This window comes from Centruroides vittatus, unplaced genomic scaffold (genome assembly GCF_030686945.1).
Source record: "Centruroides vittatus isolate TY-2023 unplaced genomic scaffold, ASM3068694v2 contig_484, whole genome shotgun sequence".
Classification (NCBI taxonomy): Eukaryota; Metazoa; Arthropoda; class Arachnida; order Scorpiones; family Buthidae; genus Centruroides; species Centruroides vittatus.
In genome coordinates this window covers 164,675-308,853 of record NW_027122274.1, presented here as the reverse complement: position 1 = coordinate 308,853, position 144,179 = coordinate 164,675, and the positions used below count along the sequence as shown (strand labels likewise).

The window sequence follows — 144,179 nt, the reverse complement described above, 5'->3', positions numbered from 1 at the left end:
CCCTGATTTATATATCATTTATGAAAAATTATGAGGATTCAAACCGGATTAGAATTAGGATTGGATTGGATTTGATGATAAAAAGCAACGCAACACATAAGTTAAAGGGCTTCTCTGGATAACTTTTATGAGAAACCGGCCCCTATATGGTGTTAGACACGCGAAGAAAACCTAGAAAACTGACAAATCCGTTGGTCAGGTGTGCAGCTGATTTATCTAATCGTCAAGTAGTGTGACGATGAAAATTAGGATCCAGCACGGTGAAAATTAGGTTCGGCTAATCTCTTTATTTTTACTTATACGCTTTAAAGTAAGAACCCAGACGCAATTTTATCAACAAAATTCAAACTTTTACCATTTTTACAGTGACGAGGAGAATATATAAATAAAATTTGAACGATTTACATACTTTACCATAATCAATCAGAATTTTTTACCAAATCATTTTGAATAAAATAATGTGGGAGAATTTACGACGTATCTTTCTAATATTACACATAAATTATTAAAATATGAATATCTATATATACATATAATATAATGTCAGTATGCCTGTCTGTATATTCTCTACACACTTCTAAATACTTTGACCGATCTGCACCATAAAAATACAAGCTACATTAAACCCCATTCCTCCTCTGCATCCTTCGTTAATTATTTTCTACTAATTTCGAAGCAAGGAAAATTAACTTTAAATTCGATAATTTAAAGATAATCAAAAATTATTAAGTATGGATATAACTTGTATAATTTTTCTCTCTTGTAATTTTTTATCGATAATTTAAATAAATTTAAACACAGTTTATTATTAAATTTTTTAAAAAAATGCTTAAGAATTATAAAGAATTCAACATTTATTAATTAATGTAAAAAGCTTTGTAAAAATTAATTTAATTTATAACTTTTCTAACTTTGTATAAATTTATTACCTATGATTGCAATTATATAAATTTTCATGCTTATGTTACAACATTAACAAGGTTTGATGTCATCCATTGGTCGGTTGATAATGTAATAAAGGTTAATAAATTCCTCTAATCAAAACTTTACATAGAAACCATTAGTGATTATTTGCATAATTCGTTCTGTTGACAATTAAATGCTAGGAAATTAATAGCAATGGAGCATGATCAACACCATCAGCATTTGAAATGCTGATCGAGTTATAGTTTTTTCTAGTATAGAAAGTCCCAGAGGGGTAGGCAAAAAGAGAAAATTATCCTTGCGTATACGGGCTTGCTCCCTCGGGACTATACAATATGTTTTGTTTACTTCTCTTAATTTAATTTAATTTGCTTCAGAGCCCCAATAAATATATATATTTTCCCTCAGGTCCCCGTTTTTAATGATATAATAAAGATACAAATTCTTGAATAATATTTAGCACAGACAAAATAATTAATATTTAATTGTTAAGCTATTTAATAAATATTAATAAGCATTCATCTAAATGAAACTTTTTATCTATTTCAACAAATACATCGCATCATATTTAATTTAATTTAAGTGGTTATGAACATTTATGGATTGTTTAATTCCATATACCATATATAATGCTTCTTTTTATCTTGAACTACTTCATCTGCAAATTATTTTGCATCTGAACAATGAGCGAGTGAATAACACTACTGAATAGTAGTAGTTGGTAGGGTTCTCGCCTCGTCAACAGACTGTCCACATGGAATTTTTGGGAGTTTCTTCTTAAATAGAAACAAACTTACCTATTGAAACTTCATCCGGGAGGCAGCATTGTTGTACTGCGTTGCCTTATCCCATCAATCCAAAGCATCTCCCATCTATTATCAAATTTTTAAACTTTTTCATTATTTTTTTAAAAAGTTAATTTTTATTAAAAATATATTTTTTAAATCATATTTTCTTATTCTTTTATAAAATATGAGTACCAAGTTATATTAGTTTATGTAGGAATGGATTGATGGTATAATGTAACGCAAGACACGGGCGATCTTCCAATCTGGCAAGACTTTCTATGAGAAACTGGCTCCCTTTAAGTGTTAAACATATGAAGAAAACCCGGAAAACGTCACACGAGTAGCCTATTATTCAGGCGCAAACCCGCGACCAGTGTCGATTGGTTGCAGTTTATATTGAGTTTAAAAGTTACTATTTCAGATCTGCATGATATTATAGGCATTATAATTGATAAATTCTCTTTATATTGGATAGAGACTATCAATTAAAACATAATATAAACGTTTTAAATTACTTTAATGATGATATTCGACGTTTTGATCACTTATACAGGCTTTTCTTTTATTTTCCTACAATAGCGTATGAAAAATTGATTTCGAAATCTTCAAATTTCACTTTCTTTTGTAACAAGTACTGTATGTTTTGCTAGATAACATCTAATTTTAATATCTTTCGTTCTGAATAGTATAAACAGGGCCGGATTAACACTTTGGGGCCCTAGACATTTTCTTCTTACCGGGCCCCCCCTCTCCCACAAGAAATAGAGCACAATATATATATATAACAATAAATAAAACGAAATTAAATAATGTGAAAAACTAAAACAAATCTTAAATTTTTATTAATAAAAAATATTATTCTTATTGCTATAAAAAAAATCTAAATTATCGGAAGAATTACTTTCAATAAGAAGAAACATAAGAACACATTTTCTTTAGATTTTACAATTCACAATAACCATATAAAAAGCAATATATTTTTGTTTATTTGTTTATTATATACAGTTATCCAACAGAAAAGTAAACTATCTTACTTACAAATCTTTTCAAAATAGACAGTTTGACCGGGCCCTTCTAAAAACCGGGCCCTAGACATTTGTCTCATTTGTCTATTCGATAATCCGGCCCTGGTATAAACCATTATTAAGTATAACAATATCGAAGAATAGACAATAAAAGGGTGAAAATATTATTCGTAAACATTAGTTGTACTCTGCCAAATACACAAAAAGAAGTTTAAAAAAATAGTAGATAAATATTGATTATTGAAAGTAAAAATAGAAGATGTCTGCGTGATTTTTCAAACAATTCTTGTCAAAATTACCGTAATTTAATGTAATTAATCTTTGTTAAAAGTTTAAAATATCCTTAAATATATTTTTTTCTTTTAAAATTTGGCAAAAGTCTGCCTATATTATAGAACTTTTAACTTAATTTGTCTCCTTTACCATCATTCAAGGTTATTAAATTTATAATTAGTAACATTGTTTACGCTGAATAAATATACAGTTATAGGTTGTTTTAAAGTAAAGAAGGTTATTTTTGTTAACATCTTAAATTAAAAATCATTCACTACAATCGCCTTCATGCTGCTAAGCTTCCGTAAATTGTTGTAGTTTCTATCATCTCGATTCACCTTTTTAATGAAGAGAGAGGATAAAAGGATTACATAAATACTTTTACAGTAAAATTTCGATTTAACGTCAGCAATTGTCTCTGAAATCGGCACTAAATGGAGTATTGTGTTGTAATATAAAGTCTACATATGTCATTTGCATTCAAAAATAATACATTTAATAATTCGCAGATACTAAAGGGATTTAAGGCCTACACATAGTACTTAATATTTGTGAGGAAGATCCATTTACACGTATTCATTAGCGCTTTATCAGAGTGGCGCTATTTAGTATAACGCTACATCGAAGTTTTATTGTATTTAGATGGTGTTCCATAAGTATAGAAGCAAAGGAATCATTTGTCTTATTCTTCTCAAGTTAAAGCATGGTATTAAGTAAGGAGTTATGAATTTAAGTCATTTTGATGGTAACGATCCTCAGTCACCATGAATTTGCCAGAGTTTAACAGGGTACATCCAGATACTGTGTATGATTGGTAGAAGGTTAATAAAACTGAATACAATAGTACTATTTCACGCTTATTATTCAATACAGAATGATTTACCAACTCTAAAACCGTTTTTAATTTAAAAAAAAATTAAAGTATAACCAATGTAATATCAATATTTATTTATATAATTTATTTATTAATGCATTTAAAATATTAGGATCTTATACAACTTTACTACAGAATTAATACAAAATTTAATTATTTTAAATTGAATTATAGTATCCGCTTTCATGATAATTTCGATTTATTATTAAACAGTATCAAGTTATATTAAATCAATAATACACACTATCAATATTGAACAATAAATATATATATGGATATCGCTAGATATATATATATATGTATCTGTCCTCTTTACACTTATAAACCCTATGAGCGCTCTGCACCAAATTTTTCATTCTTTTTCCCTAGGACCCTGTGGAAAATATAGGATATTAAAAAACCTAGAATATTATCTCTAAAGTTATGTTAAATCAATAACACACGCTATGAGTATTGCTCAATACAAATTCATATTAGTTATTTATTTATTAATTTATTTAAAATTTAATTTAATACAAAATGTAGGGTTTGGAATCGCTAGGCGAGCGATTTCCGCCCTGGTTTATTATAACGAACTTTCATAACGGAAAGGCCGTTGGGATCGGCCGTTAGCAACGACCGTTAGAAGATCCGTTGTGTTTCAAATCGACGACAGACGGACGATTGGCCGGCGGGAAATGACCGTTGGCGGCCGTTGTGGAAGAATTCAAATTTGATTGGCGGACGATTCGAACGTTGGGACTATTTAAGCCGTAGTTTCGGCGGGAACGGGAGTTCGTATCGTGAGCTCGTATCGTAAGTTCGTATCGGGATCGGCTGAGTTCGGATCGGGAAGATCGGATCGGATTAGGATCGTCGTTATCGAAGTGCTAACTAACTCTCTCGTTGGACGTTACGGAAATCTGGGGAAAGTAAACCCCAGTGGTTGAGTACGAACTTGTTCCTGACTCGGAGGTGCTGTTAATTACAAGTCTGTTTGTAGAGGTCGTAAGGAGTTTCTTTCGACGAATTTGTACGGGAATAGTCGGTTGTCGTTAGATTAGTGTTTGTGCATATTCAATTGTGACCGTAATTTGTATTATTTTGTACATTTTTGCTGTAAATATAAATTTTGCGTTACGTTAAACCGACTGAGAGGTTATTTTGAACATTACTCAAAAATTTATGATTCGATAAAGACACAAGCTAAAATTAAGTTTCAAATCATGAATTTTTATACAATCAAACATCTTTAAACGGCAACCATTTTTTTCAGGAACGTTTCTTTTTGTAATGCATACAAAACAGCTTCCAAACAATGGTTATTTTTAATGTATTCGTTCAAAGGTTTGACTTGTACTTAAAAATTAAAAAAAAAACATGCATAAAATTATTTTAATAATAATGTTTTAAATAGTTTAAGGGTTTTTAAACACAAAAGTTGAAGAATTAAAGGTGTATTTTGTATTATATAAGTTATGTGTATACTTATACAACTCAACAATTATCAATTATATCAAAAGTTTTGAGGGAAAAAAAAAACTTTGGTTTTTATATTACTTCTTGATGTCAAGTATTTCTAATTAATTTACAAAATTATTCAGAAATATTCGAATATTAAAATAAAGATAACAGGCAGCTGTCTATTAACAGTGAAAGACATAATCATCTTTTTAATTTTTAAACATGCGATTTACTTTAATAATTATTTCAGCACATAACACAAGACGTAAGTATATTGGTACTTACTCAGTTTTACACATAACAGACCTTAAATACAACTTAAACAAATAAATAAATAAATTATATACAGTAAAACCTGTCTAAAACGGCCAGAATTTACCGTTTTATACATGGTTATATTTTAATTAATGTAAAAAAAAATGTTACATTTTATATTTAGAAGGGATGAGATTTATTTTCTGTTTACGCAGGCTTACGTTTCGTACAGTCTGTTTTAGACAAGTTTACTATATTATATTTTATTTATTATATAAATAGTTACATATATAACTGTAGCACGGAACACAGTTGCATATGTGTTAGTCTAATTATCAAGTTACATGAATTTCTAATTTATCATAAAATTTTCTATTAAATATATATTTTGTAGATAATTTACATACTTTTCACATATTATTCGAAATATAATTACAGAAAGTAATTTATTATTTAAAAGCCCATTAGTATCCGAGTAAATAAGACCACTGAACTCCGGTCACAGGTTCATGCCTAATCAACGAACTGGTCACATGGAGTTTTCCGGGCTTACTTCATATTAGTAATCATCTGAATAGGAACCAGTTTCCCATGGAAAGTCTTCCCAAGAGGCATCCTACTTAGACAAATCCCTGTGAATGTCATTGCATTATTCCATATCATTCCATATATGAAACAGACACCAGACGTACAGGCAATACCTGACACATTATTGGATTTTACTGTATAGACAAATACTGTATGTATAATTGATTTAAGATGAGATAAAAAAAATCCGAAATGCATCTCAAGTCCGTCTTGCGTTGCCTTATCCCAAGATGAAAAAAGCAATACATGAGGGGATGCTTCCCTGAAAAAGTTTTAAGAGAACTGACCCCTATTTAAATGTTAGACACATGAAAAAAACAGAAACTTCCACTCAGCTAGCGATTGGTTAAGCACGAACCTGCGACTAGTTTTCAGTGATGTTTACATACTCGGCATAGGTGGGCCCGTGTTATACATGTTCAAGTATATTTAAAACATTAAATATGCAAAAAAAATTAACTCGTCTCTACGCGTATAAAACACTAAATGAATATACATAATCCGTATCCCGTTTATTCTTTTTGAAAAGGGCAAAATTTCAAAGAGAGAGGAGGGAAAAAAGATAAATCATTAAAATGAATTATAGTTTTATTTCTGTACATTAAAACTTTTCGAGCCATTTATTTCAAACTATAATTCTGTTCCTTACACAGCAGCTCATTTGGATTTTCCAAAAACAGTTTGGCATCTCTCCAATTATACAAAGTTTATACTTTACATCCAGTCAGGAAAAGAGGAGGAGGAGGAAGAGGGAAAAAGGGAGAAGATAACTGCAGATTGATCAGAATTGCACAAGACAATTTAAACAATTATTATTATTATTATTTTTTTTTAAATATACAATTGAAAACTTTAATAGATTTTTCTTATTAAATTAAAACATTTTTTGTAACATGAAAGTAAATTTTTTAAATTTTAGATTATCATTTTCCTTTCTCGATTATCGAAATTTGAAAATTATTTTTGTAATTTTCAATGTATTACGTTGAAGTATATACGCCAATCATTTTATTCTAGTGCTGTGACGCGCCGAGTCACAAATACAACTGTATAATTTATAGGAGAATTGCTTTTTGTGTTTGTTTATTTCTGTCAAAATATACGCATTTAAAAATTAAATTTAGCAGAAATGAAAAGAGATAGGTTAATATTTACAGGCTCGAGTTCGAATATGAAAGAGATGCTTTATCGTGTGTGTGTCTCGCATCGGTGGGAGGTAAACTAAATAAATTAATGTTTTATAATATTCAAAATATCTAATATTAATATATTAAAACACTTTTTATTTGATGTAATGCTTTTGAATTAAAAATGTAATTTTAAACTAATATTATAAAATGTTAATTCATTTAATTTTCTTAACTTACGAAGCGAACGTCATCACGTCTCTCGTAATTTTAACTTGCTTTTATTTCTCCTAAATTTTCTCATTTAAAGTTAAAATATACATATTTTAAAATTTGATGGTATTTACTAATTTAAATTTATATTTTCTTGAAGTTAGTTCTACAGTATATACGTTTGCATGCGTTGTGATGATCTCAGTTTGGGATTGATGGGATAAGGTAACGAAACGCAGGGGTAATCTGCTTCCTGGGAAGATTTTCTACGAGAAACAGATCCTTATTTAGGTGTTAGGCACGTGAAGAAAACTGGGAAAACTCCACACTATCGGCTGGTTGTCATCCGCAAACCCGCGACCAGTGTTTAGTGGTTTTATCCATTCGACATTGGTAGGCCACATCCCAGTTTAACTCTTTACATAATTTGATAAATAAAAACCGAAATTTCTCTTAAATTTCCAACTTTATATTTTTATTCATGCAAGATCGCAACTATATTTTGTATTCATGTTCATATCTAAACGTTATAGAATCAGTTTTATTTATATTTATACACGTGCCCTACATAATAACGAAAGAATGTGTTTGTTACTCTATGAGGCAATACCACTTCCTGCAAATTGCCATTTTACTTGCAAGCCATAGAAACTAACCTGTTTAACGTTAAAGATACAATAAAACTCAGTTTGACCTTTGACAAGTGAGATAAGTCTGTTTGTCTCACTGTATCCCAGTAATACTAAACAGTTTATATCACTGTAATGCTTTCAAATTAAAGCATGAAATGCATATTATTATTAGTTTAATAAAACAAACATAAACTTAAATAAAATGCGAGAAATAAACCAAAATAATTATAACAATGAGTTGTCATTAAATTAAACTACTTCAAACAATAAGAATTATTATATTTACATTTACATCTCGATATAGCGTCACCCTCGAAGAATATCAGTCGAATACTCAAGGAAGGGTCTTTCCCTTAAATATTAAATTTAAAAAAGGTTATAAATATGTGATATTGCATTACAAGAGACATTGTAATCACTAAATTACATCACTTTTAAACTCCGAATTCAAACTAGTGTGCAGATACCATTAGGCTCGTCATCGAACCTCAATTAACGGTCATCTTCTAAAAATGGCGCCCATTTATTCAAGAACGATCCTTTCTGAAATGCATATAAAATAACCTGTTAAGAACGACCATTTTTCATGTTTCCATCAGTGGCCGTTGTTCAGAGGTTTGACTGCATAATTACTATTATTTTAGATACTTCAGTTTAGTGCTAAATTCGATTTAATTTCAATTACGGAGTCAAACGGTGATTTAAATCGACATTTGACTGTATTCATTGACGTTTTACGACGATGAGTTTATTACTAAGGCTTTATATCGAGGTTTGACTGTATTATAGTTGTATTATTTCCTCATATAATTTCTCTCAAAGAGCAGAAATTATTTTAAGAGCAATGCCAAACTCGATTTAGTGTCAATTACGGAGTCAAAGGTGATTTAATCGACATTTGATTGTATTCATTGACACTTTAAGAGGGTATCTGTACTGTTTCTATTCTATCGAATTAATAGTTGTTCGATTTAAAATTTAATTTATTATTATTATTATTATTATTATTATTTGATCCTTTCGTAAATAGACTCAAGAGAAAATTCAAATAATAAATTATACATTTTTTAAAGGTATTAATTAATTTAATGTAATAAATTAAGCATTAGTGTAAGTTATAAATTGTATTTTTGTTGAAGTTTCTTTTCATCCAAACCATTTAATTCGAAAAACAAAGATTAAATTTTTAAAACTTTCTGACTAAAGGAATAAATTTTTTCTGTATCCTTTCAGCTAAATTGAACCGACTATTCAAACAGAAAAAGTAAAAAAATATATAAAAATAAAATAAATCGATGTTTAGCCTGATTATATAAATAGTCGATTTTACATTTTCGAGCACGTTTTGAAATGAAATCGTTGTGATTTTCGGGTTCTTTGATCGAAAAAAAATTTAATTTTTTGTTTTATTCATTCAGAAATTCTATTTATAGAAGCAAAAATTCCTTTAATATATTCTTCTTCTCACCAACGTTACTCAAAATATGAATTTAAAACTGAAAGTTTATAATCGATTTTCCATACACTAATATAAATTTTGTATCAGAAAAAAAAGGTTGGAAAATATAAGAAAATGTCTCTTAAATAAATGTTTTTTGGTTCATTAAAAATTAATAATTATTTTTATATAATTCTATTCAGAACAGACGGTTAATGCGTTAACCTATTGCTCTAGGTAATCCGGGATCGAATCAGAGCGAGCAACTCTTCAGGAATTTATGGTCTATTCCAAATATGCCGGGTCTCATCCCCTACAAACCGGTCATAACCATTCTGGACGTGGCCAAGCCTATTTTAAGTATGAAAAAAGGCCCTCTTAGTGCCTTTTTTTCCATACTCAACGTATACCACAGAAAGGTAAGGATTGGATTGTATTAACGAAATTAAGCAAAACAACACGTGGGCGATCTGCCAAAGGGGTTTCCTCTTGGAAGAATTTTTTAAGGAAAACTGGCTTCAAATTAAATATTAAACACGTGAATATAACTCGGAAAACTCCACGTTGCTAGTCCTTTCGTTAGGCGAGAATCCACGCTCAACTATCAGTGTTAACGGTTTTATCTACTCAGCCACTGGTAGCATCCGCTTTACGACCTCTCTCTGTACAAACCGTCGCATTTAAACCTCGTCAACTTTCTATTAATTATATAAAATCGCTTCCTATATTTCTAAAATCCTAATTTCAATTTAAGACATTAAAAAACTTGGTTCACTTCTCCCTCAAAAATTCGCTTAAAGAACGGTTTTCGATAAATTAGGTCGTAAAAGCGGGGTTATACTCTAAACTTACATATAATTTGCATTCTGTTGTACATTTTCAGCATTACAAACAAGAAACTTATAATTAATATCAACATAAACTTGTGTAAATTATCCAAACTTTGCAGTTTAGAATAATAATTATCTTGGAATTTTATCTAATACCAATAATTATAACAGTTTATAATATGTAAAATTATATGGTAAAATCGATTAAAAAAATTAAATTAAATTAAAGTTTATTTGTTAAATGTATTTGTATTTTAAGCTTCTTTTGATTTTTTTTCTACAGAAATAAAATTTTTATGTATGGTTTAATGATGCATTTTAAATCACTGAATGGCTTCCCATCATAAAATTATCACTTGGTAAAGTTGAGGAATGTGAAAAGTTTCTCTAACAAGAGATTTCACACAGCTAATTTTAATTTAAATTTATTTTATTCAAAATAATCTGACAAAATTCCTCAAATCTTTTAAAAGATACATTACTATACAATAACTTTTCGATTAACCAATAACATTTTATTTCGCAGGATTGTAGGGATAAGGCAACAAACGTAACACGAGGTCAATCTGCCAAGTAGGGATGCCTCCAAAAAGAAATTTATATGGAGAACTGGCCCTATTTAGGCGTTAGGTACAGTACATGAAGAAAATCCCAAAACTTCATGCGACCAGCTCGTTTGAGAGGTGCAAACTTACGTCCAACGTTCAGTAAGTTTATCCTCTCGGCCACTAGTAGAATGACACAGTATATAAAAAAATGACAGTAAATCTGTTAAAAACAATATAAAATAACTTATAATTTTGTAAATTATTCTGTATAAATTAAATTTAACAATTATCAAAAATTAATTCGACAGTTGAAGTAGTAAAGGTATCAGCCAACTGCTTTGGAACACCTAGATTCCAGTTCATGTGTCTGATATCGAGTTACGGTAGTAACATAAATGTTTTGAGGGTGTCGCGCAGTACAAACGTGTTCATTGTTCACGTGATTTTTCAACAAGTTTATATTACTATTCGTATAACTCGACACTAGATACATAAAGCTGATGCTTACTGATAGTTCGTCACGGGTTCGTGTCATACAACCGGTTAACCATATAAAGTTTTCCTGGCTTTCTTCACGTGTCTAACACCTAAATAGGGCCAGTTTTTCATAAAAGTCCTCCTGAGAGGCACACGTTGTGTCGCGTTGCCTCATTCCATTAATCCTACATTTTACAATCCATCTGAGTTTATTGACATGTGGGAGTCTCATTCCTTGCTATTACAGTATCAGCTGAACACAAAATTGGCAAGAAAAGAGCCTCTCTTAGAAGAATTCGCATTTTAAAAAACAAGGCAATAAAAGTAATAAACTCCTGAAACTTGAGATGAAGATAATGTAACAGAGAAAAAGTTATTCTATTTTATAAAAGATAAAATAAAATAAAAATGCAAACTTTGAAACTGTTCAGCTTAATGACTTGTTGATGTTATTGGAAATATGCAAAGTTAAAATATTTACTAAATAATGTAACGAACGTGAAAAATTCACAATTACTTTAATGACTAACGTTAGAATTTCTTTTACTTTTCGAGAAAAGTTCGTTCAGTAATTTCCAATAAAAAATTTCAAAATTGATGACATCTTCGATACATCAAAACTAAAGTCTTAACTTTATAATCCTCCATGAAAGAAAAAATCTCATGAATAAGCTATAACTAAAGTATATCACTAGTGATCACGCGCCATCGCTTTCCAACGAATTACATTAAATAGTTTCATAAAAAAAAGAAAGAAAATTCAGAATTTTTTAGTCGAGATAAAGTAATAAGTAGACTATAATCGAGAATTTTATAAGTTAAATTTCGTTCCAATTACAAAAACTAGAATAAAAGTAATTTCTGTTATATACTAATTTGTTATAATGTGAGGAAATACATTATAACAAATTGAGATAATTTTAAACATATTTTAAGCGAATATTATATATATATACATTTACTCTTTCTGTCCATTGAACACTAAGAGAACCTTTTATCTGGAACATCACGAGTTCAGCTAAGGCCACAATGATGAGGCGAGATGGTGAGGGTCGAAGTCGAAATATCCAGGACGGCCCACCAAGAAAAATACTTGACCTTTTCAACCATCATGATTCAATTTCTGGTCTTCCAGAGTTTAACGTCCTGGAGTACGCGAGCGGCCAGCAAATAATATGGTAAATTTGTACTTTTAAACTACATAAGTAATCAGATATTTAACGTATAGGTGGCTCAAAAGTTTGACAAACTGTTTATTCTTTTGGTAACCAATTCAGCGATTATTGCAATAAAGTCAGCAAAATATCAAATATGTGAAAGCGTGCAGCCTTGGAATTTGCGTATTAGACTATAACAATTTCGTTTTGGAATTTTATAAAGCTACGTATACAGTGAAAAACCTAATGGCAGAAGCAGTTGAGGCGTCAGTCTGTCTTCGCTGTATATATATATATATATATACATATTTATATACTAAGGTTGTGTTTACAATAGTTAAATCGACTTTGAATCCTTCCGTATAAAAAAATCTAGAAGTTATGCCTGGCATAACTGCTTTTACAAACATTAAAAATGAAAATCATATTTAAAGTTTGGTTATTTAGCCTAATATTGTTATGCTTATCACGAAATGTCAAGAGGATGAAATCAAAAGGAGGATTTGGGTGTCCAGGTTTGTTGGTAATATACATTTTCTGCAGGGTCCTAGAGAAATAAGTGTAGAGAATAACTATGAAAAATTTCCTAGTCAAAAGGTTTAGAAATGAATAGAGATCAGACAGTCAAACAGATATTCTATTATATATAGGCCTATATCGTATATAGATATATATAATTTTTTTTAAATGGCAATGCATTAAAAATATTAAAATATATAAATTTGATAATAATTTAATATATTTATTTTTATTGTATTCATAATGTATAAATACAATTACAAAACGAGCAATTATTTATTGTTACAATGCTGGGCTGTAATCTTTAATCATATTTTTAATTTTATTTAATTTAAAATATATGCTCTCTATATTAAATTAGTGATGTCTTGCTCCTGTACATCATATTTTTCCTTTAACAATAGAGTCGTGCCTGTCATCTATTAACCCCTTTCAGGGAAAAAATTTGAATTGGAATAACATAATTTCCAGTTTGCATTACAAGTTCATATTTAGCTAATCGGAGTCTCCTAACCCAATGCTTTCTAAATCTGGATTTGAATTTCATTTATCTTACATCGTTCTGGATTTTAAAGAAAGACAGACAGACGAACAGACGGAAGGCAGTGAGAATTTATCAGTCTACAATTTTTTCAAATTACAACCTAACATTATAAAGAGGAAGAAATGAAAGCTATAACAGTATTTTTAAGCTTGTTTTTAAGTTAAATGTTATATTTAATAAATAAGTTTTTTTAATTATTTTATTGCCAAATTACAAACATATTACTTTTTATATACATAATTAATGTATTTATTTTCGTAAAATTTTATCAAAAATCGTATACGATTCAATTGTTTTCTATATGTGTACAAAAGATGAACGTTCACTTTTGGAAAAACAGATATGCTTATCTTCTTTCAACAAGAAAATATTGCTGCAGAAAAATGTATTTTCCATTGAGCTCTTTTAGGTATTTGTAAATCTATAGACTGAAATCCCCAGTTGAACAGCTCAGTTGAATACACATATATGTAGATACAAATCCTATTTCTAACTATATGGGGAAAGAATTGTCATCTCCTGACGTTTTTCCCAATATTATAATGCAGCATTTTCATATTTTATTAGATATACGTTGAGAATATATTTGTCCTTCTCTTGTTTTTTTTTTAATATTTAAAGTTTTATTAGAATTTTCTTGATTGATTCTTGAATAAAAATTGAGTTATAAATTATATTTGATTATTAAATTTTGTATGAGTGAAATTCTTATCGTAAGCATTTCAAAATTAGAATTTGTAATTTTAGAAAAGTTACTTAAATAATTTAACCAAAAAGCAAACTGTTACTACAATAACTAATTTTAATACATTCGTCATAAAATAATGATAATAAATGAGCCCAATTCCAAGAGAAGTTATCTCCCTGAAACTTCGAAATTAGGATTTTGATGCCACTGTTGGCATCCTTTAAAATACTTATTGTAAGCTCTCTATTCAATGTCAAATCACATTATTTTTCCTATAAAATAACTATCAAAAGTTGGCTATATTTCCAAAATCCGTAATCTGTGTGCGATTTACAGAAACCAAACTTGTTATTTGCACTGATGTTGAATCGCAAAGAACTTTTTTCCATTGTAAAAATACAATACTCATGTTTCCCGTTGCCGGACATTTTTTATTTGGTCATGTTGAGAATATTTACGTCAATGATCTTAAATCCACCTGACTAAGGACAAGTTTTCCAAGACAATGCAACAGTCTTCAAAATATGGAGAGATATAAAGTATGTGACTGGAAGACTGCTGTGTATAGAAATGCGAAGGATTCTAGCTCATGATACCTTCAATTCCATTCATTTAAGAGGATCGTTATTATCAGAAAAGATGTAACAGATACCGTGATACGGGATGAGCAGAATTATAAAGTGGATGTTGGCTTGCAAAAACAATTTGCAGAAGCGGAAAATCTTGATATAAGGTGATTCTTTCAGAAATCAGTAAAAGTATTGCCTCTAAAAGTGAGGAACCGCTACTCTCTTTAGAAAACATTATAGGTTTAAATGGTCAGAAAGGTTTTAAAGAGACAACTTTTTATCAAACAGAGTACGGAGATGAAGAAAATCTCTCTGATGTTGATGAAATGCTTGAGGATCATCCTCACGCAATTGACACATTTTCGTCTAGTTTTTGTTTTTTACTTTTATGGATTAAGACTGTTTTGTAATACTTAAAAGTAATATACAGAATCCTAAAAGGTAATTCTTATGTCTTTAGTTTCTTTAATACAACGAAACTCATCTTTCAATAAAAATTTCTTTGTTTTTTTTAATGTTTAAAAGTGATATATCGTTTCAAAGATAATTACTTAATTTAGTTTTGCTTTTAAAAACTAAAAATTGATTCTTCATCTTCATTCGTAAAGATAAAGTGTAATTTTGCAATAAAAAAGCAGCTGTAATTAATTAATATTAATATTACTACAAAATCAGGCATTTCAACTCTACTACACTTTCAAAAGTTGTTATACGTTTTTCAGAAACAAAACATGTTATCTGCAACAAAGTTATCCATTAAAGGAACGAAATATTGTGCCATGATTTTATGACTTACAGTACATCGTATAAAAATGATATTGAGAGTAATATATCGGTAATAAAGAAAAACAGTAAGAAGATATCTCGCTTTAGCGAAATGACAATTTTTTTGTAAAAATGTTGAACGCAGATAACGATTTTTGGAAATGGCCGACTCAAATATCCTGAAGCACGAGCACTGCTGTAGTATAATCAATGTAAAAGTCCACTAGTGACCGAGTGAATAAAACCACTAAACACTGATAGTGTGTTCACACCTGATCAACGTATTGGTCGCGTGGAATTTTCCAGGTTTTCTTCATACCTAACACTTAAATAGCGGTAATTTTCTATATAGAATTTTTTTGAAAAATTCTCGCAGATCCCCCCCGTGTTGCATTGCTTTATCTCACCAATACAGTCCAGTCCACTTTCTGCTATAGAATGGTTAACACCTTTATATACTGCTGGAAAGGATTGGATTGAATTGATAACATAAGGCAACGCAACATATAGACGATATGCCAAGGGTATGCATCCCCGTAATTGAATATGGGTGTCTTCCAGTAAGACTTGTTATGGAAGACTTGCTCTTATTTAAGTGTCAGAATGTAGAGAAAATCCGAAAAACTCCATATGATCAGTCCATTAGTTAGTTGAGAACCCACGACTAGTATTAAGTGGTTTTATCCATTTCGTCACTTGTGAATCTTCCACTGGAAAGGGTACAGAATAAGTATTGTTGTTGAAGAAATAATTTAGAAGAACTTGGTTCTAACATAATATTAACATAGTCATTTAAAATTAAATTTTTTAAATTCTCGCTTATCCCTAAGAATGTAAAATTGATCACAAAAATTGCTTGTAAAAAATTGAATCAAATTGTTTATCAATTAACCTCTCTATCGCTAAACAATTAATCATTGATTGAAAACTATGAAATTTTCTCAAGCCTGAATTATAATAAATTTATTTTAGTCAAAATTATAATATTCTAAGACCAGTAAATTAAAAATATCAAAAATTTCAGGCAGACTATGTTAATTTTATAGCTATTTAAATCATTTACAAACATTTAACTCCTGTATGTTTAGCTGCCCTGTATTATAATTCAGAATTATTAATAGCTTTTCTGGATTATTTACAAGAAATATTTGGTGTTTAAGCGAAGAAGCAAACACGAATTGTCATTTGTCGACCATGTTTTCTAAATACCAAAGCATTCAATTTCTTGCATATCTAAATCAAATATTACTATTATAGTTTATTAATTATTACTATTATTACTATATAATTTAAAAATTATTACTATTATAATTTATTAATTTTATTTATTTTAATACAAGTATTTTTTATATAAATTTAATTCCTTTTTAAAAACACTGGGATGTGTAAAAAGAATATGCAACGATCTTATTTACCTGTGGCGTAATTGTGCAAATATCCTTATAAATCGAAAGCAAACGAAGAAACATTGCAGATTTTTCTTGCATTTTTCTTTGTTAACATAAAAATTCTGTGTCGTTTATTAAAATAAACAGGTGGAAAAATTTGTAAAATAAATTACGCGAATAAATTCATTAATCACTTGAATAATTGTGTCATAAAACAAAAATGTTTGAATTAAAATCATGCAATTAATAATATATTCATGTTTAAATATTTAAAAAAATGCCTTTTAAAAAGTTAATTAGAAATTGAGGCAGCTAATTAACGAAAAGTTTTTTTTTTATAAATTGAAAGTTACTTTACAATAATAAAGGTAGAACAACAGTTAATTAGCAGCATATTTAAATTAAGATGCATTCAATGAAAATGTTTTGTTTTTTTCATAATTTGTTATGAATCGAACGAAAATTAATTTTTTAATATTTATCAGTCATTTCTGGTTCTTTCCTCCTTCAGGCACCGACCATTGAGCACTTGTAATGTCTGTCTGTGATAAAAGCTATTTTGTGTTATTTGTTATTATATACCACACATAAGTGAGATTAAACAATATTAAAACCGAAACAATACTTTAAGAACATCTATTAATTATAAATTATTCATCATTTCCATACTAATGGTGAGTTCGGCTAGGCCCACAATGGAAGCGACTGGATGGTGAGAGATGGACCACATATGAAAAATTCCCAAGATTTTTTGACATTCCTGATATGATCCCGGACTTCCCAGAACAATCTGACGCCTTAACAGCTGGCTAATTAAGAGTTACGACGTGAAAGGTTTAAATTTAATCCTATTTATGATGTATTTTTTAAATAAATTTAAATTGGTAAATCGTTTTCTTGTCTCTAATTCATATTATTAAATCATATGAAAATAATAATTGAGTTCATTTTCAGGTCAATATAAGTCGGCCGTTATTACAGGTGCTTAGATGGCATTTTGTCTCCCTTTTACATTTTTGGAGGTCTTAAAATACGAGTGTTCTTAAAATATTGTTAGGATTTTAATGTTATTTAATATCTCTTAGATATGGTATACAATAACGAACCTTACATAAAATGAAAGTACAACTCAACAAATGTTTACCTCAGACATCACAAGTGCTCAATGTGTAAACCTTTCGTCACACGACACACATCCAGCCTAAAATCACTAATTAGCATGTCTAGTGTGATGAATTCAACAGTTTCATAACACACACGACTTCATTTGGCAACAAGATAAAACTCCTCTTTTTATTCACGGCATGAAGGAATGGTTGAACAGTTTCGTTCTCCAACGGTAGATTGCATGTGACGGTCCTCGAAATAGTTTTTTTTTCCTTAAATAACTCTAAGGCCCTCCAACTTCACCCTAGGTGATTTCTTATTGTGGAGATATGTAAACGAGCACGTGTACGTGCCATCGCTCTTTGTCATCCTTGAGTTGAGGCATAGGATTGTCGCTGTTGTTGAGTCCATCACACTAGACATGCCGACTCGAATTTGGCAGAAATATGACTATAAGTCGGATATGTGTCGTGTCACGAAAGGTGCCAACATTGAGTACTTGTGATGTCTTTCTGTGGTAAAAGCTATTTTGTGTTGTTTGTTATTATATACCACACATAAGTGAGATTAAACAATATTAAAACCGAAACAATACTTTAAGAACATCTATTAATTATAAATTATTCATCATTTCCATACTAATGGTGAGTTCGGCTAGGCCCACAATGGAAGCGACTGGATGGTGAGAGATGGACCACATATGAAAAATTCCCAAGATTTTTTGACATTCCTGATATGATCCCGGACTTCCCAGAACAATCTGACGCCTTAACAGCTGGCTAATTAAGAGTTACGACGTGAAAGGTTTAAATTTAATCCTATTTATGATGTATTTTTTAAATAAATTTAAATTGGTAAATCGTTTTCTTGTCTCTAATTCATATTATTAAATCATATGAAAATAATAATTGAGTTCATTTTCAGGTCAATATAAGTCGGCCGTTATTACAGGTGCTTAGATGGCATTTTGTCTCCCTTTTACATTTTTGGAGATCTTAAAATACGAGTGTTCTTAAAATATTGTTAGGATTTTAATGTTATTTAATATCTCTTAGATATGGTATACAATAACGAACCTTACATAAAATGAAAGTACAACTCAACAAATGTTTACCTCAGACATCACAAGTGCTCAATGTGTAAACCTTTCGTCACACGACACACATCCAGCCTAAAATCACTAATTAGCATGTCTAGTGTGATGAATTCAACAGTTTCATAACACACACGACTTCATTTGGCAACAAGATAAAACTCCTCTTTTTATTCACGGCATGAAGGAATGGTTGAACAGTTTCGTTCTCCAACGGTAGATTGCATGTGACGGTCCTCGAAATAGTTTTTTTTTCCTTAAATAACTCTAAGGCCCTCCAACTTCACCCTAGGTGATTTCTTATTGTGGAGATATGTAAACGAGCACGTGTACGTGCCATCGCTCTTTGTCATCCTTGAGTTGAGGCATAGGATTGTCGCTGTTGTTGAGTCCATCACACTAGACATGCCGACTCGAATTTGGCAGAAATATGACTATAAGTCGGATATGTGTCGTGTCACGAAAGGTGCCAACATTGAGTACTTGTGATGTCTTTCTGTGGTAAAAGCCATTTTGTGTTGTTTGTTATTATATACCACACATAAGTGAGATTAAACAATATTAAAACCGAAACAATACTTTATGAACACCTTCTATTAATTATAAATTATTCATTATTTTCTATTTGAAACTCGGTCTTCTTGTAATATATTGGAGGTCTCAAGAAATAAGTGGTTGGGCTTCTGTTGACTTCTAGGAACTATGAGAGATCAAAAGAATTCCAATCACTCATATGTTATTTATTATTATAAGGAATTAAATTTAGTACTTAATATTTATCTTAACCTTTTTCATTTAACAGTTTGCAATTATCTAATAAATATTCATAGTTTTGATATTTAATAATTTTAGACACTTTTTTATTCATCAGAAACTTACAAGACTTTATCGCAATAAACTTAATTTGAATTTTATGGAAATTATTGATCACTTCTCTAAATGTACGGGTACAGCTAACCTCTGAACAACGACCACTGACGGGAACAAAAATCCAGCAACGAGTTGCTTAACTTTTCCGGCAACATTTGGTGGTGCCATCTGTTACGATATTTTATTTAAAAACATTTTATATTTTTAACTATTATAAAAATAGCAAAAAGCTTAATTTTGAGAGTGCGGATAGATTTTATAAAAAAATTGTACCCTCTTTATCTCCCCACCTTCTCGACCTTTACTCATCAAAATTTAACAGCATCAATCCCCCCTAACAAACGAAAAATTCCAGAAAATTTCTACAAAAAGCATAGGAGTTATTAAGCTTCAAACAAGGTGAACAAAATCGTGCCCCACACACTAACATCCCTAACATACAGACAAAAACACCCGAATTTTTTTGCATTTCTCGATGTTTCAAGGTCCCATGAGTCGAAAAATGTAAACATCTAGAGTGGGGTTATTTTTTACGTCCATACTTTCTCCTTGTTATATATAACAGAGCCAGGAAAGTAAAAATTATCGTTATTTGGAAGTTGCTGTTCGACTGTACTAGAAAATGATTTTTTTTTTTTAATTTTTGTAAAACTAGATGTGACAAGCAAAACAATTCTATTCGTTTTTTAATAGAATTAAAAAATGAATAGAAATAAATTATGCCAAGAAAATCGATCGAACAGGAAAATTTAACATGATATCACTAACATATTTGTTCGATATTCTGAACAATTTAAACTTTATTACAGTAATGTTAGTTCATAATTTATATTAAATATAATGTATCAATTGTAATTATTTGGGTAAATGTTAATTCCGTAAACAAATATCATGAGTAAGGCTAGGAATTTTAGTTGGCGATAATCTTACGTTTGGGTTATTAGCCTATAGTTAGTAAAAAATGGAAAATAGTTTTCAAAAAATTTAAATTAGTTGGTTCGGTGAGATGTGGCAACGTAAATACGGACGATCTGTCGAGGAAAGTAGGGGAGTACCTCTCTCGAGAAGTTTCTATGGTAAACTAGCCATTATTTAGGTGTTTGACACGTTGCCGTTGGTCAGCCGCGAACTCGCGACAAAGTACCGTGTTCAGTGGTTTTATTCACTCAATGAGCTGTAAATTAGTTGGTATAAATTATATAATTATTTATACAAAAGCTGTTCTAAATTTAAGTTGTTTTATTGCATTTTTCTATAAACAAAGCAGGATACAATCAAGTACCACTTAATGTGTGTTTCTGCTTTTAGAAGAATGATTTTGATGTAGAAATCTTTTCAAAGTCAACATAAACTATTGGTGCGTTAATTAACAAATTTTGAAACTACAATAAACTTACTTATGTGGCTATCTTCGGAGTATGCAATTATTGGTCACATAAGTCGCATATTCATCTAAGTGGGGTTATGAAAAAATTGACATAAAAAACTTACATAATATTGTATTTTTTGCAATATAACTTAAACTTAAACTTAAATTTAAACTTTCATACAGGGTAATGGATTAACACTGAAAAACAGAATATTGAAATACAAGCTGTTTGAGGTAGGGTTCATTCAACTACTGCACACAATAGTACTAAACAAAAATATTTAGTTCCCATAGACTGTTTTAAGAGGAAAATTCAGAATAAATTATTGAATAGATGTCATTAGATATACAGAGGTGTCCGAATGTTAATAATTAAATTAGCTTTTACATCAGGCTTATTGATATTTTTTCGTTGAGTACTGCAAGTGGTGTGTCAGTGATGCAGACCGATCATATCTGATTGGGCTGCAATTTGAAAAAAAACTGTAGACTTATAAATACTCACTGTTGTCCGTCTGCGTGTCTGTCTGTCCTTAATCTCAAGAATAAAGTTGGATAGATGAAATACGAGATAAATGTGAAAAACTTAGGAAAATCAGGCCCCGATTAACTATATATGAACTTCCGACGAAAACTGAAAGTTACATTATTTCAATTCAAAATATTTCCTCTGAAAGGAGTTAGATAAGAGGAGATGACCGGCATGATTCCATTGTTAACAGAAAACTACGCTGTACGGGAACAAGGCACTACTAATTTGAGGTGGCGAGTATATATTTTAAATTAAATAAATTAAAAATATGATTAAAAATTGCAACCCACATTGTGACGATGCCACAATAAATAATTATTCGTTTACAATTACATTTTCATAAATTACATAAATTACAGTCAGATTCTCTATTAAATTGTTGAGGAAATATATAATTGTATTTCTTCTTATTATATTCTGAAAATAAATTAAATTCATCCAGTGTAAATAAAGATTATTTTATTTAAATGTCAAACTATTCCCAAACTATAGCAACAAAACTTAGTTCCATTTGAAATGCTTTAAATAATATGTTGAGTTTAGAAATGTTAGGTTTTCCTATTCTGTTGAGGGATAAATATCATTTTAGGACACTCCTATCTTGGTCACTTAAGTGGCCAAGATAGGACTATCCCAAACTTCAGTGGCCATCGATGGAGTTTGATTTGTATTAAAATTTATGCAGTTTTGCAAGGAAATTTTAGGGATGGCAACGTAACTGAGATGGCCACAACGCATGAAGTTTTAATGTACATTTAGATCAATACTTAACTCAAAAACAAATTCTCTTATTAATATTTATGAATATTGGACTATTTTTTCCCAATTTTTGGCTAGTACATATTTAATCACTTTATGCTGTCTTTTCAGTTCAATTTCGCGCTTCTGCATAAGTTTCCGTCATTTTCATACCACCTTCAAGTGCTCTTATTATAGAAATTACAACTTTAAAGTTGAAAGGTTGTTACGACAATTCTAAATTTTGAAAAGACTTTTCACATTTTCAATTACTTGCGAATCATCTTCCAGAAACTCAATGAAAGATTTTAACTTCGTTAAAATTGCTGTAGTGATAAAAGTATGCCTGTAACCATGTCCCTCATCACATAACAATAAGTTCGTATGAAAGAGGGACATCGGTGATTTCAACTGCTCAGGTATGTATCTGTTAATTAAGTTCTGAGCTGCCCCACACCGGCAATCTAAGTAGCCAGACATGCCCAAATTTAAATTTCGGTATTCTTACTACAGTAATGACTATGAAAGATTGGTCTGTGCCCACCTGTTAACTGGGGCAAAAACCAATCTTTTATAAAATTGCCCCCAGACAATTGCCTATTTTACCCATAGAATAACGCTCCACTATATAATATTAAATTTGGAAAAACTTCAAATTTAAAATTTGATAATCTTATTTATTAATATTTTTTTTGTAACCAATGATTTATTATTTTAATAATTGCAGGCTGTCATATGTTCCATCAGAGCGTTTTATCGTGTAACCACATCATAAACCTTAATAAATTATTTTCTTTTTTATTTATCTAAACATTATCATTACATACACTAAAACTATTAATTATATATAAATATTAAGATGATATTATAATATCACTATGTGTTTTGAGTAGAATAGTGTATAATTAATGCGAATTCATAAATCAGAATTAAGAAAATAATAATATATAAATAAAAATAAAATTAGTTTTCAATTGACCAAGTTAGAACATTTACTGCCAAACGGCATAATACTTCTTACGAGTATTACTAAAAGTAGAAAAAGTGCGATAACGCTGATAAAGGATATCAACGTCGATCTATAAATATTTGGAAGTTGGATCAATGACAACGACTAAGAAAAATTGCTCATTATCGAGTGGATATTAAAAATATGGTGTACCCGTTGTGTACCTGTAGAGTGTACTCGTTTCTACTCCTAATTTTTGTACTATGGTATAAAAAATAAGTTGGGGGAAAACAATTTACCGGTACAAAAGTTTGGGGAGATATGACCCTTTTATGGATCGACAAACATAAAGAAATAATGGTGCCGCAAGAAAAAAATTAAGAATTTGAAAGTGCCACTATTAGAGAAAAGTTAAAAAATCCTGGAATAAGGCAACGCAGCCAATGGTAGATTAAGATGTAATTTGTATCATAAACTAATAACGTTTAACTGTAGTTATAGAATCATATATAAATTATGTTATACAATTGCAACGATAAAATTGCTTTTTTTTGTTTGTTTGTTTTTCTAATTTCGGAGATCCGAACGTAGACAATTTGGCACTGGTTTCCAGTTATATACTTTTTCATTTATAAGTTTTTTCAGACGTTTCTTTCAAAAATGTATAACCGAGATTTTACCGTATTTCTAAATATATTAACAAATACAGTAAAATCTCGGTTATACGTTTTTGAAATACAGTGAAGAGCCTAAATTAGAAAATAAAATAGCATTTTTAATATTTCAGGTATGAATAAATACATACGCAAAAGTATTGAAATATCATTCAATATAATCACGTGTATACTTGCAATTAAATCATTTTTTATACATTTAATTAAGCCACTTTTTTATTTTGCTCTCAGATCCATCTCCTTTCATGACTCCTAGGCTTCTGCCTACTGAGTCTAATGGTTAATCCGCCACTGAACTCGGAATTGGGCTATCTGTTAAGGGAATGCCTTCCGGGAGAACTTTACATGAGTAATGACCACCATTAAGTGTTACACACTCGAAGAAAACCCAGAAGCTTGTTGTTTGGGTTAAAACCCTCGACCAACCACTGTTCAATAGTTATATCCACTCGGCCACTGATGGACATGTCATAGAGGTATGGTAGCTACAAATACTGTACGTCACATTATTTGTCATTATCGTACCTAAAGTAACAGCGATGGCATGTAACATAAGTAAACATAAATATTTATTTATATTGTTTACAATCTTCACCGTGATTATGATGTAACAAACAGGATTAAAGTCTAGGTCTAAGAGGAGATAAATAAACTGTTTCTGTTTCCGAAAATCAATATAGAATGCCATAAATCCGTGCAATGTAAACATCTTCTCGTGTAGTCGGAGGGTCTATAATGTTCATAGAACTATAAGTTATTTGGAGCGAATATGTTAACGATAGTTTATAATGCACCGTTTAAACGTACACGAAAGTACACTCTATAATTTCATTTCATAAGTGATTTAGGTGTGATGCAAGATATAGAAACACATAAATTGTAATTTAAATCGTTGTACCGAATATGGACTATTTAGAATACACGATAAACGCTTCATTTATATCTATTTATCTTAATGGACTAAGTATATATTCTAATATTTATATAATTAGTATTCAATAATGCAGAGTGTTATGCATTCTGATAGGATTTTCATTTGTGTCTGTTATCTCTGTTTATTACGTCACAATTAAAGTTTAAAAGAAATACTCTTTTAGTATATAAACTTCAAATCTTTACTATAATCAGTATTTTTTATATATTAACTAAACAAATTTTAATTTTTAATAAATGAATTTCGTAGCATAAAATACGATAATAATATTTATAAATGCATGGAAAGTCTTTGTTATCTATGACATTTTATCTATTTGCGTGTCAATCAACTACATTCTCCAATGTAATTATTACAACAATCATTCTATATTACGTGAATGTAAATTGACAGCCAAGTGTAATTTTACCTTATCATGTGATAAGCGTACTCAATCAATTCTTATTCCGTAAAATTTAGTTTAAATTAATATAAAGTGTTTTTGATAATTGATGTTTTAAAATTTGCGAAATTTTACATAAATTTTAATAATTTACATAATTAGTTTATAGTTTTTATTAGAAAAGTATACAGTAACTGTATAAAAATCTGTGTAAGATGTGACTGTAGTCTGTAACTAGAAAAGAAAACTGTACCTGTAACTATAAAGATATAGGAAAACCAGGACAGAACGAAACACTTAAGGTTTTAAGGGTTGTAAAATGGCAAAGGAAACACATATACAGTGGCGCACTTAGAATTTAATCTTGGGAAATCCAAATTGAACGGATAAAAACATTTTTTAATGTGAATTCAATAAAATTCTTACCTTATGAATTATCAGTCACATAAATGTATAGAAATAGAAAACACATCACAATATAAATACAAAAAGTGAATTTTAATTAATAAAAGATTTTTGAAAAATTTTCTATTTCTAGAGTTATTTTTCTTATTCAATTGGAGGGTACCAGGACCCCTCCCATTGCACATATACGTTTGAAAATGAACAAATTTATTTTTTAAGTATTTGACAACGTAATATTTCTTTCAAAACCAACCAAAAATTAAACACGTCAATTATTATTTATGATGTAAAAAGATTTGTCTTTGGTCCTTCCTGCCCGGGCCGAACGAACCTAAGTGCATGTTTGTTACATGGAGCAATTACTTTTATTATTTAAAAATGTTTTATTATTTAAATTAATTATTGTTTTGTAGTTCATTTTGCTTTATGTAAATATTATTTCAAAATTATATTGCACATTGAACACTTGCTTGAAAAAATTTAAAAGATTAAGTAAAAACTGTTTTAATTAACTGCAAAAATTCACAAATGAGAACATCATCTTCTTCGTCACTGTCCACTCCAGCACGTGAAATACGGATCCATTTGAGGCAGTTCTGACAAACGGTCCACCCTTAAACAGATTCTGCCCTGGACACAGAGGTTATGTTTTAATGTGTTCAGACTGTGTTAGAAACTGAAAAATTACAATATAAGTACACTGATGTACATCTCAAAGTGCTTAGAATGCAATATTAAAGAAATAGCAATGAACGTTATGTTGTTTGACTTATCATGAGAATAAGAATCGTTAAAATTACACTATTTTGCTGAAAAAAAAGGAATGAAGTCTATTTCAGCATGTGATTGACAACACACAATGACTTCGACAGCGCAGACAAGAGCTGTTTTGAAGTTCTTCAAGTTCTGTTCTGCCCTGATTTCTCTAACAGTAAACTGTAAATATAACGATATAATTCTTAACTGCAACATGACGATTTAACTGTACAATTATAAAAAGATATAACTGTAAAACTTTAAACTGTAAATAAGGATAGAATTGTATATTATCTTATTTTAAAAGTTATTATTCAGTACTTTGTTGTTTATATTTGTTATATTGGGGAGAAGATTGATGATAAATAAATAAATAAGTATACAGTAATAATATACAATATTATTAATTAAATTGCTGTATTTATTTCAGTAAACTCGAAGAGTGTATTATAAATTAGATAATAAGGCTGTATAAACAGTAAGATCATTCCGTTGAGAAGGGAAACTGGCGATATTTTCCCAGGCCCGGAGAAACCTTAGGGCCCGTAGTAGTTCCTTCCGTATAAATTAATGTTAATTTTACTAACAAAAGAAATCTTTAAAACTATATTTTTATTAATAAAGAAACATTCTATGTAATTCATTTATTAGATAAAACAAAAAATGGAAAGAAAGGCTCGCTGTACTCTTAGGTTTCATAAAAGCCCTCAATGATTCTAGATGTAATTGTATATAAAAAACATATATTTTTATTTATGTATAATATAATTTATGTGCCTCTTAGAATACTAAACAGAATTCTGTTTAGTATTCTTAAAAATTAATTTAAAAGCAACGGAATGTTTATCATAATTCTATTTTGTTTTCTTTTAATAAATGTAACGTAACCATAAAATGAATAAGATTTGTTGAAACTTTATTGGTTTGTATAGTCACCATCGTGGTTTTTTTTTCTTATATGTAAATGAAATTATATATACAATTCAGAAAATTTCTCAGTAGTTTTCTTTATATTTCAGATTTAAAAAAATATTCATAAAATTTTTCAATCATATCAAATCGTAGAAGTTGTTACAGATTTCTTGTCAGAAACAATTTACTTCGTAATTCTGCACGTATTTTTTAAAATATTCCATAAATTTATTTAATTTTTTTTATATTTTAAAAAAATATTATAAAATTATTGTATAGGTTTTAACGACAGAAATGGAGAGATCCGAGCTACTTATCTTTTTGATGCTCTTACTATACAGAAAAGACACATAACAGTGCTAAAAATTATATTACATTTTTAATAATTAAAGTTGACAAAAATAATATTTATTAAAATTCAAGAACATAATGAGAATATCATAAAACACACAGGGGAATCTTGCTTGCTTTTGTAATTGGGCCTTGCTTTCTCCATCGCAAAGCCTTGTGTCTATTATCAGGGCTCTGTTGGCCCTCTTGTAAATACAGCCTGACAACATTTATAATTTCTAATTTATTTATTGTACTATAAAAAACTTTTGAAGGAAATTTTAAAGCAATTATTAAAATTCTACTAAAAGAAAATATATAATTATTGTAATTTATAATATAGTTAATAAAATTATTAAAATTAATATAATTTGCGTTTAATAATGAATATTTGTTATGTTGTTTTATATTTTATAGTATAAAATAAAAGAAAACCAAATAATTGAGGCATTATTAAAATCATAATAGAATTTTACTTCGAATTAATGGAATTATAAATGTATAAAGGTTCTAATATAATTACATAATTATAAAAGTTTTAAACTTTAAAAAATAACATTCTCAATTAGTTTAGTCTTGTAATTTAAAAATGTACTTTTAATGTAACGTTTGTTTTGCCTTGAAGACAATATCACGTTAAATTTAATTATTAATATAATTTTAATTAAATTAAAAGTTTGTTATATTAATAAAGAATTTAAATTAAATGGATTTTTATTTTTTATTTTTAAACTCTTTTATCAGTTTCATTTTAACTGTTTTAACGAAGTTAATCTAACTTTGTTTTTCTCCATTGTTTACACCCCTGAAATAAGTTTTAGAACCTGTTTCCTAGCCCAGGCACCTCTGAGGATTGCATCCAGGCGGTCGAGAAACCCCGAGAATTTTTTACAATGGTTTATTTTCTATTTGTCTCATCCCTCACTTCACTGTTTTGGCTTAACCAAAACTTTCCTGACCACGATGGGTCAGGAAGAATACAAGGGTCCTCTCAGTGCTCGCAAATGGAAAAAAAGTGTTGTTATAATATATTCCAGAAGAATACAAATAGTGCCGATATGTTGGATCTTAAACCTGTATCACTATGCTATCGTATTCATAAACTTAGAAAATTCAAGCATAATTAATTCTTTCTTTAAACAGAAATTTTAAACAGATTATAACAGTTTAAACATACGTATTTCTAATGTATGTTCTAATATCAATGTTATACTCTGTAATAAGCATGGAAATATTTATTTAGACTATTTTTACTCTTTCTAAAGAGTAAAAATGAACATTACGAACTTACGGTACTCTTTTTCTGGTGTACCGTAAGTTCGTAAGGTTCATAATGGGGCGGCCGAGTGGTATGGAATGAACACCCTCCAGAATATTACTGAGATTCATCAACCCCGAATTCGATCAAGAGTTTCTTAGAGTGATAGGCTAATGCCTTAAATGCCTGGGTGGACAAACACATCCAAAAACTCTTGTTTTAAGGCTGTAAACAGAGAAAAAGCCAGGTTAGGTGAGTTGAGGCCATACTTTTCCATTGATTACAGCACTAAAACCAAAAACAAAATTAAAAACCAATTATCATGGAAAAGGTGTTATTTATGTCTCATCTCTGTATATAAATATACATAAATATCACTATACATAATACATTCCTTCATACTATACAATGAAGAACAATTACTGCAGATCATGCGTATATAGTATTTTAAAATATTTAAATTAAATTTTTAAAAATTATATGTATTAAATAACATTCATAATATGCATTATTTAAGAATTAAGGTGATAAATTTCAATTTTGTATTAATCATTTTAAGGAACTTTTATTCGTGTCTTCTGAAGTACGTTAAGCAATTATAAAAACGAAATATTAATGTTTGATATATTCTAAGCTATTTATATTTATACGATTTAAATTTTAGAATATTTTACATATCGGAAATAAAACAGATAAATTGAACGTCTTATTAAATTCAATTTTATTAAAGTTTTTATTTTCTTTTACAAGATGTACTGAAGGATTGACATCGATTTTTATGTGCAATGTTTTACATTGAATTTGATCATTTACTTTATTGTTTTTGGTACATTTAAACAATTTAAAATATAAATTATTTTATGTATTTAATTTAAATATAATTTAATATATCAGAATATAGAGAGACGTAAAATTATTACATACTTATTCGATTAATATAAAAATATATTTACAAAATTAAAAAAAAAATACAAGTAAAGGTTGAGATTTCCATTAATGGATGAATGAATAAAACCACTGAACACTGACAATTTAGTTGGTCGCGGGTTCGCCCCGACAAATGGGCTGACCACATGCAATTTTTCGGTATTTATCACATGTTTATCATCTAAATAGGGCCAGTTTTTTATAGAAATTCCTCCCGAAAGACAGCCTCTTGGAAAATCGCTTAATTCTATCAATCTAATCCCATGCAAAGGTTTGCTTCAGTGTGCTTGCATACCGACATAAAAATTAGGTTACTTAAAAATATATTATTTCTAAAATATATGAGGATTAATAATGCACTAACGTACGATCTAACGTTCTGATGCACTACTGTACTAATATCCTATAATGTTCTATAATATAATTTACATGTTATATACTGTATAATCTTCTATAATATATAATTCAATAACTTCTAAAATGAGTTACATTTATAATGATTTATGATGTGCTGATATTCATTATAGAATAAGTTTACAATGTAATATATCTAATACTTACATTCTTTAGTATGAATGTAGTTATTGAAACCTAGTCTTTCTCTCTTCTTCGCATCTTCTATATAGAAAGTTGCATTTATTGAGCATTTTTTCCTCTATGTCATCTCATTTGGTGTGGATTCCATCCTTAGATATGTTCATTATTTTATGTTGTTGAATCACACATTCCTTAGACTGTCGATTTTCCATGTTCCTTCTACTCTTTCTTCTATAATAATTTTAGTAATCTCTCCTGATGATCCTTTTACTTGCTAGTATATGTAATTTTCCTTTTCATAATTTTCTGTAGAAGTTTTCTCTTTTCCCAATTCTTTCTAGTACTTTATTTGTTGCTATATGCTACGTATTTTCTTCATCTTTCTATGACAGTACATGTCAAATGCGTTAATCATTTTCTTGTTTCTTTTTCTCGCAGTCTAGTATTCATATCCATAGCTCATCACACGTCATATCAAACTTCTAATTAGTCTAATTTTTAGTTTTCTGGTTATATAATTATTTGTAATTACTTCCTGGACCTGTGAAAAAGCGCCTTTTGTCTACCAATTCTGTACTTTACACCCAGAGTTGGGGCGCAATTTTTTTTAACTCAGCTTCCTAGATAAAGAAATTTGTTTACAACTATTAAGGGTTTTCAGTTATATTTGATATTAAATCTATTGTTGTTTTCTCCAGCAATCTTTGTCTGTGTTATGTTTAGTTTCAAACTATATTTGTTGCTAACGTCTTCTATCCTATCCAACAGTCGTTGTAAACCTGCTCTATCTGCCATTACTGCCATATCATCTGCATATCTCAACGTGTTGAATTTTTTTAATATTAATTTTAGTGTCTTCACTTGTATTGTCAAGTACCTCTCTGTGGATCCATTCAATACACATTTAACAAGATATGGAGAGACATGAACTTTGTCTTATTCCTTTTCTTTTAGGAAGGCTTTTGAGTGTTCTGATTCAATCATCGCGTTAATTTTCTGTATCCAGTACAACCTTTTGATAAAATTCTATGTGGTATTTGTCAGTATCTGTACACTCAAGTATATGAAACAGCATCTTATGTTTGTCATTATCAAAGTCAATAAAGCCCAGGTGAAACCTTTTACCATGATTTATAATCTTTCCTTCAATTACTCTTAAGAAGGTGATTGCTTCTATTGTGCCTCTATTTCTGCAGAAGCCAAATTGGATATTAATCAGTTCTCTTTCTATTCTTTTTTTGATTATTTCTAGAATAATGGTTATTAGATTAGATTGAATTGGATTGATGGAAATAGGAAGCTCAACACTTCTGCAAAAAAGATGCCTCTCGAGAGGACTTTTTACAAAAAACCCGTCCATATTTAAGTGTCACATGAAGAAAACTCGGTTTGTTATGAGTCACGAACCGATGACCCACTACAAGTATTTATTCTGCCACTAGTTTTTAAAATTTTAACTGTATGAATCACTAGTATTAGGGATCCTATTTTATAGTAATTAAAATTTACTAATGTAACCCACACGGTTTTCATTTTGTTTGAAATTGTACCTATCTTATAATTCAACATATAAATTTCTGATTTTTAAGAGTTTACTTTTGAAAAACATGCGTCATTCTACCACTCCAAAGAACCCGGAGTCAAATTTTTGCGAGAAATTACTCAAAAACTTTTCGAGAGTTGGTCTACTCCGGATATGTCAGGTCCCGCTTTTTTCACCATCCGAGTGGCATTCACTGTGGACCTGGTCAAAAATAGATAAAATTAACAAAGGTCCTCTTAGTTCCCACTGGCACTAAGAGGACCTTTTTACCAACAACCTCTTAACTTTATTACCATATTTATTGAGGAATATTTAAAAAATAAATGTCAATTTCTTGGGGAATATTTAGACAATAAAGGGCAATTTATTTGCGAATATTTTTATAATAAATTCAGTTTAAATTTTAGTTTCTTAGAAGTTATATTCTATTTATTATATCGTCTGTTTATAGGTCTTTTGGAATTATTCATCCCAAAGACTAATAAGTATTTTTGAATTAATAATCACACAGAAAAATTATTAATAAAAGTTTTATTTAATGACGAATTGTATTTTATTTAAATATATATTTAATGTTTAATATATACAAATAAATTTATATAAATTTACGTAAACTTTATTTTAGAGTCTGTGGAAAAAAATTAATATTTTCAGAATCAAAATGATTCTTCATTCCGGTTTATATAGACATTAAAGTTTATTTTAATGTATTTATAGTTACCTTATCCAATTTTGTTTACACAATTCCCTTCTACAGTTAGAAAATATAATTTTTTTTTTGTTCCATAAAACTCAAAGCACAGCGTACTGCACTGAACTTCATAACTTCATATAAATTTTATGTGGAGTAATGATAACCACAACTTCATATTAGGCTATACTACTGGGTAATTTAAAGTATACCTATTTAACGTTGTCTAGACAAATATTTAGGAATTCAAATGCTACAAGTGTGGCACTTGTGTCCGAGTAGATAAAAGCACTGAACAGGTCGCTTGTTCAGTGCTTTTATCTGTGCCTAGTGGAATTTTGAGAAGTTTCTTCACGTGTTTAATATCTAAATAGGGATTAATTTTCCTATGGGAAAATGATCCCTTGACAGATCGTCCATATATTATGTTGCCTTATCCTATTAATTCAACCCAAATGCAACTAAATGTGGTACGGTGACATTTTAGAACTTGCGAAAGACATTTCAGTAAAAAAGAAAATAGTACCAAAATTCACCACAATGTTACTTTTGGCGCTTTAGACCTTACTTCTCTTGATTTTTGACTTTCGGGACACTTGAAAAGTACGTTTTATCGAGGGCCTGTAGCAAACTTTACAGCCTTGAAAGACAGTATACCACTAAATGTGGGAGCATCACAGAGATTCAATTAAAAATTAAACATACTGTTCATCTCTTTAGACTCTTTACATTTAGAATGGGAACCATAGAACAGTATCCTCTAAATCGCTAAAGTTTTTGTATAGCACAGCGTCTTGTACAAATAAAATGTTTGTTGCTTGAAGCACCAAAAGTGGCACAGTGGTGAGTTTGGGTATAAATGTTTTTATTACAGAAATGTCTTTCTCGTGTACTGAAATAGCTCCATACTAAATTTGGTGGCATTTGATCTGCTAAACGTCTCCCTAAACAGCGTTGAATACGGTACTTTAATGATCACACGATATATCTTATACATAATGAATATTTTAAGTATGATTAATTAAGAGTCTTAATTCTTAACAAAGTTACTAAATCAATTTTACAGCTTCTAAAAAATTCATAAATCTAATTCATTCTTTTATACATTTATAATTTATTTATAACATATTTTAATTAATTTTTTTCCCTTCTACGAAATAAATTTAAATGAATTTTGCACTTTAATGAATAGACTTACATTATATTTTTGACATTTCAATCAGCAATTACACTGTAAACACGAGATAATTTATGAAATTTTCAGAAGTTTATTTATTTAAAAATCATTATTTTTTACGATATCGTCATCTTTTTCATTAAAAGGTTTTTAACTTGCCAAGTTTTGAAGGAACAGCTCGCGGGTGGAACGTAGCAAGACACTTTAATTTACGAGTAGTAACATGGCCAACGATATGTTATTAAAATCTTTGAATTAATATATAAATTATGATGAAAATAATTTATATTTAATGAAAAAAAAACTTTCTTCTATTAAAGATCTGAAAGGAAATTTATTTTCGCTTAACAAAAAAAAAAATGTGCTATAATTATTAAAACTTTCAGTTAAAGTTCTCTTCCATAACACTTAAACCTCCAGGATCGGATTTACACAGAAGCTAAAGAAATTGCTGCTTAGGGCCTTGGGTTATGTATCTATGCCTTAGGGCCTTACATTTTTACATGTATTATTATTTGATAAAGAAAAATGCCCTGTAACGTTATAGTTTAGGGCCTCACGTCTTTACGTGTATCATTATTTGGTGAAGGGGAGGAACAAGTTATATGTTATAGTTTAAGTCCAGTATTACTTATCCCCTTTAAATTCTATAAAAACGTAAATAAAATAAATTAAATTTTGATAAAGTTCTCTTCCAGATACAAATTCAGCGATTAAATTTATTAAATTTTAGTATAAATTACAAATAAGTTAAGAGACAAATTAGTAGTTCTTAGCGCTGAATGACTTTTTCTTTTTTATTTTGATTTTTTTATGTTTTGTTCTACATCTTGACGGTTAAAATTACATTTTCTTATTAAAGTAAGATAGGAAAGTTGAGAATAAAATAAAAATTGCCCCTGCAAGAGATTACTTATTAAGAAAATACGTCAAGTAAATGAAACAAAGCCGCGTATCAAAGTAATTTTTGCTTTTCATTTACATAATGTCAAGACGATACGGCAAAACTTAATTAAGAACAAATTGGTCTATGTAATTAGTCATTAAGTAAATGAAGATCATTTATATTCGGCTTTGTTGAAGGTATTTTCCCAAAAGAAGGAAAAATAGCCTTTATATCTCTTACGCTAAAGATTGTCTTCCCTCAAAGGGGGGTGTACCTTTAATTTTATTTCTCTATCTAACTGCTCTTAAATATACGCTAATTACGCTATTAATTGCCTGTATTTATTATATTTTATTAAATAATTCATTTTTAAAAATATTTTTAAAGATAATAAATAAATAAATAAATAAATAAATATATATATATATATATATATATATATTTAAATTATAAAATTGTAATGAATACTTGTTTATTGTTTTCGCATATAAGTATAGCTGGACTTAAAAACATGTACTGTACACCCTACAAGGGGCCTTATACATCCATCAAATAATATTAGATAGTATATATTAATTATTATTATTATTATTTTGAACATGTAGCGAGGCTCTTTGCGGGGACTCACCAGTGGCCGAGTGGATAAAATGGGTTCACCCCGATAAACAGGCTGGCCACGTAGAATTTTTTGGGTTTTCTTCACGTGTCTAACACCTAAATATAATCCAGTTTCCCATTAAAAATCTTGCTAGAAGACAAAATTTCTTGCGTTTGGCAGGTCGCCTAAGTGATCCAATCCAGGCCCTTTCGTGCTTTCAGGCCCCAAACTGTAATTCGTTTAACTTATTTGTAAATCCAGCCTTGAATGTTAGCAAAATCTTAATTAGATTACATCATGTAAATATCAAAAATCCTTAACAATACTTTATTAAATATTCTTTAAAAACATTATTTTATATTTTTCTTTATAGCGACTCGTTATTGAAGACAAAAATATTTAACTCGAAAGGATGTACAGTACACCATACGAAAAAAGTTATCGTGCTCACAGATGGACAGACTGACATTTTTAAGTTATTGCTACAGCATTTACAGTAGAGCCGAATACAATATTTTAATTATAAATACGACTAAAACATTTTTATGGAGGCATTTAAAAGGAAAATGTGAAAAATTTCTTAACATCTACACTTCTTCGTATCAGTATTCTAATGATCGAATGAAAACGAATGGCTTCTCTTATAGAAACTCTCATTTTAGCTGAAGTAAGAAGTGTACTTTATGGAGGATTTTATAAAAGAGCAATTTAACGAAATTTAAATGCTCTTAGAAAGAATTTTTGAGACTTTTAATTAACTGAAACTTTTACAGAATTTTTTTAATTGTTTTAAATAAGGAATTGTTGCGTCTTCTCCATGTAAAATGTAATGCGACTGTAAACGTTTTCTTATAAAATTCTCATTAAAATGAAAGAAATTTAAAGAAATTTTACAGTTAATTATGATATATTTCATATAATAAATATAGGCACGATTTTTCTTTTGTTAGAGGTACTTACGTTAGAGATACACGGATACAGTTCTTTAGTACAATCACGTTTATTTAGAGAACAATCAATATATATAATAATAACTACCTCTAAAAGAATCTAAAAAATCAATATTCTTTGTAATCCTTTTGCATGCAGAATGATCCTTAAATTTATACGGTGCCAGTGGAAGAGATATAGGAATCACAATTAAATAAAACATGTATATACTCTACATACAGCATGAAAGAATTGAGGAAACTAACAAAAATAATCATTTTAATGATTAATTAATTAAAAAAAGACAGTAAGCAAATCAGAAATATGTCAATTTTTATTCTTTCAGCTAATTTTCGCTAATAAAACTAAAACTAAAATCAATTTATATTAAATTGATATTTTATTTTTTATATGTATATAGCGAACAGGCGGTGTCTTAACAAATATAGGGCTTTACTGAGATCATAAAAAAAAATAAAATCTTAACTGCGCAAGGTTTTGATAACTCTAAAAATCTAATTCTCACAAAATGGGACAACGATTTGCACTTTAGAATGAAAATTTCCTTTCTTCGGAATGACTATAACCCTAGTATCTATAGTCCTATAGATCTGACACTAGAATTTGGCCCAATTGCTTAAGGTCCCCTTGAAGCATGGGACTTATAAACCCAATTAGTTTAATTAGCGTAAAACAGAACATTCGTATTTATTCATAGAAATTTTTTAAATATAATTTTATTTCAGTCAAACCTCTGAACAACGGCCACTGATAAAATTGACCGTTATTTGGAGGTGTTTGGAGGTTATTTTGAATACATTTCAGATAGAAACGTTCCCGAAAAAGTGGCCATTATTAAAAGCTCAACTATAAGTAGTTTTTTAAATTATTTTATTTTATTAAAACCTATGAAAAAGGCCACTGACGAGAACATAAAATGACCATTGTTTCAAGTTGCCATTGTTTAGGATCCAACTGTATTCGTTTTTAAAATGATTTTTATAATTAATGATATATTTTTTATTTATCAATTTATAAATTTATAATTTATCATATACATATTTTTGAAACAGCAAAATATTCTAAAATATCTATCTCTAAAGTTCTAAATTTGCAATTACTCACTTCTAATTTTAATTTAGAATAATTTAATTTTAATTAAATTTTCAATTTGCAATTTAATATATAATCATTTTATAAATTAGAAATATTTTCATATATTCAAATTATATTAATAATAAACCTATACAATAATATATACTCGACAAGAGTATCAATTATAATGAAAAATGGGGCCTTTAACCAATTTGTTAGAGAAATTTTCAGGCAATTACATATTATTAGAGAGATAACCAAATGTCAAATATTATTGAAATTTCGATTAATAACCTTAATAATAGCATATATATGTTTACATCTCCGCCAGCATTTTGGCTAATAAAACGTTACACCCCCCGAGGACATCGAAAGTTGGCAGATGAAGGAAATGAGATTTTAATCGAGTTTAGCGAGTTCAATTTAATTAACTATGGGTCGATTAACTAGCCAATTCGCTATGTGATATATACACGGATGTCGATCCATAAGGGACAAAGGGGGTTATACCTCCCCAATATTTTTGTCCCGGCAAATTGTTTCTCCTCTAAAGCTTAGAACCGGATTTATGTATAGACTAAATAAGCTGTAGCTTAGGGCTTCACGTTTCGAAAGGCCCCGTCCTTATCTCAATAATAGGATTGATGAAATAAGGCACTGTAGGCAATCTGCCAAGAAAGATGCCTCCCAGCTGAACTTTCTAAAGGAAATTGGCTTCTATTTACAGTGTTAGAGAAGTGAAGAAAATCCGAAAAACTTCACGTGAACACTCTGTTGATCGAGCATGACTAGAACACGAGCCGATCAACTGCCAGTGTTCAGCGGTGTTATCCACCTGATCAATAGTGGGCCCTATTCTCAAAGACAGTTTATACACATTGCTCATTATTACATATTTGGTATGTCTTGTGTATAGTAGCGCAGGACCACGACAAGTTTAATTAACTCCGGATCTGTTCACGCTCCACGCCAATAGATATACAGTAGCCTATATATGTACTGTATATAATAGTTTATTTTTAATAAAAATTTTGAAAGAAATACAATATTTTTATTTCATAATTGAAAAGGATGTAATTTTGAAAGTTGAATTTATTTCCAATTACAGCTTTTGCTCCCTCGTTTTTTTTAAAAAAAAACTTATGGACTTAATAATTGAGTGTATATAATCATATAATCGAATAATACATTTTCAAAGTATTTTACAGGCAATTTCCTTAAAAAGAAAACCTTTTTAAGATCTATTTTTAAGAATTTTAAGGAAGATTCTACGGTAGAAATAAGAAACGTTAATAAAAGTAGAGGATATTTTTGAGTGATAAAATATTAAAATTATAAAATATTCTGATCTTTATTTAATTATTTATTTAAATCACACCTTAACTGAAATAATTATAGACTACATTTTTAAATGTTTAAATTGTAGATCATTATGTGTATAGTTCAAAGGTAGATGTCGATCGAGAAAAGTACATCGTTGTACACGAAAGCGGAGAGGATCGAAACATTGTCTACATAAACGTTCTTAATCGTATTAATGGCATCTACATTTGTCCTTATGGCTTACTAGTCATACGAATAAACACTATTACGAGAAAACATTTGCAGAACTTTTTAAAGCGTTTTTCAATTTCAGGGGATGTTTATGATCTATGTACAGTACATGTAATTAGAAGGGAGGGAGTTCATCAAAAGTACAGTACATCACTGTATATAACAAGAAATGAGAAGATAAAAAGTGTCTCAAAAACTACATTCTACATGTAATTAACGGACGGCTCTAAACACAATCTGTCACGGGGACAATAGAGCCTCCTACATTTGAGCAGATCTCACATCTATAGGCCTCATATACATTTGTTATAAATAATTCATTCCTTGGCATTTCTTATATATTAAAAAAATTCTAAACTTTTGTCATATTTTATTAATTCTTTTCTTTTTTTTAATAAGCTGGAGATATTTTAAAAAGACAAGTGCCTCTCTGATTCTTAGAGGCCTTGGTTAAACGATATACAGGTTGATACAAAAGTAATCGCCTTTCATAACTTTAGAAAAATATAACAGGAAGACAAAATATAAATTGATGGAAATCCATTACAAATTTCCCAACCCTCTACTTTATTTCTGAAAAAAATAAAATTTTAAAAGTGATAGATTGTATAGCAATAAAAATTCAAGATGCATTCTACTGAAAAATATTCGTTATTAAAGTAAAAGTTGCAAATTTAAAAATTATACTCTCTACTTTTAAATAATTTCAGATACTAGAGGGCCGTTTTTAATAATTTTAAGTATTTAAGTAGGAAAAAATCCTTAGACAAGACCTCCATAAGACACAAGAAGAGCCTACAAAAGACAGGAGACTTCACAGTGTCATCTTGTGTTCCTGTAATGTGAGAAAGAACAAATTATGAAGACCCAAATTCGTATTTATCTTCTAATTAAGAATATTTTTAATTAAAAAATGAATTTGACAAACAACACATTTAAAACGGCGTGTTTCTGCGCCGCCCTGCATTAAATTAACGTTAAAGAATACGGCTTAAGATACACTTTAACAGAACCAATATTTATTTATTTATTTAAAATTTATAATTAACAAGCTTAAATGTATATATTTTATATAATTGCATTCATTTAATTATATTTGTAAGCGGATAATATCATTCGTTTTCTTGCAGTTGTTTCTATGTGCATCAAAACCTCTGAAGAACGACCCAAGTTAACATAAGAAATTGCTGCTATTTAGAAGTGACAGTTGTTTACAAATTTTTAAATGCATTTTTAATTTAAAAAAAAAACTAAGTAAGTGACCGCTGTTTAGAAGCGGCCAGTTAGTTTTTTTTGGCATTTTTGGAGATTCGACTGTATAACTTTTTTCCTTGTTCTGACTATTTATTATATTTAATAAAATTATTTCGATAAACCGAAAAGTTATTTTGTTAATTTTTTAAGAAATTTTCTAATTTCAATATCTCTAATAGAATCTCATCGCATTATCCTTGCTATCAAACTATTGTTCAGATTGAATTCCCGGTCTAGTTAGATGTAAATTATCTTACGGATCGTTAATTAATCACCCTTATTAATATTTAACATTATCATGAATAAACTTATTTTAGCCTAAATGAATAAAATTTATCATCTTAAAATAATGAAAAATTCAAATTTGAATAAATTCGAGACTATAAAATTCTACGGCATTTAATAAACGGTTTAATTATCAGATTATTGGATAATTTGATGTTTCATTAAGTCTAAATGACAGAAAATTATCTATTGTGTTACACATAAGACATTAAGCAACATTAATTCGATTTTAATTCTCTGGTCATTGACTCGTTCAATCAAATTGGGAATCATTACAAAGATAAAGCGGATTAATGCTTTCTAAAATGATCTACATTGACTCGAAGAGAAGATAATAACTTCGAAACCCAACCGACTAGAGAATTATCTATAAAATTTCAGATAATGGCAATTCTACTAACCCCTGTCGCTATTTATAACGCGTTATCTCAAGAAATATTGATCATTTTCTTTACCGAACTTTGTACATGTTAAACTAGGAATAGAATTTAAGTTTATTTAATAATAAATATATATTTCAAACAAAAATACTTTATTATTTAAACGTTGCATAATTTTTCTTCATTCACAGCTGTAAAAGAAGCAAGTGTAGCAACAAAAGTGTAACTAGAATCTATATTAGGAGGGCCTAAATTTTAATGTGCAAATCTACATTTTAATTCGGACTCCTTAATATCGGCTTAAATATAAAAAAATCTACATTCACTCCGTACAATGCCGGATTGCTCAATACACACGTGAGACACATTCCTAGGAGTTCCGATTCTAGGAGAGTCCCGAAATTGGAAGAAAATAAAGCAATTGTATATCATAATTTATAAATAATTTCATAGCTACAATTAAACGTTATTAGCTCATAATGTTGTAAAAGTATGTAGAGACGTTTTAAATTTCTGCCCAACGGCTCCATAAAGACATGTTCTATTGTTTCAGTGTGGATGTAGACACTAGTACTGTGTATAAAAAATAAACTCTTAAATATTGTTTATACACATCTATAAATACGTTTGTCATATTTAAATCTTCATCCTTAAGTAATTTATTTAGAAAGGTATGAGAGCCCAGGCCCCCGGGATCATCTCTTGTTATGCTACCGGTAAGAAGTACAGTATAGCAATGTCTTTAATTAATATATTTAAATAAAACATACATCACTTTTTAAATGTAATGTTTCTATAATTATGTTTATATTTTTTTAAATAAAAGTAATTTATGGTTATTTTAGTTATGAAATTTGGGGATTTATGGAGATTTATACACGCTTCACATGCTAAAGCTCGATTTAATAGCACAAGATGGTGTCGAGAAAATTTTTCTTCTAAACTTTATAAATTACAAAGTATGTTATCAGTTTTCTTAATTAATAAGTTTTAAACTTGCAAAAATTTTTCGAAATTTATCATAATTACTTGAATTTATTAATATTAAATTACATTTTATATTAAGTTTTAAACAATACTAAATTATTAAATTTAGATAGGTTTAAACACCGTTTACTATTATTATGTGGTTTTGAAACTTTACCTAGGTCCTCTTAGGCCCATATAAAATGGAAACTCATTTGACTGGGGCCCTAAAAACCGAGGGGCCTCAGCAGCGATTTTACTCCGTATCGGGCCCTACGAAGAATACAAATTTCGGGTCTCCAAACCCTTTTTTTCAGCCAGTAGACGAACAAAATGTTCTCATAGAATGGAAAATATTTTACATTTTAAATTTTTGTAAATATACAACATTAATAATTACATAAGCATAGTATAAGGAGAATTTTAACTGTCGCCTGGGACCTGTCGCCAGGTTCTCGTTTACATCGAGAACTAGGCGTCTGCCTAGCCAGAAAATTACCGCTGAAAGAGCCTTCAAAATGTAGTCTTTTACGTAAAGACAATGAAAAAGTTATATAAATTAAAGTTTCTTTTTCTAAATGATTTTTAAAAACTCATTTATTCATTTTATTAATTTGATCAATATATTTTCGTAGCCTTAGGAAAGAGGTAGAGAAAGAGCTATATCATTTAATAGCGGATACAGAAATCTTAGATAGGGTCACAGAAAGGAAATAATATGCCTTACAAAATTTTTTATTGCCTGAGGTACCCTGTTTTACTCGAGGAAAAGCCCCAGAATGGAATACAGCTGTGCCCTTACTCCTAAATCCTCCCTTGATCCTATCTAACCTCTTTCAGTGCCTTATGGACACTAAGAAGGTCTTTTTCTAAACTCACCGCGAGTTCATCCAGAACTACAATGGATACGCAGGATGATGATGCCCGAAATATACGGGACTGGCCACTCAAAAAATTTTAAAAAATTCTTGGAATCGCTCGCCCTATTCGTTCCCGGATCCTCCAGAGCAATAGGCTGGAGACCATCAATGGTTAAATAAGCATATATTAAGTTAATATTATAAAAATTTAAAAACAGCTAAAATTTACTTTAAAATTTATTATAATTCATAAAATCTCTCTTAAAATATCAAATAGAAACACGATTTATATGTTTAAATATATGTGAAATTTAACCTAGGGAATATTTCTTAAATGAGATTAATTAATTTCGATAAAAATATAATTAATTTTTTATGTCAATATTTTTTTATTATTTAAAAAATAAACTGTTAAATAGTTTAGTTTATAAAATATTGAAGCCATTTAAAAATTGATAGAAGCTATTTGTTATGCTACTATTTATAAACTCTGAAGTGTCCAGACCGTTTCCATAACAGCGTAGAGTCTGGAAATTTTTCAAATTTATTTTACGGGTTCTGATTGGTTAATGTCACGATTCGGGCAATTTCAACTGCAGATGTAGAATGTCAAAAGTTATCTTTAACGATTTTTACAGCGATTTAACCGCTTATGTTACTGACTAATATTGTTACGCTGTACTTAGGTGTATCAAAAACCTGTTGAATTTGCTGCCTGCTTCATTCTGTCTGGATGAAAAAAAAGCAAGAATTTTAAAATAAAATATGATCAGAATATTTATAGTTTAGTTTGGTTTGATGAGATAACGGAATATATGAGCGATCTGACAAGGCGGTGCCTCACGGAAGGCCTCTGTATGGAAAACTGGGCCTATTTAAGTGTTTGATACCCATGCGACGAATACGAATCCACAACCAACCACCACTAAACTTTATTCACTCGGCTACTGATGGGTCAGAACATATTTTCTATAAGAAACTGACCTCTATTTAGGTGTTAATCATGTGAAAGAAACTCGGAAAATTCCACGATGTTGGTTTTGTTGGTTAGTGCGAACTCATGAGTAGTATTCAGTCGTTTCATCCACTCGGCTATTGGTGGATTACTTCACTAATCACGGGGGTCATCGCATTTTTTTATATCTTACCTTCTTCTCATTTAATTTCTTTCTTCACCGCTTTTCTTCATTCTTTCTTGATCTTTTTACGATCAAGAAAGAATGAAGAAAAATAGCGAATTTACGATTATTTTGAAACTGTTTTTATCTAAAAATTATGATAATTTCTATTATTTACACTTTTCCAATAAATGTAGTTCTGTGTTATTGCATTCTAATTATTCCAATATATTATAGTAAATAAATCGTGTATTAAATTCTGATCAAAATTTCACATTAAAAACGCTAATTTAGTTTTAAAAAATGAGTACTGAATTAAATGAAAGGCTGAAATATAATGTTATAATATGTATATGAATTTAAAATTTTAATAAAATTGCAAATACTTGTCTCAAATTTCATTATATTAAAAAAAATTTTAATGAGAATTTATGAATAATTTATACATTTTTATATATTATGAAGCTAGATCTATGCAAAGTAATATAAATAATTTGTGATTTTCATTATTTAAAGACAAAAAATAAGGCTTAAACATTGACGTATATACATGAGAATTGTTTCGATCGATGCGAAATATTCAAGATTAAATAATTTAATAAATTATTATCGAAATACGATATCTTGTTAAGAATTTATTTCATTATTTCCGATAAAAGGCCGATTCGATTAACATTATACACACTTTCAACATTGCTAATCAATGAATGACGTAGATTATAAGGAAGAAAATAAATTTATAGACATCATAAGACATAAGAAAAAAGGAAAATAAAATGAAAAAATGGCTAAACCACAAAAATCGATTATAAAAGAGATCATGTTGAAGAATCGAATTCATTTACATGACGATAAAGTTCACTTTACGCTTGTCTAACTCCTGTCATATTTTAGATTGGATATTCATTTTTCTACATATTCTAGCTAATTATGTAAGCCAAAAATATTTTTAAAAAATTATCTTTTTATACTGTTTTCCCTTATAAATTATTAATGTTTATAAATTTATTTGAGAAATATTTACTGCTAAATATATTATGTTATTTTTATTCATATATTATAGATTTATGTTTACGTAATCAAAGCTTGAGAGATGTGAGATGTGGCTCAAAATATTTCAGTTTTTCTCCAAAATCTATTAAAAAATACGAGTAAATTTAACAAAAAGTAGTGCAGACGAACTTGTGAACAACGGACACTAACAGGAACGTTAAAAAATGGTCGTTGTTTGAAGATTATTTTCTATGCATTTCTTAAGCTTGTACTGTACGTCATTAATAACTACTTTTTTCGTATTAAATATTTATTAAATTCTAGTTTTTTTAGTTAGTATATAATAATTTTAACAACGCAATTCGAGAATTTATAAATATTTCCAGCGCTGACTGCAAATAGAAGAGAGGAAATTAAAGAAAGAACTATTTAAAATAAACACTTATCTATTTTTTTTTAAACCGGAAGCTAAGAAAGATTTACCATATTCCAACAAATACAATATTAAAAGAGTTCAACTTCTTTTTTAGCTTACTGCAAATACATTCAGTATCTTTATGAATTAGTACTCAATGCGGAGTGTAAATTAATTTCTGTTTTGATTAAATTCTTCTTATTAAAAATTCAAAAATTCGTTAAAATTCATAAGAAAATAAACCTCTGTTTATTTTAAGTTAGAATATTTAATGTTTGGAAGTTTGTTACGTTTTTTTTATTTCATTAACTTGGAAGCGCTTCATCGTTCATATTTTTTGGTAAAATAATCGACGAATTAAAATTAAAAAAGATAAATTGATTTCAATATTAAAAATATATCATTAATTATGACATTAAATGTGATTAAAGTTACAAATATTTAAATTTATTGTGAATAATAAAGTGTTTACTGTATAAACTTACATTTAATGATAAAAGCTTGAGAGAAGAGAAATGCGACTCAAACTAATGCAAATGCGGTTATTTTGTAGTAAAAACTATAAAAATATACGAATAAAGTCATCAGAAAGAACTACTACGGCCACTAGTGGGGACATAAAAAATGGGCGCTGTAGGGAGTGGCCGTTGTTCGGAGGTTATTTTATATGCATTTTTATACATACATACATAAGTAGCTTTATATTATTCTTCTTATTGTACTTTACACCTAATCGTTACATTTCCAGATACTTTGTTTATTGGGTTTTGTACCTGAAGTATATAAAATAATTTTAAATAATGGCCTAATATGCAATTATACACCATAAATCCATATACTTATATCATCCTGTATATTTGAATTCTTAGCACTTTTTATTTATTTATTACTACAAACAATTTTGAATTTTTAATTACAGAATCCATTGATGAAAGGCTGTATTGTACAATACATACGAAGCAGTACAATTGAAATCATTCATTCAATCAAAAGTTTTCTCTTAAATTTCACATGTATCAATTATTCGATACAGTTAATAATTGTCGAGAACTTATTACAGGGGCTATATACGAAACATACATAAACGTTGTCAATTTTATGCATAGATTATTACTATTATCATACTGTTAATGTAGCGCTTTCCAAACTAATTTCGCGATGCCTTGGGGTGTCACTTCATTCCCAGAGCTATAGAGTCACCATATATCTACTTGAGAGGTAAATTGTTCATTAAAGGTTAATCTACACACAGAAGGGGCCTTACCAATTACAGTAGAAAAAGTCTTCATTGACTCAAGAGCAAAGATTGAACAGCCAAATTTTCTTTCTGAAGTTTGTCTGGCAAAGTAGCTTTAATTAATTATTTGATTTTTTAGTTTCTATTATATATATATATATATAATTATTAATACTGTTTTCTGTATGAAAACAGTATTAATAATTTATAAGTTGATGTATTTACGAATATATTTAAAGTGAAAGAACAAAATTTAAATTATCGCATTTGTGAATTGGGAAACAGCACAAATTAAGGATCGATAGGATAAGACAACCCAATACATGGGTGATGGAAAACAAGTTTTCCATCACCCATGTATTAAGTTGTCTTCACGTGTCTAACATCTAAAATTCTAAATAGATACGTGAAGAAAACACGAAAAAATTTCTTGATGTCAGCCGTTTGTCAAGTGCGAACCCACGATCAACTACTAGCATTCATGCTAGGTTCACTGGTGGTCCACTGGTGGCCTATAAACGAAGGATTGGCTATAAACAAGATCAATTAAATCTCTCCATACCTCTTTATCTTGAGTAAGTAGGAAGATTTCGATTTGATTCTCATTTCCTAGGGTGCATATACTAGGGGAATCAAACTGATCCAAGATTACTCTGATCGTTCAAATCGTCTATGCAAACGAACTGTAGAGATCTGATCAATCTCTATCCGCATATACAAATGTCATCTAGGATTAACTGGATTGCGATCAAACTAATCTGAGAAGAGTACAATCTTTATGTTGTACTCTTCTCTGATTGTTAAGAGTTTAATCTTTATCCAATTCACACGATTCTAGAATCGTTTGAATTGGATAAAGATTAAAGATGGCAATATCCATTGTTAAAGTCAAGTATATAGTTTACAGCAAAGAAATATTTTTAACTGTCAACAATAAAAAGTATTTAAAATTTATAAATGGTAGGTAAAAACGTCATTATGAAAATATCCGATAAACTGAGATAAAAAAATAAATATTAAGAGACAATTTTGCGAGATTGTATGGCAAGAATGCATAGCGTGCACTCTCCCATTTTGTCATTTTGTGAGCAATTTTATTTGCAGAGTAAATACGATTCGGTCCTACTTGTATACTTTCGGTCAACTAAAACACATGACAGAAGCAATGCGTATCACGAGATAAAGACTGATCCGATCTTACAGATCGATCCATCTGAAACGAAAAGCATATGCGCCGCTATTATTTGGAGATACAAATTCCTACATTGAATTTGTTCTCTTTCTGTAACCATCAGTTGATCCAAACGGGGATGTGATTTGAAAAATATGGTAAGATGTTCGAGCCAGGGAAGCTGTTATTATTATTTTTTTTTTTTATTGAATCTCTGTTATGTTTGAACCTCTTCAAACCCACTAGTAGCCGAGTGGATAAAATTACTGACCACTGGTTGCGGATTCGTGCTGACAAATGGGCTAGCCATGTGCATTTTTTCCTGTTTTTTTTACGTTTGATACCTAAATAAGGGCCAGTTTTCCATAGAAAGTCCTCTCGAGAGGTATCCGCCATTGGTAGATTGCCGAAGTGTTGCATTGCTTTATTTCATAAATTCTATCTTGAGCTTTTTAAATAATTTCAAAATTATCTTTATGATCCTGACAGTTATATCCTAGGATTCCAATTCCTATAATCATTATTCTATAATACATTAGACTCTCGCTAATCCGATAACCCGTGCGTGGAAAGAATGGCCAAATTAGTAAGAATCTACTGTGTTCAACAAAAGGATGCATTAGTAAAACTCAAGTGTATATTTAATGTCAAGTGAGCGCATTTTAAAACAAGAAATACGTTCTGAAATATAAAAGTAAAATTAAACGTCTAGACATTGTAATTGCGCCATAAAACTTTTCCAATAATATAAATTTTTAATTGTTATCCCATACAAAAACCTAATTTATTAAAGAGAAAATGAAAATTATAGTTAAATTGTCGTTAAAATTTCATAAGTTAAATAAAATTTTGTTAAAATTTAATAAATAAATTTTTCTGGAAAATTTGTTTTAAATGTTCGTTCGTAGCTGATTGTAAAAGGTTTCTGTGCATAGGGTCAGTTAGTATGCAAAAGTCAGTAGGCAATTGCAACACTAGTACTAAGGGACTTGCAAGCAATTGCAACACTTTTTGGGAAGACTTTCTACGAGAAACTGGCTCCTAATTAGGATGTTACACACGTGAAAAAATCCCGGAAAATTCTACGTGGCCAGCCCATTGTAGGACACGAACTCGCGACAAATTACCAGTATTCGGTGGTTTTATCCACTCGATCACTTCTCCGCCGGTGGGCCTTGTTAGATTGAAGTGCTGTCTTATTCAAATACATCTGTACTTAACAAATTTTCAATACTCGAATTACACATTCACAGATTGCTGACTTCTTTTTGTCAAACTCCACTATTCAGTGCATTGTTTTTGTTAATAAAACTTTATTCGTCAGTTTAAATATGTTTATACAGCTAGACAGACAGACGGATGCTAATAGCAATTTCTCTTTTATTTTGTTTTTACATTGACGTTAGAAATCAATCAACATAGAAGTGAATGTATTGATAACTTTTAATATCGACATTTTTCTCGAAAACTTTTTAAAGAAAATTCTATTTTAAACGAATTTAAGATAATACAAAACAGACCACGAATAGAAAATTACTTTTTATCTCTCTTATTTACTTGATTGCATTTTAACTTGAGAAAAAGACATTTTTAATCAAATTTAAGGGAAACTTAATCAATTAACTTTTTAAATAATTTTAATATTCAATTTATGATTAAATTATTTTTCGAACCGTTTAGAAAAGATTATATTCTAGAAATAAGGTCTCTTTTTTGGTATTTTAAAGTGAATTTTATCACTTTTTTACCATACGTAACCACCAACTCATACATGGCTTCGTGTCATTTTTAAATCTCCAATAATGGTCACCTCCCAACAACGACTACATTTTTGAAGAATAACCTTTAAGCAACGACCATCTCTAAACAGAGGACACTTTTTGAATAAATTTGCATACAAAATAACTTCCTAACAACGCCTAGTTTTTATCTCTCTCTCAGCGGTCGCCGTTCAGAGGTTTGACCGTACAAACCTTTATATATTTATATTCTAAAAACTAAAATGATTTTTTAAATGAATATAACGGAAATTATCGATCAACTTAAATCGATATATAGTATTTTTCTCTAAAAAAACAAATTTTTTTTCGTATTTTTTAATGCCACAAGTCAACCTATTCACTTACGGATCAACTAATCGAATTTGTTCTTTCTATTTACAAGTTGTTGTTAAACCTTTTCTTTTATTTTTAAAGCTCGATTTTTTCAAGGAAAAAAAAAACCCAAGTTCTTTCCTAAACTTTTTATTGATTCTTTTACGTCACATAATATTATTTCTTATATTCGTTTTCGGAAGTTAAAGAAGCATTTATCGAAACTAATTTTTCTAGATTTAAACGAAAGAAAAATCAAATTTCAATTGACAAATTTTCCATTTGTAATTCGGGGAGACATTAAAGAAATTTAGGATATTTGATGGTACAAAAATTTGGAGGATAGTAAAGAAAGTTGTGGAATAGAAAATTTGGGGAATTTAAAGAAATTAAGAATATTTATAAATTTGGAAGGAAAAAGATATTTCAGAAGACTTTTTCCTTTTACTTTTTACAGTTTTCTTTGTAATTAAATTGAAAATACCAAGAATGTATGTTAACGTTGACAGACTGAACGTTAACTCAATCTGACGCATGGTTTGATTCCGTCTTGTAAGAGATGCGGTGACGTAATCGTACTTAATGGTGTGGAAGGAACACAGAAACAGCTGAAGAAAAATCCCGTTTCCATGCCATCGAACCAAATAGGAATTCTGATAATCTATCGATAATTAAGTAAGATTAATTAAGTACAACTTTCATTTTAAATTTCGATGATAGCAATCAAAATTATCTAACAAATAAGTATATTAAACTGTACACTTTGAGGTATAAACATTACTGCTACAGGATATTGATCTTTCTTAACAAACAAAACAAAGAAAGATGCTAATGTTTAGTTGATTTATCTGGATTTTTTTCTGTACGTTTCTCATGTTATTTTAATTTTATTATAAAGATTTTAATAAATTAATCATTTTTTTACTTTTATGACACCGAAATTAGGTAAAATATACCTTTTTATTTCCAGTATAACAAAGAGTGATTTCTTCAGATATTTGTACGAAGTAAACGTGAATTAGAAAGGTTTTACATAAATTTAAATAATTTTGTACAATTCCTTTATGTAGAGTCGAGCACGAATAACATAACTTTAATGATATAACTTTAAACACTATAAAGAGATTATTGATCTTTCATCACAAACAGAGAAGGTTGTTAATGTTCAGTTATAATTTATCAAGATTTATATTGTTTTTTCTTCATATTTCTCATAATATTTTAATTTAACATTAGTTTCGAGTAGTAAATAAAGTAATTTTTCATCTTTTACAAGACAAAATTAAATATAATATAATTTGTTTCAGTGTAAGGAGGAATGGTTTCGTGTATAAAGTAAGCAAGAATTAGAAAGACTTTAGACAAATTTAAATAATTTTACGCAGCTTCTTTAAGTAAAATCGAACTTGAATATACTTAATTTTACATTTTAAAATAAAAATTGTTTAACTAAAAAGAGTAATTTCTCAAGAAATTGCATTAAAAGAAACGTTGATCTGACAAATGATCGTCTTCCTGTTGCGAAAATCATTAAAGGATTTTAAACTTTAATTGCTTTTATATTTTATTTAATTTTTTAAACTGTTCCAACTAAAAATTTCTTTATTTAAATATATTTTACGCTCATAAACTTAAAATTTTTACATCATTATTTTAATTAAGTGAACGTTACAACAGAACAAAAAAATTGATACGAAATTTAATGTATAATTTTTAAAAAAATGAGAAGAAAAATAATATTCAATCTTACTTTTTTCCTTTCTTTTCTATTTCCTAAACAAGAAAAAATAATATTTTGCAAACTTTCATATCGAAACCATAGATTAACAATCAATTTATCAACCAATGCTTGCGTGATATATTAGTCCATATACTTACTTGTTTTTCTTTCATTTTGCGCTAGTTTTTTTTTATAAAACTGTGTTTCTTTTCTCTCTATTACACTTTTTGTTGATAAAAATCGAAAGAATTGAATATTTTCATATTTATGTATTCAATATATATATATAAGAATTACATTTTCCTCGTCGCAATTCATAAATTTTATTACACAAAATTGAATAACGAGAATTCTTCGCACAGTTTATAAATGCGCCCATCAGAAGCCACGCGGATAAAACGTCTAAACACCATTAGTTGGTCGCGGGTTCGGACCTCACCAACGGGCTAACTTTGTGGGGTTTTCAGAGTATTTTCACGTTTCTAATATCTAAATAGGTGCAAATTATTCCCTCCATTTACTATTTACCTTATACCCTCAGTTTGTCTTTATTAAATTATCCTACGTTAGGTTAGTTTGTTCTTATATCCTCACTTTACTCCTATTTAGGTTGTCTCTATGTTATGTTAGGTTATGCTTCTCTATTAGTGCGTGCCTTTTCATGTGTTGCGCTACCTTCTTCCATCAATCCAATGCAATTTATAAGTGAGAAATTATTATAACTTCAGTCGAATGAACGCAATCTGTTATGTGTAACGATCTTCATTATAACTACAGTTACAGTTTATAATAATATTTAATCATAAAATTATAATCATTTATCAAAGATGATATGTAATCAATTTGATTGTTTATCTTCCCCCTAGACTTCATAAGGAACTCTAATGATGTTTAAAGTGTTCAATCATGTTCAATATTAAATTAGAACCTTTTTTTGGCATTATTTTATTATAATTCATTCTAAAATTAGTAAATGATTATGTAAATTATGGAGTTTTCTCGGGTTTACAGCGCTAATTAATTTTAACAATTATGCTTATAATTGAATAAAATCTTTATTTTAAAGTCCGATTAAAAACTTATATTTATAAATGGATGGGCTTTCCAGCATCACTCAGAAACATTGGTTTATTATGGGTCATTCAATCTCTTATGAAGGTATATTTTAAAATATGGGTACCATGCCGAAGAATTTGCTCTTATACTGTATAGATACTCCGAATACTACAGTATATAAAGTATTCGAGTACCATATGAAGGTTCCGAATATTGTTTAGAGGTTCTAAATACTGAATGATGATAACGATTTATTCTTCTGTATCCTTTACAAGTCTTAAAAATACATATTCTACACCATAGCAACCCTCATTCCGGAGTGTATTTTCATGAGGTGAGTGTATTGAAATATGAATGTGATCCACTAGAAAATTTAGATTTTTTAGTGGCTCACATTCATATTTGAATCCTTGCAGTCTCCTGTGAAGACATATTCAGAATATGGGTTTGCCATGTTGTAGAATAAGATATAAATTTAATGGAAAATCTGTTATGAAACTTTTTCTGTTCTCAGCTAGAATGAATGATTAAATTGTTAAATTTCAATATTGATCAGTATTATTATAAATAAATAAAATATTGTAATCAATAAACAAAGTTTAAACTATAAACGGTCGACTAAAGAACTAAAAAATATATTTTATTAACATGAGAATTGAATCTATCTTTGTCCACCATTTTGAATTACGTGCTTATTGTTTCTATTTAAGATCAATATATTTTTATGTGGATTTGAAGCATACACACTAGGATTTAAATTCCATGCCGATGCATTATCAGAAATACCCATTCAGCTAGTCCATAAACAAATTTGTAGAGTGCTTTTAAACGTGTTTGAATTTGAAATTCGAGTAGTTTGTTCAAATATTTCATATAATGCGCCTATTTCTTGCTTTTTGTGTGAATTAAATGAACTAAATACATACAATAATACTATAAATATGGACTAAGAATAAATATTTACTAAAATGAAGTCAAAGAAATGAAATATTTAGTGAAAAGTATCATCGTTTCGGTATCGTTGTTCTGAATGATTATAAGTTGAAATATAACTCATATAATATATAGCCTATATATAATATAATGTCTACATGTCTGTTATTCTAGGCATTTTTAAATCCTTTGACCGATCTATATCAAACTTTTTATAGTTAGGAGCCCTAGAAACTCTCTAGGAAACCTGTGGGAAATGTTAAGTTCCCACGAAACATGGACACCGCCGTCCCTGTGTTTATATCCAGAGGAACTCCAAAACACTTTAACTAATCTGGACCAAATTTTTCATACTTTCTGCCAAAAACACTTAACAGCTTAACTAAAATTTAATATTTTGACTAATAAAATAATTTACAAAGAAAAGGTGAAATAAACACGCAACAAGCAATTTTTTTGTACTAAAAAATAGAAAGAAAAAGAATTTACATTTCTATCATTATTATTATTCAAATAAAATTTCAGTAAATGTTTTGTTGTGCAAAATTTATCACTTTCTTCTTTGCTATCAAGATTTTAGGAAAATGCTTAGCTGAGATCAATCTGAGCACTTCTTTTTTATTTATTTATCTTTTCTTTATTATCAATCGGCCGACGGAGAGATGCGGTCTTTTCAATCAACTGTTTGCAAGCAATCTCCCGCTTCCATTAATCATTTCTATAATCAGAAGTAATCTGGAGCAGATTGCATGGCTGATAGCGAAACGAGTCGAAATGGTACGGTTGCCCGGCAACGCGCCATCTTGAAAGAACATTGTGTAACTTCGATCGCTCTTAATCGCTTCAAAAACCTTCTTCTCTCACTAAGGTCACAAAAATGGCAAACCATTAGCTAATCTCTGGCGATAATCTAAAATTGCTTCAAATTTTGATAATTATAGTCGAGCACCCCCTCGAGAGGGGCTTGAAGCATCACTCGATTTTTCCTTCTCTAAAATTCATCATCCATTACAAATCTATACATGTTTTAATACTTTTTACCTCTTTGGATGCTTAAAAATGAAATTTTTATGCTCTAAAATGTAAAAATATAAAACTTAGTAACGTAATTACCTAATATAATTTGAGACGTGTTTCTAGTTTGAACGGTTTATTCCCCTAAAACATATATATATATAAGGTTAATAACTGCAAATGGACCTCAGGAGTTTTGTAAATAAATTATTAAGTGATAAGAGCTTCTTGTATCTTTAAAATCCTACGTGATTCGATTTAAACTTCTTCTATGTGCCACACTTCAACGTACGAGATCCTCGAGTGTTATCGAACCCGCAGATGAACGAATGGTAAGAATAGATGAAATTGGCCATTTGTTGAGTTAATTAGAGGATATCTGTAGAAAAACTTCATCTGAGGATAAGAAAAAATCATCAAGAAGTGCACTTTTTTTATGTGATAGTGATAAAGAAGGTCATTTTGACATCCCACCACAAGCAGAAAAAAAAGACAATCCGCCAGTCATTAACGATTTCTAAGGTTTTGTTATTTTGATAAAAACATTAGCGCTTTAGAAAAAAAAGACAAGTATCATTTCCCCCAAATTGGGAATGTAATTTCCAGATAACACCTATTTAGTTCTAGAAAGATTTTTAAAAAATCCAATGGAATGTCTTGTTTGTTCTCGGACATGTAAATGGAATCATTATGTAAGTGCAGTAAGGTATCTGGTCCTGTATTTTGGAAGAAAAAACAAAAAAAGGAAACTTTAGTAAGCAAAAATAAAGAAGATTAAATATATTTTATAAAGAAGTAGATAGGAAGTAAATCATTTTAGAAGCAGATTGAGGGATGGAGATCGTTTTTTAGGAGCGAAGAAGTGGGAGAGAGATAGGACAGGAAACGTTTTATTTAAAGGAAAAAAAATTGGAGGAAAGGAAATTAAAAACGCGAGATATTGAAAGGAGAAGCAAACTACATTCTACATGAATAATGAATGGGTCAAGTTTGATAAAATTTAGGAAAACCCCTGTTTTAGAAAAAATAAATACGAGCGCGATAGCGTTGAATTTTACAAAATGGCGCGGTAGCAGAAAATCGGAAACTCCTTAAAAAAAAGAAAGAAAAAAAAATGCAAAGGGGAGAAAGTATAGATCTATAATAATGGGGAGCAGAAAAATCGAGAAATTCCGTTTATAAAAAAGAAAGTAAAAGAAAAGGAAAGTGACATTCTATATAACGGATCTCATCTTTTTCATCGTAAGATACTTTTCCTTTTGTAAATGGCGCTTCTTCTGCAAAGGGGGGAAGGAAAAGTTTGCTTGTGAAGTGGCGAGATTTCTATGGAAGCATTCCGGCTTTGGTCCTCTTCCGAATGGAAAGATCGATACAGAGTTTGTGTTCGTCAGATTTGATTTCGATAAGCAGTTTGGGCATTTCTGTAGGAATGAAAGCGGGTCTGACAGGTTGATGCAAATCAGATGTTGTTGCAGACGTTATCATTGTTTTTTATCTTGAATTATTCATGTTTGCCTTACAAGTTTTTTTCGCCTTATCTACAATCTATTTTCTTAACAAAAGCATTTTCCGGATCCGCCCCATCAGCTTGTTAATTAGTTTCCTTCAATCCTATTTACCTAAATTGGATAGTAAAATAGGAATCTTACACAATTTTACGACTTCAGTCAAATATTTAAAATTGAAATTTATTTGATAGCTTCCTTCCATATAATTAAGTGGAATAAATTTGTTGTAATCCTGGTTTTGCATGACTTTATAGAAGTGGGGGTGAGAGAAAGTATTGCAGCTGCTTCCTAGATTAACATATATCTCGTAGGTGATTTGATTTAGTTTAATTTAATTCATTTGACAAACTAAATTTCTTAAATCGTAAATATAGCTTAAAATTAGATCTAAATCTATAACAGCAATTTTTCTTTTTTACAGAATTATACTGGAAGACGGCGGTTTGTTTAAAATACTCCAATTGTGCATAAATGTATGCACTTTAAGTAACTGAATTTATAATAATTCACAGAATAATTTCTTTATAATATTTATAGAGGAACTAGAGATTTAAATTTGTTGTGATTCTACGCTAACAGTATACAAGAGGCCCTTCTTCCTTCATCAAATAATAATGAAACGAGGCCCATCGTAATGTGAGACCCTAAGCTATTTCGTTTAGCTTAGGCATAAACCTGGCTCTGAGCGAAATATTAAAAACGTCATGTTTTCTCCGACATGTCCTACTTTTTTGGAACTTAAATTAGTGTCAAAAAGATTCAAACATCTCCGGACAGTTTATAATAATTTTGTATAACTATCACTCATAATTTCAATCATCTGTAAATTACTAATAAAATAAGCTGTTAAGATCGCTGATTTAAGAAAAAAGTAGAATTTGCTAATTAATCTGCTTTCGTTTTTATAATAAGAGTCAAATTTAAGATTTAAATACAAACTTTCCTAAATATATATATGATGTCTCAAAAGTCTGTTAATCGTTGTAATGCCTAAATTACAATTTTTCATCAAAGTGAGTACAACTACTGTAATTATAAAAAAGGCAAACATTGATTAACTAACATTAGCGTTTTTTCGTACTCTTTTCGCTCTATGGGAACTAAGAGGACTCTTTATCAAGCCCGTTATGGGTTCGGCTCGGCCCACAATGGGGCGACCGAATCCATAAGGTACCCGACCATGAAAAATTTCCTGGGGTATTTCGACCCTTCCGGATTGGTTCTCACTTGACTAACAGCTGGCCGTAGATTTTTTTCACATATACAACTCCTAAGGGCCTGTTTCCCATAGTAAGTTTTCCAGGAAAGCATTCTTCTTGGCAGATCACCCACACAAAAGTGGTTGCCTCCCATCAAGGGGCTTGCGTTAACATATGTCATCAATCCAATTCAATCCTAACCGCCTCGGCCATCCGGCCTTCCAATTAATATTAGTTATTGATACAGAATAAGCATTAATTATTGGTTATTAATACAGAATTGTAGCAATTTTGATAATCCGAAAACACATTGTTCTAAACTAGTTTACGATTCATTATTCTCCAGTAAAATAAAACACCTGATTATTGAGCCGCCTGTACTTTAAAGATGCTATTATAACTCATTTAGTACCATTAAAAATGCTATTTTATTATATACAGGTATTTACTTCATCATATAATTTCTGAATTATTTATTTCTGTTATTTAACTCGGAGCAACTGCATAATTTAATAATTAGCTCCGTAACTAAGGATAAAACACAATGTCATTTAAGAAAAACTGTAAACTCGCTGACGAATTAAAAGTAAAATTTGCGTGCTTAACACGTGGTCATGATGAATGAGAAGCACAGATCATTTAGTTTTGGTTGCTCGTTTCACATTTTAAATAACCACATTCATAATGCTGTAAATACCATTAGATATCGATATTAAAAACATAATTTACCAAAATTTGCGAATATTTCATGTTTATATTCAGTAATCAACAGTTGAGTGGTAGTTAAATTAAGCATTTTTCGTATCTAACTAATATTTTTCATTATTCATTCGTTTATGAGGTAGATAAACGAAAAAAATATAATAGAATAAATTTCGAAACGTGTTTAATTACACGAAACATCAGTTTTTACTAAAATTTTCTATAATTACTATTAAAACTTTTGAACAAAAGACAGATTTAAAGAACTAGAAAATAACCTCTGTCCTCTTTTTTAAAGAGAACAGAAGATATTTTCTATCAACAAAAAGAGGACAAATGTCTTCTTTTTGTTGCTGAAAACGATGTAATCTTATACTATTTTTTAATTAAATTAATTAAATTTAAAACTAAACGTATGATAATCCATAATATTATTTATAAAACTTTGTTAGAGTAATTTGAAGCGGATTTTTAGAAAATAAAATATAAGACTTTAAATCCACGCCAATCTCTTATAACCAGTTCTTTTTGTGCTCTCAGAGCGGTAAAGGGCCTAAAACCACAAAAAAACCAGTTCTTATTATAAATTAATTTTGTTTTATTATTAAATAGGAGAATTTAATTAGTTAAAGTTGTATCTAAATATATTTAAAACTTTTAATGATATTTATAAAATTATTTTAAAAAATCGAATATAAGTTAATTTGTATATTTTTATTACGTGTGTCCAAGGTGTGATAAAAATAACAATGGAGCTCGAATCATAAATGTGGGCCTTGTTCTTCACCGAAAGCTATACAAATATATAAAGTAAACAAAAATAAAAATAAATTTATCAAAAGAAACTTTAATTCATGTCATTTTCATATCACGTTTCTTATATTTAGGACCTCTCTGTGTCTAGAGATCGAGTCAAATAGTCCTGTTGGACCCCTCTATCTAGGCCTTTCGATCTCTCATTTTTTAAATTATAATTTTATTGCATAAAATATAAAAATTAATAATTAAAAGTGTCTATTTAAAAGATTATTTAGAGCTTAATTTCTCTAAGGTAAACCAATAATCTATAAGATAAGCTTCCTGAGCTAAGCTAAAAATCTCTAAAATTATTTATAAAAACATTTCAAAATAAAATATAAATAATTTAAACACTAAAACAAACAACTGAAACCCATTTTAAAAATTAAATTTTTATAAATTTTTAAAGAATTTTCCTCTCCTAAATAATCCAAACGGCTTGAACTTAAAGTCAAACATTTAAATGAGTTTAAATTGAGTGTCCGATTCAAAAATTTTATAAAAAAAATATATAAATTATTCTAAATTTTAAAACATTAATTTTATTTATAAATTAATATTTAATACTTTAACATGGAAAAACAAAACATCAAATTCTGTGTTCAGCTGAGGAACATTCTTAAGACATTATCTGAATTGGAAACATTAAATTGAGCTGCGCTCAATTTCACAAAATTCATTCATAATTAATTAAACATACAAATAAATAAGACAAGTGTAGAGTTTATAATTAACTCTTAAATCAATATTTAGGAATGAAAGATGAATTAAAGCTTGAAAAGTTATTAATTAATCTCTAAATGACTTCGACGTATCTTATCAGACTAGACACGATTTTTATTTTATTATCTGACTCCAAACTAAATTAGTGTCTTCATTAATAATTCACATTATCAATATAGTATATTGGCGCTTCTCCTTTATCATTGACACAGTATAGAAACACTATTGTTCACAGTAAAATAAAGAATTAATTAAAAGGTGCGACCTCCAACCCCATTTGGGAATTGCCAACACGTAATTATTTACTGTGTTGTCAACCGTCAGCACCATCCCGCTGGGATTTTCATTTGTTGGTTTAAACTCAGATGCCAAGAGTTTCCTTTTTTTTAAACGATTGTTTCTTGCTTTAAAAGTTTATACAACTTTACTTGAATTTTTTATATTATGAAGGACTTTTTTTAGTTTGTATCTTCCTTAACGCTTATATAATAGATTTGTGTTCGAGTTAAAATGGATTTATGTTATTCTCCCGTTTTATTGGATTAAGAAATATTATAAAATGTTTTTACCAAGTATTAACATAATTTATGTCTTTAGAATTGGGTGTTTTACCGTTTTTTGTGGTTTATAGACCAATTACTAGGTTATAAAATTGTGTTGTTTGATTGTATTTGAGGAAAATAAATTGCACCTTTATATGTAGTTATTAAAGTAAAATTGTGTTTTTAAGTTATTTCGTATTAGTATAGTTTAATGACATTTTGATATTAATATTCTCTTTGAATTTGTTTTGAAAATTGTAACTTCGAATTAATACGAACCCACCAGTGATTGCACACTGACTCTTGGGTTCGCATCTAATTAAAGGACTGACCTCGTGGAATTTTCCGGGTTTTCTTAACGTGTCTAATATCTAAATAGAGGCCAGTTTTCCATAGAAGTCCAACCCAACTGTCTGGCCAAGAGGAGTCTTCAGGGTTTTTTCATGTGTCTAACACCTAAACAGGGCCTGTTTCCCATATAATCCTCCTAGAAGCCTCCCCCGTTTGCAAAGTGCCCTGATGTTGTATTTACTTATCCCGTGAAACAAAAGATGGTTTCTAAGATCATGAGTTTTCATTACGTGTCCCTCCTATCTCCTTGTAGTCATAGCGTTAATTTATATATAAATACGTATTATGTTATACTGTATGTTAACAAATATAAAATAATATAACCGTATCATCCCTTTTAAAATCTTTAATAATACTATTTATAGATTTAATTAATATAAATCACGAAAAAATAGCACGATAAATTTAATTTTTGGCATCTCTAACGTAATAAATGATCCAAAAAATATCTAAAGTATATTTGGCACACTTATTGGAGTTCCTATTAATATTGATAATCGTTCCCACTTATAATTTTAATAAAATGTTCCAACAGCTGTGTAAAAAATGTATGTAGAGATGCTAGAAGTTCTTATTAATAACGCTTTGAATCGATAATTTATATATAAATACATTAAATAACCGATACAGTTCTTACATAAAAACGCCAAATTCTATAATAAATTGCATGACTGGTACAAATTAATATGTTTATTCCACGACTGAGGTGGTTTAGGTTTCAGCTTATCTCTCTGGGGATCCGGGATCGAATTCGAGCGGTCGAAAAACCCCAGGAATTTTTCGGGTGTTTGTTTGTCCCTAGGGCCGGATTTGCACAATAACCTAAATAAGCTGCAGCTTGGAGCCTATCGTTATGAGTCTATAGCTTACGTTCTCACATTTTTACATGTATCTTTATTTGATAAGAAAGGAAAAGTGCTGTTATATGTTATAGCTCAGAAACACAGCAAATCTAACGAATAAATCCATTACAGTCTGTCCTGGAATCGTTGATCCCCCTTCTTTCCCACCCGACCGCCCTATTGTGGGCCTGACTGAACCCATAGTAGGCTTGAATAAAGGTCCTTTTAGTACCCACAGGGCGAAAAGAGTTTTAAAAATCTCTTAAATATGAACTTTATCTAATTTTATAAAAACTTTCTTAAAACACAAAAATTTATAATTAAATTTATAACTAAAACACAAAAACTGTTATAAATAAAAGTTTTTGTGTTGTTTTATACATTTTTAAGCGAAAAAATATAAATTATGAAACTGAAAAAGAAAGAAAGTCTATTAAATTCCTCTTGTTTTCCTTATCTCTTGAAATCCCCAACAGATATAATCCTTGGTCTCCTACACACGAACTTCCTTTTCTAGATCCTATTTAAATCCTCAGTACACAGCGTAAAGCACATCCACTCTCATAGTAATCCTTCTTTCGACCACGTACTTACATAATACATTAAAATTAAAAATTCAGTTAGAATGTTAACAGGAATGTAACCGTTCGTCAAGAAAATGAACTCATTCGCGGGAACTTTGCCAAATTTCTCGAATAAATTTTAAGTTAAAAAGAAATTTTTTATATAAAAAAGCAAAATTTATTTATCTATTTTTATATATATATCAGCAATTTAAATCGTTACATATGATTTGTCAGATGGCAGATATTTTGAGCAAAAAATTTGATGAGACATTTACTTTGCATTTATTTCATTAAAATTAATTTTTTCAAGGGATGATTTATTAATTCTAATCCTATAATTCCTTTATTTATTTTTTTATTGATTTATATAATTCGAAGGTAAAGCATGTACTGGTTGACAAGGCCGTCGAGAGGAGGGAGCTAGAGATTTTTCCCCATTCTCAGAAAAAAAGTGAGGAACCCGTAATAGTTCCTACCCCTATAAATTAACGCTAATTTTTTACCAATATAAAATAAAATCGTCAAGACTGCTTTTTATTAATAAAGAAACATTCTACGCATTTCATTTGTTTAAAAAAATGACAAATAAGGCTCACTAAGGAGCAAAAGGAGCCCGCTTTTTCCCCAAGCCTCATACAAGCTATCGACGGCCTGCTGGTTGATACAATTCACCAGTAAAACAATAAAAAAAACAAGATTTTGACCCAATTATTCGGTTTAAAATCTTTTTTTTTTTTCATTTTAAAACATCGAGTCGGTAGGAGGGAGTCAGAAATATATATTTATATATATATTCTACAAACTTGGATGAATTTATAAACCTCATTCGATACACATGCACGATCATAATCCCAAACACCAATTAAAATGTGTTTTTGTTTTTTTATGTAGAATCAGTTAACTGACCCATGCGTAATCGGTTAATCCTTGAGAAGACCAAAATTTACATTGTCTTCTTTGATAACTTTCAACGTAAGTGATGTTATTTGATATCAGGGCTATGCAATCCGGATAACTGCACCATCCGCTGGTTGCAGTTACTCCTCCACTGCGGACGAATGATGTTACAGCATTTTGGATGGAGTCTCTGAAAGCGTAATCTTCTGCGGTTGGTTCTTTTAAAAAATGCTCCAATTGGTCGAGGAATGCTATCGCTTCCCACATGTGAAAGCTGTAGCGTGAGTTATAATCGTATACCCTCACCTGAAATAGAGAAAAATGTCGTTAACCTTTGCTCTGTTTTTTTTTCTTCCTTCACTAAAGTATAGATAGAAGAGAAACAATAGGAGGTCTGTAGTTAAATATTACAAACATTTCGTTACAATTTCTTATATTCAAGGGGCTGTCGAAAATTACGTAACGCATATATAGAGGGTGGGTATGCAGGAATTGTTATCATGCGTTACAAAGGGGTAGGGTTTTACAGGTAACAAAAGTTTCTAAAATGTCGAGCGAACTGTACCGTTTAAATCACTGCTTTATACGTTAAACGTGTAATTAATAAAATAATGTAACGTACGATATTCCCTTGCTGTGTATTATTTCTTAGTACAATTAAAAAGTGTCGACACGTTACGTATTTTCAGAATGGATATGTGCGCTAGCGTTACTGAGCATCACGGGGATGGAATGACACTTGAAAAGTATAAAAATGAATAGCGTTACGTAATTTAAGGACGATCCCTAGCTTAACCTTTCAGAATTTCAATTATGTTTCCAAGTTTTAAAGTTTTGACAGATAAATTTTCACTTCAAACTTGATATAGCGCCACTATATCGAAGTTAGCATTAAATCGAATGTGATGCTACATAGAAGGAGCAGAAACAATAACAGTTATGTAAAACAACAGAAGTTTGAGTGTTTGAAAGTCACGTGACTTGGTGACGACAAGCCCTTTCGGAATGCAAAATCATACATTTATAAATTCACGGATGGTATTCTTTCATTTAAAATATTCTTAAATGTTGCTTAAAATAAGCAGAAAAATTTAAATAATGTTTTCTTAATAAATAGTAAAATAAATAATTTTAATTAATTGATAAATTGAAATCCGTAAACGTAAAGGATTTCAAGATGATATTTGCATACAAAAATAAATTGGATATTATTAAAATTATACTTTGAAAAATGTAGATTTGAATAAGAATGAAATATATTTTATTTAAAATATTTCATGGTATCAATTACATTTGCGAATATCGAGAGTTTTCATGAATATATTTAGAAACGTCAAACTTCTTAGACGTAAGATCTATACTAGTTTTATGCAAATAATGAATTCCTCTATCGCTCAAAAATCAATAATCAGAGTGAAAATGATTTTTTAAAACATATAAATATTATTTTCTAACGTAATTATTTCTTGCATAATTTTCTGTAAACGTTCTGTCTGTCTAACCGTTTATCTGCAAATAACTTTCCTCGTAATTACTCATTCTGATGTAATTATTTTTAAAATATATTTATTCTATACAAAACTTATTATTTCTCTTTATACATACAGTGAAACCTCGATATAACGCCACCTTTCGCCTCCGAAATTAGCACTAAATCGAACTGAAGGAACTCGAACGACAAGGATTATATAAAACAACGGGATATATCCACAAGTTTGAAAATCGCGAGATTTGGTGATAAAAAATGCCCTTTATGGTGCAGAATCGTATATTTAGTAATTCACAGAGGCCGAAGCAATCACATCGAACATTTATGATGCGTGACTTATGGTGCACCCTGTATACATACACTACATTACTTCGAGTCTCAGAGGCGCTTTTCTCACGTTTCCATTGGAGTGTGTTATAAATTAATCACTATTTATTTTATATCAATTATACTTAATTGAAAATTCCACCCCTTGAACATCATTTACATCCCTCAAAATCCCTTTATAAAAGTGGGGAGTGCGTGCATCACATATATTACAATTAGCCTACATACGCATCACAGCTTTTACATAATTATGTAAATAAATAAGAAAATGCAACGTTCGAATGTAATTTTCTACGCTTTTTGTTTTTATGACGCAATTTTATACATTCCTCTATAAAATTATTTTTTTATACCTTACTCCCGCGTAGCTTTATTTACATATTTTCTACATATAAATGTATGTAGGTGTCTAATTTCTAAAGTTTTGAGGCATTATTATAAGTTTATAAACACGACTGTAAATTAGAGAATTGGGAACATTTAATGTTAAAAAAAATGAGAAAATCTCCATTGTAATCTTAAGTATTACAGAAGCAATTCTTCCGTTACGATCCTACTTTATAAAAGTTACGGTGACAAACGCATTACTTACTTTGACTTCAACGAAATTAATGATTATAAAGTTGGTTAATAAAAGGCATAAATTGTCGATCCCTAAAGCAATAAAAATATAATTACGTATTTATCTAAGTATAGTTAGATATTCTGCGTTCAGTTATTTAACTTGATGACTTGATATTTTATCACAAAGATAAGACTTGAAACATTTTGTATACATTGCAGCCTGTATCTAATGATTCCGGATATAGCAACATTGCTATAAACTCTACTACAGAATTATATTCCGAACAGAGCGTGATTTATCGCTACAGTAGTAGACGGTTCGATAAATTTCTCCCTTTTTTAAAAAAAAGAAAAAAAAACAAAGATCAACGGTTTTGAAAATGGAAGACGTAAGACCTGCGTAAGCAAGAAATCACAATAATGATTTTCATGGAATAAAAAATAGGTTTTGCGATGTGTACTTTATTTATTGGATAGAAATTATAGGTCTATTAACAATGAATTTAAATTGTCTGTAAAGTAAAACCTGTCCGAAACGGAAACTTGTCTAGACGGAAAAATTCTTCGGAAAGCAGTGATTTTTCTGTTAAAAAAACCTGTTTAAAATGAAACCTACCGAACAGGAAGAACATCTAGTATCGTGAAATTCCGGCTTAAACAGGTTTTGCTGTATTCGTATAAAATAAATTACAAAAGCGTATAAAGTATGTGTATGATATTGTTACAGAATTGTATTGCTTCTAAGATATTCACAATTGTATTCGATAATTACAATATAAGAATTATCTGAAAAATTCTTAGAGTAAAGTTTAAGGGGAGAAAGGAAGTTGTAGATATGGCGTTTTTAATGGTAGTAGTGGCATACAAATATGGTCTTATAAGTGTATTTAGTATTCAGTTAGAAAAATATTTGTAGAACTTTTTAAAGTCATTTATTCAATGTCATAAACTATTAGTGTACTGTACAATACACGTAATTAAAGGATGAAGTTTGTCATGGTACACAACAGTCAAAAACTGAACATGTAATTAATGGACGGTCCCTTATATTGTGATTATGCGTTAGAATCTAATCGCAATAAAATTTAATAACTTTCAAAGAATAAAAAATAAATAAATTCTACTAAGTATACATTCTTATAAATGTACTTTTCTTAGTAGACCTTTACCTAATATACTTTAGTGTACTATTAAGTACACTAAAAACACTAAAAATATAACTGGAAAGTACTTATATGTCTGTAAATGTACTTAGTATGCTTTAGTGTACTGTAAAGTATATTTTCCTTGGTTATTCTAAAGAAAATTAAATTTATAATTAATGTAAATTATTATTTATTTGAAAAATATTTTATAACATTCTTTAAATTATTTATATTTATGTAAAATAAGTTGCAAGAGCGTAAAAAAATTGTTTATGTATGTAAGTAAGTAATGGAATAATGTAATAAGTTTTTTATTGAAAAATTGTTTCATTTTGTAAACTTCTAACAGATATAAATAGTGTAGTGAAGCCGATGTTTATATGTAAATAGAATTTTCATTCAATTTTTTAAAAAAGTATAGAAAAATACAAGTTTTTACAGAATAAATCTCCTAGTTGTACAGCTTACTGACTGCAGTCACATGACTTGAGGGACAATTGAAATTCTGATTTATCTTCTTTAAGAAAATGAATATCTTTTTTCCCCTCATACTAGAAAAGAACCTAACAATAAAAGACATATGAGTCTTGAAGAAACATTTTTTTTTATAAAGGGGGGATAAGATTTAGAAATCGTTGTTTCAACTATAAACGATCGGTCTTGGTAAAAGTTTTAGAAAAGATGGCAAAGGTCCAAACATATCAGGTGCAAAAATGACAGAATGATGAAAGGTTTGTCTATTTTTAGTAACGGTAAAGTTTTAAATTATTGAATCCTATTAAAAAAATCCCTAAAAAATACCTTAAACTTTAGCGAACTCACATAACGTTAGCCCCTTTTTGCACCACCTGTGGGAACCATTAAGTGAATTTTTACGATTATAAAGATGTAAGCGTTGCAGAGTTCAGTATTAAAATTCAGAAAAGAAAGAAGAAAGAAAATAGCGAGAGGAGTTTTAATAATTTAAAAAAACTGTACTTACTGGTTTGGATGGAATGGACGTCACTATGTAACGATGTATGGGAGATTGAAACGATTTAGCAAGCATCGATGCCAAGTCTTTAACAGGGCACGTCTGTCTCAAATCGGTAACCATTGTAGTATACAAACGTTCGGGAGTATATAATTCATCTGTAATTTACAAAGAAATTGTTTTATTTTAAAGCGTTGCTATCAATATCCATTATTAAACACTTAATATAAATGTATGTTCGTTGTTAAGAAAAAAGCTGGCAATAGTTCTTGTACCACTTTCTTGGCACTCGAACAGGAGGAACGGAGATTTGGGGTTGAGTAAATTTTTAAAAATCTGTAAATGCCAACAACATTTGTTTTTAATGAACCAAAAAACTCGTACGTGTAAAATTTTTATTAATTCTGACCCCACTCCAGATATGACTCCTACCCCTCTAACTTCCCTCCTCGTTGACTTATAATCGCCAAATTGTAATAGCATCAATGGCCATATATAATAATATACCTGTAAAATTTCAAATTTTTTGATGAGTAGGACCCTCAGATATTAAGCAAAATGCAGGTCAACAAACTCTCAACATACACACCTATACATATATATAAAATCTTTTTACTCAAGTCGTTTATCTCTATTTCCACAGAAACTGTTTACAATTTTACAAGAATTACCTGCACATTGTATAACAAATACTCTAATTTAAAAAAGTAAAATCAAATTTAATCATTAATAATTAAATATCCCGTTCTAAAATAAAAATAACAACATTTATCTACACGAAAATAGGATGTTTTAAGTGGATTTTTATCTAGAAACTGTAATTTTAGTGTTTGTTTACTGAATATAACACAGTTGACGGATCAAAGTAAATAAATTGTGTATTATCCTTCTAAGATTGAATCCGGAAAATTTAATCTCAAGAGAATTTGATCTATTGCTAAAAGTATAATAATCATTAGATTTATTTTCCTGAAAATCTTAAAATAAAAGACTTAAAATTTTATAAAAAAGAAAAAAAAAATATCACTATAAAACTGAAATCCCATCATTTGTTCTACTCTTCTTCAAAAGTTAAATCTGGTAAACAGGTTTTTATTGTATAAATAATGCTTTTTAGTATTAAACAGTATCGCTAAAATTGCGTACAGACAGATGGGATGGATATCTTCTGCGAGCAGATTATAGTTTAACTAGGATTGTTGGATCTTCTGCCTGACTGCATGGAGTGCTTTATATCTAGGAAATGATGGGAGTTGAAGTGGGATAGCTACAAGTAAGTTAAGTAACAAAACTAGTGATAAAATGGCAGTTGGAAATAAAAGTTTTGAACTCGATAGAAAATTATAAGTCTCTTTATATAAGCTGTCTATTTTTTTTTGTTTATAGGCCTATAATTTTTTTTTAGAGACTCTATCCAAAATGGGCAATTACACATAGAAGAAAACACCAACCAATTGATTGTTTTTCTTCTCTGTTTTTATGGTAATTTAATTTTATTAAATTCGTAAAAATTTAAGTACTGAAACAGTAATAATTTATATATGATTATTATGGTTTATAAAATTCAAAATCGATTTTTTTATATCAGATCCTAAAAACACACACACATATATAGTAAAATAAATATATAGACGTTTTGTAAATTTAATGTTGTCAAATTTTTATTTGATTTAAATCAGCGGTTTTTGAGTAAACAACATGAAAATTGAAATAAAAATACGAAAATGTTATTATATACAAAGGGTATATTATATGCTGATATATGCAGATATATACATATATGAGTATAGGACACAAACAAATCATAGACATACAACAAGCATACAGACTATGCATATGCCTACACATTTATTACACATCCGCACACACATACATATTTTTGTATCGTACAGTACATATATATTCGTATGATTACATGAAAATATACTTTGCTTCTAACATTATCTGAAAATGGGTAAAAGCCATGGATCGCGGGTTCATGCCTGACCTTGTTTAACACTTAAAAAGGGTCGGTTTCCTATAAAAAGTCCTTCAGAGCAGCACCCTATTAACAAATCGCCTAAGTATTACGTTGCTTTATTTATCAATCCAATGCAGGTGAGTCCGAGTTCGATTTTCGTTCGCTGCGAACTCCATCTTCTTTCCAGATTAATCTCGTTTTAAATAGAATAACGGTTAATCTGAAACTCTTATTACGTGTACATTATTATATACAATAGACGGTAAAGTATTTACAAACAACTAAACAATTGATATTTTACAATTACACGAAGAGTCATTTCTTAAATAAAGGAGTAATATAACTTATTTTAAAACTTGGCATCGTGAGATCACAGTACTGTAATCAATAAGAGACATAATATTCGACGATGCGAGATTTTACAATCCAGCTTTACTGCTACATTTCCTTCTCGTTTGAGAAAATATCAACAAAAAATATCGAACTAAATCCATTCTACTGTAATAACTGCTTTGTTACAATTCTTGTGTTCAATATCTGATAATATGCGACATTTTATTGTAGATATTGTATTATTAATAATTAATTAAATGATCTCAGCATCATTGCGTTAAAACATATTTATCTGGCATTAGAAAGGTACAAATTAAATTTTAAATTTAATTTATTGAGATGCTAAATACAAATACAAACAAGGGCATTGTACATTCCTACAGAAGGATGTAGAATTTTTTAGTCCTTTTAGAAAAATAAAAGTAGAAAAATCAAGGTTTAATTTATAATAATAAATAAATAGATATTAGCTAATTAAGTTGATTAACATTGCCGTTTAATAATTATGGAATTCAAGATTTTTGTCTTGTAAATATAATTTTTATCTGTAATGTTTTTAATTAATTTTTAGTAGTTATACGATTCTTTTTTATCAATACAAAGCACTAGCAAGTACTGTACCTGGTGATTGTAATTAAAGTACCTCTATTCAACGCTGTCTAGAAAAATATTTAACAATCCAAATGCAATCTAATCTGGTATAGTGGCATTTCAAAACACGCGAAAGACATTTCTGTAAAGAAAAAAAAGTATTATTAAAACTCACCGCTGTGGCACTTTTGGTGCTGCAAGCAACAAATATTTTGTACTTTAGCGATATAGAGGATACTGCTCCACGTGGTATGCCCTTTTAAACACACTTTTTAAGTGTCTTCAACCAAAAATCATATAGAGTAATACTCAAAGCGCCAAATGTGCCATAGTGGTAAGTTTTCGTACTAATGTTTTTACGGAAATGTCTTCCGCAAGTCATGAAATGTCGATTAAAAGCATTATAAGAATCAATTGTAGAAAAAATATTATTAATATAAAATATTACAGACAATAGTTATGTTTATCAGACAAAATCCATTGGTATTCAGTAGACAAATAAATTCACCAGACAATAAATAATTTACTATAAAAAATAATGTATTTGCTAGAAAAAATACGCAATTTTTCTCCAAAGAAGTATTTTCTCTAGTAAATTCTATTATTAATGTATCTATTTAGCATATTAATGTATAAATATAGTAAAATTATACAGTACACTTCTTTGAAATAATATATGAAGTCAAACTTCTAAACAACGGCCATGATGGGAAGAGAAATAGTGGCCGTTGTATGGAGGTCATTTTCTATGCATTTCGAAGAAAAATGCTCCTAAAAAAGTGCCCATTGTCTCTATGTAAGGATTTTGAAATGCATTATTATTGTTTTATCTTATATAGACTGCAAGAAACTTATGTACAGCTAAACCTATTCAAAATGAAGCTTAATAAAACGAAAATCTGCCTAATGAAAAAAAATTCTTCGAAACGGAACAATTTTCTGCGTTAAAAAAAGACATGTTTAAAACGAAAACATATCGAACCGGAAAAAATATATGGTACCGTGCGAGACCGGTTTACATATGCTTTACTGTAAATATTTTCATTTACCCGAATTATTGTACCTACAAAAAGGACACCCTACAAAACGAAAAATTTCGGCCGATACCGCTGCTTTCCGTTTTAGACAGGTTTTATTGTATTTACTAATAGATTATTTTGTGTCTTTCTTAATAACTTTAGGCAAATATCAATGTTAAAGTTTATGCTCTAAATCCATCCATAAACTATCATCAAAATTAATTAATTATATTTTTGGTAATCCCCTGTTTAACCTACAAATAGAGTCGAACCTCCTATAACGGCCACCTCAGCGACCATTTTTTTTCAAATTATTCTTTCTTAACAAAATATATGCAAAATAACCTTCAAACAACGGCTATTTTTTATCTTTTCTATCAGTGACCGTTGTTCAGAGGTTCGTATTAGAGAAAGCATTACGAATTGATTGTAAATCTCATTTACATCATTTTATATTATTTCAATCTGACTAAATATATTTAATAATATTATTATTCTCTTCATTGAGGATACTTAACTTAATTCTGAGATAATAAATTGATTTAATTTATTTTCTAGATTATTTTAAGAATTTAGTAAAATTAATCAAATAAAACTCAAATTATTATTAAATCCTGTAGATTCTATATTAGAAACTATAGTTTGCCTTCGTTACTTCATTGCTAAATTATTAATTAATTAAATAAATAAATAATAAAAATTTAAAACCCATTAAACGTAATTAAATTTAGTAAATTTTAATACAGTAATACATTAAATAATAAAGTCAAACCTCTGAATAACGGCCACTGACGCGAACATAAAATAATGGTCGTTGTTTAGAGGTTATTTTTTGTGTATTTCAAAAAAGAAACATTCCTGAAAAAATGATTGCTGTTTAATGGTGGCCGTTATTGGAGGTTCGATTGCATAAATTCCTATTTAGCAATATTTTGTTTTGCTTAATATAAATTTTTATAAATTATATTATTATAAAGTGAGCTCTAAATAAATATAATAATTGTACAGGACAATAGAAGTGATTGTTAAACAGATTTAATCGTTCATATCATTCAAGAAAAACATAAATTAACTTCATCTTATGTTGCTTAAATATATACAGTCGTATCTCTCGATTTAACACCGCCATTCCCTGAAATTGGCACTAAATCGAGTATGGCGTTAAACTAAAGTACTGTACCTCAAACAACAAGTATTATATACAGTCGAACCTGCAAAAACGACAATTCTTTATGTTACCGTCAGTGGCCGTTGTCAGAGCTCTGTCTGTATATTAATAATGTCTGCACACGAATTTGAGTTTGAAAGTCGTGATTTAGTGATGATAATGTCTTTAACAATCCAAAATTATGTACAGTACATTTAGTGATACACATCAGATGTCGAAGTATTCGTTGTTTTAAGAGAGTGGTATTGTTTATAAGGACGCTATACCGAGGTTTGACTTTATATTTCATTATTTAAATATATATATATTAATTTGTGTATATGTTATTTATGTTATGTATATTATATATCTTAATAAAAGATATATTTGGGTGAGCTATTTGTATAGCAAAAAGGCGAAAGGCCTAGATAGAATAAACTAAGAAGGCAAGTTATCTTAAGTTTCTTGCACAGAAGGGCACCAAATTTATTTTATATAATAACACGGTGTAAAATAATATAAATCATTGTTTTTATTAAACAAACATATTTTACTTCTTATTTGATTTTATCTATATGATTTTATGAGGGGTAGAGCTTCACGTGGACTCTATCACACTTCATTAGCGTCTGAAAATCAATATATAATTTCTTAATGTTATGATTTTAAGCTTATTGCAAGCCAATAAATTAACAATTTTTTAACATATAAATAAAATAAATAAGAATTTATGGTTGGATAATATTCCAAACATTTTAATCATGTTTTAAATATTTTTCTGCACTATTTATCACGTATTTTTCATAAATTTCTGTTATTGTTAGTTGAATATTTCCATTTTGAACGTTTAGAAAACGATAAATACACGCTTCATAAATCATAATTTATTTGCAAAAGAGATTAGAAAATATAAAAGACTTTCAAAAACATGAATGGAGTCGACTGCTGTTACTGAAAATCTTCTATATTTTGTAATCACTTTTGCAAATAAATTATGATTTATGATTTATAAATCTACACAATTATTATTAATTTCTTACATTTTATTTCGAAATCTATTTGCATCAATCCATTTCAATTTATTTAGTATCGTAATAAGCTCTTATAAAATACTAAAGACGACACATGAAAATTTATGTCAATAAAAATAAATTTAAAAAAAATGCAAAAAATAAAAATAAAATTTTAAAAACTTCCAATGTTTGAGAGAAACTATTTAAATTTTTGTTTTTATTAATGCACAGAGTATCATAATGAAAGAGCTCAAATACATGCTATTCTGAGCATGCTGTTTCTATTTCCTGTAAAAACTTTTTATTTTAGAATTCATCCACTAGGGTAAAATTAGCGCTGTTGCCTCTTGAATACGCACATTATATAGGTTTTATAAAGAATTTCGATTACAAAAGGAGTCGCAAAACGAGCAGGTGACTTATTGCAGTTTTTAGAGAATGGAATAAAACCAAATCTTTGATGTAATTACCAATTTTAGACCTCACGTATGTAATCGCACATGTAATTAAAACAAAATTATTGCACTTTGTTTATTAACTCCCAAAATTAGTTAGAAAACGTACGTAATACACATATTAAGAAGTAAGCAGCGCTAAATTTCACTCTAGCAGCTAAATTTAGAAGTAAATTTTTTCCAAAAATCGAAACTTCATACTCATGACAGTATGGACACCAAATTTGATTGAAGTTAACCCAATAGTTCTCTCTACAGAGAAATCTAAACACATACTCTTTACTTATGTATTTTTATAAAGGAAGTTTTAATTCTAATTAATAAAAACTAATGAGTTTATATTAACATACTTTATAAAGTAAATTAATTAATTAATTAATAAAATGGAAAATTATTAAATATTTTATATGATCTTTCCAACTTAACAGAACTTGGAAGATTTATGATAGAACTAAATGATGAAACTGAAAGAAAGAGATTAAGAAATGTCTAGAAATAAGTAAGTAATAGAACATAATTCAGATTATTGACTGAGTAAGGACCAAGAGGTAGGATATAAGACAGATTGTTGTCTGAGATGAGTTAAGTAGACAGAACTAATGTTGTAGAATAATGATATGTTATCCATCTCTTTGTACTATTGTTTATATCAGATTCCAATCTCTCAACGATCTAGAAATTAATATATCCAACAATTAATTAAAATAACTTTTAATTCCATAAATATTTTATAATACCAAAACTTTAACAATTCGGTTATCCAATGGCATAATTATGCAAAATATCAACTCTGTAGTTATAAATCTGAGTTAGGATAACAATACCCGTTACTATTTATAGCATGGAAGAGAGTAGAGTACTGTTTACTTAATATGTGATTCAGCCACTAAACAAATCTATTTCTCTTAACAGACTCTCATTGGGCAGACAGATGCAACTGTGCAAACATGAACGTGGACTGAAGTGGAGTGCCACACATCCTACGACAAGTACTAGTCAATATGAAATATAAAAAAAAAAAAAACATGGTGCAAAAATCCAATCTGAGAATATTAAGAAAACTTTTCCTTCCGGCTAACTTTATCATTTTCCACTTCAAATATATTTTAAGTTTACTTTCGAATGAATCAGTATATATCATTTACAATATATTCTACCCACGATTTTGTGTTTCTTTCGGGTAAAAAAAAAAAAATATATATATATATATACACTAAATAAGAATTTTTGAGAGAGTAAAAGGAAGAAAACAACATGTTTCATTGCAGGATTTCGAAATATATTCAACTCACGAAATTAATGTCTACTAGTTCATTTCGAGTTTTAAACTTTGTTTCACTTGTTTCTGAATGAAACCATTAGTTACGGAATTGATGTTCTTTCCTTTACTTTAAAAGAATATTTGTTTGAGTTTTCTGTAGTAAATGCAAAGTTGCAAAGTCTAGTTTCCTCCCGGATCTTCCGATATTAGGAGAATTATCGGGTTTCCAAAGAATCGAAATTGGAAAGTTAGTTGAGATGATGGTCAGGCAAAGATCTGTGAGATGCACTTAGATGATTGAGATTTACTTTTTTTTTTCTTCTACAGAATAATTCCTTTCCAGATTTTTTTTCTTTAAAATTTTATATCAATACAATTGAGTTATAAGTGTAAAAATAATAAGAAAAATTCTATATAATTAAAATTTTATAAGAAAAATTTATCTTTTGTTTCTATTTAAAATATTTATCATTTAATTCAGAGATTCCCAATTTTTTTCCTTCTCCTCCGAAATTAGATTTAATTTGTCGACGTCTTTCTATATTTATATACAAAATAATAAATTACAAATTAAATAAAAATGAAACGAAAAAAACGAATTAATAATACTTTTCTACTAATTAAACATAAACACAATTTTAAGTTTTGTAAATAAAATTTAAAGATATATTTTTTTATACTTTTTAAACTCAGTCGAACCTCTAACAATGGACACCTCTAAATGGTGGCCCTATTAGAAACTGTTCCTTTTATATGCATATAAAATAATCTCCAAACAACGGCCAATTTGGACAAAAGCATTTTTTGTTCTCGTCAGTGGCCGTTATACAGAGGTTTGACTGTATAATAAAAATAAATTTATCCACTGACTTCCTATTTATCGATCTGTAGATAAATCGATCGATCCCTGGGGGGTTGCTAGAGACCAATTTGAAGCCCCTTATATAGTTTGCGATCTCAATTCGAAAATTATTTAATAACGTAGAAAATAAATATTTTATTATCATTTTTTGTGTAGGTGCTTAAAATTAAAATTCTTCGTGGATATATCTTCTTACATTTAATGCAGATTGCTTATTTTTTAAAATTATAATTGCTTAAATATGTGCCTACAAATAAAAAAAGAAAGAATTATCGATATTTTTGTAAGTTTAAGTAGTAAATTTACTTTTAAAAAAACGTAAAGGATTTGTAACAGATTGGAGATAAATGTCATCAGTCTCTTAAACTTGGAAATGAGATTAAAGATACGATTGCTTAAGTATTCAATATCGATATATATATATATATACGTCTATCAACATAAAAATCACAGAAAAATAAAAAAATACACGTTTCTTTTTATATCTTTACAAATATAAAAGTATTTTTTAATTTTTCTTCACGAAAATTTTTATCATTTTTAACTGTACTGTACATTGTACAGTACATTTGTTCGTTTCTGTATTCGCTCATCCCTGGCCGAGTGAATAAAAGCACTAAACACTAGTAATTCGACGCGGGTTCGAATTATTAGTGTTTATTGGAATTTTCTGCGTGTTCTTTACGAGTCTATCACCTAAAGAGGGGCCAGTTTCTCATAAGAAGTGCACGTTGCCTTATCCCATCAGACTTAATCAAACCGACCTTTAATTAACTTAATTATTTCTTACAGATTTTTATACCCCATAAAAACTATTTTTAATGAAAACAAAAATTATTGTAGCATCATCACAATGCCGGTCTACAATTTTTATTTATTTAATTTATAATATCTTATTTCGATTTTAGTGGTGTTTTGCCCCTGTACATCATACTTTTCCTGATAACAACAGAGTCAAACCGGTCATCTATCTCTGTTCTGGAGAAAATTTTGAATTGAAATTACTTGATTTTCGGTCTAGACTAGAAATTTATATATAGTTAATCGGGGTCTTCTTTCCCTACGCTTTCCACATCAGGTTCCTCTTTTATCTATCTAACTCTGTTCTCTAGATTAAGGAAGGACACACAGACAGACAAATGGACACCAGTGAGAATTTATAGGTCTGCAATTTGAAAATTACAGCCCAAAAATGCAAATATATACTTGTAATTTCTAAATTTATAAAATTTGTTGTTTACAGAAATGTCATCTTCGTGTCCTGAAATGCCACAATACCAAATATAGTAAAACCTCGATATAATGCCTTCGCAAAAAACTATAAGGTAGATGTAATAAACTACGTAAAGCTTTAAATATGAAAGTTATATATAATAAAATCCCGATATAACGTTACCCTCGTAAAGAGTTAATAAATACTTATAAATGGATCTTTTCATAAATATTAAGTAGAGCCCTTCAGTATTTATGAATTACTAAATGAACGATTTGCATTGTAACCAATAGCCCTCTAACCAAATCACGTGACTTATACTCCCAAACTTAACTGTATGCAGACATCATTACTATACCTAATCCTCATTGTTTGATATACAGTACTTTTATCTACACCCTGTATATTGTTATAGAAGTTATTTAAGATATTTCATAAAATTCTCGTGAATAAAATACTATAAATTTGCATACTTTAATTAATAAAATATATGTCATATATAGAAATATTTGAGTGGATTGGTATTCAGGTAATCATTACGTTGCGTTACAAAGGGGTGGTGTGCTTACACAACGTTACGTAATGCTCCGGTCTCAATCCTCGGTTAACCGAATGATTCATACTAGTTTCTAAAGTGTTGGGTAAGAAACCATACCGTTTATGTCACTGATTTGTACGTTATAATGTAATTAATTAAATAATGTAACGTCCAGTACCTAGTGCTGAATAATGCTCCTTTGTACAATTAAGAGGGTCGATGCGTTACCTAATTTTTTGGATGAATACGTGCAATAGTATTACTGAGCGTTACGAAGGAGAATGACAGTTGAAAAGTATAAAAATAGATAGCGTTACGTAATTTATGGACGATCTAAATTGTACATTTACGCTATAACAGATTTCTTGTTTTATCAAATATTTTATGTTTAAATTGACTATATGAAAAATGTATAAACATTATTTTGAAAACTTTACGCATATATAGTAAATAAAACCAAGAAAAATATAAAAACATCGAAAACATATTCAGATATAAAGAGAAATTTTTGAATTTGTGCTTTCGTCTTACGACTTTACCTTTGTTATCAAGATCGCACGTACAGTACAGTACAGATATTTCTAGTCTTCCCTTTAATAATTATTTTAATGCGAGACAAATTTCGATACATAAATGGAATTTTCAATGGAAGAATATCAGAAATTACATTAAAAATCATCAATAAAATGAAAATAATCATTGAAAAAATAATCAGGTAGCATATTTGATCCAATATTAAATAGTAACCTCAAATAATAGAGTCGTTGGTTGATTTAATGGTTTTAAAGTTGACAACGCCTCTAAAACTGTGAACTAAATTACTGTAATCAAGAATCAACTACGTAAAGGATGATTGTTATAGATTACTTTACGACATTATTATTTTTTCCTCCTCTAAAATCTCTCTCAAATTTATTTTCTTCTAAAAAAATACCGTTCTTTAATAATAGAACAATGCGGAATCGGTATCAAATTTAATGAGAATTGTTTTTTTTCTTAGAGAATTTTTATCAAAAAAATTATTTTTTTTATTGTTTGAAATCAAAATAGCTTGATTTTATATAATAAAAAACGCATTTTAAAATTGCTTTTTTCTCTACTTGTCAGTTATTCTTTCATTTTTTTACGGGAGAAGAAGAAAGCAATTTTAAGATGTGTTTGTTATTTTCTTGAGATGACATTGTTTATACAGCAAAACCTCTGAAAAACGGCCACTGACGGGAACATAAAAATGACCGTTCTGGAAGGGTATTTTGTATGAATTTTTATTCAGAAAAATGTTCCTGAAAAATGGCCGTTATAGGGAGGTGACCTTTGTCAGAGGTTCGATTGTATTCCACATAATTTTTTTATGTGACAAAATAATTTTTATAATTTATATAAAAGAAAGATATTTCTTGTACAACTAACAATGCTTAGAAGTAACAATTTATTTATTTTTTAATGAATATAATTATTGTAATTATAACAAGAAGCAGTTTTATAGTCTGAGCAAGCTTAAATATGTGAGGCCTTTTTATATATGTTTAAATAATGACTGTAGCACAAAACACTTATTATTGTATAAAATCAGGATCGTAGATAGAATTTGACGCAGCATATTGACAAGCATATTTTTCTGCGTGTGTAAATTCTCTAAAAATGCGAGAACCCAGGCAAAATTTTAAGATGCTTTGCGTAAAATCGTTACTGACTGTATCTAATGTTTACATAATATTCGGATAACATGAATTTTATTCAATGATTTGTTTCGACTTGGATATCTTTCCAACTCAGACACCCATAATTAATCATGGCAGTATCATGCTTAATAGGAGCAGCTCCCCCATCACCCATGCTGGTCGACCCCATTGCTATCATGTAACAGAAGGGATAAAACCATTAAATTCTGGTAGTTGATTGAGAGTTCGCGCCTGACCAACGAACTGGCTACATTGAATTTTCCGAGTTTTCTTCACGTACTTAACACCTAAATAAGGGTTCATTCCCATAAAATTTTCCAGCGCATCCCCTTTAACAGATCGATTGCCCATATATTGCATTGCCATATCCCATCAACTTATCCCGATCAATCTTGTCCGTAATGAGCATAATTGTAATCGATCATATGTGCTACTGTCTTGCGTTCATTAATAAATCAATATAATATATAAAACTTTTTCTCCAGAATGTACACAATAAAATTTTACCTAAGATTCCTCTATTCTTCGACTGATTATATAACTTTCTTATATAACATTGTTATAACATAGGTTATTATTCCTAAAAGATTATGCTTGATTCAATACATAAATGTATATTTGTTTAGTGAATGTGGATCTTATTCAACTGTATCAATCTTCTATAATTTTGCAATATTAAATTATTTATTTTGAATGCGATATTCATAAATTAATTCAGCATAATGATGTTACGCTGAATTAATTTATGAATAAAATTTAAAATTTTGTTCGCGATTCAAGATCAATGTTATCAAAATTTCAAACTAGGTGCAAAGTATATCCGTATGTAAAACGAAACAAATCAAAGATGAATTAGAGCTGACATATTTACACACAATAGCCACTGGACGTGTCAAATAAATCTAGTTTGTGCTTAACTGTGTGGATTCACGTATGATCCTTTTATAATGGGCCCTCTTAATGATAAGATCAAACTTTTCTATTTGCAAAGCGTTGAATTGTTGCATATATTTGTTTGGAAAACTTTGTTATAGTTTAAACAGAGTGTAGCTACAAATATTACACCAGGTAATTTCAGTGGAGTATAGATAATCCGTAGTAGACAATTTGATTTGGAACCCAAACTCGGACGTCCACTGCAACTTTCCCAAAGGAGCAAAGGTATACACTCCCACTAGCGCAATTATTGCTTAAAATTATACTAGTCACGAGTTCTCATATGACGTAGTGGTAATGAGGTCAGGAGAGTTCAGTGGGCCTCTATGGAAGCTAGGAAATGGGTTTTCAGTAAACACAATCATAAAGACTAACAGAACTCAATTGAGATATATCAAGCTGCAGGAAGATTTAAAATAATTGTTTAAAGTTCCAAATAGAATAAAATAAAAACACCTGTTCGTCCTCCAGCAAACGCCCATGCTCCCAACCCCCTTAGGATTAGATAAATGCTATCTCGAATTCTTTAACAGATAATGACATAGTTTAAATCACAAAGTAATAGAGCGTTTCGAAATTAGTAGAAGTCGTTTTTGTCTATTTAAAATACTCGAAAGAAGTGGCTGTACAGTACTTGAAAATGAATAATGAAACTGTGAGTAGCTTGCTTCTCTGCACATCCTTGAATGCTCAAGGCTGTGAAAAGCGCAAGATCAGTAAAAAAGCTTGCCATCATATGAGAGATATGAAAGATTTGCTATCATATGAAACTGGTTTAGGGGTGCATGGCGTTCTTTCCGACTACCCATACTCCGATCCAATTGTATTTTACGTTTTATTATGGACGTAGCCGAAGCGAGATATACAGTATAACATGTAACAGGCCCTTTCCCTCTACCAAATAATAATACATGTAAAAATGTGAGGTTCAAACTGTAGACTCATGCGAAGTAACTTAAGGCCCTAAGCTGCAACTTATCTAACTCAATTAGCTTATACTATAAGCTTATGTGCAAATCCGGCCCTGACCACCAAACCAATAAATTTGGTTTGTGCTTAACTGTGGAGCTTCTCTTGATGATAAGATTAAATTCTCCTATTCACAAGATGTCGAATTGTTCTATATACTTCCTGGAAAACTTATATTATAGCAAAATGACAATTTATACAGGGTGTAGACAAAAACATTGCATCAAGCTAGCTTAGAGCTCCCAGTCTGTCCAACCATGGGACGTGCATAGTACTGAAACCAACAAATAGCACAATACCGATTATTTATACTCCAGTGCAATTGCATTCAGTTATTATTACATAGAAGTAGCGAGATATAGATTGGTGCAGTGTTTATGTTTACCCTGCATATGTGAATCGAGATAAATTCATTATTTTCTCATAAATAGGCTACTTTAGGTCTTTTCAATTGCTATTATATTGAAGTTTTGTATTCTTTACTGATAAACAACAATTACAAGCAATCTGCAAGAAAGCCGATAAAAAAGGTAATCCGACTGAGCAGATATTTTACTTTTTTTCTTTTTTCTAGATTGATTCACTGGTATGTTTAATGCAAATATACTTTTGTGCAGTAAATCGCCTTTAGGTAACGAATTTGTCTGCTTAAAGCTAGCAATTCTGTTTTCTTTTCATATGTAGACTGTATTTTTTACTCTTATTCAAATAAAAAAGCAATGGTATTTAAATCAGCAATGACTTCTCATTTCTTCCATTTAAATATTTTACGTTTAACTACAGGAACTAAGAAATTCAATATTTACGTGTAGGATTCAGGGGACAAGGCAACGCAACACAACGATCTGCCAAGGAGATGCGACTCAAGAGGCTTTCTAGGTAAACTGGCCTCTTAGGTGTTAAAAAGTAAAGAAAACTCAGAAAATTCCACATGGCTAGCCTATTAGTGATGCACGAGCCCACGACTAAGTAGATTGATTTGGTTTGATTTGATGGGATACGGAAACGCAACACATGAGCTATCCTTCTTGAAGATGCCACCCGAAAAGACTTTCTACAGAAAACTGGCCCCTATTTAGGTATTCGAAACCTGAAAAAAACTTGAAAAAAGCGCACCCAGTAGGTTGATCAGGTGAGAACCCGCGACCACCAGAGTTCAGTGGTTTAATCAATATGCACGTGATTTAGACAATGCTTTACTACCGGAAAGTGTTCATATTCAAATTTTATCTATACATTTTTCAATTATATGTAGATAAAAATGGTATAAAGAATTTAAATATGGTTTTTTATATTAAAATGTGAAAGAAGAATTGATATCAAGACCTTAGCTTTTAAATGAAGATTCATATAAAGACGAAAAGAAGAAAAAGTAATGAAAAAATAGGAAAAATGAGGACAATAGAAAAAGAAACAAAGAGATGGGAAGAGATGAGAACAATATATCTTCGCAGGTAATATAATTTTAGTGTAGATTGTATTGGTTCACCGCTACATTAAATAACAATATGTTGCTATATTATTAATGTAACACGAAAAAATAATAATAATTTTGTTCGCTAAAAATGTTTTTAAAAAATTATAATTCATTCTCTTAATTTTTTAGTTTAATTTAGCTTATTTAAAGATTTGCTGGAAAGTTTAATTTATGAAAATATTATTTAAATTTATATTATTACGTTATAATGCTATAAAAATTCTTAATGGAATGACTTCTAACGAATAACAACGGTATTTTTTTTATTGGACGTAAACAATAAAAAATTCCTTAAAATATATTTTATCAGAAATTATAATTATGTAATAAACTTTTATAAAGTTTTTACAGTTTTTGGGGAAAAATTTTTGAAAATTTTCTACGCTTACATTTGATCCTTTCAATTTTTTTGGCTTTTTTCACTATTTGGGCTTTAAGAAAGCATTTATATTTTATATTCATGGGAATTTGCCGTCCCCGCAATAAGGGCGACTTGATGGGAGGGACTTTCTTATTTTTTATATAATAAAATAAATGTATAGAATATAACAGAGGGTGGACTAAACAGTCAGTTAACCACTGTAAAAATATATTGCTGCCTTATTTAAACATCATATTGCATATTTTTAAATTACACTTTCATTTGTTTTATAAAATAAAAACACGTTATTCAAAACTCTCTGTACTATTCATATTCACACAAAAGTATAGCTTGTTAGTGTTTAAACAATTGTGTTTATTTAAAATAATTATTAAAATTATTACTTTAATCTTCCATACAACGGTTATATAACTCTTTAATTAATGAACATATTATGTAGAAGCAAGCTTTATACATTAATCGTGAATAAATTACAATCCGAAATATAAATTTTGAGTTTATATGATTAATATTTAAGGAATTTAATTATTTTAATGTGTTTATTTATAAAAATAACCTTATTTTTCATTAAAATTTAATGTGAAGAACGATATAATAAATTTCATCTACTTGAAATGGATATTGTGAATGGTAGTAAATAAAGGAATCTATGACCATCGTAAGAACTTTGGATAAACATTGAAAATCAATTTAATATGTTTCGTCAGACGTTATTGCTCTATTGATCACGAAACACAAATATACTTAGCATTCACTTCTGATATTATGCAGCAGCCATGTTCTCTTTCCTTACAAATCACAATCATTACATCTAATTCTAAAGCTGAATTGTCTCGTAAAACGTTAAAGCAATTAATATTATAGAGCATTTTTAAATAAAAAATTTTTAAAGACACAAAAACCTTATAGATGCATAAAAAGCATATAGAAATATTGAAAATTTCTTTATGTAGAGAGTGTCCATCTCTAAATTGGATTGAGGGGTTACCGCAATGTTTTTCAACCTTTTTCTAATAGTGGCACTCCGAATTCGATAAATTTTTTCTTCCGGCACCTCTATCCTCCACATTCTTTAACAATGTAGATCTATTATGCTAAAAACATTACTATTATTAATATATGAAAGAAGTGTTATGAAGCTGCTCAGCATTATTCGCGGCACTCCAGTTGAAAACTACTGGGTTAAGGCAACACATTACATGAGCGATCTGCCAAGGGGTGCTTCCCGGAAGAACTTCTTACACGAAACTGGTTCCCATTTAGGAATTAGACATGTGAATAAAACCCGGAAAACTCTGCGTTGCCAGACCGTTGATCAGGCGCAAAACAACGACCGACAACCGGTTTTTATGGATTTTATCCATTCGCATTGTTGGGCTCCATAAAATTGGAACTATACGAGTTATATTAATCTCAGTTTATTTTTTTACAAGTAAAGCATGGCGCCAAGTAAGGAGGAACGAATTCAAGTTATTTTGATGAGGAAGACTCGCAATCAGCGTGAAATTACTGAAGAGTTTAACAGACTTTATCCGGACCGCAGTGTGTGATTGGTGGAAAGTCTAGATGCAGCCTGTTAAACTCTTCAGTGATTTCACGCTGATTGCGAGTCTTCATCATCAAAATAACTTGAATTCGTTTCTCTTACTCAGCGCCATGCTTTTCTCGTAAATGAGTGAACAAAGATGATCATAACTCCTATGATTTCAGATTTATGAGGAAACCTTTATTATAAAGTAATATTATAAAAGCAAAAAGAATGCATTATTATAAATCCGGAATTCATTAAATAATTCAATAAACATTACTATTATTGTAGTATAGATGAAGTTTATTGATTTGCAATATGATACAAAGAACAATAAATTAAATTGCATTTGATCTATGTCTAGTCATTATGATGTTCTGTATGATTGTTTTACATCATTATCATGCTCCTGAACGCATTTTTCAAGACAAATAAGAAATAAATAAAGATTAATTTTGCACTTTTAATTAAAAATAATCAATGATAAAAATAAAAGCATGATTTACAATTGTAAAGAAGGTAACCTCAAACAACGGCCATTTTTTTTATGTACTCGTCAGTGGTCGTTGCTCAGAGGTTTGACTGCAGCTTGAAAAAATAAAGCAACAATTATTTTTTTGCTTTATTTTTTCTTAGTCTTTATGAGAAAAATATTGTAAATGAATAAACGAATCGAATATAAAATTAAATTTAATATATAACAAATTATATTATTTATTATTTATAACTTTTAAATATAATTAGATTTTATTCTGATGTAAATTATTGATAAAGGAGCTAATTGAAGGTAATGAAAAGAGCAAGTGTGACGAATCCTCTCCTTCTTCTTCTTGCGTAAAAGGAACTACATTATAAGAATTTATAATTGAAGTAATAGGTAATTTTATAATTAAATTTAGTGAAATTCTTCTTAAATTTGCAATCAATAGGCTGAAAGTAACAAAACACGAAATTAATGAATATTTTAGTTCATTAACTTCGCCCTATTGATTATTGTTGCTAACAATGGAATGAGTTTCACCTGAATATTTTTTCCCTCCTTTAAATAACAAAAATATTTCATCTCAGTTTAATTTATGTACAAAAAATTTCTCGTTAAATTTTTAAAATATTTTATTCTTTAATTATTAAATTCTAGTGTATAATTCTCTATAATTTAAGCTTCGTATTTAATATTTCATTTATATAATATTACTATCTTTTTAGTCGAGGCCTCTCAGGTGCCAAGAGAGGCCATTTTTTGAAGGCGGTGGCGATTTGATGGTATAAGGCAATTTGCCATCTGCCAAGGAGAACTTTCTACGGGAAACTGTCTTCTATTTAGGATAATTAGACAAGCGAATAAAGCCGGAAAACTCCATGTGGCCAGCCCGTTGGCGAAGAGTAAACCCGCGACCAACTGCCAGTGTTCTATCTACCACGTAAAATTTCTGCCAAATAATAAAAGTTTGCGTGAAATTTGGAAGTTTTGTTGAAATCCATTGTGCAGATTAAAAAACAGCAGCTTAGAATGCAATTCGTTTCTTTGTTTTTATTATAAGAATTGAGAATATTGCAAACACTAAACTTTTCTTGTTTTCATAAAGATTTCTAAGTTTATTTACATAAAAAAATTTAATATAACAGTTTTAAATAGATTTAGTTCTAAGGAAAGCGGACTAAAACGCTCTGGAAAGGATTTAAGAAAAGTAACAGAAGTAAGAAATTGGTTTGTATTTTTAATAAACTAATTTAAGTATTCAATTGATTTTATTAATTAATTATATATAGATGATAATGATTATAATTGTTTTATTTCATTTATTTATAAGAAGCGATGGAAAAAAGCAAAAAAAGTTACATCAAAAGTTTGCTTATTTTAACAAAATTGAAACAATCTATAAATAATAAACTGACTAATTATAACAAATAACTTCTATTCTATAAAAAAGAAAAAATAAACAAGCATTTACTTAGTTTTTCGAATTAAATTAAATAATTATATATATATTTTTTAACTTTAAATGAATATAAAATTCTAAAGATGCTAGCCAGATGAGCAAAGGTGGTTAAGGCGTCAGCAAACTGCTTTGGAGGATCTGGGAATGAATCCAAGTGGGAGAAGAACCCTAGAAATTTTTTTTCACGGAGGTTCGTCCTGGATTCGTCGGGCCCATTCTTCACCATCCACCGCCCCATTATGAGTCTGTCCATTTTTTTTCCAGGCCCTCTTAGTGCCCACAGGGAGAGAGTAAAAAATTCTATGAATTTGCACACCGGTGTCCGAACGAATAAAAGCACTGAATACTGTTAGTAAGTGGCGGGTTCGCACCTGAACTACGTGCTGTTTCCGGGTTTTCTTTACGTCTCTAATACTTAAATAAGGTCCAGTTTCCCACAGAAGTCCTCCTGAAAGGCAATCCCTTAGTAAATCGCCCTTATTTCACTATTCCATTTTTTTAATAGTTAATCGACTCTTGAGTCATCCCTTACACTCTATATTTATATATATGAATATAGTTGAATGTAATTATATTATATTATATCCTAACTTGCTAATTTTATTAAAAGTTTTAAGAAATTTTGCTTAGAAAAACTACAAGAGTTGTTTACTAAATTAATTGAAGTAGTTTTATTTCGTTTGCTTATTAACACGGAATATATTTTCTGTGAGAAGCAAGCTGAACCTCGAACTTTTTATTCTTGTTTGCAGTAAAGTGTCTAACAAGAATCGTTTACAAAGACTTTTTTTTTAAAAATTCTTCCACATTTAACATTAATACTTGTATCGGGAAAATGTTTATTGGTTTTCTGATGTATTTAATGACTTCATTCCGGATTTCTAGCAATCATTCACTCGATTCTCCTATTAATCATAGGTTCAGTTGGATGACAGTGCGGAAAAGTTAGGCTTTTTATCAGGAAAAATCTGGTATCAAACATCGTAATCTGTAATCTTTCATCATTTTAGAAGAATCCAAGCTTGGTATGTCGATTCCTCTAGAAGATCTTAACGTTGATCTAACTGATATATGATGTAAATTTTACTGACAACAGAATAATTAAGAAGGTAAATTTAGTAGCGGAATAAAAACATTTATTTATTCTGTTTACTTTACCATTTTTCCTATTAAAGTAACTTTAATTTCCTTCTGTTTCGACATAAAATAATTTATTATGTTTCTTGACAACTAACCGAAAAATCAAAAGGTTAGTAATTTTAATATATTTTTAAAAAGTTGGTTTTATTGGTCATGTTTTTCGAGATTGAGATGGGCCATCACTACAGTGCATTTACACACAAGTTTTACACTATGTTGGAAAGGGTAATGGGGTGGAGTCACCCCTAAAACATTATTAAAATGCATTGTCATCGGATTTAGGTCCTCAAAGTTTCAGACTTCTATCTTAATTAGAAATGGATGAAATTTGAGTTTCAAGATTTGAAAAAAACATTAAATAAAAGCGTTTAAAAAATACATATAACTGAAGAAATTATGGATTAGGTTGATGAAATAAGGTAACGAAACTTTCATGGACGATCTGATTCCCGTAGGATTCAGTACGATTCCTACGTAGGATTCATACGATCTGATTCCCGTAGTATTCTACTGGAAACTGGTTCCTATTTCGATGTTAGGCACGTGAAATAAAATCTAGAAAACTTCACTTGGCCAATCCGTTGGCCAGGCGCGAACCAAAAACCAATTGGCACTGTTCGGTAGTTTTATCTATTTTGGCCCTGTGGGCGGAAAAATTAAGCAAGAATTTAAATTTATGGTTAAAATGTGGAGTGACCTATAAAGAAAACTTTCATTATATGAATAAAAAAAGAGAACAAAAATGCACTATAAATATTCCGTCTAGATGCGGCACTGCCTATCTTTCATAATCTGTACTCAGTCATGGTCCAGTTATTTTTCTAACTTTTTCACTCGACTGATACTTTGGAATGTATTACTCCTTTCAATTTCGAAGTAATATCTAGGAAATTCGCAGTTAGATGTAATACCATTTTTGTGAGGAAGGTTTACCTCGTAGAGATTGGTATACGTGTAGCAATTCTACTAAAAAAACGTCATAGATTTTGCTGAATTTCTTTGAGTTTCATAATCGAAGAGAATAGATCTATAAGACTATTTCTGTAAGAATAGGTTTACTATGTATTCAGCAAGAAATACAGGCCTTATAATAGTTTCAATATTTGTTGTACGAGAAGTTAATTATATAAAAATATTATTATGCTTTATCAAATCGTTAATATAAGTTTATTGATTATTTAGACGCTATAAAAACATTTTGGAGTGAATATTACATTCAATTTTTCAATAAATATATTCGAGATAAAACCTTTTTCTAAACCTTTATGCGCTCTTAAAGTGTAAGGATCTATATAAAATTCGTAAAAGAATGCATTTTTTATATATTATATCATCTCTTACAATTTATTCTGCGTAATAAAGGCTTTATATATATATATATTCAAAAGTTTTACATCCGATAACGGCCACCTCCTAACAACGGTCACCTGTAAACAGAGGCCATTTTTCATAAAATTTCTTAAAGAAAACTGCATTCAAAATAGATTCCAAACAACAATCACCTCCGAAATACGGACGTCTTTTATGTTTTGTCAGTGGCCGTTGTTTACAGATTTGACTGTACAAACATTAGATTGTACTTTTTTTTATTTTCAGGTTTCTTTCATTTATTTTATGCACTGATAAATGACTCTTTCTCTGTTTTCTCTTAGATATCGCTTTTCATTATAAGATTTTCTAACGTTACGATAAGAACGTAAACGTTTACAATATAAAATAGACAAACAGACACATTAATTTAATGTTTTGATATAAAATAATGCTATCAAACGTATTAAAAAGGTAATTTTTTCCCGTTTTGATCGCTTACACTTCTACTTTTATCCGATGCAGGTCGTTCATAAAGTATAAATATTAAGGCGTTCTCTTCTTCTTCGCTTCTTCCCTTTCTTTTCTTTTATTATCCTACACTCAATTACTCCCCAGTAAGATATTCTTTTTATTTTTATGATGAATAGTGTTACTTTTCAAAGTTGAAGTTTAATAATATTAAAGCATCTTTAAAAACTTTCATGATTCATTGACTGCAAGTATTGTTACTTACTTTGAATATATGATATCTGAATAATTTGAATAGCTGCATACTTCATTTAAAACAGAATTCTAAATTGGATTTCTCGTTATTTAAAGAAACAAAATGGCTTTGAATGATTTAAATTGCAAGATAATACTTTAATTTTTATGCTAAACTCATTTATAATCTGCAAAATCTGATGTAAAATGAAGTTGGTTGAACGTCAGCAGGAGATTAAATTCTTTGCAACTTCTCAAGGGCGTCATTTCTATTGTTAAATATGATTTTTGACAGTTTTATTCGTAATAGTTTCTATTATTTTCTAAAGACAAGCGATGCAAATGATTCTATTCATTCTCTTCTCATTGTTCTTCTGCTATTGTTTCATAAATTGTATTTTAAATTGAAGATGGGCCAACTAAACTGATTGATTTTGTAATTTCATTTCGTTAATTGGACAATTGTAGTTTATTCTGAATAGATATTATGCAATTGTATAACAGAATCTACGACAATGTAAGATAGATTAATAGCTTTTCCTAAGAGAATTTTTTTTATTTGGACATTCTAAAAATTAATCGTTTTCAAATTAGAATTTATATATATAACAGAATTACGAATATGTATCTGTTCTTCAAACACTTCTAAACCCATTGATCATGACCAAATTTTTCATAGTCGCTATCTGCTAGTCCTTTATAAAGTTCATTTTAATAATTGAAATAGGAGACAATTAATGCAAACGGTCATTGTTAGAAATGTAAATTCAATTTTGAATATGATTCAATCAATCAATTACTTGGGCTACTTCACATAAGCTTCAATTTAAGATCTTGAATTAATCATATGCTAATTATGAAATAAATGCAATAATTTCGTGTCGAATACAATCTCCAATTTCGTTCACTGTGTAATACAATAGCCGAGAAAGATTTTAATAAATATCTTTTCGAGATATCGCCCTAAAGATAGCTTGCTGGAAAATAAAAATCAAAAAATATAAGATACACTTCCATCTATCAATCTCATACAACCATATTTCAAGTAATATTTAATGCATTTTTAAGAATATTGTGAAGGAAAATATATGTTTGTAAGGATTTATTTCACTTATTTTTGTTTCCATAACAAAATAACAAGAGAATAGTTGTGAAAGAGCAAGGGAATTCTTATAGAAATAGCAATTCGCTTAACAGAATCTACTGTACAGTACATGATTCGTTCTCGGTTTTGATCCCTTGAATATCTTCCTATTCAAGTTTAACTTCAATATATTTTTGTGACTATTTTAATGCGTATTCATATTATTCAGCATTGTTTTGATTTTATCAATTATAAAAGATCTTTAATTATAATTTTAACATAACTTTTTAAGCTATTTTATGGATTTCTTCCTTCTATATCACTAGAGTATCTGCTTGTCTGCACCCACAACAAAAAAGAGATCAAACCTTTCACGCTTGTTTTGACAAAATTGTCAATATTGTCATCGATACACACTTGATTTTGATAGCTTTTATTACATTATTTATCTATTAAAATACGATATGTGTTCATCAAAATATTCATTTTATGTACAATGTTTTCTATATTAGAATATTTTTACTGTCTTGCAATATTTTGTACGTTTTTAAGAATTTTGTTTCCTTGTTTTTTAGTATAATATGTGTCTATTCACCTCATCAGAGTGAATTTTCATACCTTTTTTTTTATTTAATCAATTTTGCTATAATCCAAACAGTGGCCAAGTGGATAAAACTACTGAACACCTGGGAGTTGGTGGTGGATTTGCGCCTCATTAACTGTTTGGCCATGTGAAAATTTCCGTGTTTCCTTCACACTTAAATAGGGACCAGTTTCCCATAAAAAAGATGTTCTATAAGAGGCAGATAATTCAAAGATTGCATTGCCTTACCCCATTAATCCAATACAATTTAATTGTAAGTTGCTCAAAATGTTCACTAAATAACTATAAAAATAAAACAGAAAACGCTGTAAAAATTGATTTATTAATGACCCTGCGCAAACAATACGTTCACAACAACCTAATATAAGCATACTGTTTGTGTATATTGTTACAGTATTTCGTAACAATTTATACTGTTAATTGCTTCTATAATTGTACATATACAAGATATTATATCACAGATACAATGTGTAATATGAATAATTATTTAATTAAATATCTCTTCGTAGCAGTCGTTTACGATGTTATGGAAACAGATACATACAGTACAACGCACAGATACAAAAATATTTGTCTGTGAGTTGTATTTCCGAATTTATTCAATACAGATAAATTGAATGTTGAAATACACAAACAAATCATTATTTAGAAAATATTACCATTGCATATACCACTTCCGTTATTACAGTATACAATGGGTCTTTTAAGGTCGAGCTGTTTTAGATTGTTGCCCTCACTTGTATAAATTTACTATTACTGTAATATAACCATTATAGAATTTTATTTAAAAATTTTGGTAAATATTAAAAATTAAATTAATTCTATTCTTGACGGGCCAATATTCTTTGCTCTACACTTGATTTTGGTAACATGTTTAGGAATTTTTCACGTTGTAGTGAAAGTGATGGGATAAGGCAATAAAACACACGGATAATCGGCCTGGGATATTGGGAAACCAGAAAACTGACCCCTATTCAAGTGTTAGACACATGAAAAATATTCGGAAAACTCTACGTTGGGGTGGCGCGAACCCGTAACAAACTACCAGTGTTTCAGTGGTTTTATCTTCTCAGCCACTAGTTTGGATTTTTTAATTATAAAAATATAAAAATGCAGATTATATTCCACAATATTTAAGTAAACAATTACAATATTAAGTAAACAATATTAAGTAAACAATTAAAGTAAATGTTTTGTGTAAGTACTGTACTTTGTCGCAGAATGAGTCAAAAGCCAGTCAATCATCGTAATTAAAATATCTCTTTTCAACACTGTCTAGAGAGATATTTAACAGTCAATGAACAAAATCTGGGTATAGCGGCATTTCAAGACTTGCGGAAGACATTTTCATAAAGAAGTTCAGTGTGAAAACTCATTTACTACGGCACTTTTGACCCTTTGGGTTTTAATTCGTGTGATTTTTGGTTGTGAGAACACTTAAAAGGTGTGGTTTATCAAAAATATGCTCAAATTTAACTGTCTTCAAAGTATCAGATTGCATGTGAGGAGCATCACAGATGATCAATTACAAGTGGATTACAGTATTCTTCGCTTACAGGTTTTACAAGTTCAGAATGGTCACCACGTCGAGCAGTATTCTCTATGTCGTCATGGTCTTTGTGTATCACTAGTATCTTATACAAAGAAAATGTTTGTTGATCTCAGCGCTAAAAATTCCACCGTGGTGAGTTTTAGTAGTATTTTTTTTCCAGAATTGTAATAAAATATTACCAAACCAGATTTGGTTAAATTTTGGCTTTTAAATATCTCTCTAAACAGAGTTGAATAGAGGTAATGTACTTTAATTAGGATCATTGAATATTTTAGGATTAGTTTCTTTTTTATCCTTTATATCTAAGTATTACATAAAAAGATATAAATTTTTAAAATTTATTTGAAAGCATTTTAAAATAAAGTTTTGGCAAAAAATCATCTATATTTAACTTTTTTCTTCTATTTCCTCTAATGTACAAATAAATTAAAGTAGGTTTATTTATTGATAGTTTTATCTTACTACTGGTAACTAATTCAAAATTTTCATTATAAAAAAATATATTTAAAAAATCGATTAATACAAGTTTGAAATTAAAATGTACTTTCTTTGAATATATTTTATTTTTAAAAGAATTAAAGTAAGCATTTAAAGAGTTCTATATGTGTTACATCAAAAATTTGTATCCTATATTAAACAGTATATTAAATAAATAAATACATAAAAAAATTCTTAAAATATACATTAAAAGGAATATTTTATTTCATTTTGTTAATATAAACATCTTAAAAAGTTAATTTAATTCATAGAAAATATACCCGTTTCGCTTTCAATCGTTTCATGACAAACATAACATGTAAATATTTAACCATTTAAAAAAATTTTCGTATAATAAGATAAAACAAACTTGAGTTATACTTAAACACACATACACAAAGCAATATTTAATATGGTAGAACATTCGATAATGGCCACCTCTAAACAGCAGCCATTGTATTATTATTATTATTATTATTTTAACAAAAATATAAAATAACCTTCGAACAACGGCTATTTTTAATATTTCTGCCACATGGCCGTTCTTTAGAGCACTATAAAAATATCAATTTGACACTAAAATAAAGAAATTCTTATCTAGAGGAGGGAGCGTGTTTTTAACCAAAAGGCCATTTAAGAAGGCCCACTCATAAGACTTCGTGTTGTATTTGCAAGTTGTACAAGTGCATGCATTCAGCATACATGTGAAAAAACGAATATTATTACAGTCGAATCTTCCAATAATGGCCAAATCCCAATAAAAGCTAACTCTAGACGTTTCTTCAGGCACGTTTATTTTTTGAAATGAATAAAAAATGACCACTTTCAAGCAAAGGCCATTATTTTTGTTTCTATCAGTGGCCGCTGTTAACAGGTTTGACTGTGTTTAAATGGATGCCTTTGTTGACAAAACAACAGGAAATATACTTTCATAACTCGAACGCATAACAGCAAACTTAAACTTATAATAATTTATATCTTATAAGATCTCACTACAAGCCATAAAAGGCATCATAAGGCTTGAAGACTAATTCTTCACCTCTGCTCTAGCTACAAATATCTAATAAATATTCTATTTTTATTTCATTTCACTAAATTTTTTAATTTGTCTCTAAAGATTCATAGAAAATACTAATTTATAATGAAAACAATACTTCAATTATTAAAAAGAATTAAAATAATAAAAAATTTATTGTGAATATATTATTTATTAAATTGTACAAATGCAGTCAAACCTCTAAACAACGGCCACTGATGGAACATGATAATTAGTCGCTATTCGGCTATATTTGAAGATATTTTTCAGGCATTTTTGAAAAGAAAGAAAGAAATCCGTTTTTGAAAAAAATGCTTGTTGTTAGAAGATAGCAATTATTGAGGATTTGACTGTATTTTCGGACTGGCCTCAGCTTTTAAATGTATTGTTATTTGATAGTGGAGGAAAGACCCCTGATATGCTAAAGCTTAGAATTGGATTGAATTGATGGGACTTGGGCGATCTGCCAGGAGGGATACCTGTTGGAAGGATTTCTATGGCAAACTGGCACCTATTTAGGTGTGACAAAAGTGAAAAAAACCCGGAAAATTCCACGTGGTCAGCCGTTGGTGAGGCTCAAACCGCGACCAATGTTTAGTGTTTTTTGGGGGGTTCTATCTTAGGACTATAAGAAGTTTAAATTAGTTCCTTATACAGATTACTGGTAAAACAAGTATAAAATTCATTAAAATAAAATTGTACATTCAACAATTTAAAAACACATTCAAAACTTGAAATCTGGAAAGTATGTTAAATATAATAAACAAAATATAATGATTAATGAAAACTATTCTTCGTTGGTATGAACTTTACCTGAAGTCTGATGAACAATCGTGAATATCTTTGATAATAAATAATGACAATTTTTAAATATTTAAATTGATAAGACAACTCATAATACAAGAAAATATATTATTTATTTATTTATTTATTCAAATGATTAAAAATTCATCACATGCAACTAAGATTACATTTTAGATAAGTTACAAAATAATAATGAATAATTTAATAAAGCATTTAACATTTAGTTATTTCGCATGAAAGATCAATAATTTTTACTTTAAGATTCTCTCTTTGTCAACTAAATAAATTCATTTATTTATAATTTATAATTTTTGTATTTGAATTACCGAAAAGTAAATATTATTCTTCTTTACGTAAGTAAAACCATTATTTAAGCTGGAATTATTCAATATTATCGAGCATTATTAATTTGAAAATTATTCGATATTGAACATAATCTACTATTAGTTTCCTTAGCATTATTCAGCTGTATTAACGCGAGAATTATTATTACTGATTGAGCATTATTTACCATTAATTAAACTTGCTAACTGAGCACTATTTACTATTAATTAGCCTTGTTGACTGAGCATTGTTAAGCTTTATTAACGGGACAATTAGTCAATATTATTGAATATTAGTTGATATTATCAATAGTTAGCCTTATTAATTGAGCATTATTAGGATTATTTAGCATTAATGGGCTTTATTAACGCTATTATAATTGAGCATTGTTCAACATTATTTACCTCACGACACATTATTCATCATTTTAAATCTTATTTATCATTACTGATCACTAACTATTCAATACAATTGAACATTTATTAACACGCGCCTCTTTATTATTTTTATTAACGTTGTTAATAAAATTACATTACATTATAATTATTAACGTTATAATTTAGGCATTATTAACATAAAATTCATTAAAGAATAGTAATTATTATTAGCGCTAGCTTCATTGAAGATTATTGAGCATTATTAATTGAAAATATTAAATCATTCGCATCTAGGATAAATAATGTTTTAGAGGGAATTAATTAAAAATATTTCCAGCAATCTATTTAATGTAATTAATTAAATCAGAATTTACAATATAAAACATTTATAAACAAATAATAACAAAATTGGAAAATTAGATAAGGAAATGAGATCCTTTCAACATTAAAGATATAAATCTTAGAAAAGATAATTATCCCAATTACCGTCTGCAGATTCTCTAGTGGCCCACTGTTACGGTAATATTCACAATTTCTTCTACAAAAACTACATAAATTATCATGAAAATTGATTTAAAAAATGCGGTTTTATAAATGAAAATTATCTCTTTGGTGACTTTTTCCGCATGAAACATCAATAAAAAACTCAACTCGTGAAAGAAAAATAATTAATTTATACAAAAAAATGCCAATTTTCGAATAGCGTAAACTATTTAAAAATATTCCGCCATTTTTTATAACTAATTAACATACTTTTATTATTAAAATGAACAGTTCGACGCTTTTTTTATTATATATATTTAAGAAAACTAGAAAAATTGTTTTATAAAACTACTAAATTTTAATATTAATAACAATCTTCAAATATAAATTTCGCATAATTCGAGTTAATGTGATAAATTGTCAGTAGGGAAATCAATCTTAATTGTTAATTTTTAAAATAAATTTTCTATATATTTTCACGTCTTTATCGGAAAGTGTTGACTATTTAACATTTGTTAAATACTTCAAAAATATTGTACAGTAAAACTTGTCTAAAACGGAACCTCCTAAACGGAAAAATTCGGATTGGTGAAACACAGCATCGCAACAACGGGTGATCTACCAAAAAAGAGTACCCTAGGAGGGCTTTCTGTGGAAACTGACACCTATTTTGGTGTTAGACATGTGTAGAAAACCCGGAAAATTCCACGTGACCAGCCCATTGATGAAATGGAACCCTCGACCAGCGTTCACTGATTTTACCCACTTGGCAACTGTTGACAATCTCCAAAATTAAAAAGAAAAAAAAATGAAAAGAAAAAATCAATACGATGGGATTCCGGTTTACACAGGTTTTACTGTACCAACAGTAAATTTGTGTAAACCGGAATGGCACAGTACCGAATATTTTTTACAACTTGGCAAATTTCCGTTTTATTCGAGTTCCGTTTTGGACATGTTTCACTGTAAAATATTTATTTATAAATTTTTTCCCTAATATAAAATAATTAATTGTATATATTTACCTTCCACGTCGGTATCGTTATAAAGATGTAAAGCCATTTGACTAATCCTCGGATCGAAGCTATCTAAACTAGTTGTAACGTATTTTCTTAACTGGTTCCAAGTCCAAAGGCTAAGATCTTCGGGTCCTGGCCAAATATCCACACTCTGCGACCCGGTACCTGTAGAAATTTACGAATTGTCACTAAAAAATCGATACGGAAATAACAGCAAGATTCACGCATTATATATTAACAGCTAGTAAAAATGTTGGGAATAAGACAAATACTCTGTACCGAATCATCTTCGAGAAACTTGCCAAAGTCAATTTTACACTATATAAAGTATAGGTGTACGGCAAGCGTTACACACACACATATATATATATATAAAAGATTCTATAAATAGATTGCAGGAAGGCCCAATACGAATTTCTGTTGACGTTAGAGAAAGAATTACATAGAAAATTCTATCTTAAAACCATCTGCCACGGATTTCCCAGGAGTTTTTACTAAATCGATCTATCTATCAAAGGACTTTTCTTTTCAGTAAGAACTTTGATCGTTTGATTTCGCTTTCTGCGAGACATAGCATCTTGATGCGATATCAACGAGCGAGGCGACTCACATCTGGTGGCACTTCCAACTTGTCACTTGGAAAACGCTTCAGGCGTTCAGCTTCTTTGTCTATTAATCATTCTCCAAATGACTGTCCTACTACTAAATCGATACTTTAATAGAATCATGCCTTATCCATTGTAAAACACTTTATACCTTAAACGTCTCTTAAATAAAGCTATTGTTTATTATCCGACTAACTAAATACCAACTTCTTTTACTAATTTTACTATAATTGCTTGCTTTTTGTACTCATTCAGGTAATGTTTTAATCATCTAAGCTCTATTTTAAAACGGTTTATAAGCATTTTATACATGTATTTTTATATCTGTACGCTTACATAATAATATTCCTATACGCGTCTTTCTTATAAAAGATATCCAAAGATACATTTAATTTTTATGTACACCCCTATATTTTCATGAATATATATAAATTTGGTAAATTAATAAAAATTTTGCCTTTACAGCAAGATTTACCTATAAGTAGAGGCAAGTCGTTAGCTTGTCCCATGTTTATTGTTTCAATAGGTGTAGCTGGTAAAATATCACCTGAAAAATAATAAAATCATTAAATAAATGTATTTTTAAATGAATTAATTGAATGAGGATTTGCGAGATTTTACCGTCGACTACAATTAATTGCTCCGGATATATTCCTTGAATAGGAAGATCGTTCTGATCTCTGATTCTGAACGAGGGATCGTCTTTTCCTAAATATGACAGCAAAATCTCCTTACTAGACATCTGTTTTAGGCATTTTACATCCCTGCAACCACTTCTAGCCAGGAAAAAAGCCGTATTATGTTTTTGCAGTTCTTCAAAAGTTCGATTAAAGATGGCTGCAGGACCTATCAACCAAGCGGATCTGAATAACTCTCTACCAACTTTAGAAGAAATCATCGCTAATATAGAAGAAGCTCCCGCATCGGGACCGAAGACTGTTATCTAAATAAAATATTAATAAAATTTTTTACTATTATTCTTGTAAAATTATATATTATACAAGAGCGTATCTAGGAAAGGGTACTTTTGGTGTTGCAGCACCCTCTTGATATAAATGCAATCAGTTTTGTTACTTTAATGTAAAAATAAATATGACTTCGATTAGGTAGCTAAAATAATTTTAAGGTTGTAAAGGTTGTTTCATGAATATATATAAATTTGGTAAATTAATAAAAATTTTGCCTTTACAGCAAGATTTACCTATAAGTAGAGGCAAGTTCGACTCAGGACGCTTTTAGCGTCCTGAGTCGAAAGCCGCACGACAGGATAATTAGACCCACCTGGAGCTGGGGCCATAAACGGCCGGAAGGATCAAAGGAGTAGCGTCTCCGCTTAAGGGTCATGTGTTGGCCACGTGCCGGCCGGCTTGGGAAAAAAAATGTAAATAAAGCACGGACGCAAATGTAAGCTACGTCGGCGGGAAATAGGGCGGACGTCTTTGAAAGCTCTAAGAAAGGGAAGGAACTGATTGGTCGCAGGAGGTAGTAGCAGGATCCCTTAAATTGGTAGGGTGGCGAGCAAAACGGGAGAGAAAGGGCGAGAGACCGGATACGTGGTGATCTCTGACACTAGGTAAGCCTTTGAGGTGTATAGAGAGAGCGTTCTCCTCTTGGAAAGTCCTCCGGAAAAAGGTTAGTGTAGAGACGGACGGCCACGCGGTTGAGCCATCTCCGGAAAAGCGACTTGAGTTCCCCGGACAGACAAGCCGACGTGCGACATCACAGCTTTGTTACATTAGCGTATGTAATGTTGTTGAACATTGTACAGACTTTGTAAATATTTGTAGTGTAAATAAACTGTATATAACTACTTGTTGAGTGTGGAGGTGTAGCTTTCCTCGAACCATCTAACGGACATTCTCGAGTCGTAAAGAACAACTCGAGACGGAACATTCGTAAAGATCTCGCGACGGATAATAAGGATATTCACTAAGGTAATTGAGTAACATGCTCTAAAAGACAGAGGGCACCCACCCTGCCATTACCCACCGAGCAGCACCCATATTCTCAAAATCCTGGATAAGCCACTGACATTACGGTCTGTTCTACAGGATAAGTCAAAAGTTGTTGAACACCTTTAAAAAATTGAACTCAGTTAGGCAAGAAAAATTTTGGTACGATAGAAACATTTACGTAGTGCAGCTGACACCCATAAAAATGGTTGCCCCTAGGCATAACATATTTCTATCATGGCAAAATTTCTTCTGCCCAACTCAGTTCGATTTTAAAAGTATGATAAGCGATTTTTGACTTACTCTGTATCCAGTGGAGGATTAAATACTATTCCTAGGCTGAGATTTAGCAAGGTTTCCCCGATCTTGCTCCTGTCAAACACTTTGTTGATGAAGTGACGTTAAGTTACGTTACATATCAGTTAAAACATTTGTTTTTGTTCTCGGGGCCCCTCCTTTCCGGGCCCCTATGCTTAAGTCTTCTCAGCCTAATGGTTAATCGCCCCTTCCTGTATTACAGAACATAGTTCAAGCGTATAATTTGTAGAATCTTGTAAATTGAAAGGGAAATAATTGTAGCATACAAGCATTAAAGCTAATATTTAGTGTTGAAAGGGACAATACGACAAGCATTGTTACGGTCTGTAAATAAATTACGAATTCATTCCTGTAACTCAAATGCATTAAAACCAATTCTCCTATAAACAGAGCAAATATAAAAGCATAATAAAAAATTGTTTAACTTGTTTATTTTATTATCAAAAGATAAAAAAAGATAGAATAATGTTCAGAGAGGGGTATCTATTTTTGATAGCAATAACCGTAACTACTGACATAAACGATAGAGACATTGAAGTACCAACCTTTTTCGGATCTCCACCGAAATTCTTTATATTATCCTGTATCCATTGCAATGCCACAATCATGTCCCACAAGCCGTAATTGCCGAAACCATCGGCTAAAATACTTCCTACAAGTAAGTCTAGTGCCATAAAACCTAAAGAGTGAAGGCGATAATTGAGAGACACGAAGACCATGTTTAACTTCTTTGCCAATTTAGCTGATGGACATAGTCCCGGTCGATTTCCAGCACCAAATTGAAGAAATCCTCCGTGAATCCATACCATAACCTCTAAATCTGCCTAAAATTCTTTCGATTAATCTCAAGATACGATCGATTGGTTTGAATAGAGCAAATTTTTACGTAAATTTGACATTATTCTTTAGAATTTTTCATTGTGAAACTGACGTAACGACGTCAAATTGACGTAACAACTGTGCACTATTCCAACCAATCGAACACAGCCTTAATTATATATAACTTTAAATAAAAAAAAAAGCAGATACGTACAGAACTATCCAATCGAGGGGACCAAATATTCAAATATAAGCAATCTTCCTGTCCTTTATACTTTTTGTTATAAGGACTAAGTTGGAAGCAAGGAGGACTAAACTGGTGAGCTCTTTGTCTACTTGTGTTGCTACAATGTTTAGTATCAGTCCATATAGGAACCGTCTTCTTCCATCTTAAATCTCCCACTGGAGGAACTGCGTAAGGTATTCCCTGAACATAATAAATTTATTAATGTATTTATAATGTATTTAGTAAATAAGAATTAAACAAAATAAGGATAATTAATACAAAATCTTGTTTCTAAATCGACTTATGTCAGAAAATGTCATTACCAGAAGACGAAACTAAAAATTTAATTAGTTTTCTTTTAGTTGTTGTTATTGTAACTCGTTATTAATGGATAGTAACAAACACAAAATACATTTCTTATGTGGCAATCTTTTTACTTCTTTTATTTAAATCATTTTAAGCCGTAATAAGTCGAGTTACACTATAGAATCAAACCTCCCAACAAAGGCCACCTCTAAACGGCGGTCATTTCTCAGGATCGTTTCTTTTTCATACAAAATAACCTCCAATCAACGTTTACCTCCGTACACCACCATTTTTATGTTCTCGTCAGTGTCCGTTATTTAGAGGTTCGCCTGTATAAAAGTACTTAAAGTAGATTTTAAATCGTTCTAAAAGAAAATTACAAGTGTCAGACTTATACATAAAGTAGAAAATATAAAGGGCTTCTTTCCATCTACCAAATAATAACGAATTTAAGGCCCTCGTGGTTTTAAATTCGTTTCCGCAAATTATACATATTTATTTGAAAATATGTTAACTTTAAATACTTGAAATAGTACACGATTAAACATGTCCATCACTTAAAACTAATAAATTATACTTCATATAATCAAGGCCTTTGTTCCTTTTAGAGTGATTAAACAAGGCAATTTTGGGTCATCCTGTATGCTCGAATGTTTAGATATTTAAAGAATTATAAAATAATTTTATCGAGTAATATTACAGTGCGAAGTAATAGATAAATATACCGAGTGGTCGTAATTAAAGCACCCTTATTTAACTCTGTTTAGAGAAATATTTAGAAGTGCAAATGCAACCAAATCTGTTATGGCGACATTTCAAGATGCTACAAGTCGTGTTATCTTAATTCGGGTGATTTTCGGCTTTAGAGAGACTTAAAAATGTGCTTTATCGAAGGCATGTTGTAAATTTGGAAGCCTCGAAAGATGGTATCAGGTTCTGTCTAGAAACTACTTAACATAAATATAAGTGATATGTATGCAGGTAATCGTTACGATGTGTTACAACGGGGTGGCTATGGAGAAAATTGTTACGACGTCTTCCAATTGGATGAGAGTGTTTATAAAAACGTTACGTAATGCTAGAGTTCAAACTTTTCGGTATCACAATGGTTTTGAAGCGTTGCATAACAAACCATACTGTTTATATCGCTGCTTTGAACATTACAGGTGTAACATTATACGTGAATGAAATATTGTAACGTTCAATACCTCGCGCTGTGTATTGTTCCTTAGTACAGTTAATGGGGTCGATCGAGGATATGCGTAACGTAATTTATGGACTCTCCCAAATACAGCACGCGAGAAATATTACAAAGAACATTAATTACGTTCGACTGTATGTATTGAAGACATACACGTTCAGAATGGGAACGACGTTGAGGTCTGTGTAAAGTACGAATGTCATGTAGTGTACAAATAAAATATTTGTTGTTTGAAGCACCGAAAGTGCCAAATTTGGTATTAATTTTTTAAACCAAAAAAAATGTCTTCGGCTTCTCCCGAAATATCGGAAAATCACACCAGATTTTGTTGCACTTAGACTGTTAAATATCACTGTAGACAGCGTTGAATAGTGGTACTTTAATTACGATCATCCGATACGTACTGTACAGTAACTAAGCTTATTATCGTCAAGAATTAAGCAAATAAATAACTTGATTAATCTTATTATCTGCGTGAAATAATAACTTATTTTATTATTTATTTATAAAAGTAGAGGAATATAATTTAAATTATTTATACGTTATTATAAATTTCAACAACAAAATAATGAATTCGTTCATTTTACATTTATAAATTGTTTAATGTTTTTTTTTCAAATTTTCATAATAATAATTAACGGATTTAATCTTATTTAATTATTCAGTTCGCGTGAATTATAAAAATAAATATCTGAAAACTGTAATTTATTTTTTTTTAAATAATTGTTTTTTTAATATTCGATGAAAGAAAATGGTTATTATATAAATAATCTTGTTTATAGTTTAAAATTGTCAAGTAAAATTAAAAAAAAGTTTGCTCGTTTGTTAATGAAGGTGATTAAAATAAGAAAAATAAAATTTTGATTGCAATTTTAAGTCAAATGTCAACACAAAAATCAAAATGTTAAGAATTTGGCATATAAAATTCGTATGAATATTTAATAATTTCAGTAAATATACCAAAAAGTTCAGTTAAAGTAAATGAAACGAGCAATTATTTATTATGACGTCGTCACAATGCCGGGCTGCAATTTTTAATCATATTTTAATTAAAAAAAAAACACTCGACTTCCGGTTGAGACCGGAAGTTCGTATATAGTTAACCGGGGTCTCCGACCTCTAAGCTTTCCATACTCGATCTGGATTTTAGTGGCTTCTTTCCCCAGTACATCATACTTCTCCTGACAACAATCGAGTCATGCCGGTTATCTATCTAACTCCGTTCTCGAGAAAATTTTGAATTGAAATCACGTAACTTTCGATTCAGCTCGGAAGTTTGTATATGGTTAATCGGGACGATCGGCCCAAAAGTTTTCCATATTTGGTCGCGATTTTCATCTATTTAATTCTGTTCTCGAGATTAACGAAAGAAGACAGACAAACAGACGGGAGTGGGAATGCGTAGGTCTGTAATTTGAAAATTTCATTCCAAACAGTTATTTTTTTTACTATTTTCACTCTGTGGGTACTAACAGATACGTTTTAAAATTATACCCATAATGGGTTGATTAAAAAAAACCCTTAACATATAAGAGGCGAGAGCTGAATATATTCGGTTAAACCACTCATTAAAAATACATACACACATTCTGGGAACACCCCAGATTCGATTCCGGATCCACCAGAGCAGCAGGCTTATGTTTTAATTAATTTATCTGTCACTTTGCAAGGATTATAAACTTTAAGGTATTAACATGAATTTGAGGTTAAATCTTAAAACATTAAACTTTTGGTATTGGATTGATGGTATAAGGCAACCCAGCACATGAACAATTTGCCAAAATAGATACTGTTTGTAAGGATTTTCTATAGTAAATTGGTCCCTATTTAAGTGTTAGACACATGATAAAAAAATAGAAAATTCCAAGCAGCCAACCCATTAAGCAGACACGAATCCATTATCAGTGCTTAAACTTTTGGGTAAATATTCAGTTTAATAAACAATTTTAATCTTATATTTACCTTAAAACCATACCAAATTTTATATTACCAACATTCTATTTACCTTAGTTTAACCGAATTTTAAACATTTTAATCGTCTATCTTTTTACTTTCTTAAACGAATATTTTCAATTAAAAATTTAAATTTAAAAAATATTTTTGATTTATTTTTAAATGTTTAATAAATTATTTTAATAATTTTTTTTTAAATATTGATATAAAAAAAACATTTATTTATTTTTTAAATTTAAAATTCAGATTTGCATATTTCTTAGAAAATGGCTACTTACTTAAATAAATTTCGAGAATATCTGTTGATATTCACTTAAATGAATATTCTCAGAATAAAGTAGATAATATTTCTCTTAAGTAGACACTCATATTTAATTTTAACAAACTGATAACCCTCATCTCCTTCATTAACATTAACGGATCATTAATAACACGTGTAATTCGTCCATTATTAATGTATGTCACTTAAAAATTTAAATTAAAACAACTTTTTTTAATGTTAAAAACTATAAATTTATCATTTTTATAATCAAAACAAAATTTTAATGATAAATTTCTTCGTTAATTCATAAATCTTAGCTTTAAAAATAATTATATTATTGTCTTTAACTTCGGCCCTCTTCGTTACGCCCAGAAAGTGTACACTTTGATGTCAAATCGACGTCATCTCTTCATTTTTATAATGAACGTTTAAAAAAATGACGTCAAATTGACGTAAAAGTATAAACTATCTCAACCCCACAGGCCTCTTAATTTTAACTATTGCAACGTCAGATTTTCAATTATAGTGATCATATCATTGATATGTGACACTTAAAAATTTAAATTAAAATACTTTTCATTGAACTGAAATTTAAAACAACCTCTGCTTTCGCTTAATGACGAATATAAGATACCATTTATTTTAAACAAAGTTTTAAATTTAAAATTCTTGATTATTAAGAATGAAATTTAAGAATTCCAGTTTTTAGGTATGTAAATTATATTATTCAACATTAATTTTAATTAAAGCAACAAGAAATTTATTACTACTTACCTTGAAAACAAAAGCACCTTCTTCTACCACCCCTGCATATTGTCCGCAGTTAGTTTTAACCAAGAGAGCATCTTCGAAACCTCCACCATTAGAAGATTTAGCATCTGGTGTTAGGCGTAGCGTGTTAAAACCATCTTTCCAAGGTAGGACGAAGCATAAAGTGACACCAGCCATGGCCAATAGGACGACCATAAGAGCCACAGTAATCAATGTCACCTTGGCTTTTTGGTACCAACGTCTCTTCATCCTCAGTTCCTGGTACCTTTTTCTAATGGCTTCGTCTTCATCATCCAGATGACAGTAAGGTCGATGGACATTACGCAAGAGGGACATGCTAACGGAACGTATAAAAAAATATTCATCATTTTAATGACGTCAATTTTAATAATATTCGTAAATTTTAATTAAAACTGACACAAACAGTCGGATATTATTTACTCTGACTGAATTGTTTTGAAATCCGATATTTTCTGTATGAGACAACCTATTCAATTGTTGAAAGAATTAATAATTATTCTATTCGCTTCGGGTTAATTTTTGAATATATAAATAACCTTATTGTGCGAGTCAAAAATCAATATTTAAGTCAAATATACCGAAAGTTTTCATATTAAAATGTAAAACTAAAGTGATTAAGTTAATGTTAAGATCTGTAGCGTAAGTAGGGAAGGGACCAAGAGCCTCCTTACCTTTGAAAAAATATTTAATCGTCATCCACAGCGCTAGTAGTGCAGGGTGTAGCACGTTCTAATTAGTGCTCCCCCCTAATATCTGTTCGTTACGCTAGTGCTTAAGGTTGAAAAGGAGAAGTAGCATAAAATATTGTTAAAAATACTCACGAATTTCATGTAAAAGTATTCCAAACACGCAAAATACACGAAAGTTAATTAGCACGCTTAGCTTAAAAAATTATCATCTTTTTTAAAGAACGAACAAGGTTATTAATATCAGGATAATTTTTCTTTATAGAACAGTATGAAAGAATGTGACCACAAATCGGAAAGAGTGACTACACGTGTCAGAATGATACATAACGTTATTTCCAGTAATAACGTGGCAAGGGCTGACAAGAAGAAATACATCACAGTTACACATTGCAAAGCTGTAAGCTTATCAAAGCATTGCAATTCCATCAAAATATCTGCAGGCTATACACTCTCAATAATACCTATCGAAGGTAGTTATTGACAAGGGGCATAGCCTTCTGCTTCCAAAAAATCGCTCCGGGCTTGTCTACACACAAAAAACACGCGTTTATTAATGTCTTTCAAAGTTGAAAAATTATTATATTTAAATTTCTTACAAGAATTTTATATTAAAAATTAATTTGAGTAACTTTTTAAAATATATTTCGGTTGCAATTACACCTCTTTTTCTTCACGTGATGCTGCACTTGATGATGCTTCTTACCTGATCGATTAACTGTAGAAGCTACACTTGATAAGGAATTCACTTTAAGAGGCTTTGACGTGATTTTAAATATTAAAAAAAAATAATTTAATGATATATAAATAGTATTTTTTAACGTTTTATTCTGTATTTTTATAGAATAAAATCAATATAAAAATTTATTCTGAGTTAAGTTAAATAGGATACATAATATTTTCCATTGATCTGTCTGGCCTAAGGAAATCTAAGAAATGACAATCACAAGAAAATAAAATTTGAATTTTTCTATACTGAATGGAGTCAACATCATTCTTATAACAGTTTAAAACGTCAGAAAAACGTTGAAAAATAAAACAATATAACTGGGTAATAAATCAAATTTATTAATTATACTTTTATAAATTTATAAATGAATAATCTGAAGAATAGATTCAACGTCATTGTCTTAACATCATTCGTTTAGTAGGAATAATGTACACTATTACGTTAATTCAAAGTCTTCTTGCAGTTCCCTTATGAGAAAGTGTGATAATGACGTTAATTTGATGTCATTCTTGAGGTTTTCATACAAGAAAGTGTGATAATGACATCAATTTCACGTAAAAGTGTTAACTGTAGGACTATTTGTTTTGTACGAATAATGTACAGCGGTACGTCAATTTGACGTCAACTTGTTTTCTTACGAGAAAGTGATAATGATGTTAATTTAACTTAAAAGTGTACAATATTTTCGCAAAACGAATGCTCCTATAAAGTACACTTTTCCATCAAACTGAAGTCATTATTAACGTCAAACTGATGTAACATTGTATATTATTTTGACTAAAACATAAGAAAAATAACGTTTAAACCAGTTAAACTTTAATAACTAAATAATAAATCGAATTTAGCGTATAAAAAATGGAAAAATTCTGTTCTATAAACGAATAAACTGAAGAGAAAGCATCTCTTAAGTTGCATCACCGTATAAGAAGATTTAATAAAATTCCATGTTATTGATTAGTTCTGCATGTGTTTCTTTAAACTTTATCTCTTTGATACATTCCATAATGTAAAGTTAAAATTGCTTTAAAGAAAAAAAAAACGAATATTAAGTTAGTTTCATAGCTTAAAATAAGTGTTTTGCATTAAGCCAACTGCTCAACTTAAATCTTTCTGTTGATTTCGGTGCCAAGAGCCAAAAGTATTGATCAGTTATATTTGCTAGCTGCGAGAGAGAAGATATTTCCCAACAGAAAAATTGTTCTACTTTATTTCGATTTTTAGCTCTAAAATTCTAAATAACGATTCTAAATAACGATTTAGTAAATTCGAAACTCAGTATTTAAATTAAAAATTTCTTTACATTTAGTCAAATATTTTTAAGATAAAATTTCGTAGTAGTTTTAAGAAAATTGTTTAATTAAAAAATGCATTAAAAATTTAGAATATTGTGTTTTTTTCTTAAAGAAATTTTAATTTAAAAAAGTAAAGTAGGGTTTTGGGTTGATGGAATATGGCAGCACAGCACATCTGCCGAGAAGGATCTCCCGGGAGAATTTTACACGGAAAAAATGGTCCCTATTTAGGTGTTAGTCACGTGAAGAAAACCCAGAAAACTCCACGTGATAGCACGTTGGTGAGATGCAAACCCACGACCAATTGCTGACTTGGTTTAGTTTGGTTTGGTTTGGGATAAGGCAACATAGCACTTATACGATATGTCAAGGGGTGATGCCTCTCAGAAAAATTTCCTATTGGACCCTATTTAGGTGTTATATATGTTAAAAATACCCGAAACAATTTCTCGTTGTTAGCTCCGTCGTAAGGTCTGTTCAGTCACTGATTAGCCCAAAAACTAACTTCTAAAATTTGTAATTTTAAAGATAAAGCCTATTTCTATTCCAGATTAACAAATATTTTTGCTCCATTTTTTAACGAAAATAATAATAATATGAATAATAATTCAAAGATAAGAAGATAAAATTCAGTCCTGAAACTTCGTATTTATTATTTAAAATTGAATTTTATTCTCAATTATATCAAAAAGATACCAAAAAATCAGGTGTTTAAGATTATATATTGTATAAAATTTTAATATTTTCCGTTCTGAAATCGGATGAAAGCGCAGAAAATTGATTCTGCTCGACTTCTAGTGAATGCCAGTGGATCAGTAAAGGTTTATTGCATTTAACACGTGATGAGGAATTCAACTATTTCTTTTCCAGCTCCGTAATGTTTAATGGTAATTATTTTGGCCGCAATGGATAAGTTATCACTTTTACGCCTATAAGAACCACTTTGGAGAATATCATGAGCGGAATAATATATATCTTTTTTACTATTAACACAAATAAACTCAATTTTTTCCTTCTGAATTCCGGGCTCTAACAGTGACTGCATTATATAGATCAGGAGTGTTCGGTGCTTACTAAGAACTGAAATATCCAATTTATTATATTCAGTAGCTGAAGACGAGAAAAAATAGAAAAATATTCTAAAAAATTAAATTTTTTAAATAATTTTTTTACTAACTCCGGATTGTAACTATAATAAAATCGTCATTAAAACCGTAGTTGATTAAGACCTTTCGAGGCCCTTGGGCGCAGAAGATTAGGGGGCCCTTTACATTATAAACTAATACCTCTAATTGTGCAGTACCTATAGAAATTTTTATGACCTTTAAGATTTGTAATTGCAACGGTAAAATTACTTAATTTTTTCCTAATTTCGGGGCACCTAGATACATGCCGCACTTGCCTAGTGGGCAGTCTGGCACTGAATAGGGCTGGACTGTAACTGTGCTGTTTAGTAATTTCGCACTCTAAAACTCATACTTTAGGTCTTTGACTAGTTGGGATAGTATACAATTTTACGTCAAGTTGACGTCATTACTTCAGTTTCACAATGGAAAGTTCTAAAGAATGACGTCAAATTTACGTAAAAATGTGCACTGTTCTAATCTATAGGTTCTTAGAACTAAGCATATTCTGTAACTGAAGAGGATAAAGAAATAAACAATATTATTGTTATATATTTATTCTATGCAAATAATTATTGTTGGAATTTTTTATTATTTTCTGATTGTATCAGTATAATAAGAGTTCGATGCGTACAAAGGAACAGGAACCCTAATTTAGTTAAAGAGGACGAGATGTATAACGATAAATTTTCTATTTTTTTAAATAACTTTTTCACACAATTAATTTTATCTGGAAATTTTTAGTATTTCTAATATTATTTGTTCTAAAAGGAAAGATTGGTTGACACGATCCCTTCCCAAATTGACAATTTTACAGATGGAAAGTTGGATGTCAAAAGTAAACTCTGTGTAATTGACAGGTTCTTGTAAGCCATTGATGGCAAAGAAGAAAATGGTTAAGCAGAAAGAACCATGAGAGGAGCCAAATTGAAAAAGAAAAATGAGATTTCTTGACAGAAATAAGTGCGATATCTTCAATAATATATAAAAATCTAAGTAAAGCTCGCATAACTCGGTTAGAAAATATATTTTTAAATCTCTTTACGGTAATCCATTCGAAAGTTCTTAAAAAACTATACGAGTGTGTGACTGTCGACATTAAACATATCGTGTTCATCCTAGTATGAATGATTTGAAGTAATAAGTTGTCAGTCACACGCATCCCTGGGAGCAACAATCCAATTGTCTGCAACTATGGATAAAAATAGAAAGCAAGCAAGAGAGTAGTTATTAAAATTCCAAACTCCAACTTAAATCTAGTTCACACCTCATCAATAATTTACTCAAATTTACTTGAAGCAGAGGAAGAAGTTATTTATATAAATTCCCGTAGCTGTGAAACAATTTTTTTTTCTTAGAAGAGCACTCAATATCGCTGCTGTAGTGTTTTGTTTACTAGAAAGATAAAGTTTTATTAAAAAGATAGCTTGTACTTTGTTATTATTTTAACATTTCACAGTGAAAAATACTAAAAAAACGAGGAAATGTTATCTATGAGAAGATAGCTATAAATTAATCAAACAGAAGTGATGGAAAAATGTATTATATATATATATATATATATATAAACAATATATATTCTATAAATATATATATAAATGTTTACTTATTTATTTCAATTTTACAGATAAAAAAATCCAATTTAATATCAGAAATTTTATTAGAATGGAGAAAACATATATATATACACGTATATTGAAAACAGAGTTTGAAAGATTAAAAAAATAAATATATCAAATATCAGAAGAACAAAATTTGATTGAATTTTCGATTTTTTGAATTTTATCTAAGGAATATCTTGCGTAAAAGACAGTTTACGATTGATAGAATAAAGCAACACAACACATGGACATTCTGTCAAGGGGGTTGACCCCTGAGATGATATTTTAAAGGAAAACTGACCCCTATTTAGGTGTTAGACACGTGAAAAAACCCGGAAAACTCCACGTAAACCAGTCGGTTAGGCGTGAACACGGGACCAACTGTCAGTGTTCAGTGGTTTTATCTACTCATCCATTGGTGAGACAAAAATATTTTAGTAGATATTAAGGGATGTGTTAAAAAAAGACTGATGAATATAAATTCTTGGTGATTTATAATGTCATTTTGCCTAATCGCGTGTCATAATTTAAATTTTCTTTGTGGCTTATACAGGATTTATATTTCTAATTTTAGAACGGTTTAAATACTTTTTAAACAGGCTATTCTCCTTTATATAAATTATTTTCCAAACTTTAAATCTTTTATTTTTTTCACTAGCGTAATCAGGGAGGACCCAGTCCTTACCTTTGTAAATATATAAATAACAAAATTAAATTAGTAGAAGAAAACACAATTGAATGTGTCAAATGAACTTACATACGTATATACAATATAAAAGAGTTTACTCTTCATCTACAAATACAGGGGCGTTTTAATTCGGGCCTTCTTAATATCGGTTCTATCAATAGTTACACTATTGATTCTTTTTAAGTAATAAACTTCAAGTAGTTTGCAAGCTACTCGTTGAGAAGTACTGTATAATTGCTTCATAACCTTCTCTTATCTTGAAATTTTCTATTTCCTGAAGCATTGGCTCCGTAATAAGCGCATAAATATTTAATAGAATACAAAATTTTGAAGCAATGATAACTATGAAAAGAAAATAATGAATTTTTAATTTCTTCCTTTAAAAATTTTATATGAAAAAGGCACAATTTAAAGCATAATCAGTACAGATAGGCTCCACTCTACACATTAATTGTACTAACTCTAAGATTAAGATCGATTATTTGAAAATTATGACATTAATATTTTCTCTGCTTTAACTAGGCAAGTAATTATTGTCATAAAGTAGCTATCTTACGTTTAATATCTCAAATATATCTTCTAGTTTTTCGAAAATAATCGAAGAAGTGAAGGAATGTTTTCCTCTCCTTTCATAGCTTTTAATCTTTACAATGGAAACGTTTCCCTCTTGTAAACAAGAAAATTTATAGTTTATGAACTATTCTTGTAATTTGTACATCAAAAAGCTTTTTTTGCAATTTATAACTTCCAAGTATTTTTCCAAATTACAAGTTCCTAAATCATTTTAGTAAATAATAAAAAGAAATAAAGAGAAATTTTTGCTCTTTCATTATTTTATAATAAGGGAATTTAAATAATTGTCAACTGTACTAATAGAAATTTTGGTTCTTTTTAAAACAAATTTACGTTTTAATTATTTTAAAAAATATTTTAAAAAGTCTTGTTTTATTTTAAGTATTTCTGTTTAATATATAACGTACGAAACAGCTTAAAATATTCAGACAAAAACTTGTTGTGGCCCTAAGCTATAACCTATAAAAGCCCTTCCCATCCACCAAATAATGATACATGTAAAATGTGAGGCCTTAAGTTACGGCTTAGGGCCTCGCTTGAGGGCATACTGAAGACCAAATAAAGTAAATTTGGTTTTAGAATAAGCAGTATAAATATACAACGATATAAGCTTTATTAAACATTAATATTCACCACTTTAAATTTGTAAAAAAAACGAATAAATTATTCGTAATTTTGTTACGAATAATTTATTCAGTTCATAATAATTAATGTTATTTCAGGTTAATTTATTTCATTTTCAATAATAAATTTTAAAATTTAATTTATAAGCCAGAAAGTATAATGATGAGGAGGAGAATTAATTCTGTAAGCTCGAGTTTTATGTAGTAAATTCTACTTATATCCCAATATATGTAACAGAAAAATTGAAATGTTTGTAGTCTCATTAAGACGCACGTGGTGGCCACCTAATCGATTTTCTTTCCCGTTCTAACATCATTCCAATCGTTTACTATCCGAATTTCGAATTTGATGTAAAGAGAAACTCTTCACTCTCCACGCGCTTCTATCAAACACCCCACTTTAAGGGGATTAAATTTGCAGCTATAGATCATATCAGATCATAAAATATCTTTTTTTATTAATATTTTATTTATTTTCTTCGAGTCAAGATGATCTTATGCTCTTTTTCCCACTTAGATTATCATAGCAAGCTTGTGGTTTCGATAGGTTTGGACAATGAATTGCTTTTTAATGATTTAGGAAAAGTTAAATTGGCGAATTGTTGAAATTAAAACCTCATTAATTCGTGTAATAAACAGGGATAAAATTTTGGTAGGATTAAATTTATATTCAATCATTTAAAATTGATGAAACGGAAAATTTGTATTTTTCTGCCGTCACTTTTCACAGGGAGAATAACAATAATAAGGAATTTATTATGATAAAATATTAAGTGAAACAGTTATTAGGGGAAATAATTTGATTTTTTCTAAGAAAATAAAATTATTCCTTATTATTATTGATATCCTTATCAAAAGTGATGATAAACAATACATATTCCCTAGATAAAAAATATCCTTTAAAAATTCTTCTAAACTTAAAAGGCACAATATAATATAATATAATATAAGGTTATTTTTTGCTTAAATTAGTTAGAAGTTGTTAAGAAGTAACGAAGCTTGACGTCATGAGTGTTTTTGTTTCCTTCACTTGGACTTTCATCATTTGCTGTTATAACCACTGGTCACTTTCAACAGTTCTCAGGTCACTGCTCTCAAGTCATTTCCACTTTTTCGACTTTTACTTTCTCCTTCATTTATCTGATATGCTTTTCCTGATTAATGGATTAGTTTTAACCTGGAAATCTTTTCTTACTATAAACATTATAAACTATCGAATATTCGATCATAAATCTCTTTTATAATTCGAAAAATAGTTTGAAAAGACATAAAATAATAAGAGAAACGGTAATATTCTTTATTGAAATATTATTTAAAATATCGATTATATATTCAAATATAAAAAATGGAAATTGTGTGGCTTGTATTTTGTCAAGAAGTTAAGAATCAACTCTTCCAACATTAAATATTGCTTATTAATTGTAAAATAATTTTTTAAATTAAAATAAATTAGTTAATTTATTTAACTTTTATTCTATATCGAATAATTTCATAAGATATTATCCATTAGCGTCGTTTTATATGAAGTTTTAGCCAGAGGAAAGTTTTTGGTTTAACTAGATAGATAGAGAAAGAAAGTTGCTGAAGCATGTTATCCTTTGGCCTCTAGCTAATTGTTTCGTTCCCAATTATATGTGGTTTGTGGTTGTTTCAAAGCAACTTTCAATTGTTTCGACAAATACTCGCTGTTTTATTACTTCTCTTGTTATTGCTATAGAGCAATAGATAAAATCACGATTCGATTATGTAAAGAATAAACACTTCTTCAAAATTTTTAATGAGGTTAGAGAACATTTACATAACAATATCTCATTGGATTAACAATGTAAAAGTTACTCAACCCATTGTTAGATTAATTTAACTAAAGCGAGATGGGACGATGAGCCTAACTAAATTCTCATATTATTTAAATTTACAAAAATTTAACACAAACGCATAATTATATGATTATATAAATGAATGAAATAAGCTCTTTATCAAATTTATAAACATATAATTTGTGTATAATTAGCAATAATATCCTTGTAGAATTGTATATAAGTATCCTCGATTTAAGTAGAACAATGGGATTTTATCATCATTTATTTAATATTAAATAATTATATAAGTAATTGTACAACTATAAATAACTGTACCGTTACTAGAATAGCAAATGCTGTTGAACCCATTAAATAAAATAATGTGCACTTAATTATAATAATTATATTATATCAACTTGCTCTTTTTTGTACTATAGAACGTGTATCGTATTAATAAATACATAAGCAGTAAGACAGACATCTAACAAAAACCTGAATTAATACTATTATCAGACAACCGTTATAATCGACAATTGGTAAATGTTTAATGAAAAGTTGATAAAAGAGTTCCCTTCAATAAACTGCTTAATCCAATTTTAGAATCAGGCATTGTATCTCTTAAGCTTGCTTTGACAATGGGTTGATCTTAAGTGGAATTCTAGATTCAACTAAAGTACATTTCCACTCAACTCATTCCCCAGACAGTTATAAATTATACGAAATCTAAAGAATGCACTAAAGATGTATAACAAACTGATGTAGCAAAATTTAGTTAAGCGTTGTTAATTTAACAAAAGATCAAAATTTAATAAATTAATAAATTATAAAACATTGAAATACTTCGAAAATAATTTTAATAAACAACAAAAATTATAGAGAAAAGAATAAAGAAAGTAAAAATTGAAATGATAAATAAGAAGGTGTCATTACTGCATTGCAGCGAAGTAATGCTGCGAAGATACATGTACAGGGGTAAAGTACTATTCTCTAGAGAAAAAAGTTGCTAGTGAAATTTTCTCGCTGCAACTTGCAAAAAGAACGAATAAAAAAAAATATATATATATAAAGAAAAGAAACTGTGCGAATGTTGGAGAAGAATTGCTAAACCGAACGTGTCAAATGTATTTTAAACAATTGATGTTTTTATAATTAATAAAGCGGGTAAAAGTAGTGCGGTGATATTTTGAAAAAAATTCTGACGTGAAATTAAATTAACCACACAACAATCAAATTATCTTTGGGATAATAAAACCTCTTTAATTTTCTAGTAAAACGTGCTCAGTTTATATAAGGAACACTACAAAGTTTTTAATAAAAGTAGAAATAGAGAAAGACAAATCCAAACTTTTAGATGAGGAATATTGTAATCTTCTTTGACAGTATCTTGTTTAATTAATTAGTGATAGGAAGAAGGGGTGATAGGGGAGTTTAATTAATTAATTTTATTTTTAAAGATGCATCATTTAATTGATTCCGTTTTAAATTTTACTATTCTAATACACGGGAAGGATTTGTTGCTGATTTAAGACAGAAACCATGTATTTGCATCCAATTATTTGTTGGTGAAAGTTGTTAGTTTAATGAGTGATGTAATTAGCAAATTTCCTCGCCAATGGTCATCTTAGTTGCTTGTTAAATTTGTATAGAATTTTCTGGATTAATAAACCCGCTGATTTTAATTCTGGGTTCTAAGTGTAAGTTAGTTCAATATAGAAGATACTTCATAAAAAGATCTTTACATTAAATCTGATATTTAAGCACACTTCAAACTTAGAAACTATCTGAATAGTAACAGAAAATGCTATTTTAATCTACTAATCTGATTATATTTATTGGCTTAATTATGTGCAAATATAATTTTATCCAGAAGATTCTCTTAAGAAAGGTAAAGCATCTTTTAACTTGCATTGGATTATCTTTTTCTTTTTACAGAATTTATTATAAATAATATTCTAGTTATATATAATTGGAGTTAAAATTAAAAAAGCTTTTTAAACAGAAAAACTAATTTTAAAATTAAGAATGTATACGAAAATTTAACATTTCAAACATTAAATTCAGAATTTAATGAAATCAAATCTCAACAGTTAAATTTAAAATCGAACAAAAAGCAATTTTTTTCGTTATAACTGGAAAAATTATAATAGTAAACAGAAAATTCAACTGGAAAAATATTAAAAACATATTTCTTATATCTTCTCTGCATAAATTGTTTTATTTTCAAAAATCGATTTAATTTTTGACAAAATAAAAATGTTTTTAACAGCATCTTTACAGAGTGAATAGTAATAGAAACAAAACCTGAATAATATATACAAAATGTTTGGAAATATTCTCAAAGCAATTTTAATATTTACATATTCTTTTATCTAAATTTTTAGAGGGTGAACGTTAATTTTCAAAATAAATTAGATATGAGATTAGATTAAATTGTCAGATTATAGAACATCCAATGAAAACCAATAAACTCCCAACTGAATTTTCTAATAAGTAGACAAACAAGTAAAAATATTCCTGAATAAAGCTTTTGTCTCCCCTTCTCTGTCTGTCTCTCCCTCTCTAGCAACAGTAAGGAAGACAAGCTAGACCTGTGGATGATAATCGATGTCTCAATTTGGCAACTGAAATACTTTCTTTCGATCTAGAAGTGACTCGATTACAACGCAACAAGACTTGGTAATTACAAACCATCCTCGTCTGTCGAATGTCGAAATAATAATTCCCAAGACTTCAGTGACTAGACTTAGAACTTCACTCATCTGGGAAGCGTCCTAGATATGTGGCAAATTACTGGTGCGCTCTTCCATACCAATAAGATGATTTAATCCTCAGCCAAATGTATTAATCCAATAATATTGGCTAAACTTCACATCTAATTAACTAACTTATTATCGCCTCCATCTTATCGAATTATTTATATTTAACTTCGCTTCGGTTGCTCTCTACTTTCCAACAAGAATGTTTAGTCAATCTGCGAGGGGGTAAATCAAGGTTTGCTATCGCTTTACGTACATCCCCGCTCAGGGGAAGCGAATGTCCTCATAAATTTAACGCTTTCGAAACTTGTAAACTTTAATAAATCCCGAGATAAATATGGATTTTTGACACTTCATACATATATTTGTGTGCTGAGAAAATGAAAAGATGTAAAGGGAAAAAAAAACATCAAAAAGGACGTACTAAACATAAAAACGTGTAGATCTCTTCTTCATAATGTAGTAATTAACGTAATATTTTTCTGTCTTTATGACTTCTTCAAAGTTTTTAGCTTAAAAAATGCTGCTCGAGAGCCAATAAAAAAAGGATGTTATAAAAGGCAGGTAACCGAGAAAAGATTTTTTTTCCTTTACAACCCAGAAGAAAAATTTGAAAATGAGTTGCAAATTTTATATTATATAAAAGATATAAATTTAATTAAAGATAATTTGCAGTTAGGAAAGAGATAATAAGTATTCAAACGGCTGCAGAGTGTAACCTTTCTAATTATAATATTTTGTATTGCACGTAATTAGTATAATCAGATTCAGAACGTGAGGCGAAGCTAATAACACACACACATATATATATATACACATATATATATCTACATATAGTAAAGGATATATCGATTCTAAATCATATAGAGATTTATGAGGTTACCAATAAAGTACTACAGATATTAGTTCATTAAAGGCATTCAATTTATTACTTGTTAGCGATTTCTGGTTTTCTATAGAAGCCAATGTGGGGTGATGACATTAAAGAAACGTTTAATGGGTTGTAATTTAGAAATGATTGTTAAAGGAAGTAAGCTGTAAGATCTTACTTTTTGCAAACGAGAAACTTTTTTTTAAAAATAATTGTTAAAGGAAGTAAAGTATAAGAACGTCCTTTTTTGCAAAGAATAAATATATTTTTAAATAATTCTTAAAGGAAGGCCTTATTGCAACGAAAATATTTTTTTATTTATTAAAGAATTATTAAATGAATCAAGGTATAAGAACGCCCTTTTTTCAAGGAAAAATTTTTCATTAAATAATTGGTAAAGGAAGCAAGGCATAAGAACGTCCTTTTTTTCAAAGAAAAAAATGCTTTTCCTAACAATTTCTTTAATACGTATATTTTTAAAAAGAAAACGTCTGAACAGAAATGATAACATTCTTAGATTTGATATACTGTCAGACTTATAGGGAAAAACGAGCTGGAAAAAAAAGGAATCTGATGAACCTATATCTATTGGTATTTTGTCTTCTGTTGCAAATGGAAAAAATTTCCTGTCGGATTATGTCATACGAGGATTTACAATGATTTGACAGAAAACAATTTTTTCTTCTAAAATATTAAAAACATATATTTTTAAACTAAATATGTTAGAAAATTTTCTTTAAAATATTCTATCAGACTAATGCTTACACCTTTTTAATGCTAAATCGAAGCGATTTGTGTTTTTTAAACATTTAAAAAATTCAATATAAGAGTTCAAAATTATAAATTTATAATATTAAATATGTCAGAAATGTTTTGCTGTAATTACTTATAATTTAATTTAAAACGGAATAAAAGAAATTAATTTAATATTAAACTATTAACAGAAACATTTAAAAATAATTCTTCCACAAAAAAATCTTGTTAATTAAATTCAAATTAATTAACACAATATTATAATTTAAAGCGTTAAGCGTGTTAAAAAATAATAAAATTATATTAATATTTAAATGTTATGAACATTTTAAAAATAATTTATAAAAGTTTTCTATTTAAAAAATATATTTTATAACTGAATAAATATTTAAAATTTGTAATTTATGCATGTAAGACCGTTGAAACCTCGTATGAGGCCTGGAGCAGAGCGAGCCAATTTTATCCCATAAAGGGCCCCTTAAGACATTTTTTATTTTTGACAAATAAAATACGTATAATGTGTCTTTATTAATAAAAAACAGTCAGAAAGGTTTTATTTTTTGTTAGTAAAAATAAAATTAACTTATAGGCCTTAATAGGGCCCAAAATTTTCTTCGGGTAAGGGGAAAAATCCCTAGCTTCCCCTCTCTGTCGAGAGGGGAATAGCTAGGGATGTTTAATAAGATAAATGAATTTAATTACAATGTATTAATAGAAAACGTGCATGAAATATTTTAAATATAGAAACCAAAAACTAGTATGATAAAAATGGAGGAATAAAATATTTAACATATGAACTGAATTGGCACAGAAGATCTTATAACTAAAAAAAAAAAATACTACAATTTTTCCTCTCGCCATAGACAACATCCAATGTTTCCTTACAATATAAAAAAATCCGTTCGACGTCAAGATACCCACCAATACTCAAGGGAAACAAGCGTAAACTCCGAGATATTTTCCTATCTTAGTAATACAGAATTTTTTCCCTGTTCCTTTCTTCTAAAATGCCTTGTCTTTGTAGGCGTTATAGCACATCTGACGTCACTACAATACATCGGATGTACGAAATAAAGCGTTGAGGTAATGTCAACCGAGACATCCAATGTAATGAACTAAACAAATATTAAACATCGTCACCAAACAGAAGAGCATAGCGTTAAAGCGGATGCAATTCAAATAATACCCTACACAATATATAGAATATTCTAAGCTTAGTGTCAAGATATTAAAGTTTAGAAGTGGATAATTGTCTTTAAATATTTTCGCATTTCGGTAGAAGATAATATCATGATTTGCATACCAGAAATAATGAGCGTTTATCTCCATCTCTTAACTGTCAGGTGGAGGAGACACGGATGTCTATCTATTAAACATAACTACAACATACCAATATGCATATTAATCAGTTAGAAATCAATGGGGGGGTTGTTAAGAAATAAAGCCGTGTAAGCAGAGAAGGAGAATTCTATCGAAAACGTGCTCGGTGTCATTGTTATTTAACAATAGAAGAGACTGGAGAATTTTCTCTACTCAAAGCCCACAGCCTGACAAGACCATCGATTGAGTTGAACGACCAGACATATAACCAACAATATATCACACAACTAAAAATATATTTATATATATATATAAATATATACGTACAGATATAGTAACGAAATTAAAAGCGTTATCGAGTAGAAAGGGTGAGTAATACAACAAATTTTACGTAGAGAAGAGTAAAAAATTCCTTACCTAACTGGTCAGCAATCGTCGTACTTCATTTAAGTTAAACTTATTTAGAAGATGAAAAGCTGTATATGTTATTTCCAAGGTGCAGACTGGATGTGTGCTTGTGGATCGCGCTGTGAGCAAAAGCTGTCTCGACTACCAATAGGAAACTCTGTAGAGACGGGCCAATCAGGGTTTGTCTTAAATGACGTCGGTCGATGAGGAAAGACTGAAACATCTCTTGTGAAAGAAAGAAAGATGCTTGAAATATGGCGTTCGTTTGTTATACAGCATGCTTTGTTTTTCTAATGATCATCTGTCTTCTATTTTGATATATACAATTCTCTCGAGTTTAGTTGCTCTTTTCGTTATTAGAAATTAGTGTCATGTTAATCCACGATAAAATTTTTAATATTTTTCTATTGTTCTCTTGTCATTTTGATAGATTAAAATTGTTTTAAACATAAATAAGTAATTTCGAATTTCGTACAAATTATTCAAGAATAAATTCTCAAGCGTACAAACATTTAAAATATTTTTCAACTTTTCTTATTCTAATTAGTTTACTTTAAAATTTAAATCCATTTCTATATAAATTATTAATTAAATTAGGCTATTTTTTATAATTTAAATTGTACCGAATTTGGTCCCAAAAGTGTATAATTTTTGAATATTTTTAAGTAATTTAATTTAACAATATTGGTAAATAATTATTTATGTTACAATAATTACGTATAATTAATTTAAAGTAATTTAATTTAACAATTTCAAATAAACGAAGAAATTTTCAAATGCAAGTAACGTTAAAAGGGTGTTTTAGGAAAGTGAAAGGTGTAGAAATCGTGTACATACAACTTTATAAGAGTTCTTTGAGTAAGAACGAAGAAGACAAGTATAAAGCGAGGATCCTTGATTCATAAATCGATATAATCTGATAAGTGTTAAAATATGTAAGAAGAAAATAGATCTAATGGAATTAATTAATATTCTAGCAAATTCCTATTTTATAATTAAATCAATAATACATTATCAGGGCCGTCGAGAGGGGAAGTTGGGATTTTTCCCCGAGCCTGCAGTGGTTCCTGCTTCTATAAATTAATGTCATTTTTACTAACAAAAAATAAAAGTTTTAAGACTGCTTTTTATTAATAAAGAAAACACTACGTATTTCATTTAAATAAAGGACTAAATCCACTCTTCGGGCCCCATACAAGCTTGTATATATATATTTATTTTCTTTTTATAAAACAATAATTTAGCAATGAAATAAAGTTTAAAGTAAAATAAATAAATAAATAATATTATGTATATCATTACTCATAGACACACACTTTATATACATAGTGAAACAGATCCGGATTTAAACCTATTGTAGCCTTACACTACAACAACAAAAGGCCTTCCTCTATCAAGTAATGACGAGAAAGATATATAACGAGACCCCTCATAATGTGAGGCCCTAAGCTATAGCTTATCTTACACGTAAATCTGGCTCTGCAGTCGAACCTCTAAACGGCGACCATCTTTTATGTTTCTATCATTGGCCGTTATTCGAAGGTTTTCCTGCATATATTAGGTAATAATAATTGGTCTGAAGCATTACATACTTTACAATTTTAATATTTTTTCACATTTCATTATATTATTCTATTTTTATCTGAAATTATTTGAATAATTTTAATAATAATTTAAAGAAAAACTTTTAAATTTAATTTAATAAAATATTTTCTTCTATAAAATAAATTAATGCTAATGTAAATTTTAGTCTTCAGTGGTTTTTTAATTAGTTTCTAACAGGAAACATTAAGAAAAAAGGATAAAAATATATCTTTCTATGTTATGACCCATTATTGAAGAGTATTATAAATGAAAAAAATTCTATTAGTGTTTAGTTGAACAATAATACGGTTGTTTTTTTGTTTTAGGAACCTTTCATCGCGAGAAAAATAAGGTTAAAAAAAATAAAGTCATTAGCGAAACTTTACAGATAAAATGAAATCGTTGTTAAAACAAAGAATTATCTACGTTCGATAATGATTCATCAAACGAGTAATCAATTCGTCGAAATTATCTGAGAAATATAACTAATGCATGTTGTTTAGTGACGTTATTTATTATAAAATAAATCATATATATTTAATAATAAAATAATGAAACAAACCTTTCATTTCCTTATTATTTATCATTTGTGTTTTAAAATTTAAAAATTGAAACCTGTTCTCTTCAGTGGGCAATTTTCTTAAGAAGATGCACAATTTCTGTTATATTTAACGTATATGTTAGGTAAGGTAATGCTGCAATACTAAACAGGCAATTCTGCAATATTTTCTCCTATAATATTCAAAATAAGCCTTATTTATTTCGTAACTCTATCTAAAAGTGATTTATTCCTAGCTCAAATACTGCGCGAATGTACAGATACTCAATTATTTTATTGAAATCTTATACTGTTTTATACAAATTTTTGGAGTAGTTAAGGTTAAGTAAAGAATGGAAAAGAAGGAAAAAACAATAGACTGGGAGATCTGTATTGTTACGATTATCGAAGGAAAAGGTTACAGTGGTAAAGCTATGTAATAAGACAAGATCTAGCGCTAATAATAAAAAACAAATAGAGAAGAAGTTCGCTGAAAAGAAAACACGAAAAAGACTTAGATCAAGATGGCTAGACTCAGTAAAAAGGGATGCAGACAAAACAGGAATCAACAAAAATGCATGAAGGGATAGAGGAAGATGGAGAAAGCTTGTGGGCAAATGCAATGGAATTGGCTTCTGGTTTGAAATGCCATCATAGTAATTCGGATAAGAACATCATTCTTCATCTCTCAACATACTGTCGACCCCATTACGGGTCGGACTTCACAATTAAAACGATTGAAACCTAGCCATAAAATAAAATACATTTCGAATGAATTAAAATTAAAATTTGATTTTCGTTCTTGAAAAATACTCGAGAGGAAACACACATTTGGTATTTAGAAAACGTGCTAAAACAATAGGTTTGATAGACGAATATAAGCTTTCCCAGAATAACAGAGTCTACATATGCGAAGGAAAATAGTTCCATATTCATTACGAAGTAGAACTTGATATCCATAGAACATATATTAGAAAATTATAGAATCTGTTTAAACTGTTATAATCTATTGAAAAGTTTTGACATTTTTGCAAGAAATTTGAGATTACAAAAAACAAAAAACGTCATACGTGACGTGATGTTTAAATTTTTGAATTTTTTAAGCTACGGCGGCGGAGTGATACACATTTCGGATTCAGCATATCGGCTCCACTCATTCCATGAAATAATGTAAAATAGAATAAAGCTTTGAATTTATTAATTGAAACGATGTAATATTTTTTCTACTAGATTTTACTACAAGAAGCAGATAATAACAAATTGAATTTAGTTATATTATGAAAAATAAATTTCCCTCTTACAGCCAGATTATTATTAGGGAGTAAAGCCAATTCAAAAGTCTACCTGAAGAAAAGTAGAGAGTGAGGAATAAGAAAGATGAGAAAAGGTCCCAACAGGGTACTGAGAAAAGTATGAAAAGTAAATATATAAATAAAACAATTTATTATTGTATTATATACTAACAGATAAGCTCAGCACTGCCGGACAAAACGTAATAAGTACAAACATTAAAAGATGAAAACCATATTAAAAGTATAGTTATTTTAGCCTACCATAACGTTTATCACGAAGTGTCAAGGGGATGAAATCAGGAGCTGAAATAGAATGTCCAGATTTCATACTGGTCTATATTTTTCGCAGGGTCCTAGAAAATAATTGTAAATAATTTGGTGTTGATCAGCCAAAAGGTTTAGAAGCGTATAGAGAACAGACAAACAGACATTCTATTTTATATACTGTATGTAGACTATGATTTAATGAAATAAGGCATATTGATAAATTGAAATTTAGCAAAAAAAAATTCAGAAAATTTACTATTAATTTTCAATGTTTTAAATACAAATAGATCTGAATTTTATATTAAAAAAATCTTAGTTATAATTAAATAGAACACTGTATTGAAATTTCAAAAGAATAGATAAAACTGAATGCTAATTAAAATATTGTGGAAAACTGATGTGTTGTTTCATAAATCTGCAGTTTATTTTTAGAAGAAATTGGATTCTATTCTCTCTTGGATTAAATCTTATGTTTTCCTTATATTCAGTTGAATCTATTTTTAACCTCTGAAAACAGAGAGAATATTCTTAAAGGTAAAATAATAAAACAGTAAAATAAAAAAATGAATATTTTTTTAATTTTAAATTTCAAATTCAAAATAAGAAACTAATTACATTAAATTAATTACAAAAACTAATTACATTTAATTTATTTATGTTTAATGAATAATGTTTATTAAAAACATTTCAAAATATTAAACTGAAATAAATATTTAGGTAATTATCATTGATAATTTTTTTATATTAATTTAACATTTTAAGTAGAAAAATAAGATTTATCTTAGATATTTTATATAGTATCTAATAATCAACATTATTTAAATATTGGCTTTTGTTGACTGTATCAAAGCAGATAGAATAGTATTTAACAAGGCTTGATTGGGGTGAGATGAGGGCTCGAACCTGACACAAATATAAAGTACAAATATAAATGAGGCCCTGGTAGGACTTCATTTATACTTCGTTTTCCTGTAAGCTAAAAAATTAAAAGGCTTCTCGTTTTAAATAGTAATACTCATAATAAATTTTAAAGACTTATACTGTAACTTGTTTAGGTTGTTAGTAAATTTGGCCTTAGGCCCTATCTCTCTCTGAAAGTCATAAAAATATATGAATAAGATTAATAAAATACTTTTTTCTACCTCTTATCGAAAAAAAGTTTTATTTCATGTTTTTTTTTTCTTTTTACTTAAAAGACTAAATTTTGAGGCCCCTCTCCATTCAGGATCTAGTGCAAAATGGCCCTGTTGACCTTTCTCTATTCGGTTCTGAAAACAAAATATGTTGTAAGAGATAAAATATTATTGAATTTAATGGAATATTTATTGAAGTATAGTCTAATATTTAAATAAATTCATAAAAATAAATCAGATAAAATTTCAGATCTTAAAATTCCATTATATAAAAAGAATCCCAGACTCTCTTCAGACATTTCATATTTAAAAAATTTTATATATCAACATTCTGCATAACTAAATTTAGTTTTAATTACGAAAAAATGTAAGATAAATTTACAAAACTATTTTTAAAAGAATAGAAAAATATAAGCTTATCGGAATAGATTAATATAAGCTTATCGGAATAGATTAATATAAGCTTATCGGAATTTTTAAATAACAGAAAGAGCAGTAAAGAACCTAAACAAGTTATACTGTAACTTGTTTAGGTTCTTTGTAGATTTGATCCCAGACCCTATTTAAACTTATCGACGTTTTTGAAAGGCCTTTTACTTTTAGAAACGCTCTCAATGGTTTAAATTCAAATTTATTTTTTATTTCTTTGTTTCTAAACTATAACTTGTTTAGGTTATTTGTAAATTTGGCCTTAGGCCATACTTCTAAGCCCTAGTCCCTATAAGACATTTTTTTAAAAAGTAGAAGGCCTTTCAAACATGTCATCGACGGTTTAAATTCGAATTTATTATTATTTTTTTATTCTATCCTTTCTTGCAATTTTTATTTGTATAAAATTACTCAAGTTCAGCGTCCTTTTTATTTATTTAAGCTTTCCGACTAATGTAAAAATAAAAGAATATGATTAAAAAACAGAAAAATAATTCGAGAAGTAAGCATATATCTCCAAAAGCTTTCATCTTCTTAATCTTATATTCATTACATTTCCATTTAAGGAGCCGAAATAAATGATTTTCTCTTTGAAAATGTTATTTGTTTCCTTTCTTCTCTTACTACATTCCATTTTCTGAAGATTGAAACTCAAAAATAGAGAGAATATTCTCTAATTAAAAAGGCATGCCTACTGATAATATAAACTTTATTTACTTTTAAACACCAACGAAGTAAATATACTCAACAGACAGAGTGGCGTGATGTCAACGTTATTACTTACATTGATAATGAATTACACAATAGATTTTTCGTGATCCCTTAGAGATTGTGATATTTTTGAAGAGTTGCTCAAGTGGTGGATCGCGAGCTCTTATTTTCTTTCCCAATTTCTTAATTGTAGAGGACGCTCATTAATTGAATAGCATTATTATTATGAAAAACTTAAAAAGTGATTGCAAAATATCTATTTAGAAATTGACCCAAACTCAGTTAGTGACATATATATTGCCATTACTCAAATATTTTGTTGTGTATAAATTTATTAATGGTTAAATAACTTTTGGACTACCTTAAATATTTCTATTTTACTGATAAAAATTTCTAAAAAGTGTCGAAAATTATCCAGTGACACGTGGAGATATAATTAAACGTGTAGTGATTTATTAAATTATAAAATATTCTTAAATAATACAAAAAATATATAAGAAATTAAAAATTAAATCAAAATAGAAGCTAATATTAAGCTGGATATGTAATATATAAAAAATAATTATAAATTATTTATATCAGCCTATTAATAGAAAATTTAACTTAAAAAATTAATTAAAATTACGTAATTTAACGAATTAAAGAAAAATCCAGCAATTTTACATTAAAAATGCAAACTTTCCTATTCAATTTTAATACAAACAGACCGACAAACCGACAAACCGACTAACATCAACGGACGCGTCAACACTGACGTAGAAACATTCAAAAATAATCGATATAACGCCATCTGTTATCAGTTAATAGAACTTAATACATATGTATTATATACGCGTTAATTGCATTAAATTAATAATTATCGAACGAGTTTTAGTAAAACCTCGATTGATAAGTCTTACGCAAAATGTTTGTAACTTCCATTTATTACTAATTAATCGCCGTTACTTAATAAATTTTTCATGTATGTATCTCATGAATAATTGTTTTCGCTATATAACGTTATATTAATTGATATGGATTTACATTATGTAATTGCTGAAGTTATTCTGTGCAGCTTTAATAATTATTCTATAGCACGTATTTATGATTAAGTAGGCTGTAATTAGTCATATCGTGTTATGCATATCTTGTTGAGATTAAATAAATTAATTTCTATAATTGAAAATTAACTTAATCTTGATTTGTAGACGGCCGAGGCGGTTAAAGCGTCAGACTACCGCTCTGGGGGATCCGGAATCGAATCTGTATGAGCAACTTCCAAGGAATTGTTCATGGGCAGTAAGTCCTGATTTCTCGTCACCAGGCCGCTCGTATTAACGGCCTGACGAACCAATAATGTCTATGGGAAAAGGCTTAAGAAGCCTTTTTCATAGATATTAAGTCTTATGGAAAAGGCCTTACGGATTGAGTAGAGTTTTTTTTTGTTTTTTGTTTTTGTTTTTGTCTTAAACTTGATTTGTGAGCGAGAAATTCGAAAATATTTCACAGAAAATTGGGAAATTACAAAAATATCCATTTTTTATATCGAGTTGAATTATGTATAGGTTATTTTCCTTGTGGATATTTTTCTTTTTCTTTTTGATTCTTTTATTTTCTATAGAAAAAATTGTTCTGCACAAAAAGGAATATCAAATTAAGATTTGAATCTTTTTGTAAGAATAATTAGTTAAATGTTTAATTTATATATAAATACACAGGCATAGCTTAGGGGATTAAATGCATGTAACATCACCTAAAAAGAGTAATTTTAATTTAAAAATTTTAATTAAATGAAAATAAATGAATAAAAAATTCAAATATTATACTAAATCAATTTTCATTATTTTAAGGAAATTTTTATGTTCTGTAAAAGGTTTGTTATTAAAATATAAGAACATATATAACTATTATAATGTACACCTAAGGGCCTCGTGCTACAAGGCTACGATCATAATTAGCTCAATAATGCAAAGTATAAATGCGGAGCCTTTTCAAAACATTAAGACAGAGCATTAATCAAGTGCGAGGCCCCATTAAACTCCTCTATGGAGTTTAAAGAGGCTCGCAAATATGGGTGCGGGGCCTGTGCGAATGTCATATATTCATGAACTTATCTCATTCTACAGGTTAGAGCCTAAAACTTTTAAATTTATTCTTCTTTAGTGAAGAAGAAGGACCTTTTGTATATTGTAATTTAAAACCGCAATTACTGAGTGTAATTTAAATTTATTTGCTACCTATACCAAACTTAATTCCTCGCTATGCCACTGCATATTAATTAAAAACGATTTATTTTTTGTAATTAAATATATTTTTATATATTTATTTAATTAAAAACAGTTTTAAAGAGATAATGTAGGCTTATATTTTTGCCTGGGAGCAATTTTGCTAACTAAACATTAATGAAACCCAGCAACACAATGAACTAATTGCATGAATTAATTGTGAAAATTAATTGAGAAATAACTAGTTATGTTGTTATTTCTCAATCGATATTTATAATTTTAGGTATTTATTATCTTCTTTTCTACAATTTCTTTTTCAATTTAGAATTCTTCCCTAAAATTGAAATAAGCAATATTTTATACTTTTCTTTTCATAATTTAGACTCCTAAAAAGCTAAAAATAACTTGAAAACGTTATTAAAAAAGTGTATCCCAATTAATATTTATAATAAAAAATATATATTAAATAAATTATAACCAATTATAAAAGCACTCTCTTCTTATAAAAATCCTCTTAGATATAATATATTGCATTATTGCGTGAAGTAAACAATAATATACTTGAAAGATTTCTCTCGTCTATGAATAATTTATCAATATTATTGTCGTTCCTTTCTGTCGACTGTAGATATACAATACTACATTATTTATAGTTAATAATGTAGAATTTTCTTTAAAAATGATCATTTAAATCTATAATAAATTTATTTAAATGATTAAAACTCTAAATAGTAAATTTTAAGTGTTTTTTATTCATTACAGAAATGTTTATAAATGTAAAAGCACTGAGGGATTTTATCAGTGCAGGATTGCACTCGAGGCACATGCCTAAGACCCCAAGATTTAAAAAACCCCAAAATTAAAAAAAAACAATGAATTTTACTGTTTTTGTGTATTATATTTTATAAATAATACTACAGCTACAATTAGACGTTTATTAATTTATGGTGTAAACGTAGGGGCCCCAATCTTCTGTGCCTAGGAGCCTCGGAAGGTCTTAATCCGCTATAGGATTTTATATATATCTTTAAGAAAATTAAATTCTAGAAATTGCTAAACATTAACCATATTTCTTTTCAATATTTTGGGTAAACAGTCAACCTTTCACCTTCCACATGTTCTATTCCCAACATAATCAATGAACTGTCAGTTTGACAGCTAACATCTTATCATGTCTTTTCTATTTTTGTTCCTTTTGTCATTTAACAAGCTTTCCATTCAAACTATTCATTAACTTCTAGACTTTTATATAATAAATTAATAAAGTAATTTAAACTAACTTTTAACTAATAAGCGTGTGTAAATATCCTTCATTAACTATAAAAATCAAGAAATTTTAAAAAATACATATATAAAAAATTAAATTTTATTTATATTTTAAATAAATAAAGTAATTGTGAATTTTAATAACATTATATTTAATTATATATTTATGATTTTATAATAATTATTTAAGTAAAATAAATTATTTGTAAATTTATTTCTTAATAAAATAAAAGTTATATATACATATATATATATATATATTTATTTATTTATTTTTATAAACTAAAACAATAAATTAATTATTAAATATAAAAATGTTAATTTTTTTAATATACTATTTGAGCTTGATAAAGTAAAATAATAATAAATAGGGTGGTTATAATTAAATAGAAGGTGGTTAACATTCTGCGTAGAAAGAACTATTGGACTAAATTCAACCAAATTTATGTTTTATTTAATACTTAGTCTAAATAAATAGATACATATACACGTATCATGTGAGCTTATCACACATATACAGGTGTTATAAGCCTGTCTGTATATGTATCTATTTATTTAGGCTAAGTGGTAAATAGTAATAAAGGCAAAAAGTAATATATTATTTCAAACTTAATGTGTATACTTTCCTGACTATGGGTTTTGGATTTCGCAAATAAAAAGTTTCATTCCGAAATTTCTCGATAAGCGAAATTTGGCGCTAATTTCGCTACAATTTGTATTTTGTATCTCAACATAATGCAATTTGGAATCATTGCATTTTATGTCTCAACTTCTTTGTATTGACTGAATTTCTTTGAAAAAACCTATCTAATATGCAAATTTTGACGACATCAGCGCCAAATTTTTCCTATCGGAAAATTTTGGAACTAAACTTTTTATTTGTGAAATCGAAATCACACGGTCATGAGAGTATGTACACTAATTTTGGTTGCATTTGGTCCATTAGTTCTTTCTACGCAGAGCTCTAAAACCTACTTAATTATAACAACCCTGTTTTTATTAGTAAGAAAAAAATATATAATTTATTATCTAAAATATAATTTTTATATAAACAATAAATAATCAAACTAATTAAATTTTTATTCTTTTTAATTTAATCCCAAATGAAATATTTAAATAAAATCTAAACAATAATAAATTATTATTTTATCATTAATTAAAATAACAAACATTCTATTCTTTAATTAATTATAAAAAAAGATTAAATGAAAAAAGTTATATTTCAGACTACAAATTAATTTTTGAAATAAATTGATTATTGATAATATAACATATTTTATACATATTTATTTACTTATTTAAAATTTCTTATTTTAATTTTTAAATTTTTAATGTTTTAATTAATATAATTGAAATTTATTTATTAGAAGGTAGAACCTATTTGAGAACTACCAACTTAAATATATATACATATATACATGTATACTTATACGTCTATCTTTCAATCCATTTTTCATGAAATATTATGTATTCTGCAAATATATTGACTTGTAAAACAGTATCAATAAACATTGGTAAAAGAAAAATAGAAGGGAAAAGATTAAAAAAAATGTGGGGGAAAAAAGGAAAAGGGGAAAAAATTCAATTCAACTTAGAAATAGTTCTGATGAGTTTTGTAATCCTTCTTTTCCGATTATAATGATTAATCTGGAAGATTTCTAGCGAACTTAATCAATTGGAAATTTGGAAAAATCCTTCTTAAATAAAATATTGGACTCCAATCCATAGTTAATCCTTTAACTTCAATAATAATTATGTAAAAGTATGACAGAGGTTATTTAAATTCTATTACTTGATGAGATTTTTTAAAATAGAATTTACATATATTTACATAATTTTTTAAATAAAAAAATATATTTTTAAAAATATTTCTGAGTTGTGTTTTGGTAGTTATGAAGCTTTGCTATAATTAAATTAATTTTACTTTTTTATATTTTAATTTGCACGGAGAATTTTTTAAAATTACTTTTTGAATACAACTTGTATTACTGTGGGTGGGTAAAAAAGTGAAAATTGAACGATTTAACACGAAAATTCATCATAAAAGTCCGAAATTTTAATCCTTATCCTAGTTATGATAGCGGAACTGTCAATCTGCAAGCTGCTTTATGCGATATCCTCCGAGATGCTTAAATCGATGCAGTTTTGCATTGCTTCCGCTCACGTAGAAAAGCAATACTTTACAACTTGAATAAATTATACAGATTTTATAGTGTACTAATACTTAGAAGAATGTCAGGCTTTAGTAAGACATAATCTAATTTAATTTATAGGAATTAAATGCTTCTTTTCTTCATTTCTATTATCATTAGCATCACTTTTATAAAATCCTCTCCGTCCTAATGGCATTTTATCTTAAGTCTACCTTCAATACACTTTTTTACTCTTTCCATCTTGTGAGTATTTAGTCATAAGGGAGCCTTTTTAGAAGCCTGGCTACCTGGAGCTTTTCGACAGCCTGAATTCGATCCAGGAACCCTTAGAGATGTAGACTCTGAGACTGGCACTTATCACTAATTACGACCAATTGAATTAACTCTGAAAGATATATTTTTAAATTAAATAATTTCATAATTTTAATTATTTTTTATATTTTACAGTAAATATTCCTTCCAAATTTTATTGTATTTTATTAAATTTTACCTACATTAAAGAGATCTTAAACATATATTTAATCATATGTAACCTACACATAATAAAACATTGTAAGTATGTTATTTCTCTATATGATTTGTGAAGGTTGCCACGCAGTTATACCTTAAACGTTTATATGATTTGTTTCTTCTATATATAATCGTACACATATAAATTTGTTAAATATACCATAAATTAAGTAATTTATAATTTTTTAAAACAGCTATTAATAGTACAAAAGTACTTTTGCAAGTAATTACATAAAACGGGCATAAGAACTGTAATTACTTGTGTATTATCACTACATAATTTTGTAAAAATTCTCATAAAATGAAAATAAATTTTTCATACTTAACAACACAATAATCTACATTCAAAATAAAATATATCAATAAATTACTGTATTACTTCGAACTGAAGACAGGTCTTTTTCTCAAGAAAAGATTTTGAAGAAAAAATTAGACGATAATTAGAAATAAATATACAGTGTGGTCCAAAAGTTAACAATTTGTTTGTGTTCTATATACAATTGTGAATATAAATCATATGCTTAGTTTAGAACAGAATTAATAAAAATACGATTAAGTGCGCAAGTATTTGAATAAGACAGCAATTTAGTCTAATAGTAAACTTTTGTACCACAACTGTAGTTAAAAGAATTTATTAGAGGGTATAAAACAGTAATAATGTATTTAAAATAAAGTATAATTAATATAAAATACCGGAAATACGATAACATTTTCAATAAAATAAAGAGTGACAAAGAGTAGCTCGAATTTAAGATTCGCTTCATGTGAAACTACTTCGTATGAAATTCGAATCAACACAAATATTTTTATATTGTAAAACAGAAAATGGGAGGAGAACATAATATATTTTCTCTAAATGTTTTTAGAGAATTGATGTGTAATAAAATTAATGAATTTTAACGTATTCCTCTATTTATCATAAAGCCCACCATAGCCAAGTGGACCGTTGGTAATGGGTTCGCGCCCCGCCAACGGGCTGGCCATGTGCAGTTTTCCGCACTTTACGTTAGATACGTGAAGTAAATAGGGGCCAGCTTCCCATAGAAAGTCCTCTCGGGTGACATCCCCTCCTCGGCAGATCGCCATGTGTTGCTTTGCCCTATTCTATCATCTTATTTATCAATGATCGAAATTCAAAACAGAGGAAAAAATGATTATTTTTAATTAAAATTATGAAACAATGGATTAAAAACGTTTATAAAATAATTAATTTACCTATCGAATTTCATCGAATTAATTAATTAATACATCCGATCGAATAAGATGAAATAAAAAAGTAAGAATTTTTCATGGATAGAATTACTTTCGGTTTTTACTTTTAAAACCCGAAACTAATTTAACTTTATTAATTATAATATGACACTTGGAGCTACAAATAAAACGCCCATGATGCTTTGTTTTGTTCAAACTCTCAGCAAATGGCAATTGCCAAGATTAACGAGCGAGAGAAAAGCGGCAATCCCCGATCCTTCTCGAAGAAGAAGGAGCCAAAAGAAGCTATTCATTAATCACATCAAAACTATAACTATCGTTTATCATCTCATACTTCTGCCTTGGATCATGCTCTTACTTACAAATGTATTCGATTTTTCTTATTTGTTCTCCAACGCAAAGTTCAATTTTTCTTTTTATATAATTTTAACATGTTTACATGTTTTCGGTTCATTTTTATACCAAAAATTCACTAAAATACAAACTATACGCGCGTTTTAAATTTTAAGATAACTCGTATAATATCTTCTTTTGTGGCTATATTCTCTTCTATATGGCTTTGTTATGTTTAAATACATTTTTCATTATAGTAACTCCTTACTATCAACCTCACTAATGGCCGAATGAATCTGATGAGGTAGTAAGGAGTGGCTGAGTTACTTCACGTGTCTAACACCTAAATAGGGGCCAGTTTCCTATTGGAAGTCCTCCCGGGAGGCATACTCCTTGGCATATCGCCCATATGTTGCATTGTCTTATACAATTAAACCGAACCAAAATCGATTTTACTTAAATCCTGAAAACTGTATAACGAAGCTTTATTGAACTACAGTTTGAAAAAATTGTAGACCTACAAATTCCCACTGGAGTCTGTCCGTCCTTCCTTAATCTCGAAAACGGAGTTAGACAGATAAAAGTCGAGACGAGATATGGGAAGATCAAAGGCAGAAGACTCCGATTAACTTTATATGAACATCTGATGAAAACTGGAAGTCACGTTATTATTCAAAATCTTTCCCCTGAAAGGCTAAATGATCAGCACGATTCTGTTGCTAACAGGAAAAGTATGATGTACAGGCGCAAGACGCTGCTAATTAAATACGCTGTGTATATATATACACACAGTATATTTTAAAAACTCGTAAACTAGAAAATATGTAGGATTTAAACTCTATGTACAATATAATATTTGCCTTGTATCAATTATTTATTTCCTACAAATGCATTTTCTTACTACTTCGCTAATGTTTTATTTTAATTTTTGTTATTTTTCTACAGATGCATTCGTATTGTCTGAATTGCGTATTCTATTACGTCAATTTGATGTCATTCTTGCTGTTTTCTTATGAAAAACAATTCTGATAATAACGTCAATTTGACATAAAAAGTTACATTATTTAGACAAAACGAATGCAGCTTATGTAAATACATAAATTTCGCTATAGTTCTTCTATATCGAAAACTCTCCTTAAACTAAAAACTATACGTAAAATTTTGTAATAATTTATATATTACAATCAAACTTCGATATAGCGCTATCATTTGTTCGCCTGAAAATCAGTGCTAAATCGAATAATCTCATACAATATAAATTCCTTAAAGTAATGAAATCTATACACAAGTTTGAGATGAGACGATCAGAATTTTTCCCAAGAGGCCATAGTCCATAGTCCACATTCCTTTAAATTAATATTATTTTTACCAACAAAAATTAAAATATTTAAATTTACTATTTATTAATAAACATTCTCTACAAATTTCATTTGTAACAAAAAAATAATAGGCGAGAGGTACCCTCTCTTCTCTGGACTCCATACCAAGCTTCCGATGAGCCTGTTAAGGTCAGTTCATTGATTGACGCTATATCGAAGTTTAACTGAACGAGCGTGACATACCGAGCTTTGTATTATTTTTCGCCTTTATATAATTTCGCTTTGGTTCGCCTTCCTACTTACAAAATTCATTTTCTTTACTCGCTCTGACGCTCAAACTTCGATTTTTACAATTTAGTATCTATATGAGGCTACTCAGTAAGCTCTTCTTATAAAAACAAAACGAAAAGAACTATTCCTTCTTCTAAGAACACAACTACTAACGAGGTATTCTGAACTCTGTCATATTCTGTCATAGTAGCATTAAGTAAATGCTCTGTTTTTCCTACTTGTTATTTTATTTCTTTTCCCTATTTGTTCCCCCTGACGAATCCTGTTATTCCTAAAACTTCTCTTGGTAAAGAGGAAGAAACGAAAGTAAAGGAAGAAACAAAAAAATTGATTTTAAAGGGGATGAAGAAGAAGAGGGGGGAAAATCTATTTTTTTCGCGCGTGCGTGTGTTTTTGTTTTTTTAGTAAGACTGAGATGCATTGGGGTGTCATCTATGTTTTTGGCAAGAAGCTTTAGGAATTGATCCTTTCTTCAACAGAACGTAATTCTTTCTACCCATTTTCGCTCCGTTGATAGTCTAGATGTGACTACTGTTCTTTATACAAGATGAAAGATTCCGGAAGAATCGACCCCAATGTGGATAAGATCTGCTGAAAGACTATTTTTATATTTATAAATTTGTACAAATTGCTTTTGAAGTATTTATTTTTTTTGTATTGTTATTAAACTTAGATTAAAATAAAATCGAAATTTTCTTTTCTTTTCTTTAAAAATAAAATGTGAAATTTATAAAAGTTATAAGCTTGGATGATCAGAAAACAATACTAAAAAAGATAAACTAGATAAGATTATCAGTATCTTTTGCTCTTCAAACTTTATTTTCAAGGATTAAAATATAGAAACGAAGAAATAAAATAAATAAAAATAGACCTTATATAACAATATATTGCCTTTAACTCCTTAAGAATATTATATAAATCATCTTAAGTCTATATATAGTTTTTAAGTAGTATTTTAAGGAGCTTTTATATAAAACTATAGAGAAATATATATAAATACAGATAGTAAACAATGAAAAGTCTATAAATAATAGGGTCTAGCGTTACAAAACATGTTATTGAATACGTAAAAAAACGTTTTATACAGATTAAAAACGAATTATAATTTATAAAAACGTTTTTGTTATAATTAAATTAATTTTTTAAATAATATAAATACTTATTTATTTAAACTCATATTGTACAGTGTAAACACTACGAATTTATTAAATGATCAATGAGTAAATTGAAGAAATTTAACTTTAATTATTAAACTTTTTATATAATTAAAATATTTTCCAATTAATAGAATTAATGTTTTTTTAACATATTAAAAATAAATTTAAATGAATACGTATTATCAATAGCGTAACTTGAAACGTGTAGCCCTGGTTCAGCCCTTAAATGATGATATTTTTTAGTACTGTAAAATAATTTTCTACATACAAAATATCAAATTTTAGCATTAATTAATTTCTTTCGGGCCTATTTTTTTTTTTTTATCTCGTCGAAGGATTTTACCGAGCTTGGACCCCAATGAGGCCAAACTACTTGCAGCACTTTAGTTACATCACTATACAGGCATCTAACTTGGAGTACGCGATGTAGTGCATCACGATCCGAGCCTTTAAGGGCTTTTTTGTGGGGTCCTTTTGCACCAGCCATGTGATACTTGCTCCCTATTGCATCTATTGCTATTTAGCGAAAAAGGAAGAGCCCCTTGTACGTTACAAATGCCACAAGTTTAAATCCGGTTCTACATAATTTATACCTTATGTAATTAATAAGTTAAAAATTTTAAGAATCTGCTTTATGTCACAAAATAGGCCCACCAATGGCGGAGTGGATAACCTCACTGAACATGGATTCGTGCCTGACAACGGGCTAGCCGCGTGAAATTTTCCGGGTTTCTTCATATGCCTAACATCTAAATAGGGACCACTTTTCCTATATAAAATTTTTCCGAGGAAAACTTTCCCTTGGCAGATCGGCCATGTGTTGCGTTGCCTTATCGCATCCATTAAATAAAATCAAATCATCAAAACAATAAACAATTATCAAGATTTTTCTATTTAAAAATAAGGATATTTAAAATTAGGTAAATTAATTTCAAAAATAAATTATATTGTTTATATTTAATAAAAACTTGTTTTATCTAAAACTTTAAAATATTTTTCTTTATTTAACAAAATAAAAAGCATTTCCAATAAAGACTTTCTAACAATCTGCATAAAAAAACTGATGCAAATAGCTTTTATCCGACATAAAGCTTCTTTACATATTTCGACGTATTCTACGGTGTTATTTTAAGCATTCGATCAATAATAATCTCTGGAAAAACTATATGTTGGGACGCATTCAATAAAATATCATGATATCTCTATAGGAAGTTCAATCTGAAAACCATCTTTTCTTACTCTTATTTTCCTATCAAAATTCTTTATTATGATATCCTAACCTATTTTAAATTTGAAAGAAACTTAATTTCCAGTTTTTTTTACGATTGTAGTCACCTTATTTAACTTAATATTCGCTTAAAGTATTCCATCAAAACGTCAAACCTCCAATAAAGGCCACCTCTCAACAACGGGCGCCTCTTACACAAAGCACATTTTTTCCAGGAACGTTTCGTTTTAAAATGTATACAAAATAATCTCCAAACAACGGCCATTTTTCCCGTCAGCGGTCTTTGTTTAAAGGTTTGACTGTATAAAGAATTTTCTTTTTATTTTAGAAGAATTTTTAATTAAAATACAGACAAACTTCGATTTAGTGCCACCATTTCTTCGCCTCTAAAATTGGTACTAAATTGAATGTGGCACTAACCTAAAGTACCTGAAACAATAAGAATCATATACAGTCGAAACATCGAAGCATCCCACTCCTATACAGCTGTATTCCCGTAAATATCTCCGTAAATATGTAACAGGATGTCTGTAAATTCAGTGTCTGTATCTGTAAATTACTTCTCCAGCTATATTTGTGTACAGAATATTTAGTACCTGTAAATTAATAAATAAATTTTGCAATTTGGATGACATCATTATCACCAAATCTCGTGACTTAACTCTTAAATTCAAACTCTATCAACCTCATTAGTAATTATTATATAATTCTTGCTGTTTGAGATATTTCAATTTAGTGTCTCATTCGGTTTAGTGCCTAAGGGTTTCGTATTTAATATTTAGGAAAGATTATTCACTATATTCAATGGTACTTTACGAAAATGACGTTATTTAGGAAAAGGCGACATCGAAGTTTGACCGTACAAAAGAAAACTTGATGCACTCGCATAGCTATTTTTCATATTTATGAATTGTTTTTAAAATATTACTCCATTGTACAAACAATTTTATATACAGTCAAACCTCTGAACGACGACTACTGACGAGAACATTAAAAAGTGGCTGTTGTTTGAGAGGTTATTTTGTTTGCTAAAAGGAAACGCTTCCTTAAAATGGCCGCCGTTTAGAGGTGGTGGCCGTTAATGGAGGTTCAACTTTAGTTTTAGTAGAATTTTTTCTTATTGTGAATAAGGAATATTTGTAGGTTAATTGATATAGCTGCTATTTTATTCAAGAAAAAAAAGTATTTTTTAAGATTTCATTCTTAAAAATATTATAAATTATATAGCCTTACATATATACATTTTTATTATATGCTGTTATATATATATATACGTAGTTTGTGTTATATATTTAAAATTATGCAATTCATTAGATTCAGTCTCTGTTTAATGTACTGTACAATAACCTACATTTATACTAATTATATTTATTATATTTATACAATATTATCTTCTAAACAAAGGTACAAATACCTGTAGCGTAGCTAGGACTGATATTAGGAGGCCCGAGTTCGAACGTGCAAAGCTACATTCATCTTTGTTCCAATGTAGAAGTAGATACTAGCGCTGTGGATGAGGCGATGCGACGCGTGCTATCGTTGCGTGCCGAAATATGGAAGATGTGACGAGATGTGACTAAATTAAATATTAGTTACTTATTTTTCCAATATTAGATTTCTCTGTAATATTTTTATGTAAATGCAAAGAATTTTGGATTATATTAAACACAGATCTCTCTCTCTCTCTCTCTAATAATAGGCTGCAGACATACAGACTTCTTCACAACATAGTACATTATCTTCTAAACTCGTTAAAAACATATATACGGGTCAAAGTCTTGCCATCGATTTTCTGTTAACAACTCCAAATTACAGCGAAAGTAAAATTAATGTATAACAAACTAATATTATTAACTTTTTAATATTTTAAATAATTATTATTTTTTTAAAATTTGAAACAACTTCTTTAATAATATATGCATTTCACAGGTCTTTATTTAATTGCTTAATTTTAAAATTAATGAAGAAGGAAGGTCTTAGCTTAATTCTTAGAGTGATTATAAAATTAAATATAATATTTTTACTAAGAATATCTGCTCATACAACATTCTTTTATTTTAAATGTGAGTAAACAAATTTTATTACAGCTTTCTGTGTTACAATGCTATTTTTATTGGTGAAGAAATAAATTTAATGTCACTTTCTGGTAATTTTATGTCATGGAAATAAGGATGTCGCCTATATCTAAAGAACAGGTTTGTTAGAATTGTGGCAGTAAAGAAACATTGATTGGATTCGTAAATCTAAGTTTGTGTTCGTTCTTTCCACTTTAAATTTTGATACCCAAATTTCTAGTATATTCAAGGCCAGATTTAAATTTGTCGTGGCTTTAAGCTGTAAAATGTAAGAAGTCTTTCTTCTTCATCAAGTAATAATAAATTTAAAATGCCCTAGACTGTACCCGGAGCAGGACTGGCATTGCAAATAAGCTGCAGCTTATAGTCTCGCATTTTTACATGTATAATTTTGTGGTGGAAGGAAAGGGCCTGTTATATGTTATATCTTAGAGCTACAACAAATTGAAGTCTAACCCTATCTTGCAGAGATTAGGATTGATGGAATAAGACAATGCAACATATGGGTGATCTGGCAAAAAGATGTGGACTTTCTATGAAAAACGAGTCCCTATTTACTTGTTAGACAAGTGAAGAAAACCCGAAAACACTATGCTTCCCGCCCGTTAATAGGCGCGAACTCGTGACTAACATCAGTTTTCAGTGATTTTTATTGACTCGGTCACTATTGGGTCCCTTGGAAAAACAGAGAGACCCTACGCTGTTGCTTATTAAATGTATCAATAGATTACTCACAGAAATAATATATTTGAACTTCACAAATTCCGATTCAGGAATTTCATTACAATTAAGTCAAATTTGATATTATAGAAACGATAAAGTACAGTAAAATTACATTAAAATCCGATAAAGATTTAGTTTAACATAACATACTTGAATATTTGAATTAAACAGGAATAAATTACAGTTTTATGATAGTATAAAACTAATTTATATATTTTACTACAATAAAGGGTTGAATAAGCATATAATGTGTTAGCGATACGCTTCACTCCTTTAACACAATGACAGTAAAACTAATTTATAAATACCCTGTTTGTGGTAAAATAAACTTTTATCTATCTCAAGTCTATTATAAATAAATCACTGTATATTATTACAAACAATATACTAAATATAGTAGAAGTCGTAAATTTAATCTACCTGCCTTCTCATACCTGTATACATTATTGATGTCTACGCTTTCTTTCCTTCCTGATATGCGCCACTTAACTCAATTTAACAACTTCTCCCGCTTATATTCATCACTGGATATTCATTCACTTCTTATAAATATTTATAAGCTGACATTCGTTACTCTTATGTGTGAATATAAATTTACACTTGTTCCTACACATTTTACTTGTTAACAACAATAAATTTACTTCAAAAACTTTTTCTTTATTTTTTCTAAATTATCAAGTTATTGTTTTTCCGTAATTACAAGCGGGAACATTCTCTCTGCCTCTTATAATCCTTAAAGCAGCACCTTCATCCTACGAGACTTGCATGAACTTTATAACAATAAATTAATTCATTTTTATTTAACAAATAGATTTAAAATATGCAAATTATTGTCGACATTTTAAAAATTTAAATTATTTTATTCCGCTTGAATAAAAATGTTATCAGATTTGATGAATATTTTTAATAATTTAAAGACAATTCCTACATACTTTTAAATTGCATTTACCTATCCGACCGCCATTTATTAATAATTCAACGTTTTAAAATTATTTAATAAATATTAAATTATTGAATAATAAACATCTCATATTTTATTTATTACTTATATTGTGTATTTTGATAATTAAGATTTATATTTTAGTTTTATAATAAATATTATATGCATCCTGTATCTTAAATTCTTGTAAATACTTTATTTTTAATGCTTTAAAAAACAACAAATGTATTTATATATATAAAGGTTTTAAAAATGAATTTTAAAAATTATACAGGCGAGCAACCTCCTCCCAATAACGGCCACCTCCAAAAGCGGCCATTTTTCAGGAACGTTTGTTTTTGGCCGTTGTTCGGAGGTCGACTGTGTACACTCTAAACACTGTTTAGACGTGTATAGAGAACAGATAGCCATTCTATTTTATATATATATAGGTATAAAATATTTCTTAGATAAAACCAATCTATTTACTCTTTAATGCTGTAAAGAACAAGTAAATAAATTGGTTGTGCCTACGAAATATTTGATATTTATTATAAATGGAAGTTTGTAAATAAATAAAAAATTAAAATTTGAACTATTGAAATATTTTAAAGCCATTTAATTCCTTAATTATTACACATTACTTTGAATAATTATTTTCCTTATTATATTATTTTCGTTATTTGTTATTTTCATTTAATAATTCGTATCAATATTAAATTGGATAAATGGTTCAATATTAAGAAATGAGAATTCTGTATCTTTTACCAATTTTATTACGCAGTCAAACCTCTGAATAACGGCCAATGACCTGAACACATCGTTTAGAGGTTATTTTGCATGCATTTCAAAGGAAACGTTCCTGAAAAGGTGGCAATTGTTCAGATGTGGCCGCTGTCTGAAGGTTATTTTGCATGCATTTCGGAAAGATGAAAAAATAGTCGCCGTTTAGAGGTGGTCGTTATTGGAGGTTAGACTTGTATTAAAATAAAGCATCCCTGGAATTTTTATTGATTTCAAAAATTCATTAATAAGTAAATAAACTTCAAAAAATCAAATAAACCTCATAAAAACTCGCAGTATAAAAAAAAAATCTTTAAATATTAATGTTGTCATATCGTCTAGAAACAATGTTTACTTTCTTTTAACCTTGGTCTATTGTTTAACAGTTTTCTTAATTAAGAAAAAACTATTTATAAGCATTAATGCAATCACAATTATTGCGATTGTGCTGATGTTTGTCAATAAATTCTTTTAAATGTGTAGGCTATTACATTGTTAACTAATTCTAGAAGACATCAAAGACTTCTTTGGATACTTTCCAAACTTCATTAAACTTAAACGGCCGCGATCTAAACAACATTAAGTATCATTGCAACACATTGTATTATCGTGTTATACATTTCTATAAAAATTTAATCTAAAACATCAATGATAATTAAAAACCTTTAACCATATAAAAATGAATAAAAACATTCTGAAGGTGTTAAATTTACATTACTCCTACTTCTTTTTACTTTTAATT

The 144,179-nt window shown here is 29.0% G+C and overlaps 1 protein-coding gene across 1 annotated transcript; it reads right to left on the bottom strand.

Moving 5' to 3' along the window:
• Window positions 1-62,380: 62,380 nt before the first annotated feature.
• LOC136977973 (para-nitrobenzyl esterase-like) lies at window positions 62,381-121,528 on the bottom strand. Its single transcript, XM_067273589.1, has 9 exons — window positions 121,320-121,528; window positions 106,069-106,402; window positions 101,561-101,773; window positions 101,073-101,351; window positions 98,879-99,200; window positions 98,733-98,804; window positions 97,659-97,817; window positions 67,443-67,591; window positions 62,381-63,241 (listed from the first exon to the last, which is right to left on the bottom strand). Exons 2-9 carry the CDS (start codon window positions 106,399-106,401, stop codon window positions 62,936-62,938), a joined length of 1,833 nt encoding a protein of 610 aa, XP_067129690.1. The 5' UTR covers window position 106,402; window positions 121,320-121,528; the 3' UTR covers window positions 62,381-62,935.
• Window positions 121,529-144,179: the final 22,651 nt, after the last annotated feature.

Coding starts and splice junctions, on each gene's coding strand:
- LOC136977973 (XM_067273589.1), bottom strand. CDS start 106,401: ATGTCCCTCTTGCGTAATGTCCATCGACCTTACTGTCATCTGGATGAT. Junction 101,352..101,560: donor CCCCTCGATTGGATAGTTCT/GTACGTATCTGC, acceptor AAAGAATTTTAG/GCAGATTTAGAGGTTATGGT. Junction 97,818..98,732: donor CGACTTGCCTCTACTTATAG/GTAAATCTTGCT, acceptor AAATTTCTACAG/GTACCGGGTCGCAGAGTGTG.